We start from the raw sequence: 140,858 nt of genomic DNA on the forward strand, positions 1-140,858 counted from the left end.
CCAAGTTAGGCCAGTTTAAACAGGCAGATGCCAAGACCACAATAAGATTTCACTTTTACTGTTAATGAAATTTTGGTACGCTACATGGTTTTCACTTTGAGATGGATAGCCTAATTGTTATTAAATTCAGATGTACTACACATTATTTTTATGGTATGCCATGAAGTGTTTACGTTTAAATGTGGTTGTACATTTTATCAGTATTTACTATACTAAAATTATTAATCTTATTAATTAAGAAAAAAGTAATCTAAGTACTCTAACGTGTTACTTTGTAATGCATTACCCCCAACACTGCTCATCATACAAGAAAAAAAGGAACAGGAACTTGAAAAATATCTTGAACAAAAAATCAAAGAACTGAATGACATATACGCTAAAAATCCCAGAGACCGAGTTCAGAAGGAATTGACAGAAACTAAATCACAGCTCATAAATAAAAAAAACCCAATTCTTGATACAAAGACTCAAACATGATCATTTTGAACACAATAAAAAATCAGGACAATATCTGGCTAGCCAACTCAAATGAAATAAAGAAAAATCAACTATACCAGTCATAAGGAACTTGGCAGGGAAAACCATGCAGTCACCCCAAGAAATAAAAGACGAATTCCGAGATTTTTACAGCAAACTATACACCCCTGACAAGGAACCCAATTCACTAGATATTAACTCCTTCCTCAGTAATATAGAATTACCCTGATTTAACAAGGAACAAGCAGATCAACTAGACAGACCATTAACAGCTAATGAACTCCACACAGCACTCAATAAGATGCCAAACAATAAAGCTCCAGGACCTGATGGCTTTCCTGTCGAGTTCTTTAAACATTTTTGGAAAACAATCTCTCAACTGTTTTTCAGAATGGTACTTAACATTAAACACAACTCAACAAGTCCACCACACATGAACACAGCCCTCATCTCAGTACTACTGAAACCCAATAAAGACCCAACTCTCTGCTCCAGCTACCACCCGCTATCCCTCATCAATACAAATCTCAAAATTATCAGCAAAGCTCTAGCCACCCGAATCGAAACTGTAAACCCATCACTAATCCAACCAGATCAAACCGGCTTCATCAAAGGAAGACACTCATCAAATAACATGTGCAGTAATCTAATTAATATATCAAAACAAAACAAAATGAAAATAATTGTATCATTAGATGCAGAAAAAGCATTTGACAGAGTACATTGGAAATTTTTATTCGGAACACTACACAAATTTGGTTTCGGAGAATCGTTTACTCAGTGGACAAGAATACTGTACAGTTCACCAATGGCTACAGTTGTTACTAATGGATTAACATCACAGAGTTTCACACTGCACAGGGGAACCAGGCAAGGATGCCCACTCTCTCTATCAGTTTTTCCCTGTTCATCGAACCTCTCTCTGCTGCAATACGTCAAAACAACAACATCAAGGGAATCCAAACCCTCAACACTCATCACAAGATTAGCCTTTATGCGGATGACGTTTTGCTTTATCTACAAGAACCATCAAACTCTCTACAAGAAGCCTTCAACCTCATTAACTCATTCTCCGACCTTTCCGACTATGCTATAAACTGGACAAAATCAACAATTCTACCCATATGTGGTGATGACTGGAATTCTGCAGCTCAGAGCCCACCTCTCCCCATTGCCACTGGTAATATTAAGTATAAACATAAACATAAACAACATAAACATAAACATAAACAAGCATAAACATTTCCTCCAGACTGTCAAGAGTTGTTCCACCTAAACTTCACTGCATTAATAAAAACAATAAAAGATGACTTAAACCACTGGATAAATTTACCCCTATCATTAATCGGCAGAATAGCTACTGTAAAAATGATCATACTACCAAAAATTAATTACCTTTTCACAATGATTCCGACCCAGCCGACCACTAAGTGGTCACTGAACTCCATAACAAGCAAATTCTATTGGAAAAATAAAACACCCCGAATCAAATTGGTCACATTACAGAAACACAAAACTGAAGGAGGATTAGAAGCTCCAAACTTCCAAAATTATTATCTGGCAGATCAACTGCAGTATATCACCAACTGGATTCACCCAAACCAACAGAACAGCTAGAATGCAAAGAAATCTCAATCTCTGATCTACCATTTCTCAACACCACTATAAAACACCATAATTGCTTTAACAACACCATAATTTCAACAACTCTGACAGCCTGGTGGAAAATCAACAGTCTTCAAATATACAATGAAACCCTGTAAATATACTCCAATATGGCACAACCCTGACTTTCTGCTCAACAAAACACCACTTAACTTCAACACATGGAAACAGAGTGGTATCACACATCTCTGCCAACTTTTCCAGAATAACAGTTTCATTACTTTTCAACATTTGGTCCAGAGGTACAAGGTTGGGAAAGGACAATACCTTCAGTACCTCCAATTAAAGTCTGTTCTTAAATCTAAAATCAGTATATCAAATAACAAGTTACTCCCATCCCCACTAGTAGAAGGAATCAACAAAATAACGAACCCAAAGAAAATTCTTTCCAAATTATATAAACTAATATCCACCGTAGACTCAATAGTTTCCATCCCAATCAAAGCCTGGGAAAAAAACTTATCATTCACTCCCAATACCGAATTCTGGACCCAAATCTGCAGGAACACCTTCACAATGACTAACAATACTAACCTAAAACTAATACAGTACAAGGTAATCCACAGAGCACATATCACCCAGCACAAGATGTATAAGATGAGACTCACAGACTCTGACACATGCTCACACTGCACATTAAACACCCCAGATAATTACCTCCGCTCCACCTGGCTCTGCCCACCACCACAACGTTTCTGTCAAGAAGTCACTAACAGAATTTCTGTTATCATGAGCTGTAGCATTCTGCTATCTCCTCCCCTCTGTCTACTTGGAGATCTCTCAATAATAAACCCACCAATCCAAAATACAAAACCTATACTCATTGCCTTAACTATCGCCAAGAAAACTATCCTACTAAACTGGAAAACTAGAAATACATTAAACATCACTCAATGGTTAAACCTCCTCAAAGAATACATATCCATGGAACAAATTACATTCCAGCACCAGACCCCACACTTTGAAAAAGTTTGGGGCTCCTTTATCATCTCTTTAGACTTGCCTGTTAACTAACCCCACCAGCACCAACACACACACACACATATCACAAACCCTCATCAAAATCTTATTTTCTTTTTTTTCATCATCTTACTGTCTGTTCTAATCTACATCAGCACCTAAACTCCCCCATTAAGTCCCATACAACCCATTATATTGAATGCTTGGTCTTGTCATGTCAGTCTGTATGTCTATCTGTCTATCTGTCTGTCTGTTTGTATATTTTTTTCTTTCTTTTTTTTTTTGGTTTGTTTATTATTGTTCCTTCTATCTATTTTTCTTCTCATCTTGTATTATTGTCTGTGTTATTTCCCTGCTTAAAAAAGAAGAATAAAAGCTGTTTGCTTGCCATTTCCTGATGCCATAATGAACCAAATATTCTCTTCTACTTTGAGTTTGTTTGTTTTTATGTATGAATTCAGTGATTATTGATGAATTCATTTCAGATCACAACATTTAAGATCCATGAAAACATATAATTCCATCCTTCAAGTAAAAATATAATTACAATTTTTTTTTTAATTACATAATAAATAACCCCTTTTCCCCTTTCCCTTTTCAAGTTATCCTGGTATTACAAATTACAAGTCATTTTGTCCTCGTGTTAAATTACTGTATAATGTAAAGCATAATATATGGTGACAGAAAAACAAAAAATAAAACGCAAAAACAAAAACTTTCGGCCCTGAGGTGCAGATGCAACATACAAAAACAAAAAGGAGTGGTCCTTAAGTGCAGATACAACATTCAAAAATAAAAACGTGCAGCCCTGAAGTGAAAAAAATGCACCTCAGGACCTCTCCTTTTTGCTAGGCTACATCGCAGCTGCAACTTCCAGGAACTATTGGAAATACTTTTAGTTAGAGAGTGTTACTGAAATTTGTTTAGCTGACTACATTGTTCATTGCAAAATACGCCAAACTAACAGAATGTTACTTACTTTATTGTCTAACTACAATATTGTTTAAAATTAATTCGACAGGACTTACCAAATCAAACGGCTGACTAAGATGTTGGCGCCAACCCTTCAAGTCCTCTGCCTTCGCTGATGACGTAGGTGATGACACATTTCCGTAGCTGGATGCCGCATTTGCGCCTCAGGGCTGCTCATTTTTGTTTGTTCGCGTTTTGCGCTTCTGGACCACATACAGGTAACTCTGAAGTGCAACATACAAAATCAAAAAGGAGTGGTCCTGAGGTGCCTTTTTGTTGCGCTTCAGGGCTGCACGTTTTTGTTTTTGTATGTTGCATCTGCACTTAAGGACCACTCCTTTTTGTTTTTGTATGTTGCCTCTGCACCTCAGGGCCAAAAGTTTTTGTTTTTGCTTTTCTGTTTTGCACTTCAGAGCCACCGTAATTATAGGCATAATTATTTCTTTCTAGGTTGCAGATGTGTTCAAAAAAAAAAAGTGTGAATCAAGGGGCCTCGGACCCCCGTATTTCACACCGTAGTTACCACTATTAATCTAAACGTGCATTTGTACATAACAAAGGAAGGAATACCTGGACAAACAATTAATAAACCTAACAAGGAACATAAAACATTATATTAGGCTAAACAATTTCACCAGCACATCCAATCCAATCCAAAAGTAATGGAATGTAATCAGGTTACGTTACTTTAATATTGTGATACTTGGATTAGGTTACCGATTACATTTTTAACAGGTAATTAGTAATTGTATCGGAATTAGGGCTGTCAACACGTTAATGTTTTAACGCAAATTAATCATATTATCAAATTTGACCGCAACTTCCTTCCCTAATTCCTGGCTGAATTATTGAAAGGCGTGGCAAATGCAGATGTGCTGAACGGCAAATTTCGTTTTAACCCTTTCACACGTAACTTATTTGTTATGGTATGTAGTGCGTGTGTTACCTTATATGGTTTGTTATGTTTTCATTTGTGTTATTAAGTTTCTTATAGATTTAAGTTAGCATTTGCTATATTTTTAGAGTTAAATTTCTGTTTCCTCAAAGCTAAAATTAGCTAGAATTTCTCCAATCTAGTGTTCTAATCGCACCAGTTTTAGCATATGTGCTAAACGGCTAATCACACCGGTGTGACCGTATGCGCGAAAGGGTTAATTACCCTATAGTTATTCATACTGCTACTGGTTTTGTTTACTAGCTACTGTAGATACTCACAATAACTAGTTAGCCATCTTGTTATGGTAGTTAGCTACATTGTTGTCCACTGTTATTTAATTTAACTTGAATGACTTTTTTACTCAATCTTCTTTATTCAATCTTTCTCCCTTTTTATCAATCACTTAAATTGCTGACAGAGTGGAAATGAAAATGTGAAACGAATACACACATCTGCTCATTATCTTTAGTCACACATTGTGCTACTACAGCCAGTAATAATACACTTCAACACAACAATTTCAAGATGCAGTGCTGTCATTTTTATCCATTACTTACATTTTATTACTTTTGCACCATTTATACAACATATAATGTTAATGCATCCATATAACAATTCGTTTTCATTTCTAGCATGTATGGTGTGACATCAGTGACACAGATTTAAGGTAGCCCAAAAAATGTGTGGGTGTAAAAACCAGTGAAACAAGAAATAAACAAAAAACAAAATTAAATGTGAAAAATTAAACACTTTAGAAAAAAATTGATTGGATGTAAAAAAAAAAAACACACACCTCAGGATTTTTTTTGAATCTCATATACCATAAGTTCTCTCCTCAATAAGAAAACCACCCTACAGGTGAAAATTTGGCCCCTTTCCTAACCATTCTATTAAATTATGAGTTTTCCCACTTGTTTTTTTCTGTCAGATATTTTTTTTCACTCATTCAAAAAAAATGGTTTTCTTTGTTTTTTAATGTTATATTCACATTTTGGAAAAAAAATTCACATGCTTTGATTTTATTCTCATTCTTAGTTTTTTCTGACCTTTACATTTTTATTTATTTATATTATTCAAACTTTTTTCACACATCAGTTTTTTCACACTTTTTTAAGGCTTGCACCATTGGGCAACCAGACAGACTGGAATAGTAACTGTAATCGCAATGAATGCAGACTTTTTGTTCCATTTCCACTTGACCATAAGACGTCCTGTCTACAGGTGCACCCAATCACAGACATGCATTTACTTTGTCAGGAAAGAGTGATAGAAAACTTATAGAAAAATATATATACAAACACTAGAGTCCAAAATTATTGGGACACCTGGGCATTTTGTGGTTAAGTGTGGATGTGTCCATGTAGCTATTAGTTTTATCACTCGAACCTAATTTATGGTGTGGTGAAAGCAGTTACATGTTTTGGCAACTATTAACATTTCCAAAACATCTCTTTATGTGGTTGGCACACGATTGCCTGATGACTACCCTTATTTCCAACATTTTAATAATATGTATGACATTAATTCTGCCAAACAAACTGACAATTCCATGACATTAACTTAATTTTAAAAGGTACCTACATACTTATTGAGTGCAGAGAAGTGAACAAAAATGACCATCACTTCAATTAGGCCTGATTGACCGCTGCCCTGCCCTCTAACTGAACACTCATACTGAAGCCTATATAAACCTAACAAGGTTGGAACATGGTCACAGAAGATGAAGCTGAAATTGACATTGACATAAATATGACTTTCCCAATGTCTGATGGAGTATGCAGCAGTGAGTGTCCCAATAATTTTGGACCCCAGTGTATATATATATATATATATATATATATATATATATATATATATATGAGAGAGAGAGAGAGGAGAATGAGCCTGAGAGAGGAAGAAAAAGGAGCGAACAATGAAAATGGAAGAAGTCAGTTATTTCCCAGCAAATAAAATACGGGACATCAGGAACTGAAAGAAAGAGGACAGTGCTGTTATCAAGATGGTCTTTTGACCATGCCTGAAAGTGTTGGCTCAGACCTGTGGATGCCAGACAGAAAAAAAAACACAACAGCAACCACAGCAAAAACCCAAAGACAAATCACTAGCAGTAACACAAAGCAAGAACCACAACTTGAGTCTGTCTTAGCACTGACCCAACAGGCACAGACGAGAGCATTAGCACCCTGGAGAAGAAGGAGTTAGAGAGTGCTTGTGCTCTTGGTAAGTAGATTTTATCCATTCAATTTCCTTTTCAGAGACCTGCAGTGTAGGTAGTCCATGGAAACCAATGGTTTGACCCAGACCTTTCAGGCAGAGTCTTTCAACATTGGTATGGGTGAAAATGGAGGCAAGGTGATTCCTGATGGGCATGGATGGAGACTGGGGGGTGGCAAGGGGGTCAGAGTGTGTAGATTACTTGTATCAATGTACAAATACTATAGCAGAAAAATAATACTAATAATCATAATGTGGGTGGGCTATTTCACTATTTTCATTATATTTGTTTTGTTTGTTGTATTTATTTTCCCATTGTTTTGCTTAAAAAGGGGCTGTCCATTAATCTTGCATGGTTATGGTTTGATCCTTGTTGGGAACAGGGGCCTCTGTGGCGTTGGCCTCCTGTGCCTGGGCTGCGCTCTCGGAGGTGGCTGTTGTTGAACTAGGGGCTGCCTCTTGTATGGGGACTTCCTTAGAAGGGGCTGCAGATGTGGCAGGGGCTGGTGCTGCTTCCGTAGGTTTGGGCTCTGGTGCAATGGGCGTGGCCTCGGTTTTGGCTGCCGGTGCAGGGGCCTCAGTCTTTTTCCCATCCACCTCATCCTTGGTCTCTGCTTTGCTTTCAGTCACTGGTGGTGCTGGGGCTGGGGCCTTCACCTCAGGGGCAGGCTCTTTAGCAGCAGGGACAGGGGCAGGTGCAGAGCTTGCAGCAGGGGCAGGGGCGGCTGGCTTCTCTGCCTGCTTAGGGGCTGCCTCAGTAGTCTTGGGTTCCTCAGCTTTTGGCTCAGCATTAGCAGCAGGCTTTTCTACCTCAGCCTTGGAGGGCTCTTCTTTGGGCACCGCCCTTTTGTCCTCCTCACTGGCTGCTGTCTGATTGGCAACTGGCTGGGCGTCTTTTTCCGCCTTGTCATTGGCTATCTCATTGGTGTCGGCTGCTGCTGGGGCCTCCTCCTTGTTCTCTTTCTGGGCCTCCCCTTCTTCTGGCGACACCCCCTCCACCTTCGTGTCTGTATCCTTTGCCTTCTCATCATTCATGTTGTAGCCCTTCTTCTTTTTGCTCAGTTTGCCTCCCATTTTCTGTTTGGAAAGAAAGAGTAAAAATATTTGAGCTTCATTTACTGCACCTAAACAGCAATGAATACAAACTGGTAGTTCAGGTGACATCATATTGTCACCTCTTACTTAAGTCATAAAGCTGATGTAAAATCAAACAACAATAATTATAAAGATTCCCTATAAGCCCACTGCTATTATGAATGAAATGGGATGGCAATGCCTGTAAGCAATATCTTGTCAGTGTGAATATTTGAATAGTAATATTACTTGCATTTTAGGTTACACACATTGGTTATAGTTTTCATGAACCCTGCAAGCTTGAAGATATTACAACACATCTATTTCTGAGCCAGTGAAAAGGTCTTTTCAGTGTGCAGACATAGACGTGCAGAATTCTAGAGATGAGGGCACTGTGGCTGTCAGTGGCCAGTCTGTCTCCTGAAAGCAAATCCACAGGCTCTTGGCAGACAGACATGTATGTACCACAGATTTCACAGTTATAGATGAAAATTACATATACAGCAACAACAATAATGCTTTTCACAAATGTTTCTCAACCATCACATCTTTGGATCACACTTAAGAAGATCATAGTATTGGATGTGGCTTCATGATGTGTGTGTGTGTGTGTTACGTTTTTGAAGCTGGTACTCAAAACCCATGATGTTGCAGCAGTGAAATTAAGTGTGCACATGCCATCATTTGTTTGATGTTCAAAACTAAGCACAAAAAGAAAGTTGCTGTTGAAGAAAGTTGAAGGCCAAAACCAAAAATCCTAAACTAACAGTAGGAACAGGGCACATGTCCTGGTGCTGGATCATTTGGACTCTTGATGAAACAAATCCTGTTGATTTGTCCATCACCTCCAGCAGCTAGATTCTAAATGGAAATTATTTCTTGTTCTCATTTTATTCCTAATTCCTTTCTTCATCCCTTCTCCATTCTGAGAAACTGGGTTGATTATTACAGCCTAATAGAATTCACTGTACACATCCTGTAAAAGCTGACTATACTGCTAGACACGCATCACTTGTGCTTTGTGAAACAAGGTGTTCTACTGGTGATGCTCGCTGCTCGCTACCTCTGCTTGCTACCTGTTTCCTGCTTCACACCTCCTGAACGCCAGACGCCGATCGGCTAAGACCCAGCCAGGACCCAAACTCAGAGTGTTTGCGGTTTCCAAAAAGAAAAGTTACAACTAAACAGGAAATTACAAGGCGAACTACAACACTTATCTAAAGAAGGAAATTAATCTCTGAGATAATGGCTGCTACCTATACTTCTCCCATTTCTTCTGTCTCCCCTGTTCTTAGCTCTCCTCCCTCTTGCTGTCTCCCCTGCATGGTGTGTAATATGTATAGTTACTCCTTCTCTGCCGGTAGTGCTAATTTCGCCTGTGCAAAATGTGAGTTAAATGCTAGGTAGACGGAGAAGATAGCAGAATTAGAAGCACACATCCGCACCTTATACAAGATTAAGGCTAGCAAGTAGTGTATTGAATCTTTCTCGGTACCGGATGTGTCAGATAGCCGCTCCCCTAGCTCAGTCCCGGTAGAGCCTTCGCAGCAAGGGTTACGGTTCGGGAAAATAGACAAAAACGCAAGCCTACAGTGCACCACCAACCACCTGTTCACATTTCAAAGAGGTTCTCCCCCCTCAGTAACACACCGACTGAGAAACCTGTTGAGAGCCCTGATAATTGGTGATTCCATTTTGAGAAACGTGAACATAGAGACTCCAGCGACCATAGTTAATTGCATTCCCAGGGCCAGAGCATCTGACATCGAAGCAAATCTGTAAGTGCTGGCTAGAGGTAAAGGTAAAAGTAAATTCTCGAAAATTATTATTCATGTCGGCGCAAAAGTATGAGACAATCAGAAATAACCAGGTTAACGATTAAATCGGTGTGTAAACTTGCAAAACATATGTCGGACTCAGTAACTTTCTCTGGTCCCATCCCTATGCGGCGCAGTGACAAGATCTACAGCAGATTATTGCCACTAACTTGCTGGCTGTCTGAGTGGTGTCCCTCTAATAACGTACGCTTCATAGACAATTGGTACACCTTTTGGGGGAGGCCTGGTCTTTTAAAAAGAGATGGCATCCACCCCTCGAGGTAGGACGCAGCTCTTATCTCTAAAAATTTGGCTCAAACCTTGACTCATCAGGGCAAAGGCCAGGCAGCAGACTTTCTGTCTTAAACAGACCTCTGCTTCTTCCCTTGAACCCCCACTTAAATTTAGTTCCGTAGAGACAGTGTCTGTCCCCCGATCTTCGGTCCCATACTGTTTAAAGAAATCTATGTGGGGCGTTTGCCCTGAGAACTTGATAAAAATTAAATCTGGTGAATCTGAAATTAATACCTGCAAACAAATGGTCGTCAGGATTGGGTTATTAAATATAATGTCTTTAACACCCAAAGCAATGCTAATAAATGAATTGATTACTGACCATAAATTCGACATCCTATGTCTGACTGAAACTTGGCTTAAACCAAATGAATTTATTGCTTTAAATGAATCAACGCCTCCCAGTTACAGTAACTACCAGGTCCCTTGCTCAACTGGGAGAGGTGGTGTTGCCGCTGTATTAAACTCTAATCTTTGTGCCACTTTTAAATCTGGCCATAACTTTAATTCATTTGAATTGTTAGTACTTAGCTTTGCACATCCTGACAAGACAGCATCTCAGGTATTTACCCTAGTAATTGTTTATGCCACCTGGCCCTTATACTGTTTTTTTATCTGAATTTGCAGACTTTCTTTCCAGCCTGGTTGTCAACACAGAAAAGGTTGTGGTAGTGGCTGATTTCAACATTGATATGGCAGGATCAATGAACATGATCCCTTCAGAACAGCATTTTTGTCCATTATTGACTCCATTGGATTCTCTCAGTTTGTGGATAAACCAACACATTGCTGCAACCACACACTGGATCTGGCCCTCACTTATGGCGCTGAAATTAACAATGTAGTAAATATGTCACACAATCCCTTACTGTCCAACCATTACCTGGTGACTTTCAACCTTCCTTTTGCTTGTAACATTAACTCAGAGTCCATATTTTCCCTCAGGCACACCATCTCTTCTGCTACTACCAAAGCCTTTATTGATTAGCTCCCTGCATCATGCAGTCTGAACAACGAAGAATATTTAAACTTATGCTCGAACCCTAGTTCGGCTAAAATAAATCAACTCACCGAAAATATTGAGTCCACACTGTGTAACACCCTAGATGCCGTTGCACCCCTCAAAAAGAGGAAAGTCCCAGACAAAAAACTAGCATCCTGGTATAATGACCAGACCCGTGCTATCAAACTTGAAAGGAAATGGCGCTCCACCAAATTACAGGTCTTTCTCCTGGCCTGGAAAGAAAGTCTTCTAAGCTTCAAGCATGCGCTCACAGCTGCCAGATTGGTGCATTTTTCTACCCTAATAGGGTAAAACAAGGACAATCCCAGGTATTTGTTCAGCTCCATCTCCAGACTAGTTAAGAGCCCTGCATCAGCCAACCCCTGCATTCCAGCAATTCATAGTAGTGATGACTACATGAATTTTTTGACAGCAAAATCATAAAGATACGTGACACAATTCAAACAAATCTCTAATTCTGCCTCCAGCCTGACCTGTCCAAACTCAGATAACGTAGAAATGTCCAATAGGCCAGCCACATGCTTAGACTCTTTCACACCCATTGAATTTAGCGACTTCTCCTCCCTAATTAATTTGTCTAAAAATGCTACCTGCCTACTAGACCCCATTCCAACTAGATTCCTAAAACAGCTGCTACCTGAAATTGGCACTCCGTTATTAAATCTTATAAATGCCTCCCTTCGATTCAGACATGTACCTCAGTCCTTCAAGCTAGCAGTCATCAAGCCCATTTTGAAGAAGCCCACTCTAGACCCAAATGATCTGTCGAACTATTGGCCCATCTCAAATCTCCCATTCCTTTCGAAAATCTTCGAAAAAGTTGTAACAAAGCAACTTTGCTCCTTCTTACAGTCCAAAAATATTCTGGAAGTCTTTCAGTCTGGGTTTAGACTGCATCACAGCACAGAAACTGCTCTCCTAAAAGTAATCAATGACCTACTTCTCCCCTCTGACAATGGCTGTATCTCCCTACTTGTGCTCCTAGACCTAAGTGCAGCCTTCGATACTATTGATCATCTTATTCTATTAGACCGACTTGAGAACCTGATTGGCATAAGTGGAAAGGCTCTATCATGGTTCAGGTCTTATCTTTCAGAGCAACATCACTTTGTCCTCATCAACAATAAGTCCTCCAAACTGTCCAGAGTAAGACATGGAATGCCACAAGGATCCGTGCTTGGACCTTTGCTCTTTTCGTTATACATGGTCCCTCTTGGAAATATCATTCGTAAACATGGCATTAATTTCCACTGCTATGCAGATGATACCCAGCTATACATATAGGCCAAACCTGATGTCTCCCTGGAAATATCAATCATGTAAGCCTGCCTCAAAGACATAAAGACATGGATGGCCCATAATTTCCTCCTCCTAAATTTGGACAAAACAGAAATATTGGATATCGGCCCAAAGTCTGTCAGGAGCAAACTCACCAATATTACATTAAATCTTGATGGTGTCTCACAGGCCTCAAGTGCAACCATCAAAGACCTTGGTGTCACGATTGATCCTGAGCTCCCTTTTGAAACACATATAAAAAACACCTCTAGGACTGCTCTCTTTCATTTGAAGAATATTGCCAAAATCAGGAAAATTCTACCAATACACAAAACTGAAAAGCTAATCCACGCTTTTGTTACATCCAGATTGGACTACTGTAATGGCCTCTTGTCAGGATGTGCATATGCCTCCTTAAAGCCCCTTCAGTTGGTTCAAAATGCAGCTGCTCGTATTCCAACCAGAACAAAGCACTTTGAGCACATTACCCCAGTATTAGCCTCTCTCCACTGGCTAACTATCAAATACCACACTGATTTCAAAATACTTCTCCTTACATTTAAAGCTTTAAATGGGGTTGCCCCTCCCTACCTTAAGGACCCTCTTCGTTCCAAAACGAACTCTACATTCCCAAAGCGCCGGACTTCTCATTGTTCCAAGAGTGGGTAAAAGTACTATAGGCTGTAGAGCCTTTTCGTACCGCGCCCCTCTTTTGTGGAACAATCTACCCACCGAAGTTCGGGGAGCAGACTCTCTCTCCGCCTTTAAGTCTAGGCTAAAAATGTATCTTTATTTCAAATCCCTTAGTTGAGGGACACGGCACGGTGCTGACATTGATCGTAGAGTCTCTGGTTGACTAAATGGTCATTGCTGTCACTACATCACGGCCTGGGTACTCTGTGTTCAGCTGATCCGGCTGTGGTCTGGTGTTGACTACCTTAGGGTTACCCTCATGATTGTGCTGGCCCTTTGCCTTTCGTCCCCTTGGTATGCTGCCATAGTCCTTATCTACCGGGACTTTTCCTTATTACGCACATGCATCCCTCTTCCCCCTCTGCCTTTTTGCCTTTTGTTTCCATTTCCACACTTAACATCCACTAATCACTGTTTTCTATTTGTTTCCTATCCCTGCTCCAGGGTCCTGCCTGGAGCTGTAGCCCAAGTGTCACATCCTGATTTCCAGTCCTGCTACCTCACTGCCCTGCCCATCAAGCCAACTGCATGCCAAGAACTGGACATTATAGGATAGATTTTGTAATTACTATGTCATTAATTACTGCTGTCTATCAAACTCAAATATCTTAAAGTACATTGTACAACTTTAAGTCTCTCTTTAATTCTATCTGCCCAGTGCTGGCCAGAAGCAGATGGGCTCCCCCTCTGAGCCGGGTTCTGCTTAAGGTTTATTAGGGAGTTTTTCCTTGCCACCATTGCTTTAAGCTTGCTCTCAGGGGGTCTCAGGCCTGGGAACAATGTAAAGCTGCTTTGTGACAACTTGTGTTGTAAAAAGCGCTATACAAATAAAATGGAATTGAAATTGAATTGCATTTATTGTATTCAGATTGTGGGGTGGAACTTGCTCTTGTAATAGACCACATTCCAAAGACAAACTGATCAGTCCAGTGTGATTGGTGTGAGCCCTGGAGTGCCACAGCATTCATTTATTTCCACTGATGTCTTTCTTTGTCAATATGCAAAATACAGAATCTACAGTAGAACAACTATTTTATTTTTTACTTATTAATAAACAATAGGTAACATATCAGGTCACACACATGAAATGAACTGATGTGCTTCAGCTCCTTCACACACCTGTACCTAGCTATTTCCATTCACAAAATTTCTCTAAGAGTGTGAGATACCATACCATCACAATCTCATCTCTCAAGCTGCTACTCCACTAACACCTGGCAAGCTAGCCAACAACCTACTATCCAGCAAGCCCAGGCAGCTACATTTGTCAACTTGGTAGCCAATTATACAGCTACTAGCTCGGGTTTAATTTTTTTTTGTTTATTTTTTATTTATTTATTTTTATTTAAGTATTTTCATATAAAGTTATTTAGATATAAATCCATTTAAGGTTAATGGCTATCCATCTTCTGTGTGCTGGCCATTTTCTCTACTGCTTTGGAGCTAAATAGCTGGCTGGTTATGAACTATGGGAGAGAAATATCCAGCTGTATAAATAGATAACATGTAAAAAAGTTGTAACCTCTGGATTAGAGCATCTGTTAAATATAAGTAATGTAATGTAATGAAGTTAGGAGGACTGGAAGAAATTCAAACAAGTGTAAATATATAGATATTAGAGCTATGAAAACATAACTTATCATTTATATATCTTGTTGGTTAACTATGATTACAAGTATGCACCTCTTCCTCTTTCATGCTTTAACAAGCTAGCTGACTAGATAAACATAGCTACCTGTCAGTGTCTTAGGCAGCTAACCCTGACTCACAATTAATGTACACTATACGGTGCTCATGATCTTCCACAAACCTCACTTTTCTGCAAAAATAAAGAAATATAAATGTTTAGGTTATAAAACAATGCATAATTCTGAGTTCATTCTCAACAATGTGAGACTATCACTTTAAGTGAGAGAATTGTGCAAAAACACCCTCAACTTGCCTTTTTGCCTATGTCCACTATTTCAGCCTATTGAAAGCAAAGGAATGTAATGGGAACGGTGTGCACACAGGTCACATGTACAGTGTCTGCAATTTTAGAAATGGGTCTACCGAAACATATGCCTCAGGTTTAGTGACAGAGTGCACACACTTATAAATGTGAATGTTTAGCAGATCTCAAATAACACACATGCAACTGCCACATAAGATTGTGTAACCATTTTGCCCTAGTATAAGCATTACAGTTTTAGCCCTGGTTTTTAGAACTTTTAATTACACGTTTTCAATGCACGTGCTGCAATTCTTGGAGAAACCTGGCATGGTTTAACAGTTTTGAGTGTGGAGCATGTCAGGTCCTGTGAGTGACGATAATCGACCACCTTCTGAGCTTCAAGCGGATATCACGCTATTTGAAATTGCTGCAGATTTGTGATCAGTGTTGGATTTTACATGCAGTGAGCAGCTGCCAAAACCCAACGAAAAATAAGTATTTTCCCATAGAACCACAGCAAAAATCTGCTAAATAGCTCTGAAATAAGACAGATGTTACTGAGCTGTAGCAAGAGCGCAGGGGTTTATTCAGTCTGTCCACAAACAGCTAATCCACCAAACAACAGAAGCACAATAACTGGAAGTAAACATCTGAGCAGACTGATAGAAACAGTTAGTGACTTTGTGTGTTCTGGATTTCAGAGCTTTATAATCTCACAGAGCAGCATCAGTAATCAAAAGGCTCCAGAATCTTTGCCGAGACCTGGCACTGTGATACAAAGTATGATTGCCAAATTTTAAATCCTGTTTGGTATGTCATGCCTGCTGCTTCTCAGTAACCCAGTCTTAGTGTGCCAGGGTCTCTCACAGTAGACTTGGTTGCAATTCACAAGAATCTAACATGTCTGAGCTTTAGCTGAGGACCTTGAATACTTAGCTCAGAAAACTAGCAGTACTTCCTGGTGTGCAATGTAGTTTCAAACTCACAATGACAAAACCACCACGATTACAGAATTTGTTTCCTGACAGTCATGTGAATAATTAAAGAAAATGTATAAAGAAATACAAAAAACAATCAAAAATAACATTTTAATTTTTCTTAATGTTTTGAACTTTTCAGAGACCCAAGATTTGGAAAAGTATGCTATGCTTCACTTCTCTTTTTCAAGCATCATCATTGAAAATAATACATTTTCTGTACCCTGAAACACTGCAAAATGTACACTTGATAATTTTCTTAGAATGTAAAATTCACCAGACCACCCTATTATAGTGCATTTATTTAATCACTACTATATTTATTGAAAGTCACAACTTGTATGGGGCATCAGGGCATCAGGCCTGAATATACTGCATTTGTGGAACACTTTGCAATTCAATTAAAATTTTCAAATAATAGCAAACACACTGTTTTATGTCATTCTACTCCAGATATGAACTCTGTAAAGCACACAGCAAAAGCACATGCCCTTGCTGACTTCAGCTTTGTGGAGGCCCTTGAAACTGTCAGCTGTTGTAAACCTGAGTATAGCCCAGCAATCTCTGTGTCCCACATGAAAAGCTAGCTCCACAAAGGTTCAGGATGAGGACTGGGAAAAATGACAGATGGCTTACAAAAGAATGGGGCAAAACAATGAGAGTGTTGACAAAAACAAGTTTACACTCAAGAGGCTGTCTGCATGGCATATATAGTACAGACTTAAAAACATTACATCTGGTGAACCAATCATGGCTGCACTTTCATCCACGTTTTAAGACTGTTCTGTGTTGCATGTGACCATGATGAGGTGCCCCCAATCAGCACAAATATATAGTGGATCTAGAATGTCTATACAGCCTTTCAGAATTACTTGTGGTTATTGCCTTGAGGCCTGAAATGAAAACCCATTAAATCAGTTTTGTTCCACTTTCATTTAGACATGGTAACCCACAACATTGAAGTAAAAAGAAAAGGCAACACATTTCTGAAAATAAATTTAAAACAAAAAAAAACAGGTTGCATAAATTTACACACCCTTTTTAAAGGATGCTGAAACTGTGCTCAGGTCTAACTATTCACTGTCCAAATCATACCCAACCCTAACTGACTTTACCTGTGTGTCAGGGCTCCGCCCCCTTAAGCCGCAGTGTTTTTGTTTTCCCTGTCCTTGTGCTTTTGTTTTCCTTGTGTTCCTGCCCCGCCCTGCTCCCCGCCGGGTCCCCGCCCACCTGATTCCCTCATTGCCTGCACCTGCCTGCCTGCTCACCTGCTTCCCATCTCCTCGTCACCCCAGCCCTATATCTTCCCTGCGTGTCTCTGTCTTGTTGCTAGTTCGTTTCAGTAAGTTTCTTCCTGTCTCATCCCCGCTCTAGTAAAAGCCTGAATTCTGATTGCCGTTTGCCGAATCCTGCCTGTCTCCCGACTTCGTCCTTCGCCCGCCGACTTCAACCTGTCTGACACTCTTCGCCCGCCTGGTTACCGACTCTGCCCGCCCCGACTTCCGATCCTGGATCTGCCCCTGGACTGCTTCCCTGTGTTTTGAACCCTGCCTGTCCCTGTACGACGAACTGCCCGCTGATTGTTATTAAACGCTTGGCTCCGTTTACCCGCTGGTCCACGTTTGTGTCCCGATCCCCGTTCCTGACAGAACGAACTAGCCATCATGGACCCAGCGGACCTACCACAGCTGAGGACGGCCCTGGAGCTCCAGGGTGCTCTGCTGGGCGGACACCAGAACCAGCTGGATTCCATCGGCCGGTCCCTGGAGGGTTTCGCCACCAGCCTCGCCGAGGTCTCTGCGCGGCTGCAACAATTGCAGCTCGGCCAGGAGAGCCGACCCTTTCCACCAGCGGCTGTCTACCCACCGGTTCCGCCAGCGCCTCCCAGCCGGGAGCCTCGGCTGCCACCCCCCGAGTCGTACGCGGGGGACCCGGGAACCTGCCGCTCATTTCTCTCACAGTGTTCCCTGATATTCGAGCTGCAACCCTCCACGTTCCCCACAGACCGGGCGAGGATTGCCTACGTCATTACCTTGCTGACCGGCCGAGCGAGGGAGTGGGGTACTGCTGTCTGGGACGCCGGCGCTCCCTTCTGCCACTCATATGCCGGATTCGCCGATGAGATGAGAAGGGTGTTTGACCGTTCCAGGCAGGGCCGCGAGGCAGCGAGAGAGATGCTGCAGATTCGCCAGGGGCGTCGGTCGGTGTCGGATTATGCGATCGACTTCCGCACCCTGGCCGCCACCAGCGGGTGGAACGTGGAGGCCCAATTTGACACCTTCCTCCACGGTCTCGCGGAGTCCATCAAGGACGAGCTGGCCACTCGGGAGCTGCCTGCCAGCTTCGAGGCCTTGGTGGACCTGGCCATCCGCGTGGACCAGCGCCTTTCACAAAGATGCAGGGAGAGAGCGTCCAGCAGCCTGCCCGGCCCTGTCCGTGAGCAACCCCTCCCGATGGCGGCCAGAAGCCCTGCACCACCATCCCCGGGAACCTCCGAGCCGATGCAGGTCGACCGCACCCGCCTGTCTCCCGCGGAACGACAACGGAGACTCAGCACCCAGTCCTGCCTATACTGCGGGCAGCCTGGCCATTTTGTGGCGAACTGCCCGGCCAAGGGCCAGCGGTCACCCGCAGCGGGGGGATTGCAGGTGAGTGTAACCCCCCTGCGTCATTCTCCCCAGACCCGTCCTCTATTTTCAGCCACCCTGCTCGTTGGAGGTCAGAGCCACGCTGTCTCCGTCCTGATTGACTCCGGGGCAGATGGCAGCTTTATCGACGCCGACCTGGCAGCCCGGCTGCGCCTGCCCCGCGTCCCCCTGCACTTGCCGTTGGAAGCCCACGTGATCACCGGGGCCCCCCTGGTTCGCGTGACCCACGCCACTCCCCCGGTCGACTTCCTCGTCTCGGGCAACCACCGCGAGGAGATTGTCCTCAATGTCATCCGTTCCCCGCAAGCCGCCGTGGTCTTGGGTCACCCCTGGTTAGCTCGGCATAACCCCCACATCGACTGGGAGGGCAACCGAATCCTGGGCTGGAGCCCCTTTTGCCACTCCCACTGCCTTCGGGATGCCGCTACCCCTGTGTCACCGATCGCTTCTGCTCCCGAGGACTTCCCGGACCTGTCGGCACTGCCGCCCGAATACATGGACCTGAAGCTGGTGTTCAGCAAGTCCCGCGCCACCTCGTTGCCTCCTCACCGCCCGTATGATTGCGCCATTGATCTGCTGCCCGGCTCGTCCCCCCCTCGGGGGCGTCTGTTTTCTTTGTCACCACCGGAGACCGAGGCCATGAATAAATACATCCGGGAGTCCCTCGCGGCCAGTCTCATTCGCCCCTCCTCCTCTCCTGCGGGGGCCGGGTTCTTCTTTGTAGGGAAGAAGGACGGCTCCCTCCGTCCCTGCATAGATTACCGGGGCCTCAACGCCATCACCATTAAGAACCGCTACCCCCTGCCTCTTCTGTCGTCCGCCTTCGAGTCGCTACAGGGCGCAACCGTCTTCACGAGACTCGATCTCCGCAATGCCTACCACCTGGTCAGGATCCGCGAGGGGGACGAGTGGAAAACGGCGTTCAACACCCCCTCTGGGCACTATGAATATCAGGTCATGCCATTCGGTCTGACGAATTCCCCGGCTGTATTCCAGTCCCTGGTGAACGACGTCCTCCGTGACATGCTCAACCAGTACGTATTCGTTTACCTCGACGACATCCTGATCTTCTCTCGCTCCCTGCCTGAGCATGTACAGCATGTCCGCCGCGTCCTGCAACGTCTGCTCGAAAACCACCTGTACGTGAAAGCGGAGAAGTGTGCCTTCCATCAGCGCACCACTTCCTTCCTGGGCTTCGTGATCACGGCAGGTAGTATCCGCATGGACCGGCAGAAGGTCCGCGCAGTCGAGGAGTGGCCTCGCCCCACCTCCCGCAGGGAGCTGCAGCGATTCCTAGGTTTCGCGAATTTCTACCGTCGCTTCATCCGCAACTACGGCACGGTAGCGGCTCCCCTCACCGCCCTGACATCAGTCAACAGAGCGTTCACATGGGCTCCGGCTGCCGAGGAGGCATTCCGCGACCTGAAGGCTCGATTCACCTCGGCGCCTGTCCTTACCCAGCCCGATCCCGCTCGTCAGTACGTGGTGGAGGTGGATGCTTCGGACGTGGGAGTGGGGGCGGTCCTATCTCAGCACTCGTCCGCCGACAACAAGCTCCACCCCTGCGCCTACTTCTCTCACCGCCTTACGCCCACCGAGCGTAACTACGACATCGGCGACCGGGAACTATTGGCCATCAAACTGGCGCTCGAGGAGTGGAGGCACTGGCTGGAGGGGGCGAGTGCTCCGTTCTTGGTGTGGACTGATCACAAGAATCTCGAGTAGGTCCGATCAGCTAAACGCCTCAATCCCCGACAAGCCCGCTGGTCTCTTTTTTTCTCCCGTTTTGACTTCACCCTGTCATATCGACCAGGCTCTAAGAACGGTAAACCCGACGCCCTCTCACGCCAGCACGCCCCGGCCGAGGACTCCCAGGAACCCAGCACAGTCCTGCCAGCCCGATGCGTTGTCGCAGCGGCGCTGTGGGACGTCGAGACTGCCGTCCACACCGCCCTCCAGAACGAACCGGGTCCCAGCTCTTGTCCCCCTAACCGCCTTTTTGTTCCCCAGTCTGTCCGTTCTCAGGTCCTGCAGTGGGGGCATTCATCCAGGCTCGCGGGCCACCCTGGAGCCCGGCGCACAGCGGCGTTCATTGGCCAGCGATTTTGGTGGCCCACGATGACGGAGGATATCCGGAACTTCACCGCCGCCTGCTCGGTCTGCGCCCAGAGCAAGACCTCCACCCGACCCCCCGCCGGTCTGCTGCAACCCCTGCCTGTTCCCAGACGGCCCTGGTCCCACATCGCCCTGGACTTCGTTACCGGCCTGCCACCATCTGACGGTAACACCGCCATCCTCACCGTCGTGGACCGGTTTTCCAAAGCCGTGCACTTCATCCCCATACCCAAACTGCCCTCCGCCAGGGAGACCGCTCAGCTACTCATTAGCCAGGTATTCCGGCTGCACGGTCTACCCTCCGACGTGGTGTCCGACCGAGGGCCCCAATTCACATCCAACTTTTGGAGGGCGTTTTGCAGGTTACTGGGGGCCACCGTCAGTCTGTCCTCTGGTTTTCACCCTCAGTCCAACGGCCAGACCGAGCGGGCCAACCAGCAGCTGGAGACGGTACTACGGTGTCTGACATCTCGGGAGCCGTCGGCGTGGAGCCAGCACCTCCCCTGGGTCGAATACGCTGTCAACTCCCTTCCCTCTGCTTCCACGGGGCTGTCGCCCTTCCAGTGCTGTGTGGGCTATCAACCTCCCCTATTCCCGGCCCAGGAGGAGGAGGTGGGGGTCCCCTCCGCCGCCCCGCCTGATCGACGGAGCGGTGGCTCACACCGTGCGCCGCCTGCTTAGGGTTCGGCGTCGGGGCGCGGTCTGCAATATCTGGTGGACTGGGAGGGTTACGGTCCCGAGGAGAGGAGCTGGGTTCCTGCTAGGGACATCCTGGATCCGTCCCTGATCCGGGACTTCCACCGCCGACACCCTGGCGAACCCGCTGTGACGCCCGGTGGCGTCCGTTGGGGGGGGGGGGGCGGTGCTGTCAGGGCTCCGCCCCCTTAAGCCGCAGTGTTTTTGTTTTCCCTGTCCTTGTGCTTTTGTTTTCCTTGTGTTCCTGCCCCGCCCTGCTCCCCGCCGGGTCCCCGCCCACCTGATTCCCTCATTGCCTGCACCTGCCTGCCTGCTCACCTGCTTCCCATCTCCTCGTCACCCCAGCCCTATATCTTCCCTGCGTGTCTCTGTCTTGTTGCTAGTTCGTTTCAGTAAGTTTCTTCCTGTCTCGTCCCCGCTCTAGTAAAAGCCTGAATTCTGATTGCCGTTTGCCGAATCCTGCCTGTCTCCCGACTTCGTCCTTCGCCCGCCGACTTCAACCTGTCTGACACTCTTCGCCCGCCTGGTTACCGACTCTGCCCGCCCCGACTTCCGATCCTGGATCTGCCCCCGGACTGCTTCCCCGTGTTTTGAACCCTGCCTGTCCCTGTACGACGAACTGCCCGCTGATTGTTATTAAACGCTTGGCTCCGTTTACCCGCTGGTCCGCGTTTGTGTCCCGATCCCCGTTCCTGACACTGTGACCAGCTGAAGTTATCCTGATTAGATCAGGATAAAATCAGCTGCTCCTGTTGGTATTCTCACAAGGATTCCTTGTTTCCAGGATTGAACTGTTGAAAGGTACAGATCAAGAGAGGGTTATAAAAAGATATCAAAGGACTTAAACATATCATGGAGCTTAGTGAAAATCATAATCAAGAAATGGATTAAATATGGCACCACCAGGACCTTGCCTAGTTCAGGCTGGCCCTCCAAGATGGTTGAATTTCCAAGAAGAAACCCATCAGGGAGGCCACCAAGTGGCCAACAGCAACATTAAAAGAGCTGCAGAACATCATGGCAAGGACTGGCCACCATATGCATATAGCAACAATGGTGATCATGTGGTCTTCACAATTCTGATCTGTGGGGTAGGGTGTCAAGATGGAAGCCACGTCTCACAAAGGAGAACATCTAGTCTCATCTGAATAATGCAAAAAGACACTCTCATTTTGCCATGTGGCCAAGGTCTCATGGTCTCACTAGACTGAGGTAAAACCTTTTAATTCCAAATGATGTTTGATGCAAAGCCAACAAAAACACAGTCCCTACTGTCAAGCATGGCGGTAGCAGCATCATGCTATGGGGCTGTTTTTCTTCAGCAGGGACAGGAGCTCTGGCAATGATAGAGGTAAAAATGAATAGATTTTAGAGAAAACCTGCTACCTTCTGCAAAAAAAAGCTGAAGATGGGGAAGAATTTCACCTTTCAGCATGACAATGACCAAAAGCACACAGCCAAATCCACAGTGGAATGGCTGGAAAAAAGGATGTTTAATGTCCTGGAATGGCCCAGCCAGAAGCCTGAGCTCAACCCTATTGAAAATCTTTGGACTGACTTGAAGAGAGCTGTTCATAAGCAGCCCCCTTGCAATTTAAGTGAACTCAAACTCTACTGCAAAGAAGAATGGGAGAAAATAGCAAAATCTAGAAGTGAGAAGTTTGTGGAGACTTATCCAAACAGACTCACGGCAGTTAACCATGCAAAAGGTGATTCCACCAAGTATTAATGTAAGGGTGTTCAAGGTTTTTCATTTTTAATAATTTTATTAAAAATTCTAAAAAAACTCAGGCATTTGATTTTCACTTAGATATTGTTGGTTACAATGTGTAAATAAAGATAAAAACTCTGTCTTCACGTACCTAGATTTCAGCCTTTAAGACGCCAAAAACAAGAAATTTTGAAAGGGTGTATAGACTACATTTATCTTACCATTTAAATAGTAACATTTCTTAATCTTTGCTAATGTGTCTGTTTGATTGCCTGATGAGAGTTACACCAACCTCTGCCCCTACAGCTACTGTAAAAAATATCAGTGAAACTAACAGTGAAGTGCTGTAAAATCATGACATCAAAAAATTGTAAAAAGAAAAACAATGAAGCAATGTTTAATTTATAGTATACTATAGTAAAATACTGAACCAAACACAACTGTTAATTTTAAAGTGAGAATATGTTAATAGAATCATATTTCTTTGTAGAATTTACAGATTACTATAGTTTAAACAGAAAAACTGTAATACAAAAAACAATACAATACAGTTAAAATTACATGACAGTGTTAAAATAATGTTAGCCGCAGAGCATTACCCATAATGCCTAGCTTGCGCCATTTATAGCTTTGTTGCTGAATAACTGCTTAGTTATTTATGTTTGTTTATTATCGTTTATATTGGTTATCTTAGTTTCACTTTCATTGTCCATGTTTGTTTGGGTTCGGTAGGGTGCCACCGTTGAGTGGTTTGTGTTACTGTTTGTTGACTTCCCTTCCCTTTTTCTCTTTGTTAATTGAAAAAAATAAATGTTTGCCTATGTGCTGACTGGGGTGACAGTGGCTCAGGAGGTAGAGCAGTTGACTGGGGATCGGAAGATCCCTGGTTTGAATCTGCTTCCTTCTGGTAAAGTGTCCTTGAGCAAGACACTGAACCCCCCAGTGACCAGCTGGTACCTTGTATAGCAGCCTATGTCACTGGTAGGCAGATGTGAGGCATAAATTTGTAAAGCGCTTTGAGTACTCAAATGAGTAAAAAAGTGATATATAAATGCAGTCCATTTACCATAGACAGAATAGAGTGCCTAAAAAGTTTACAGAACTACCTGTACATTTTTTACTGTATTTTTTACAGAATTATTCTGGCAAGCACAGCTGCCAGTTTGTTCTGTAAAAACAGATTTTTCTTTTTTTTTTTTACAGTGTACCATTATGTAGAGAAAGTGGGAAAAATAATTCTTTTATTTTAAAATTGCATGTGTATACATTTTCAATCACTGTCATGGAAAATGTACAAACTGGAAAATCTACAGCCAGATAATCAGAGCTGTAATCATTTTAAGTATAGTTCCAGGCAGGTTTGGACTCTCATTTGGCACCGTTATAGTGCTGACAGCTATTTTATGCAGACAGGCTAATTGCTAATTGAATGTGGAGGCCAGCGTGATTTCAAGAATGTCTTATATTTATTATTTATTTATTTTTACCAAGACTGCACTTCCTCTGTGTAATTTAAAATTCAGCACTGTATAAATTACTGTGATATATTTGAAAGTAATGGAGCACAGACTCTATGAATCATTCAGTGTCAGACTGTAAAGGAAGTCTTTTAAGTATAGTTGGATAGTTTTCAATCCATTAGGTGTTGAATATATGAATCAAATCATTTCATTTATGACAGGGGTGTCCAAACCTCTCCTGGAGGGCCACTGTTTTAGATCTCTCTCTGCTCCAACACAGCTGATTCAAATGATCAACTCGTTATGAACTCCTGAAGCTGCTGAATAACAAACCGATCATTTGAATCAGCTGTGTTGGAGCAGGGAGAGATCTAAAACATGCAGGACAAGTGGCCCTCCAGGAGAGGTTTGGACACCCCTGATTTATGAGGTGCTGACAAAGCACTTTCATATCCCTGTTCTTCTCCATTTGTGAACAACAGTGTTCAGCAAATTAAAAGAAGTGAACTGGCCATGTTATAGGTCTGGAAGGTTAACGTTGTGTATATAACATCATATGGAATTAAGTGAAGACTAATTTAGCATTAATGAAATATTGATCTGAAGTCATTCACTGAAAATCATATTATGTTGGGTTCCTTTCAACTGTGTAGGTTATAGTGAAGATGTAAACTTTTTTCATAAACATACATACTATGCACTGTAAATTTGGCAGATGTGCCCATTAAATGTTACGATTTGCTCTGATTTGTCTCTGAAATTGCTGTTGTCATGGTACACAAGGCTATGTTTGCTTAAACATTTACATATTCTTTTGAACTGTGAACCAGCACACATATACAAGAGCTCATTGTTTAAAATTCAATATATGATGTAACCCTCAGAATTGTTAAATAATACTGGCTCATTTTAAAACTCATTGGGATGAAATGAATCACTTGATTACACTCACTTTATCACTCACAAATCATAATTAGCATAAATAATACAATTCAGTTAGTGGCACCCTTTTTTCAAGAGGACTAACAGGGCTTTGCTATACTTTATGTGATATCATTTTGACACTATGAGGGAATTCCAAAATTCCAGTTCTGTCCGGATCTAGAGGAAGGCACAAGTTAGAATAGAATGATTGTGCAAGGGGCTACAACTGGCACACTGCGGGAGAGGTCTGGAAGACCGCCTTGTAGCTCTGCGTTTACTTGGCACACATGATGTACTGGGGTATGTAGAAGATCTCCATTTTAAAGTTCTTTGAAGAAACAAGGAGTTAGTGTTATCTGTCTGGCAACAGAAATGCAACCGCAGTAAGTCTAAAGTCCAAAAAGTAAAACAACAGCGGTTTCAGTTTTGTATTGTGTTATCACAAGACAATTGTGTTTGCTGCTCGTCTTCTGGGAGATAAAGTCTTCCTTACACACAAGATTCCATACTGTTCTTGAATGCATTTATACAGCTGGGTCTTTAGTGGAGCAATTTGGGTGAACTAAAGGATAGTAGTTTTCAGTACATCTGTGGCAACTTACTTTAGTTATTATTAGCTAAAATATATAATTAGCTATAATGTAATAGCTATTATTAGCTGTTAAAGTGCTGTTTAAGAAAGGACATCTCCTCAAGGATGTCATACAGCCCAGAATTTCTTTTTTAGCATTTCAAATGGGCTACACTGCCTGCTGATTGGGAGTTGAGTCAAATCCAAGCGTCAAAATCGTAGGCTCTGGCATTTCACAGATGCTTGCTTCTCCTTTTAAGAGGATCAGAAACATATACTTCACATGGGCCCTTATGTAGTGGTATGAGCTTAATCCAGAGGGGCATATCAAGAGACAGGACAGCATGAGGAAAGCATAGCATAGGGTGGTAATTTAAAAGCAGGATAACATACAGTATACACCACATGCATGCTACACCGGTCTGCATACAGGGTAGTATATATCAACAGTAGCCTGTATCTTCTTGATCAATAGCTTGGAATGGCAATGTAACATTTCCCAGATCCTTTCCAATGGACTTCATTCTCTTGGGATTTCCAATGTTATAATTTGCAAATAATGAATGCCCTGTATATTGGTTGTAATTGTAAATACAATGACTGCCTGAGCAGTGGTTTCTATGAAACCGCATGCAGATTCTTGAAGCAGGCAATCTTAGAGACTAGTCATCCCCTACAGAAAAGGAGCATGTCTGTAAGGCATTGAAAGGCTATCACTTTGGCAAATGAGAGTTTCTGTGAGAAAAGGATGTCAGCTGAAAAAAGCGCCGGCAGGGGTGAAGAGGGTAAAGTGCATTTTTTCAAGTGACAAAGTGGTTGGTTTAAACTAGACATCCTACATAGCCGGCAACTTTTTTCTTTCGATAGATCTCTATGTGCAGCATACTGATTTAGTACCTCTGAAATAATCAGTGACAGCTACAACAAACAACTACTGCTTTAATGCATAAATTATTATTCTCCTCTAAAATGCTGCCAACAGCTCTGGCAAACCACTGACAATACAGATAGACAGTATTGGAGATAAATTCTGAGGAGAGTGGGTGTGTTGTGTGTGTGCATGTTAGCATTTTTATGTATATGTTTTTAGTTAAAACAATCTTAGTCCATGGGATAATTTACCAGCATTCATACTGGAGGAAAAGGCTCTTATTGTGTCCAATACCAGACTTGACACAGAGCTACATAAACTCTAGACTAGACAAACTGTTGAGCCTAGATAGGCTGAATGATCCGTTCTTGTATGTATGTTCTGGTGTGTGTGTGTGTGTGTGTGTGTGTGTGTGTGTCTTGTCAAGTGTTTTCCTTATTTAGTTGTCTTCAGTTATCATGCTGCAAATATTCACTGATTACTTCAGATTACTTGATTGGCTCATACAAATCTCCACCCATCAAGATACCATGAAGATCAGTGGATCTGCCTGAATTTATGTGGTATTTATTCTCACAAACAAAATCAGTAATTGGAGTGACCCACAATATTAATAAATTTATACGCCTGTGGGTACATGGCTCACCCATCAGCTGCAGTCAATACGTTAAATTTGAACTTTAATGAACAGAAAAATATTTTACAATAAATCACTGATATAATTTAGCACTATGCTGGTTTAATATTTATCTCAAAATAATAGATTGACAAAAGAAAAAAATATAAAGTGATAATGTCAGGAACGGGGATCGGGACACAAACGCGGACCACCGGGTAAACGTAGCCAAGCGTTTAATTATAATCAGCGGGCAGTTTGTCGTACAGGGACAGGCAGGGTTCAAAAACACGGGGAAGCAGTCCGGGGGCAGATCCAGGATGGGAAGTCGGGGCAGGCAGAGTCGGTAACCAGGCGGGCGAGAGTGTCAAACAGGTTGAAGTCGGCAGGCGAAGGACGAAGTCGGGAGACAGGCAGGTTTCGGCAAAAAACGGCAATCAGGGTACTGGTTACTAAAGCGGGGACGAGACAGGAAGAAACTTACTGTAACGAACTAGCAACGAGACAGAGACACGTAGGGAAGATATAGGGCTGGGGTAACGAGGAGATGGGAAGCAGGTGAGCAGGCAGGCAGGTGCAGGCAATGTATCAGGTGGGCGGGGACCCGGCGGGGAGCCGGGCGGGGCAGGAACACAAGGAAAACAAAAGCACAAGGACAGGGAAAACAAAAACACCGCGGCTTAAGGGGGCGGAGCCCTGACAGATAAAATCATTATCATTAATAAACCTCCACACTGTTTTTTTGTAATCCATCACCTGTTTAATGTGATAAAATGTGCAAATCCAGAGACAGACTCATAAGAAAATAGAAAAAAGGCTGTATTATTTGACACATTGTTGCAGCAGTCATTTCCAGTGAATGTCAATTTTCATCCTGTAAAGTATAGATGCATTAAAATATTTACCTAAACTGGACATTCCATGCATTCCAAGCACAGATAATCCTGATAAAGTGAAACTTTACAACTTTAGCATCTCTGAACAGTGAAAAGTGCTGAAGCAGCTGGTAGACTGCCACTGTTGACTGATAGCTTCATACTCTGTCATCTACAAAAACAAAAACAAAAAGCGCCGGTGGAGGGAGTGTGATGCTCTGGGCATTGTTCTGCTGGGAAACCCTGGGTCCAGCCATTCATGTGGACATCTGACACATGCCACCTACCTAAACATTGCTGCAGACCAGGAACACCCCTTCATGGCAGTGGTATTCCCTGATGGCAGTGGCCTCTTTCAGCAGGATAATGTGCCCTGCCACACTGCACACATTGTTAGGGAATGGTTTGAGGAACATGATTAGGTGTTCAAGGTGTTGCCCTGGCCTCCAAATTCCCCAGATCGCAATCAGATTGTGTTGACAGCTATGTTTACATCCAATCTGAGTTTGAAAGCTTCTGTGATAAACTAGACATTTTAAAACCAGTCCCAGGGACTGGCCACACCTGTTTTTCAGGGTTTGGGCTAGGGCCCTTATCTCCAGTGAAGGGCAATCTTAATGCTTCAGCATACCAAGACATTTTGGACAATGCTATGCTTCCAACTTTGTGGCAACAGTTTGGGGAAGGCCCTTTTCTATTCCAACATGACTGTGCCCCAGTGTACAAAGCAAGGACTATAAAGAAATAGTTTTTTTTTTACTGTTTTTTTATTTTAAATATTACATGTACACAATACAATATTACAAGACATGAAACGACAGCAACAGAGCAAACATAAGTCAAACAAACAACAATAACCACATCAAACGTCAAAAAAAAAAATAATAATTAAGAAACATCTAAGACAAAACAGGAGTATTACAAAAGGGTAGAACAGACAAAATTACTCAACCCTCTAGCCACCCCCCACTCTTCCTCCCTCCTCTAGCCCCCCCAGCCCTTCCTCCCCCTTACCCTCCCCGTAGACAGGGTGGAAAGGACAGGCTATGTCTGGATCAACAAATGGGCAAAATAAATGTATGTATAAGTACATGTGGAGGGGGGAGAAAAAAAACAACCCCCCCCCCCCCCCCCCCCAGGCGAGGACAACTTCTTGTTCTGTCTTCTCCGTTATTATACAATATATTTCATTATTCTTTACCTTTTTACCAATTCCATCCTTCAGCCTCTCTACCTTTATCCCATCTTTTGGCATAAGCTAAAGCTCCTTTTTCATGTGCCATAAGACACTCAGTTCTACAATAATAGTTGACAAAGTTCTTGAATCTCTCAATTCTTAGTCTCCACTGATGTCAACCCAAAAATAAATACTTTTCCCAGCATAAATAATTAAATATAATTATGTTGTGTATTGTGTGAGAGTGTTTTGATATATCGCCCAGTATCACTGTAAACAAGTTTAATTGAAAACAAACACTCTGCATTGATAACCATTCCTGAACCTTTTTCCAAAATAAGGCCACAATCGGACAATACCAAAACAAATGCTCTACAGATTCCACCTCTTCTTGGCAGAATCAGCATACGGGCGATGGGTCAATTCCCCAGATATTTAACATCTTTTTCGTTGCCAGGAACTTATATATTAGTTTGTATTGGAAATATCTTATTTTTGAATCTAGTGTTGTTTTATAAAGGATATTGAAGATCTGATTCCATGGGATTGGTGTATCTAACATTTTTTCCCAGCTATCTAAAATCTTGTATGGTATGGCAACTAAGTTATTTGCTCTTAAGTAAAATTTGTAGATATCTTTATTTGTTTTTTTAGCCAAGTTGCCATTTTCATATGTGGCCTACAGACTAACTGGTATCCAGTACCATTTCTAATTTTCCTTTTCCCCGTTTGTGGTAAAGATCCGATAAGTTGATTGTATTGCTGTAATGTGCAAACAGTTCCATAAATATGAATTAGTTGTGTATATGACATGAGTTTACCTTCCTCATCAACTATATCCTTTATAAAAATGATGCCTTTGTCAAACATTTGTTTCCAAAAAATCATTGTTCTATCCATCATAATGTGGGAGTTCAGCCAGATGATTTGTTGTAAGACTTGTTCTGTATTTTCTGGTGGATGAAATTGGTATTGTAACCAACTTTGTAGAGCTTCTTTCAAAAAAGTGGAGACATTAGAGAATATGTAATTAATTACTGAATAATGCATAGGCTTGACTTGTAGGAATGGAAAAAGGCTTTTTTTAAACATGGGGTGAACACTCTTAAGAAATCTACTGGAAAACCATTGTGAGTTGAAATAGAATTTAGGAATAAGGGAGGCTTTAAGTGAGAGATTCAATGCTTTTAAATTTAGTAATTCCATATAAATTGGAACACCTTCTGTTCATATGTTTTGAAAAATGATTCTTCAGGAGTTGGTAATGCCATGAATAAATAGGTAAACTGGGATATAATTAATGAATTAATTAAAGTTGTTTTGCCATAAATGGTCAAATGTTTTCTTTTCCAAGGCTGCAAGATCTTTGTGATTTTACTGAGTTTATTATTAAAATTAAGTGTTGATATTTTATTCATGTTCTCTGGGTTGTGAATACCAAGTACATTAACCAATCCATCTGTCCATTTGATTGGTAAATCACATGGTAGGGAGAAATCTGTATTTTTCAGTGGTCCGAGTCTCAATATGTGACACTTATCATCGTTTGGCTTTAGTCCAGATAGGTTTGCGAAGTTGTCTAGGTCTTTTACAAGGTTTTGTAGGCATTTATTATCAGGGCTCAGCAAGAAACTTGAGTCATCAGCATACATTGAAATTTTTGTATTTAGCCTCTGCAATTCCAAACCTTTGATGTTATTATTTGATCTTATTTTAACAGCGAGAATTTCAATTGCTATGATGAATAAATATGGGGATAAAGGGCAACCTTGTTTTACCCCCCGTGAGAGTGTGATAGGTTTTGATAGATATCCATTATTTATAACTTTGCTAGTACAGTCATTATATAGAACTTTAACCCATTTTATTAAAGAATCTCCAAAATTAAAGAATTTCAAACATTTATATATAAAATCCCATGTTATTTTATCAAAAGCTTTCTCGAAATCTGCTATAAAAATGAATCTTGGTTTGTTGGTTCTATCATAGCGTTCTATAATTTCAAGTAACTGTCTTATGTTATTTGCAATATTTCGTCCTTGCATAAAACCAGACTGGTCGTGGTGTATGATATCAGGTAAGACATGTTCAATGCTATGCATTTGGCTAATATTTTGGCATCATAGCACCAAAGTGTAAGGGGTCTCCAGTTTTTCAGGTAAACTGGATCTTTATATTGGCCACTAGGCTCTTGCTTTAGCAACAGAGAGATTACACTTTCTTGCTGAGTACCTGTGAGCATACATTTTACATAAGACAAATTAAAACATGTAAGGAGGGTTTTTTTGATTTGTTCATAAAATGTTTGGTACACTTCATTTGGAATACCATCAAGGCCAGGTGTTTTTCCCCGCTGAAAGGACATAATAGATTGGTAAAGCTCATTTTCTGTAATTAGGCCTTCACATGATTCTTTCTGTTTATCAGATATTTTAACATGAGTATTAGGAAAGAATAATTTGCAATTGTCTTTATTTAATTGTACGGGTGAGGACTTAAATGAAAATATCTCTGTAAAATATTTCTCTACTTCATTCAAGATATCAACTGGTGTAGTGAGGATTTTTGAATCATTCCTATCTAATTTTAGTATATTTTTCTTTGCATTATTTCTCTGTTGAAGGTTTAAAAAGAATTTATTGCATTTTTCCCCCTTCTCTGTCCATTTTGCTTTATTTTTGTAATATATAATACTTGACCTGTCATATATTAGTTGTTCAAATTCTCTTTGTTTCTCGTCCAATTTGTCAAACACCTCCTGAGTTGCTTTTGAGCTGTCCAGAAGTGATGTAAGCATTTCAATCTCCTTTTTAATTTCTAGTTTGTTTAACCTAAACTGTTTCTGTCTTTGTGAGGCAAATTTAATTGGGTGTCCTCTAAAAGCACATTTAAATGTGTCCCAAACAGTAAGAGGCTCTGCTGATTCTATGTTATCTGAGAAAAAGTCTGTGATAAATTCCTTTGTTCTTTCTACAAATGTCCGATCCTCTAGTAATTTTTGATTGAATTTCCAATACCCACGACCGCGGGGATATTCAGTCATTTCTAAATGGAGTGATACAAGTTGATGATCAGATCTTACTTTGTCTACAATTAAAACCTTTTTTACTTTGGATATCAAGGAGAATGAAACAAGAAAATAATCTATACGACTTGCCTGGTTTTGTCTTCTCCATGTATACCTATGTGATTTTGGGTTTTTTAATCTCCAAATGTCTATCAGGTCCATTGTGTCCATTATAGATGTAATTTCTGTAGAAGCATGCGGGTGGTAATTGATTGAGTTACTACCTTTACGATCCATAAAAGTATTCTGAACTATGTTCAGAATACTTTTACTAATCTCCAACCATTATATAATAATCACTTGTAAATTTTGCAGCCCTTATGTTATTATAAATTAACTTAAAGAAGTTTAGACATCATTATTTGGGCCATATAAGTTAATCAAACAGACTTGCTTGTCTTCAATAGTTATGTTTAAAATGATCCATCTTCCTTGAGAATCTATTTCTGAAGCTTGAGAAATGATTTTGAAGTTATTTTTAAATCATCACTCCCCTTGAGTTTTTTAAACTGTGGGAAAACAATATTGGACCACCCCATTCCTCCTTCCAAGCAGTTTCATCTGAAGGTACCGAGTGTGTTTCTTGCAAACAGATAAACGGGTATTCTTTATGTTTTAACCAGATAAATACGTGTTGTCTTTTATCTGCTAGGCCATTACAATTATAGCTTGCAATAATAACTTCCTCATTTCCCATTATTTAAAGGCTTCAGTTTAAAACTTGTAATGTTTTTATATCATGGTCAAATCTTGGAATGTATACATTGTGAAGAAGATGGAAGATAAATGCTACCTTAAAATGCAAGAAGTTGTCCCTCCCCTGCCCTCCTATATCAGCTCGAAATATGCATTCCTCCTCAATCCACATCACCCTCCCTTCCAACAACACTGGCCTCCAAACCCAACCCCCCTTTCTCTTTGAAAAGAGATGAACAGAAAAATAAAACAAGAATCAAAACAGCAAAAACATAAGACAAAAACATCAACAACCAAAGAACAGCAACAGTCTCTCAACACTACCTTCTCTTCCAACTGGATTAATAACCTATACCCAAAAGTGATGGGCTTGTTCGAAGACTATGGTGTATATTCACATCTCATCAAGATTGAAGGAAAAAAAAAGAAAAAGAAGAAGAAGAAGAAGAAAAAAGTCTTCTACTCACAACCATGGTGTAACTTGAGTCCCTGTACAGCTGATTATTGATGTATACTTTGTTCACAGTCAAGCGCACTTTGTTGTTTTGCGCCCTGTTGCTCTTCATTATTGGGTAGAGGATGCGTCTTCTTTCCATAATTTCACGAGGGAATTGCTCATACATCGAAAATTGTGTACCTTTTAATTCTCTTCCGCATTCCAATACGTCCATCTTTGTTTTGAAGTTAAGGAATCTCTTTCTGTGGCCGAGCCTATGTGCTCTTTCAATTATGGCTTCAGTCGCTTGGTCCTCCAACATTTTGAGTTCTTTTTTCATGAATTGTTTCACCAGGTTTTCCATCTCTGTGTAATTTTCAGAGTCTTCCTCCTTTATTCCCATGATCACAATGTTATTTCTCATGCTTCGACATTTCAGGTCAAGTATTTCGGCTTTCATTTGTTTATTTTCGTTAGAGAGCTTCGTTTTGTAAGGTACTCACTGTTTTTTTAAGGATTATGTTTTCCTCCTTTAAGTCTTCCATTAACTTGTTTGTGAAGTCAACTGCCGACTTGAGTTCAGCTATATCTTTTATCATTTCTTGCAAGAGATCTAGTTTCTTCGGTTGTTTTATTTGTTCGTGCATGGCTTCCAGCTTTGCGCGATCTGTTTTTGTTAACGCGGTTGTCCTCTCAATTTCTGGTTCGCTTGCACTTGACAATTTTTCTCTTGATCTCTTGTGGTCTGGTTTGGCAGACAATAGTATTTGTCAATAAACGACTCAAGATTCTCAATTTCGTTAGCCAGGGTGCCTTTAAGTTCTGTATTGTATGTGGTTATAAGCTGTATTTAGATCAATATTAATAGGAAGCGTTTGAGAGCTGTGCTGCGCTGTGCTACTCACTCCGCATGTTCCGCCATATAAAGACATAGTTTGATGAGTTGGGTGTGGAAGAACTTGTCTGGCCCGCACAGAGCCCTGACCTCAACCTCATCGAGCACCTTTGGGATGAAGTGGAACGGAGATTGCGAGCCAAAATCCAAAATCAGTGCCTGACCTCATAAATGCTCTACAGAATGAATGGGCACAAATTCCCACAGAAACACTCCAAAATCTTATGGAAAGCCTTCCAAGAAGAGTGGAAGCTGTTATAGCTGCAAAAGGGGGGCCAACTCCATATTAAAGTATATGTATTTAAATACAATGTCATTACAGTGTAATGGTCAGGCGTCCGAATACTTTTGTCCATATAGTATAAACCTGCATAATCCATCTTGTTCCAAATATTCCTACCATTATAGTGGGAAATCACTTGAGGTGACTCCCCACAAAATCCTCCTGAGGTGCATGCATCACTCAATAATACCCAGATCAATACATTATCATATACTGTACAATCATTACAGACATGTCAATCGGAGACAGTGAGCAAATTATTTTATCTGCTTCTGGCCTCTTCTTGACACCAGGGCATCATTTATCCTCAAATTACATCTGACATTTAGAGAGGGACTAAATGAACATACAAGGAACTGCTGTGAATGTGAAACTGTTGGATTGACCCAAGGAGGGTGTCACTGTCAATCTGATTGATGATGAATACATCAGCCATATAAGAAAAACAGACCTGAAAGACAATTCCTTTCATGTACTAATAGAATTCAGCATTTCCCAATTTGCTGCTGAAATGTATCCATTCATTATGACTGTAGCTTGAGGCTGGCTAGAGGGGAACCAGAATGCTATGGTATAATAATCTGTTATGAAGATCTGTGCTAGGAATGCAAATTCTGAAACCACAATAGGAAAATTCAACACTACTTGATAGTGAACAGTCTTAGAGATTTTGAGCTCCCATGCAGCGAGACACACACCAAGCTGTTTTTTTTTAGATTGTATTGCCAGTAAGGGTCTATCTTTCATCATGGAGTATGTGTCCCCTGCTAAAGTAATTACTAATTATGATTTTGCATAATTATTTTGTGTGCAAGGCAGATGCAATCTAGACACATACTAGGACTGAAATTGCCCATCAACAAATGTTTATGTATATAAGGTGTCAAAGTTCAAGCATTTTTTCTTTCTCTTTCTGAACGCTATGGAGACATTGTACAGAATGGACTATAATTTTCGTTGCAAATAGTGTGATCCGTAGTGTGATTCACAAGTACATGAACCGCTAATAAAGCAGAACCACAACATGCTTATAAATGAAGGCTTTGCTGTTGAGGTTTAAGCAGTTCCGGAACTAGAGTTTTTGTAAAACTACATTACACTTATAAACATCATTCTTGATCCTCTTTTTGATTTTGAAGCCCTTTGATTTTCTTCATTTTGTCCCTGCCTGTTTTACAGTTTTTTACAACAGCTAACATCCTTTTGTCCAATCTGTAGTCACATTTTCAAAACTCTAAACACAATTAGGACAACATCTGTCTGTTATGGACCATACCATTAACACAATTCATGTTGTTTTCACAGAATATGCAGTCAATTAACACGTTTCTAAAATGCTTAAATTTTCTTTACATACAAGCTTTCCCAATACCAAAATTATGGATCTTTCTTGTCTTGTTTACAAATGCTTGCACACTGCATGCCAGAAATGAAAACCTAATGTTCAAAACCTTATAGTATATAGTATAAAGTCTCTACTTCTGCAACAACAGCAACTCAATAGCTATATTGAAACAGCTGATTAGCATTTTTGAATGAACAGATCATTGAAGCATTGAGAAATACATGATTTAAGTTGTGTAAAATAGACCAACCACAGCTGATTCCAATCTCAATCGCAGACATAGCCAGATGTTGAAGTTCAAATTTATATGGGCATTTACAGTAAAAAGGGGACCTTTTGGATTGATTTTGTTTAGTGTGGATACAGAACAACACAGAGGAGCAGAGAGAGAGAGAGCACAAGGGAGAGGAATAGTTGGACGAGGGAGGGGAAGAAGACCAGGGAGAGGAGTAGCTGGACCAGGACAAGGGAGAAGGATAGCTAGGGGGTGAGGAGTAAGAATGCATGCATTACATGACCAAATGTCCCTCCTGGATGCAATGGATGCCAACTGCAGAGACCTCTCAGCTGAAGACTGCCAGGGGTGGATAAGGCATGCCAAGCATTTCTATCCAAGGTGCATAGCGAGAGACGACATGTGGACGTGATGTGGACGAGAACATGCGGTCAAACGCTGAAGATCAGATAGATTAGAACAGAACTGTGCATTTTTGTGTTTTTTTCCCCTTCTGTGCCTTTTTACTGTATTTTTTATTTTTACACATTTGGAACCAAAGGCCATGTATGTTGGATTTTATGTTGATCACTGGCAGCAATTTCATGTTGCTAATAAAGCTTTTACTGCAGCAATTCTGTCACATACCTTTTTTTTCTACTGTACATTCTATAAAGTAAAGATGACTCATTCACTTTTAGGTAGTATGTTGCCAAAAATGCACACATTTGACACTCAACCAAAAATGTCGAGTGGTTTACAGTAAAAGGAAACTGAATTATAAAAAACAATGGGTTTCATATTGTCTATTGTATGCGGGTAGAACTGAAACATGAAAAGTAATGCAATTTTTCATAATGCCATCAACTGTTAGTATTTTGAAAGTCATTGTGCTATGACTGACTGTATGTTCCTCTTGGATAGAAAACATGTGCTAGTGTTTTGAAAGAATGATTTGATATTGAGTCAGGTTTACTGTGTTTTCATAGAGTTAGTGTATGTAGAGAAAGTTTTTTTTTCCATTTTGAAATGTAGAGTTGGCATTTAATGAACAAAATGTGGTTTTGAGCAGAAAATTAACTATTTGGCTATTGTGTAATGTAGGTGTGTTGCTATGTTAAGAGTTTAGAAATAAAGTGTCTTATGTATAGGTAAACGCTTGTTAGCAATTGTAAAAACTGTAACAGACCTGTAATTAAGTGAATTACATATTGGCTCTAAGACATACCTCGACATATAAATCCTCCTTCAGACTGTAACAATACACAAAAGAAGCAGGAAAGATGCCTTCATAACTCTGTGAAAAGGGGCTTTGTTATATGAGAACTCATTTCAAAGACAGGCACACAACTCATTTCTCAAAGCCTAATGTTCATGTGAAGTATGTTCCCCATTGTGCTGAAATGATTAAAACATAAAATAGGAGAGGGAAAATGGGAAATCAAATAAATAACACAGGGGTTGTCTCCTAAAACCTGACCATATTAATTCATAAAAAATGAGAAATTAAAAATAAAAAACAAACTTTTTATATCACAAATATCTAGTAGCCTACATATGTTTTTTGAAGCAAAGGATATCAGATTCATCTAATTGTAATTTTAAGGGAAAACATGACTACTGCCTCAATACTAATTTATCACTTTATCACAGATTACTTATGGCACAGTTAATCTACAGTTGCATTTAAATTAATGGCAGACATGCCCACATACATTACGTGCAGGATAACAGATCTACTGGTGAGCTGATGCATATGGAGAAGATGGAGGAGGCCATGTTGGAGCAGCACCTCTCCTCTGAGATGGCCTCCTAATCAATTCCTCCAGCAGATAATTCTATCCTGATCAGACAGCCAGGGTGATGTTCAGTAGCACAGCCAGACATCAATGGTGTTCAGACAGTTATGTGTCTGGACAGTGTACAGCTCTGATACAAAGAGGGTAAAACAAGGCTGTGGTGACAGCTAAGAGTGCACAGGACAAGTCTGTTTAATTACAGTAATGTTCTATGACAGTGCTCTTATTTTTATGTGACTCATTGTGGGCAGAGTACAGAGCTGTATTTTGGGTGAATGTACTTGGATTATAAAACTGGAGATAAATTCTCTTAATCTCTCTTTTCTTTGCCTATGAACACACATTCACCGCACTTTCATCTCAGGAGATATTGCAAACTTGAAGAAATTGCACCGGGCAAAGGCCATCTCAATGTTTGTTTTGTCAGACGAGCGAGTGAACAAGGCTGTATCTCCTGTGTCAGTTGATATCTCCCCATATTGCCCTGTGACCCCCTGTGCCCTCCCACACTTGAAGGCCCAATCCTCTCCCTCCCTGAGGACTGATGCCCACTGCTTGCCCACGGCTAGTCAAATTAATTCCCAGAATCACTATCCTTCTCTATCTGGGTGAGCAGGTGCTGTCAAGTGCTGGCATGGTTATCCAAAATAGCAGGTATCAGAGCAGCCACGCAATGACATGACAAGGGAGTCCTGAGGTTGAGGTGTTCTGTCACAAGCAAAACACCATCATTGCTGCCATGGATGGTCAGCCAGCCAGTCACCACATCCCTTCTAGGTACCCTTCTGTACCCCAATAGCAGGGCCCTGAGAATATTTTTGGGAAAATTCCTACATTAGCCTCCTGCAGCCTCAGCCACATCCACTGGAAGAATACTGACAGAACTGGTATTCATCAAAAAACATGGCAGTGGCCCAGAAAGCCATTACAGGGCCTACCCTAGCCTTTGCAAAAGCTCCTTTGCTTTTGTTAGCTAAATTTGCCAGTGGAAAGGTTTCTTTGGGCCTGGTAGCTCTCTGCCTCCTCTATGCCATGTTGTTGAAGACATTGACTATGGTATCATAATGGATGACAGAAATCTTCCTAGGTCCATGCCCTCTGATAAGTCGTTGGAGGTTCTCGTTCTTAAAGAACAGAGTGTTGGAACGGTTTTCTTGCTAGCTTTAAAATGGCTATTTTCTTCTTTCATTCTGGTTCAATACATTTTGAGGACAGCTACATTCATTTCAGTATGGGGTTGCTGCACTATTTTATTTTTTTATATGGTTTGCCCTAGGGGTCGACCGATTATTGGGAGTACGGTCACACTGGTGTGATTAGCCGGTTAGCACATATGCTAAAACTGGTGTGATTAGAACACTAGATTGGAGAAATTCTAGCTAATTTTAGCTTTGAGGAAACAGCGATTTAACTCTAAAAATATAGCAAATGCTAATTTAAATCTATAAGAAACTTAATAACACAAATAAAAACATAACGAACCATATAAGGTAACACGTGCGCTACATACCATAACAAGTTACATGCAAAAGGGTTAAAATGAAATTTGCCGTTCAGCACATCTGCGTTTGCCACGCCTTTCAGTAATTCAGCCAGGTAAATATCCGCGCTGGAATTACAGAAGGAAGTTGCGGTCAAACTTGATAATATGGTTAATTTGCGTTAAAACATTAACGTGTTAAAGTTTCGTGATTAATCGCGAACTAGCGTTAACGCGTTAACGTTGACAGCCCTAATCTATTTCTATGATGACAAGCATGCCCAGTTTCCCAGTGACACTGAAAATGTCCGAATAATGCACTTTGTTGCAGTGATATACAGTTCACTACAACAAGATAATAGAGTTTATTTATGTAGTAATAGCGATATCTTTGAGTAACCTTGGTGCCAGTGCAAACGTAACATTACTCGCCCTTATGAGTTGGTGTTTTTATATGTTATAGGTAGCCGATGGTCATAATAACGTAAGCTAATGTTGAGTCTCGTAGAGCTAACTTGAATGCGATAAGGAACATCAACAAGTTCATTTGTTGATCCATAATTTAGCCAGCTGACTAGCAAAAAAAAATGATAGGCTATAACGTTATTTCTTGCACGTCACTTACCAGGGTTGAGTTGAATAGTCACTTCTATTGCTATTGCACATATTCACCTATAGATAGGCGTAAGGGGGACCCACTCCAGTGGTGGAGACAGAATGAAAGGAGCTTCAGGCTACTTGCCACACAAGCAAGAAAGTTTCTTTGCTCACCACCCTCGTCTGTTCCAAGTGAGCGCGTCTTCAGTGAAGTCTCTGCAACTTATGAGAGGAACAGAAGCCGTCTCACAGGAGAGCACACTGACTAACTCTGCTTTCTGCACCAGTCTGGTGCTGCTGAAATGGGACTACTAATTGAGACTCACATTTCAGTACAAATTTAAGTTTTACTAGTTTTATTTATTTTTACTGTATTTACTTTATAAAACTTTGGAGAGCTATTTTGCTTATTTATTTATTAAAATTTTCACCTAACTTTATAAGAAATGCTGCTGGGAGCTCCCTGCACTTTTTGTTTTAAGATAATGTTGAAAAATTCTCTTTTAATTAAACATATGCTTAAAGGCATTTCAATGAAGTTTTGTGTTGGAGTTTGTGTTATTGTAAATTGAATAAATTGACACCAAGATTTTCATTTTTACTGCAAATGTATATCGGTTCCAAATATCGGTTATCAGTTTCCTTGATTACTAATAATTGGTATCGGCCCTGAAAAAAACATATCGGTCGACCCCTAGTTTGCCCCTTATCTCCCTCAGTATAAAAATACATATAATTATAAGCCTTTACTGAGACCATCCAGATTTGACATGCAAATTGTTCTATATATAAAATTGGATAGAAAAATGTGTTGCATTCTTGAGAGTATTCTCTTCAGCTCTGTTTGTGCCAACTCTAGTACCAATAACCCGGCCAACATAGGCTTATCATCTACACCAGTCAATGATAACGCAGCAGTCTTTGACAGCATGAAAATATCAAAAATTCCATTGAACCTCTTCAAGAACCTGCACAGATTGGACATCAGGGTATGAGTACGCAAATCTACTCAAGGATCCACACCCTCCTTCACAGATTCTACATATCTGTGGCATTTCATTAGCCGCTCAAATCCTTCAGTAAATAACAGGAAATGTCCTTGTTCTGTTAGCTGAAAAAGTAATGTACTGACAGAAACTGTGGCCTGGGCATGTGATAAAGGCCTGGAGTTTTTTTTTCTCGGTGGAATAGGGCAGATGACTGGCTGCCTGCCCATGGCATTTGTGACTGGGGCATTTTATGGACTGAATACTTGGATGGTGCTTGCCTCTGCAACACTCACAGTTTCATCCATATCCATTTTCTGCCCCTTCACACAGCCAGCAATATTGCTGAGCTTTCCCTTCTGATGGGTAGCCATGGTCTGTAACTTCTCCAACTTTTTTATGATTGAGGTATTATAGGGCTGGGCAGTATTGCCTAAAATTTATATCACTCTATAATTTAAAGCACAGACGGTAACGGTATATATCATGGCATATTCGTTTTTCTTAAAATTTCAATGTAAATGCTTCTGAAGGGGTAAAGCACTCGTATGACAACTGCATTGCAGCTATTACTGTACTCAACTGTCAGGACTGCGGCTTCTTAGCCGGGTGTGCTTTTGTTTTTCCCTGTGTTCCAGCCCTGCCCTGCTCTCCGCCCTGTCTCCGCCCACCTGGTCACCTGACTGGCTCCACCCACCTACCTGCACACCTGAACCCCATCTTGTCATCTGCCTTGCCCTATATATTCCCCGTTTGTTTCATGTCTTGTTGCTAGTTCATCTCAGTTCTTCTGTTGTGCTACAAGCCATTTGTCCTGTTTTGCCCGCCTGCTTGTTTTGCTGAATTTCTGCCTGTTTTCTTGACTTGACTTTGGATCTGTTTTTGGTTTTGTTTGCTGTGCTCTTCTGGATTGTGACTTCGCCTGTTTTTGACCCTGATTCCTGGACTGCGTTTTTGGCTTGATTAAACTACCTTGTGCATCCTGCCTCCCTGTCTGCGCCTGAGTCCCTGCCTGAGCCCTGACATCAACTGTATTACTAGGACATATTTCATATAGCACAGAGGTATTTTAAGAACATTTATTGTGCAAAACTGCAATAATAAAGAGAAAAAAAATACAAAACCTTTTCTCAAGTAACTTCCATGTCTGAAAAACACTTTTTCATGAAATAAATAAAATCAAGTTGCACAAAACGAAAATAAAAAGTTCTCCGTTGCTACGATGGATTTCCGTCAATTACATTCCAGAGAGGCCATGTATGAGATCAGTGTAGATCTGAAGGGGAAAAAAAAGCGGGGGGGGGGGTTACAGGACTTAGGAATCCTGCTACCAGGTGATAGGTAGCTGATTTTATTTACTTGGATGTCGGTATATATATACAATTGCAATCGGAGATGATAATTAATATACGGTGTATTGAAGTAGGCTAATCAATTAGGCCTAATCATGTCCCTAAACCCCCAAATTACAAGAGTCTTAATGTCCAGCAAGCAGTAGAAATAGTTCCAAAAATACGAATAAAGTTAATCAAGATTGCAATCAAAGTCAAAGTTTGTGACAAAGAAGAAGCAAAAAGCCGCGGTTCAAAAAGGAGCAATCTGCAATCTCACCACTCTGACGAACGAGAAGAAAGCAATCCTTTTGCAACCACCCACATCTTCCGACCGAGAATAATCCACAAGGAAAGTTTATTCCAGCAGTTTATCCCATTATAGCGGGACATAGGGGTTCTGAAGAGTTCTGTCATGTCGTTGTATGTAGGCTACATTTTGTGAGGTTAGGCTACTGCTTTGTGTGTATGTGAGCGAGAGAGAATGGATGCGCGTCTGACAGTAGCGCAAACTCACGGTGTCCCGGACAACAATATTTTAATGCTTCCAAAAAGATTAATCACTGTCAGGTCAGCAAAGATTTGTGTAGATAAAGCTTAGTATCGTGTCTTTTCGATGTTGTTACACCTAGATCTGTGAGGGCTCTACCGGTCAGCACGGTATAGTCAAAATCCATACCATAGGGCAAATTCATACCGGTGCACTTTCTATACCATTTGTACCGTCCACCCCTCCTAATCACCATTTGTCTCTGCACTTCCTTACCCATTTCTGGACATTACTGGGCATAATTCATACTACACTGTACCATGGGACAGGTATAGACTGACCACATGATTGCAAGGCAGGTGCCACAGAAATTTACAGACAAGTACTGCCAAAAATATGATCAACTTATGCAAAGAATGGGAAATGTGAGACATTTCTATAGCATTTCAAGATACAACAAATTAAAAAGTAACCATCAAAGGACATGTTCATATTTTGCTCATTAGCAGAAGCATTATCATAACAACAAACAAACAAAGTAACACATCCCTGTCATGATACAAAATGGATGGTCTGGTATGGATACAACAGAATCCATGAGGGGATTACTGGACCATTACCTGGGTTAATAAATAAATAAATTTGCAACAACTCATGTTGTACAGCAGCAGTCTTCTCACTTATAGCAACATTCATTAAAGCACTGCCATTTGTAGAACCACCTGTTCAATGGTTTCATCTGAACATGAATTGCCAATTGTACAAACTGGGGGGGGGGGGGGGGGGGGGGCTTTTCACATATTTGTCATGGAAGGTGGAGACATCGCTACCCAATAAGTATTCAGGTCTCTGTGACAATGCCGCTTCATTCTGAAAGGACAGCAATTAGGCTACCCTGTTTTCCTAAATACGCGTTTTTTTGTTTGTTTTTTTTTTTTAATGAGAATACCAATAAAAATACAAATTGTTCAGTCTACGCGACGGATAATTATAATGTCATTTTGTCACAAAATGCTGCTATAGTGAAGTATAAGTCGGCAGTATTTCAACAGCAAAATAATGGCCGGTACATTCCGTATGAAGTTCTGCAAAATGACTTAAGGAGCATGACCCATTTCCACTGCTATTCGAAGTAATACTGAAATCTGAGGCAAAATGGAGATGTGTCTGCATCTTGTAGGAAACTAGCCTGTACCATTCGTTGCAAGACTGGTAGTTTACGATGCGAAAATAACCTACCAAATGCAACGATGTTGCTACAAGAACGGTGGTATCTTTGATTTCAAAGGACTGTTGTAATGGTGTCCCGTAAATGAAGCAACAGTCAATTGATAAGGCATAGGAAAATCAATCGTTCATCCACACCCTGCTTGCAATGCGCATGTGCTTTAGTAAAACAAAGGACCAGGACCGTTTCTAATCTGAATTCATTCATCCTTGATACAGACGAGATGTTTGCAATCTGTGGCACGGCAATACCTGAGACGTACCACGTCTGACAGCATCAGAATGCATGTCATCGCCTCGTTTGCAATAATGTCCATATTTTAAGTTGCGAATTATTGCAAATATGGTGAGACGGTTAAATTCTATCGCTTTACACCCCGCTATGTCTGGAGTAAAATCAGGTCTATTCTCACCAATGATCTGTATTAAGACCGACCAGACATTGTCTACCTCATGTATTCCAAAACCGTGGCACAATGCAGCCATGATTATGCGTGGAGAAGTTAAAAAAATGTCGACCATTAAAGCACTGTTTAGATTAAACTCGCTAATGGGTAACAACATCTGCCGGCGATGCTCAGTGTAAGGAGACGTGACAATACACCCACCCCCCCACCCCCCCTGCCCAACACCAGCAAAATGGGTGGCGTTAAAATCCTATAGGAAAAGCATAATGCTTTACATTAAGATACTGTTATGTATAATGGACTTAAACCACACTCCAAATACAGACATACATTGTTTACTATGAAAACAGTCGAAACTGATAACTGAGCGAACAATTTAATTACACTTCCAGGATATGTATTCTATTATAGTAAATGTGGTGATTTATTGGCAGATATGCATGGCAAAGAAAACATGTAGATTTATCTAAGCATTGAGTGTTGAAAGCACACGGTACCATTTTTCCTGTACGTTTCATTCTGGGGGAATCTTCTAAAATGTTAATTTGAATAGCAAATGTAATAACTGCGTGGATAGAAACTACTCAGATAAAATGTGACCCTAAAATGTATGTTATGTAATTTGTATCCCGTTCCATGTCGAATACATCCCATTTATCCAAATTGCGCTGTGGGTGTCCAAAATGAAGAGAGGAAACGGGGAATCAATAACCCACTGAAACCAAGGGTTCCAAATGCAATTCCTCTGAACACAAAGAGCTATAATAATAAAAATTCGGAACATTTTAATGAGTCTTACCGTTCTTCGCGATTAAGTTCTTAACGGTTCCTTGCAGAAGTGTCTGAGGTTATTTTTCTACGCGGCTGTGCTTGTGCCCTCAGTAGCTGTGCCTGTCAGGGTAGTGTTCTGCGCGCCTCTCCCTGCATTTCTCACTCGAGCACACGCAGGAGCTAGGGGGAGTTCAAACATACTCACGGGTGTATAATGCGATTGAGGCCAAGAGGGCGCTCTAATGCTTTGCATCTTGGCGAGATGCGACTGTGAGGCTGACCGCCTCATAACAGCGCTTCCAGATATTTAATTTCTTCCCATGAAATGCTTCTTCATTCATGGATTCGAACTACAACTCGCCATTTGACTTTATTATAAAAACTTGTGCACGTATTTGCAATGACGAGCAAAACGGTGACGGTAATTTCACAAAACAACAAATCAATTGCTGTTGGGTCGTGGTACGTGTGGAAGGATGGCACAGTAGGCATTATGCATGCCATTGTACGTACCGTTGTGACCATATAATCACAATCTTTCTTCATGGTATGTTTGAGTCACTGTGCCCAAGTGAATGGGACCTACTATCTTATATAGCGAATATTGCATATGTACAAAGGCATTGCCGGTTTTTTATTCTGAAATATACGTTTTTGCAACATATTGCCAGCATTAAATTTCGTGGTACTCAGCCTTTTTTGCATTCAGCAGCCTAATAGTCATCAAACACTGACTGCTCCTACACAAACCTCTCTTAATCTGCATTGAAAGCAGATTAAGAGACCTGTCATTTGTTTGCTCTATGTTTACAATAAAATATGTAAAAAAAAAAGAAAGTGGGTAAAGGCACTGCAACCTTGAGGGGCATTGTCAGTTCAATAGAGTTCACACTGCTGACTTTACTACAATAAATTACATTTTTTTCAGTAATAAATTGGGTGAATGACATGAGCACAACCTGACATCAGCATGAATGTGTATAGGTGCTCTACGCACAAATCAATGTTGATTTTAAAAGCTGAGGTTGGAAAATGTTGCACTGAGAATGTAAATTTAGGTCATCTAATTTAAGTATAAATTAGTTACTTGATGCAAGAAAAATGTGGAATTCTCCAGTCGTGTAAAATATCAGGACTGACTATTGTTTGGTTATTGAAGTTATTCTCTACTCATAGAATATTGCTTTAACATACACTCTGCATTGTTCAAAATCATTTAATACATGTCATGTATTAAGTAGGTTTTTTTGTGAGCCAGAGTCAATCAAAAAATGACTAATAAATTAATATTATGAGTGCATAATAGAAGTATGTACAGTGCTATGCCTTTACTGCTTATGCTCATGCACTGCTCATTGTAGTGGCTATACACCTACTTTTCCTGCCTTTTGAATTAAAAATTTGTCTTGATAATTATGTGTCACCTATAAAAAATGTATATTTCTGACAAAACATGCGCATTAATTACTAGCACTGAGTTCATTTTGTTACTGATCAGTTACGTAAACAAGTAAACAGAACATGGCAGAGCCAAAGTACTTTGTGTTTTTAAACAATTTTAAATATATCAGGGCTTCTAATATCCATCCATATTATATTTGTCAAAATTATTTCATCTATTCCTGAAGATACAAGAATCTTTTAAATTAATTGCATTGTTCTGACTCTGTTTATGAAAAATAACCATTCAGTTCATATTATTGTAAGAGAGTATTACAGTTTTTTTCCATTGTTAACAAGCATTGGTCAATACTGAAGCCACTTTTTCAAAACTCTTCATACAGTCTGCATTACCAACATGCATCTTGGCCAAACAGTTAATATCACCTCCAAAACTCATTCAAACCACCAAAACACTTCATACATGTTCCAAAATAAGCTTGCTCGACCATAACACTGGCAACAATTTTCATTCAGAAAGCATACATTGTCACTCATAACAGGGAACATTACATAAATGATGAACTTTTATCTTTGAAGTTTGAATGATTTTCACGTAGATCAGTATTTCATTATAGAATAACACCTTTTCACTTTATTGACTGTACTAAAGTATATGTAACAAAAATTAATCAGATATGCAGCAATTTGCTTCAATATCCTTTATTTTTTCTATATCTTTGCATATAGTAATTTACTTGTGAATAATATAAAAAGTTGAAACAAAAACTAAATTCCTGAAATTCCATGGCTGCAATAATAATTACAAAAAAAACATCAACAACATGTATTGTATAATCACTCATACTGTACAGTACTGTGAGGGGTCTAGTCGTCCCTCTCTCCTGCATTTGGCCACAAGTTCTCATCAACATCACATCTTATGTCTTCTCTGGCGATGCATCTTGGAAAGTATCTTCTGGAATGTCTAATCCAACCCTGGCAGTCTTCAGGAGAAGTGTCTCCACACCCTGCATTCATGGCATCCAGTAAGGACATCTGGTCATGTGGATGGTGGTCATAAACCTTCCACTTCCACACAGAGAAAAACTCCTAGTGCTGACATCCTGGGATGTGCAGCAAACCAGTCTGTGACTGTAGCACAGGAGTGGAATGTCACATTATCCCACACAACACAACAGCGAATATTGCATATGTACAAAGGCATTGCCGGTTTTTTATTCTGAAATATACGTTTTTGCAACATATTGCCAGCATTACATTTCGTGGTACTCAGCCTTTTAATATATTGAACAGACACCATGAGCCCCCTGTCCACAATGCACCTCCACGTCACATTTCAAACTGCACAGTGCTTTTTTTTTTTGCATTCAGCAGCCTAATAGTCATCAAACACTGACTGCTCCTACACAAAAATGAAGGTAGGGGAGCTTCTTGCCCCTCGACTTCTGTCCTCCGCTTGCACAAGTCGATTATGCAGGTCATCCAGAAAAGAAACGAGCCTCTCTGTATTGTAGGGGCCAATGAGTCGTTTGTGTAACAGCAAACCATCACTGGACAGTGCTGCACACATTGTGATGTTAGCTCCTCTCTGGCCTGGGGCATTCAAGGTTGCTCTCTCTCCAATCACATTTCTTCCCCTGCGGCATGTTTTTGCCAGGTTGAATCCAGCTTCATCCACAAAGATGAATGTATGTGCAGTTTACCTGGCTTCCATCTCCATTACTCTCTAAAATACAGTAAATCCACAGTTTTACAGTACTTTACATTATGCATAGCTGTGTATGTACCCTGTTTAGTTATTGAACAGATGACTTACCAGGACATATTGATACCGGAGTTCATTCACACATTCACTGTTTCTCTCAAAGGGTACAGTGTACAACTCCTTCATCCTTATTTTATGTTTCTCTAGGACTTTGGCAATTGTCTTTGTGCTGACAGTATTTACATTCCCAAAAGTGATTTTGTCTGCCACCACTCTGTCCCGAATTTCCCACAGTTTTACTGCATTGTTGCCAATTACCATGTCAACAATGGCAATTTCCTGCGCATCTGAAAATATTCTGCCTCTCCCTCCTGTGGGAGGAAACCTTTGGATCCTACTGTAAAACACCAAACAATCAATATATTTCAAAATATCAGTACACGTAAAATGTAAACATACTGTATTGTACTGTAATATGTAATTCAATTATCATTGAAGGATGTACATCTCACCTGTTGTTTTGCCGGAAAATTCGTACTATTGATGTAACTGTTGAACACTGCAGATTTGGTTGCACCCTTGAACTGGCCTCTCTCAGAGAGACCATGGTTTACCAGATGGTCAATAATTGTGGCTCTTATCTCATCAGAGACCACCGCTCTTGGTCTTCATCTCCTTTGGCATCCATGCATTCTTCCTCTCCCTGCCACTCTTCTTTTCCCACCAACCTGTCTTCCTCGATCCGTGTTTCCAAACAAAATCCCGAAGCCGTCCCCTTTTGTCTGTTTGGTAATAAGACTAAAAACAGGATACCTGGGTAGGCTTTCAGCTGAAATTGCAATCAGCTGTGTTTGGAATGATTATTATTTCATTTTATTGTAAATAATCTGCCTCATTTTTCTATATATTTCAATATGGTTACTGCAGAAATGCACAAAATTTGCCATCATTCTATTTTGAATGTGTTTTTAATAGTTTTGAAAAGAGTGTGTTAGCATTTGAAAAATGTACTGCAAATATATAGTGTTTTGCAGGTGGTGGAGTATGAAAATGCACAAAATTTGCCATCATTCTATTTTGAATGTGTTTTTAATAGTTTTGAAAAGAGTGTGTTAGCATTTGAAAAATGTACTGCAAATATATAGTGTTTTGCAGGTGGTGGAGTATGAATGAGAAAAGAGTTCATGGATTTTGGAAAACATGGCCATTGAATGCATTTTATGTGAAAGCAATGAAAAATGATTCACAGTTTGGTCCACATAGACTTCTGTTTCGCTGACTGTGTGAAGAGTTTTGACAGTGTGACTTCAGTTTTGTCCAATGCATGTTAGCAATCGAAAAAACGGCTTCCATTAACTGCTTCCATATCAACACTGCTTCCATTTTCTTAAACAGAATGTTGCTTAAATGCTGTTTTGCTTACATTTGGTCTTTACGTAAGGTCTTTTTAACTTTTTTGTTTGACTTAGCTGTGGTTCAAATACCTCAGGAATTATCATTTTATGCTGAAGTTGTTAACTAGCTAAGTAGTGTTATACTTTGCTACAAGATGCTACTAGAAAGCAATTTGTTCACGCTAGTGAGAATAAAGTTCTTACAGGTGACATTTGAATTCTTATTAGTAAGCATTTTGTTCTCAGTAGTGACATTAGGATAGTCCAGATGTGAAATTAACTACTAGTTAATGTCACTAATAAGGAAAAATATCAATAGTAATAAAATAAATGTCACTAGTTTGAATAAAATCCTTTCTAGTAAGTTGGCACAAAATTCAACAAATGGGGAAAGCTCAGGGGGATGATAATGACAGACCAGCCACACAACAGTGGCTTATAATGCACATGTCCAATTTAAATGAGCAATTACAAAGCTCAAAAGACACCATCACGAATTAAAAGAAGGTCTTACATATGGGGATGGATAGAACAAAGATAATGAAGTTCAGCATGAGAACATGATAGACAGGTAGGGCAAAAAAGGGCTGCGTAGTGATTTGAAGGTCCTGTGCCTATGATCCTTAGTTGTAGTTAATATAATAATAATAAAGTATATATACAATTTAGATATATTTAGTTGTTTGATGGGCAATTGGGGGTATCATTGGATGGGTTGTTGTTGCTATAATCATTAAATACTACTTATTGAATATATGAACTCACAATATATGTCTTTAACAGCCATTTTCTCAAAATTAGTTTTTTTTCCATGCTCTGAACCAAAAATCTCAACTTCTAGAGCACTTATATTAACCAAACTTTTCATATTCATTCATAACAGTATTCTCAAGGATATTACTGAAGGATTTGTTTATACATTTATTTTCTGATTTATTAGACATTTTGTTCTTAAAAATGTGCCGAAAATGCATTTTTAATACCTGTACATAGTATTTTCTGATTTATAAAATGAAAAAAGGATGTATCTAAAATCTGTTCTGTAAAAACTTTGGTCTACACCATGTTGTCAAAATGAAATAAATATTTTAAGTCTGGCTTTATTCATTATCTAGATTTCTGTTTTTTAAATATATGCAAATTAGCATATATTTAATGAGATGTCGCCTAATTTGCATATTTAAATGTGAATTTCTGGAAAACTTGCAATACAAAAAAAATATAATAATGAAAGTAATCAACTGACAAAATTTCATGGTGATACCTTTTAGTTAAAAATTTCCCCCTATTCACCTGTAGTGTCTCGCCTTAAGGACATCTTGGTCAAGTCTTCCCTTTAAACCAGCACTTCAGAACCTCCTCCAGATTGGACGCAACACTTTAATGGCAACAGGTACTCTGCATCGGGTCTAGGGGTTATCCACTCCCAGTTCATGTTAATCTGTCCACTAAGCATTTGGCGTACATAATTTTGTGCAAACATTGTAGCTAACATTACATTGGGGAAACCCAACAGATGCCGAGCACACGACTCAAGCAACATCTACATAATATCCGCACACAAAACCTGGATACTCCACTTTTTATACACTTTTCTTCTGTTCCCATAACTAATTTGACAATTATGGTCCTGGAAACAAGTTTGACATGGTCCCTACAGCAGAGAAGGAGAAGGGAGGCCTTCTGGATTAAGGAGCTGGGAACCATTTTTCCACAGGGGTTCAACTGAAATGCAATGACAATATAGTCATTGAACCTTGGGTCTGGTAGCCAATATTTAACATTCACATTTAACATGCTGTGAATCTATTTACCTTGGCACTTTTTATATTTCATAGCACTTATAGTCATGACTGGGTCCACTGAGCTCCCGGACTGTTTTTGTAGCTTTCCAATTGGACTTTTTATCTATTTATTAACTATTTATTCTATTTAACTTATTTATTAAAGTATTTATATAAATTATTGTTGATGAATGACTACCTACCAACCTCACCTGCTTGGGCTCCCACTTCCTCCTCCTTGGCAGCAGACAATCCCTGGGGGTTCCTGCAAGACATAAGATTCTGATGAATCATAACAGGTTTTCTGAGTATACGTTCATTCATACCATATACTGAACACCACATACACATGAATGGACACACACACTCACACACACACACATACAAATATACACCTACAAGTACACATACCTGGCATCCTCTCCATAGTGCATGACTGTAGAGCCCAGTATGCCTAACCCTAACCCTAATTTTGGCTCTGAGAGTGTTGCAAATAGCATTTCTGGCAGCCTACTGGAATCTGAATGCTGAGTGCTGTTCAGACCTGGGAACCACGTTTTTGGGCTCTAAGAGTGTCCAAAAAGAGTTTCTGGCAATCTCTTTGAAACTGAATGCTGATTGTTGTTGAAACCTTTGAACAACACTCAGCATTCAGTTTCAAGGAAAATGCTAGATACCCTATTTGGAGACTCTCAGTGCCCAAAAACGCGATTCACAGCTTTGAACACCACTCAGCATTCAGTTTCAGGAAAATGCCAGAAACTCTATTTGGAGACTCTCAGTGCCCAAAAACGCGATTCACAGCTTTGAACACCACTCAGCATTCAATTTCAAGGAAGAATGCCTGAAACTGTATTTGGAGACTCTCAGAGCCCAAAAACTCATTTCCCAGCTTTGTACACCACTTCAGCATTCAGTTTTGAGCAGACTGCCAGAAACAACATTTGGAGACTCTCAGAGCCCAAAAACGTGGTTCACAGCTTTGAACAACACTCAGCATTCACTTTCCAGTAGACTGCCAGAAACACCATTTTCAACTCTTTCAGAACCCAAAAACACGGTTCCCAGCTTCGAACACTACTCACCATTCAATTCCAAGGAGAATGCCAAAAACACCATATTCAACACTCTCAGGTCCAACAAATGCAATTTTCAACTTTGAACCCCACTCAGAATTCAATTTCAAGGAAAATGCCGGAAATTCCATTTGGAGTCACTCAGAGCCCAAGAACTCTGTTCCCAGCTTTGAACAACACTCAGCATTCACTTTCCAGTAGACTGCCAGAAACACCATTTTCAACACTCTCAGGTCCCTAAAACGCAATTCCCAGGGTTGAACTCCAGTCATCATTCACTTTCCAGTAGACTTCCAGAAACACCATTTTCAACACTCTCAGAACAAAAAAAATGCGTTTCACAGCTTTAAACACTACTCAGCATTCAAACTCCAGGAGACTGCTAGAAACACCATTTTCAACATGCTAATGGCCAAAAAATGCTATTTTCAGCTTTGAACACCACTCAGAATTCTATTTCAAGGAGAATGCCAGAAACAGTATTTGGAGACTGTCAGAGCCCAAAAAGTCCATTCCCAGCTTTGAACACCACTCAGAATTTGATTTCAAAGAGAATGCCAGAAACACTATTTGGAGACTCTCAGGGACCAAAAACGCGATTCCCAGGATTGAACACCACTCAGTATTCAATTTCAAGGAGAATGCCAGAAACACCATTTTCAACACTCTCAGAGCCCAAGAAGGCCATTCCCAGCTTTGAACACCACTCAGCATTCAGTTTCAAGGAGAATGCCAGAAACGTTATTCGGAGACTGTCAGAGCCCAAAAAGTCCATTCCCAGCTTGAACACCACTCAGCATTCAGTTTTCAGGAGAGTGCCAGAAACACCATTTTCAACACTCTCAGAGCAAAAAACGTGTTTCACAGCTTTGAACACCACTCAGTATTCAAATTCAAGTAGACTTCCAGAAACACCATTTTCAACACTCTCGGGGCCCAAAAACGCAATTCCCAGGTTTGAACACCACTCAGCATTCAGTTTCCAGCAGAGTGCTAGAAACACCATTTTCAGCACGCTAATGGCCAAAAAATGCGATTTTCAGCTTTGAACACCACTCAGAATTCTATTTCAAGGAGAATGCCAGAACCAGTATTTGGAGACTGTCAGGGCCCAAAAACGCAATTCCCAGGTTTGAACACCACTCAGTATTCACTTCCCAGTAGACTGCCAGAAAAATCATTTTCAACATTCTCAGGGCCCAAAAACACAATTCCCAGCTTTGAACACCACTCAGCATTCAGTTTCAAGGAGAATGCCAGAAACGTTATTCGGAGACTGTCAGAGCCCAAAAAGTCCATTCCCAGCTTGAACACCACTCAGCATTCAGTTTTCAGGAGAGTGCCAGAAACACCATTTTCAACACTCTCAGAGCAAAAAACGTGTTTCACAGCTTTGAACACCACTCAGTATTCAAATTCAAGTAGACTTCCAGAAACACCATTTTCAACACTCTCGGGGCCCAAAAACGCAATTCCCAGGTTTGAACACCACTCAGCATTCAGTTTCCAGCAGAGTGCTAGAAACACCATTTTCAGCACGCTAATGGCCAAAAAATGCGATTTTCAGCTTTGAACACCACTCAGAATTCTATTTCAAGGAGAATGCCAGAACCAGTATTTGGAGACTGTCAGGGCCCAAAAACGCAATTCCCAGGTTTGAACACCACTCAGTATTCACTTTCCAGTAGACTGCCAGAAAAATCATTTTCAACATTCTCAGGGCCCAAAAACACAATTCCCAGCTTTGAACACCACTCAGCATTCAATTTCAAGAAGAATGCCAAAAACACTATTTGGAGACTGTCAGAGCCTAAAAAGTCCATTCCCAGCTTGAACACCACTCAGCATTCAATTTCAAGGAGAATTCCAGAAAAACCATTTTCAACACTCTCAGAGCAAAAAACTTGTTTCACAGGTTTGAAAATTACTCAGCATTCAAACTCCAGGAGACTGCCAGAAACACAATTTTCATCACTCTCGGGGCCCAAAAAGGCCATTCCCATCTTTGAACCCCATTCAGAATTCAATTTCAAGGATAATGCTAGAAACTGTATTTGGAGACTCTCAGAGCCTAAAAACGCGGTTCACAACTTTAAACACCACTCAGCATTCAGTTTCGAGGAGACTACCAGAAACATCATTTTCAACACTCTCAGTGTGAAGAAATACGATTTTCAGCTTTGAAACCCACTCAGAATTCAATGTCAAGGACAATGCCAGGAACAGTATTTGGAGACTCTCAGAGCTCAAAAAGGTGGGCCCAGCTTTGAACAACACTCAGCATTCAGTTTTCAGTAGACTGCCAGAAAACAGAATTTCAACCCTCTCAGAACCCAAAAACTCTGTTCCCGGCATTGAACAACACTCAGCATTCACTTTCCAGAAGAGTACCAGAAACGCTGTTTTCAACACCCTCAGAGCACAAAAACACGATTCCCGGGATTTAACATCATTCAGCATGCAGTTTCAAGGAGATTGCCAGGAACGGTGTTTTAAACAGTCTTAAAGCCCAAAAACACGATTCCCACGTTTTCAAAATCAATCAGGATTCAGTTTAAAGGAGAATGCCTGAAAAGGTTTTTGGAGTCACTCACGGCCCAAAAACTCTGTTCCCAGCTTTGATCAACACTCAGCATTCAGTTTTCAGTAGACTGCCAGAAACTGTTATGAAGGTCGTACAGACACCAAACTGGTCCCACTAGATTCGGGAACTAACCATAACCCTAAACATAAACTCAAATCTAACCCTAACCGTAACCCAACCCTAACCCTAATTTTTGGAACGGAAGCTTGCACAGAGTTGAGGCTTGTACCATTGCAAAGAGCATAGTCAAATATATGGGATGGAACTTGGTTTCAACACTTTAGCACCTTCCTATCAAAAGTTATTCACCAAAAACCAAGTGCACCGGGGCAGCCACCAATGTATGGGGGCAATATAACATGTCACGCAGAGGGAGTACCATCTGACTTCAAATAGTCTGAAACATGCTCCCCCAGAGTTTGACATGATACTTTTCCCAGGAGCCTATATGGGACTTAAATTTTTGACATGGACATTTTTTATAATGGGAGTTCTATGGCAACACCCACTTAGGAAGGTCGTACAGACACCAAACTGGTACCACTAGATGCAGGACCTAACCATAAACCTAACCATAAACTCAAATCTAACCCTAACCCTAACCCAACCCTAACCCTAACCCTAATTTTTGGAATGGAAGCTTGCACAGAGTTGAGGCTGGTACCGTTGGAAAGAGCATAGTCAAAATATATGGGATGGAACTTGGTTTCAACACTTAAGCACCTTCCTATCAAAAGTTATTCACCAAAAACCAAGTGCACTGGGCTAGCCACCAATGTATGGGGGCAATATAACATGTCATGCAGAGGGAGTACCAACTGACTTCAAATGGTGTGAAACATGCTCCCCCAGAGTTTGACATGATACTTTTCCCAGGAGCCCATATGGGACTTAAATTTTTGACATGGACATTTTTTTATAATGGGAGTTCTATGGCAACACCCACTTAGGAAGGTCGTAGAGACACCAAACTGGTACCACTAGATTCAGGACCTAACCATAACCCTAAACATAAACTCAAATCTAACCCTAACCCTAACCCTAATTTTGGGAACGGAAGCTGGTAATATAAATAAATAAAAAATAAATGAACCCGTCTCACCTTGAGTGTAGAACACAACTGTCCAGATGAAGATGGTGATAAAAGTCATTGTTATTGTGTGTTCTGTTGCCATGAAGGACAGCTCTCAGTCATGAATTGTTAAACTCACAGGACTATAAACAGTTGCAGAGCACTGAAGCTTGTGCTGCCAATGCAAAGTGTCTCCTCTATGCAAATGCTCTTCCTGGGTACAGGAGCCACTTTAGCCTAGCAGTGCTGTGAAGTCAGGTGGGATGCTTGAGCAAAAGTAGGTTTTACAATAAATGAAGAGGGATTCATTAATTTTCTGTAATATTACTGTTTCATTCATACAAAAATATTACATTTGAAATGTTCACAATCAGAATGAGTTACCACTAATTACACGGAATTGTCTTAACTTCAGATTCATATTCATTCTTTATTGTCCCGTGGGGAAATTTGTTTTCACAGTCTGTACCACAATAAGAAACATTCAACATAAGAAACATTCAGCATAACAGACCAAAACATTCAGCATAACAACCCTAACAGTTAACACAGAGACAGTACAGCAACTACAGCAACACTGCTATCTTCTGCACAAGTTATTCAAGCAGTTATGGCAGATGGGATGAAACTTTTTCCAAATTTTGTCTTTTTATAAGTTTTCTGTTTGTATCTGATACCAGAGGGGAGGAGTGAGAAGCATGTATTTAAAGGATGGCAGGGGTCCTGTGCTATGGTTTGAGCTTTGCAAATAATGGTAGTGTCAATGAGGGCTGATAAGTTGGGAATGGGAAGGCCGATTATTTTGGAACATGTGTGAGGGATTTTTATGAGCTTATTCCTATTGTTGATGGGGAGCATGGTGAAGTAGCAGGTGGCACAGTACAGAAGATGCACTCCATGATGCTGTGATACAGAAGAAGTAACAGGTGGGATTTGACTGAGTGTACGGATAACATGGAGTCTCTGCTGACAACGTTTATAGATGTCTGTGGTGTGTTGGTTGAAGTTCAGTTTATTGTCCAGAGTGACACCAAGGTATCTGAAGCTGTCCACTATCTCCACTGGTTGGCTGTTGATGTATATGGGGTCATGTTTGGTGGTGTTCTTGCGGGTATCAAATATGAGTTCCTTTGTTTTTGTGACGTTGAGGAGGAGGTAATTATCTGTGCACCACTGGGAGAAGTGAGCAACAGATTGTTGGTAGGCTGTGAGTGAGTCCTTATCCGTAAGAAGAGCGAGTATGGCTGTGTCATCTGAGTATTTGAAGTACTTTGTAATGGGAGATGGGCTGAGACAGTCATTGGTGTAGAGTGTGTACAGAAATGGACCCAGAACACAGTCTTGTGGGGCACCGGTATTGATGATGATGAGGGGGGGTGTAGTGGTACCTGATCTAACAGCCTGGGATCTGTTACTGAGGAAATTGTATATGAATCGGATGAGAGGAGATGGAATGTGGAGATTGTTGAGTTTACTGATGACCAAATGTCGTTGAATAGTATTGAATGCCGAACTGAAGTCTATGAAATTGACCCTGGCATAGTGGCCAGGGGTATCCAGGTGTTGGAGGAGAGTGTGGAGGACGCATGCCACTGCATCCTCTGTCCCCCTCTTAGCCCTGTAGGCAAACTGGAGTCGAGCTGTGGGCTGACAAATGGGAGGCTGGCATTCAGTATCAGTTTCTCAAGACATTTTGCAAAGATGGAAGTAAGTGCTACTGGTCTGTGGTGGTTTGGTTCAGAGGGACGGGGTTTCTTGGGAACAGGGATGATAATAGATGTTTTCCAGAGGGTGGGAACATCAGGTAGAAATGATTCACAGAAGAGGGAGAAAATGACAGGTGAGAGCTCCAGGGCACAGCTTTTGAGCAGCCTCCCAGTGATCCCATCAGGGCCAGACGCCTTGCCGGTTCTGCAGCTCCTGAGCTGATGGTAGATATCCCTCTCTGTGAAGGGGAGAGAGTATGGCTGCTCAGGACCTGGTAGGTCCCTGAGCAGTTTTTCACACTTGGGAAGAGAAGCCGGTGGTGTCGAACCTGGTGAAGAAGTTGTTCAGGTCTATAGTTAAAGAGACGGGATCAGTGGGTGATGTGCAGGGTTTTGGAGTGGAGCCAGTGAGTTTTTTCACTTTCTGAAAGGCCTGCCTGGTATTCATGCTGCTAAAATCCTGCTCTAATTTGTCCTTATGTGCAAGTTTTGCCTTGATTTCATTTTTCACAGAGCGGTTTATGTTCCTGAGTGAGAGCCAGTCCTTGCGAACTTGTACCTTACTGTGTTATTACTACATTGATGCTCTTTGTCTCCCTCCTGGATTGAGATCTGGTGACTGTGGAGGCCATTGGAGTACACTGAACTCATTGTCATGTTCCATGGATTCATGTTGTTTATGCCAAATTCTGACCCTACCATCTGCATGTCGCAGCAGAAATTGAGATTTGTCAGACCAGGCAATGTTTTTCCAAACGTCTGTCATCCAGTTTTGGTGAGCCTGTCAGAATCAGAATCAGAATGGACTTTATTGTCATTGCACGGTGGGGGTGCAACGAAATTGTGGGTGGTCTGCAACAGCAGCGCACTGAGGAACATTTATGTAAACACAGTACAAATAAGGCACGCGACATAGGAAAAATGTGCTTACTGTAGCCTCAGTTTCCTGTTCTCAGCTGACAGGAGTGGTACCCGGAGGGGTCTTCTGCTGCTGTAGCCCATCCACCTCAGTGTTGGACGTGCTGTATGTTCAGAAATGCTTTTCTGCATAGCACTGTTGTAATGTGTGGTTATTTTGGTTACTGTCGCCTTCCTGTCAGCTTGGAACAGTCCGGCCATTCTCCTCTGACCTCTGTCATTAACAAGACCTTTTCACCCCCAGAACTGCTGCTAGCTGGATGTTTTTTGTTTTTCACACCATTCTCTACACACTCTAGAGACTCTTGTGCGTGAAAATTCCAGGAGATCAGCAGTTTCTGAGATACTCAAATCACCCCGCCTGACACCAACAATCATCCCAACGTCAAAGTCACTTAAATCAGATTTTCTACCCATTCTGATGTTTGGTCATTTTTTTACCCATTCTTGACTATGTCTTTGTGATTTTATGTATTGAGTTGCTGCCAGATGATTGGCTGATTAGATATTTGCATCAATGAGCAGGTATACAGATGTACCTAAAAAAGTGATCACTGAGTGTATCTGTATATATATATATATCAGGGTTTCCATCATTCTGTAATTACCGGTTTTTGCCTGGTAAAATTTATGAAAAACTGATAAATTAAAAACTTGCCGGTCAAAATGTCCGGTAATAATGTGCATACAAAATGTAGCTAAAACGAAGGCTATCCCTAAAAAACATGTTTTGACAACGAAACAGCCTATTAACAGCCTACAGTACCTTTTTTCCCCAAAAGGGTGCGCTCTTTTATTGTGCAATATGTGTTACTAGGCTGCTACTACTCTCTGCCGAATCGAATTAAGACAGCGCTGCAAAGTCGTCTGGAGGAGGACAGAGTGACGCAGCTGTGCGCATTGCAAGCTGCACAGACACATTGGACACGTTTGATTTCAAGTTGTTAGCAGAGGACTTTGCCGCAATGAAAAAAAGGAGAAAAGGATGTTTTGTTCAATCATTATTGTTTGTTTTGTTTCTTCGTTACTGTTCATTAAATAGTCAAAACTGATTTGAAGTCATTCTTTCATCAGCCTAGGTGTATATTATATTTGCGTTCGTAACATAGACTGTTATTGAAACGTGACCGGTAAGTTTCAATTTGTCTGTAAAATAAATTCTTTCCAGACACCGGACCGGCAAGAAAAAATCCTAGCGCTAATCCTGATATACATATTCACATACAGCATAAATATGTGCATATTTATACATATATGCCCAGATGAAGATGGTGATAAAAGTCATTGTTGTGGGTTCTGTTGTCATGAAGGACAGCTCTCATTCATGAAGTGCTACTCACAGCATTATAAACACTCCCAGAGCACTGAAGCATGTGCTGCCAATGCAAAGTGTCGTCTCTATGCAAATGAAAAGAGGACACATTGTAATAACTTCCTTGTTTTTATATAATCATTGTAGTAAAGTATTGAGTGAAACAGGCTTCACCTCAAGTCCACATTGGACAGATTTCTCCCATTTGATGACCATTTGATAATTCAATCTACTGACATGAAAAATGAATTTGGCAAAAAATAATGCATTAATGGGTCAAAAAAGCATTCACATATAAACAGAAACACCTACAAATGAAGTCCCCCCTTCTGTCTTTCTGTAAAAAAAGTCTAAAATACCTCTGAAAAAATAACTAGCAAACCAGCAAACACAAAAGGAAATTAGTTCATAACACATTGTACTTTGAGCCTGTGATTTTAAAGGAGAGATCAGCGTGATTATTCTGTTGCGTATTTGACAACAACATTCCCTACAGTTTAAACAGAGCTAACAAAGCTAACAAAGGGTGTTTGCTGGTTTGCTAGTATTGTGAATACATTTAAAATGACTTTTCTAAAACTGAAGCGCACTTGTTATGGAAGAACGTATTCGAAGAGAGAAGTGCATGCATTACCTAAGGAGCGACCTGTTCAGAGTTAACCCTTTTGCGCATACGGTCACACCAGTGTGATTAGCTGTTTAGTGCTTATGCTAAAACTGGTGTGGTTAGAACACAAGATTGGAAAAATTTTAGCTAATTTTAGCTTTGAGGAAACAGCGATTTAACGTTAAAAAGTATAGCAAATGCTAACTAATGAAAACTATGATTAGCTTAATAACTTTCATTAGCTTAATAACGCTAATGAAAATGAAAATGAAATGCATGAAAAATCAGTTACAATGGAGGTGTCAAGGCCCAATGTGTATGGACATTATGGACTCCGAGCACTGGCTGTCTCACTAGCGTGAGACTGGGAGAGGGGGGAGGAAATGTGAAGGAGTAGTCCTTCACCCAACCCAAGACTGAATGTTTAATGTTTATTGTTTAATTGTTAAATTGAGGATCCTCATTGTCTACTTCCCATCTTGTAAAATAAGCGCTTTACTCAATCAATTTACTGAAACAGGTTACATGTCTAATTGTTTTGTTAATTGTCTTTGAGAACCAGTTAATTGGTCACACCTGCTGTAATTAGATTGATTAAATACAGGTGTATGGCCACACAGAGTGGGAGTTCAGATTGCTGGAAGCCATTTTGTGTGCTGGAGGTTGTAGACTGGTTCTCCTGTGTTTGTGAGTTGTTTTTTTAAATAAATTATTATTATTTTTTTTATTATTTATTATTATTTTTCTGCTAATTCATGTGCAGAGTATCGGCCAGCTCTGTCACAGTGCAAAAGGGTTAAAGTGCAACAACAAGCAACAACAACTAGAGGTCACAAGCTACTTCAAATACCTCTAAGCCCCAAACGTGTAATGCAATATATTACATGGGTTAGTAGTTCTACAAATACATGTTAGTAGACTATTGTGAGAGTCATAACAAGATTTACGATATCGTGAATATCAGGTTACATAGACTCTTAACATGACGCCGTTGGTGCGCGAAGGATTACGTACTTCCGCTTACGCAGAGGACATCAGTTGAGTAAGTGGTCCTTCAATGTGGCCCAGGACACATTCGCATTCACACTGCTAAAAGAATGTGGCCATATGTGGCCCAGACCACCTCCGAATGTGGTCTAAGGCGATTGGATCTCAATGCGTCCTCAATGCGTCTTGCATGTTAATGCCAGTTGTGAACAGGGCCTGAGACTTACACAACTGCCCCACTGACACTGAGACCTACACCACTTACGCTGCCTCACTGTCCCAGGAGCCTCAGAGAAACAGGCTATTCAGTAAACTGTGTTGATGTAACATTGGGTTACTGTTGTACACAAAGAGGACTGATGCAGCAGAAATACTGAAGGCGAATGTTACTCACATCCGCTAAAGCTGGAGAGAATATCTTCTGGATGTTGTTTCTGTCTTCTGCGATTTATAGGGATGGGAATTGATAAGATTTTATTGATAACAATGCCATTATCGATTCTGCTTATCGCTCCGATTCTTTATCGATTCCCTTATTGATTCCTAATCAATTTTCTGTGTGGAAAAAAAAGTAGGCCTACACAGGTTTTCAGCATCAACGCAGCTGTTTTATTATCTCTGAGTCTGAACACAGTGTAGAATGTCTGCCTAAAAACATTTGAAGATGTTAAAATACATGATAATGCTCCTTTTCTTAAAAGCATATAACTTGGAAAACAAATATAAAACTGACTGATAAAATAAACAATTCTAACTAGCTAGCTAACTAAAACTGCGAGGCAAGTTGGCAATGACCACCAACACTGCAGCAATGACTATTATGGTTTGCAGTGTTTATGCCTGTTCCAACTGATCAAATGGGGAAAAAACAAGGGCTACTTTCGAGTCCCGAAAATAGTGGTAAACAAAGGGGAGAAGTTTAAAAAACTCGCACATAAACGGCGGCAGACATGGATCAAAAACCTCTGTCTTAAGTTTGGTGGAACAAAACCACACTGATACTGAGACCTACACTACTGCCCCACTGACACTAGGCGTGTTTCCAGTTTTACGGGGACGGGGCTGGTGGCGCGTGTCTCCATTGGCCAGGGCCGGCCCGCAACAAGAGTTTTCAGGAACCTTTACGGGGCTGAGGCAAGACCCTGCCTTAGGGTAGGTACTTTGCGCAGCCCTGAAAAAGTGCTGAGTGGGGCGTAGTGCTGACTCACTAGCTAGTAGTAGGATAGTTGCAAAGTCTACTGTCTTTTTAGCTGTCACCTTTACCTGTACAGTTATCTTGCTGGCTATCTGCATAGCTAGTGTAGTATTATTATTAAAAAAAATAATAATACTCAGTACTGCTATAATTAGAATACTTTTTGTGCAGATGATCGTCTCTACAGACTGTATTTGGTGTCATTGGCCTCCCCCTCAGCACCTGCAGTAGGTCCCAGCTGCAGCAGTGCAGTCACTGTGCAGACTGACTGAGGGAGGTTTTTGTACGGCTCTCTAACACTGTGTGAACACAACACCACTGTGGTAACTCTGACAGTAGTAATCTCCTGCATCTTCAGCCTGGACTCCACTGATGGTCAGAGTGAAGTCAATCCTGGATCCACTGCCACTGAATCGAGCTGGAGTCCCTGTGTAACGGGTGCTTGCATAACGGATCATGAGTTTAGGAGCTTCTCCAGGTTTCTGCAGGTACCACTGTAGGTAGTTGTTGTTGTACACAGCACTGCTGACTTTACAGCTCAGTGACACTGACTCTCCTGGAAGAACAGTTTTCACTGCAGGAGTCTGAGTGTCAGGGCACAGGCAAGGACTCAGGCGCGGACCACGAGAACTCCAGAATCCAGGCGTTTATTAACAGAGTCGTAGAACAAACAGGCAGTCCAAAACAGGCAGGGTCAAAATACCAGGAAGGCAGTCCAAACACAGTCAGGAATCAAAGCCAGGGACAGGCAGGGTCAAACCAGGTAGTCAGGAAGATCAGGTGAACAAGGCAGGACAGCAGGCAGGATCAAGGTCGAAGAGCAGGCAGGGTCGATTCAGGGAACAGCGATCAGGCAGAAAACACAGCAGGACCGAGACAGGTAAAAGCACACTGCAACGAACTGGCAACAAGACAGAGACAAGCAGGGTAGATATAGGGCTGGGCTGATGAGGAGATGGGAAGCAGGTGTGTAAGCAGGCAGGAGGGGATGATCGGGTGGGCGGAGACAGGGCGGAGAGTGGGGCAGGGCTAGAACACAAGGAAAACAAAAGCACATGGACAGGGAAAAACAAAACACAATAGCTAGGGGGCGGGAGCACTGACACTGAGTCACAGTGTACTGCCCCGCAGTTTCTGAAAGTATAGCAAAACAGACAACAGAATAAGGAAATTCATTAAATAGTTTGAGTAGGGCATTTTCAGGAACATTTCAATGTTAATTTCAAGGTGTAGAGTGGAATTATGCATAATAAACCTCTCTTACCTTGAGTGCAGAAGGCAACTGCCCAGATGAAGATAGTGATAAAAGTCATTGTTACTGTGGGTTCTTTGGCCATGAAGAACAGCTCTCAGTCATGAAGTGTTAAACTCACAGGACTATAAACACTCCCAGAGCACTGAAGCATGTGCTGCCAATGCAAAGTGTCTTCTCTATGCAAATGCTATTCCTGGGTACAGGTGGAGCTCTTAGGCAGGCAGTCAATTGTGATAAATTTTCTTACTCTTTTTCACACTGTAAAATACTGATAGTATTATATTATATCAGTATTTTATATCAGTATGCTTTTCTCTGGCACCGTGAGTAGCGTGCCATGACCCTACAGATCAGTCCAGTGCTACTGCAGAGACACTGAACAAACTACTGTCATACATTTATGCAGCACTATCATTTTTGTAGTATCAGTGTTATGACACAAATTCACATGTGCAGATCAAAATCAGTATCAATACAGGAAGTATAACAGGCACTGCTGGACTTCTTTCAGGATGGGCAGCACTGGCTGAAGCAGAGCATGCTGGGAGTTCCAGTGGGAGAGGGAGGAAACAGGCCGATTGAGGCTGGCAGCAGGATTGCTGCTTTCAGACTGCAGTCTGTACAGAGACTTGTCTGTTCCCAGAGCCATCGCTATAGAGGGACTTGGCCTTTAGTTTCTTTCACAGGGTGGGGAGGTTTGACAGACAGGTTTTAGAGTCCAGAACAAATCAGGGTGTCCTGTCAGTTTAACCAGCATTATATAGAACCATGCGATTAACATGACTCAGTCGGCCTGAACTGGATCTTAATGTGCATAGCTTAAGGTACAAAGCGGCATCTTACTAAATATTTGCATGTCTTATTACATGTTTGTTCAGCATAGCTGGAAGCACAGCTGTTGACTGTTTTATGTGTTACACATACTGATTCTTTGTGATGTTACAGAAGACCAAAGGGAATGTTGAGGATTCCATATGGAATGTGAATGCATAAAGGTTGTGGTATGCAAACTGATACTGATGTCTGCAAATTATATTCTCATGAATTGAATACTTATATTTATCACAAAGTGAGCAAATACTTATTACTGTGTGGGATCCACCTTTTGACAAGGTCCCAAAACCACTACTGTTATATTTGACTGCACTGCCACCTAGCGGCTATGGTGGATCAGAAAGAAGGGACTATTGGTATTTTGTGATTAGTGCATGTCTGCACCTTATATGGGGTAAACTGACATATGGAAGTTCTGGTATACAACACAGGCTCAGTACCACATTACACTCTGGGGATTTTTATGCCATGTTCAGAGATTCATCAGGATTGAGAAATATGAAAGAATGTTTTTAAAATTTAAATGTTATTTGATAAAATGACATGAGAAATATTCAGGGGAAAATAAGAGAAATTATAACAATGATTCTTGTCTCAATTTTATGTTTGCTTTTTACTGCACATTACATGGAGGCATTATTATACATGGTGAGCTACTGTATCTATTATTTATGTTACTTCGTCCACAGACTGTGCCTGATGTTATTGGCTTCCCCCTCAGCAATTGCAGTAGGTCCCAGCTGCAGCAGTGCAATCACTGTGCCGTCTGAGTGAGGGAGGTTTTTGTACGGCTCTCTAACACTGTGTGAACACATAGACACTGTTAGGGTAGTGAAAACTCTGACAGTAGTTATCTCTGAACTAAATAAGAAAACATTATCTCTTACTCTATGATATGGATGCTATCGCTATACAGGCTAAAGCTGGCAGTTTGCGGGTCGGGTTGGGTTCGGGTGGTTGATTAACGCATATTTTTGCGGGTTGGGCGGTGCGGATTGGCTCGCATAATGGGTCGGGTGGGTGCGGGTATTAAAAACCCTGACCCGGTGTCATTCTCTATTCTTGCAGGTCTGGCTGCTTCAGCTGAAGCTGCTTTGCTTGTGCAGGAAACAGTGAGGATACCAGAATTTCCATTTCAACAAAAAGGATTTGTGTTTGTGTAAATTAATCAAACAATGTAGACTGATTACACTAAAGCCGGTCACTGTGGCTACTGTTCCTACATAATTGAACTTTTAGAGGCCAATTTTAATAGTGTAAATGTTAGTCTCTGATGCAATGTGAAATGGAAAAAAGTGCACCTTTAAACTTAGGATACTGTAGTTTCCTCTAGGGTGATAACATTAAAGATGAAACCTTCTGATTTATTTATGTATTTATTTAATTATTTACATGTATATATACATTATATATAATTACTTTTTCTCATTAATTTCGGAAAAATACATTCTCATTAATCAACAAAGGACTCTGAATGGTCATGAGGAGGTGAGAATAATGAATGGTTATTATTTCAGGGAAAGACTTAACTAACTTTTCACAGGGATGGGATTCACAATTGAAATTACTGTTCTGTTTTACTGGGGCTCCTTCTCATGGATATTATGGTTTAGTCAGGAGGGGCTGGAATTTGTCACTGGGTGTTGCAGCCTTCTGCTTCCATACCTTTATTCTCATATACCTGTTATTATACCAGGTGGAAGATGAAAAATAGAAACACCCATAAAGTGTCACACAGTAGAGAGCTGGGTCACTGAATGCAGCCAGTATGATATGGAAACGATGGCATGGATATGGATATTCTGTCTTCTGATGAAATGAATGGACCCAGGCCATGCCAGCAAAATACACCCACTGAGTTCTCCTCTTGCAGCCATGCTGGCTCATAACATCAGAATTATACAGGCACAGTCTGCTTATATATACATGGTGAAAGGACTGCTGGGAAGAGGTCTGCATATTTCACACACCAGTCACAAAACACCACCTTCCCCCTCAGCACCTGCAGTAGGTCCCAGCTGCAGCAGTGCAGTCACTGTGCAGTCTGAATGAGGGAGGTTTTTGTACGGCTCTCTAACACTGTGTGAACACCCAGCTGCTACTAGGATTGTGTACACTCTGACAGTAGTAATCTCCTGCATCTTCAGCCTGGACTCCACTGATGGTCAGAGTGAAGTCAGTCCCAGATCCACTGCCACTGAATCGAGCTGGAGTCCCTGTGTGTTGGGTGCTTGCTATATAGATGAGGAGTTTAGGAGCTTCTCCACGTTTCTGCAGGTACCAGTGTAGGTAGTTGTTGTTGTACACAGCGCTGCTGACTTTACAGCTCAGTGACACTGACGCTCCTGGAAGAACAGTTTTCACTGCAGGAGTCTGAGTCACAGTGTACTGCCCTGCAGTTTCTGAAAGTCAGAAAACAAAATTAAAACAGTAAGTAAATAAATATGGTTAGCGCATGATTGATCAGTTTTATAAAGCAAATATTCATGAACTGAAACTTCTCATTGTAGATAATTTGATGGTTTGCAGTTTGTTAAATAAACAAATAAAACATGAACAATTGAACAAATGAACCCCTCTCACCTTGAGTACAGACAGTGAGTGCCCAGATGAAGATGGTGATAAAAGTCATTGTTGTTGTGGGTTCTGTTGTCATGAAGGACAGCTCTCAGTCATGAAGTGTTAAACTCACAGGACTATAAACACTGCCAGAGCACTGAAGCATGTGCTGCCAATGCAAAGTGTCGTCTCTACGCAAATGAAAACAGGACACATTGTAATAACTTCTTTGTTTTTATATAATCATTGTGTGGTAAAGTATTGAGTGAAACAGGCTTCACCTCAAGTCCACATTGGACAGACTTCTTCCTTTTAATGACCATTTGACAATTCACTCTACCAATGTTAATGAATTTGGCAACAATAATGCGCTAATGGGTCAAAAAAGCGCTCACATAAACACGTACAAATGAAGTCCCCTCTCCTGTCTTTTTCTGTAAAAAAAAAAATCACATATCATGTATTATGTATATGTATTATGGTTCTTATCTGAGGTAAGTGAATTGGGAAGATCTGAAATTCTTCTGGAAAAATAAATAGCAAACCAGCAAACACAAAAGGAAATTTGTTTATAACATATTGTACTTTTACCCTGTGATCTTAAAGGAGAGATCGGCCTGATGATTCTGTTGCCAACAACATTCCCTACAGTTTGAACAGAAGTTAACTCTGTTAACTCTGCACAGGGCACAGGACTATAAAATAGATGGAACAGTTACAGCAGTGAGAAAGTACTACTGCCCCACTGATACTGACACTTACACTACTGTCCCACTTACACTGAGACCTACACTACTGATCCTCAGATACTGAGACCTACACTACTGCCCCAATTACACTGAGACCTACACTACTGCCCTACTGATACTGAGACCTACAGTACTGCTCCACAGATACTGAAACCTACACTACTGGCCCATATACAATGAGATTTACAGTACATTACTACCACCCCAATACTGACACTTACACCAACTGTTAAAAGGGGCCACATCCCTTTGTCCACCCTACTGTTTGCCTCTGTTTGTGGACATCACTTCTACCTCTCACAGACCCTTTGTTTACAAACCAGCTGAAACCTGCCCAAACCGGTCCTGCTGCTCCCCTTATCAGCAGGACCCCCACAGGTAACCCGAGGCACAGGCACATCCCCAAGGACAGCCGCCAGGTCAGCTGTTGCCGTCTGACCTGTCATTACCCATTCGCCACCAATAAGAACCCCTACAGGGCCAAGGATTTTGGACAATATAAAAGTTGTGGTGACCACACCCACTTCTGTGCTGCACCAGCTCCTGTGGGGTGAAGAACTGGGGACAAAACTCCTGGAGACTGATTGTTGTGTTGTTGTGTGCGTCTTTGCCTCGGAAACCACACGCGCACACACACACACCTGACTGACTGACACACCACTGAGACAGCAACATTCTCCTGAACCTGGCACATTTCACCAACTGACAATGGGACCTACACTACTGCACAACTGACACTGAGACCTACACTACTGACCCCACGTACACTGAGAACTACACCACCGACCCCACAGACAATGAGACCTACACTACTACTCCACTGATACTGAGACCTACACTACATATGCTGCCTCACTGTCCCAGAAGCCTCAGAAAAACAGAGGCAATTCAGTAAATTGTGTTGATGTAACATTGGGTTACTTTTGAACACAAAGAGGACTGTCGATGCAGCAGTGGAAATACTGAAGGCGAATGTTACTCTACCGCACTCTGGTGGTAAATTTTCTCACATCTGCTAAAGCTGGTGAGAATCGTCTGGATGTTGTTTCTGTCTTCTGTGATTTACCCCTCTGCTCTTACTCTCTGGAGTTTATCTGTAATATGGGAATACACAGCATGTATCATCATTAATAGTGGATGCTGTCAGTCATTAGGAAACCGTAGAGAAAACGTAAGTCTGAATCCTCTGTTTTCCTTTTGCTGCCGTGTCATCGGAAGGTTCACACGGATCCATGGTGGGAAAGAAGTTAAATGAAATTATATGTGCAATAATGGTTATTTGTACATTCGAATACGCCAATGTGTCAGAATTATTTTATAACTGATGCTGCAAGAGGGATTCAGCGCTGAGTCTGTTTATAGTTTAATGCATCAGTTGTTCGCTTCGCAGTGAGAAACGCAGACGCTGTAGCGCAGGGAGGTTTTTGTACAGCCAGTCAATCAGAGTCAATCACTGTGGCGGACTTTCGGCAGCGGCACCAAACTGGAGATCGGCAGTAAGTTTACAGCGATTTCACTCTACATTTCGCCATATGTATAAACTTGAAAGTTCATATCAGTCTAGTATGATAGTTAAATATTGCTTGGTTATTTTTGCATATATTATTTGTAATTGTAGCAACAAAAATACATTTTGCATCTGTCGAACGATGTGCACGTTATTCCCAACGCTTTACTTTTCTGGAGAAAATAGGTCCAAATTATTAAAATGTTGCGCGATGCATGTATTTACTTCCAAATACGTACGTGTTTTACCTGGATTGAGCTAAAGAGCCGCAGTAAGAAGAGTTTTATTTTTTAAAATATGGGTTTTACTTGACTTTTATGTAGAGGGAAAACGCAATGCTTCGTTTTCCAAGGATGACAAAACTTTTGTAGGATAAATTCATTTTGCCGCTTAAATCTTTTGGTTTCTTCTCCGCGCCGGGTGAGAGGTTTTTGTGCGGGACACTAATAGGAACTGAATCACTGTGGTACACTTTTGGCAGCGGCACCAGACTGCACGTTGGAAGTAAGTATTCCGATTTAAAGTAATATTAAATAACCATCACACGTAGTGATTATTTTTCCTATAAAGGATAGTTTGTTATCTACCTCCAGGATTTCAAGTACAAACAGTGCTTTGTGTGGAGTACGTTAGGTTGTGTTTATTATGCCATCCGAAATGGAGATATTCGTAGCGCTCAAATTAATGTGAATAATGCTTATAAGGACAGTTACAACATTTTGCTAAAGCTCTGTTATCTCAATCTCGTCCATGGAGCGAACGCGTGTGTAAACAGTTGGGTCTTTTCTGTGACACGTTTTGCTAATACTGCACAGATATTTCTTACAAAGATCTTACGAAGTCAATCATTTTTTCTTTAAAAAGATATAAGACCTTGGTAATCGTCAGTCAGATGAAGTTTTCCTAGAGAAAACAAGCCTTTAAAGTATTGAATTCAAACTTGCTTCATGTCTTTCTGATTACGGGTCCGTTTTAAAAGAAGGCTCAGCTCGAGCTTCTTACTTCTACTTTCGACGAAAGATTTTCAAAATAATTTTCCATGAAACGTGTCTGAAAACAAAAATGACTTTAGACACAATGTTGCTACTTAGTGCGTTTAACTGTTCCGTTTTAGAAGTTTTTTTTTTTTTTTTTTTTACCTGAAATTTCCATTTTCTTAAATCTGCTCATGTTGTTCCTAATGATGAGAAAAGCCTAATCTTACCAAATTGTTGGATACAAATATTTCGGTTATTTTCAACAAGATAGAAACTTATAAAAATCACATTTTATGCCAGGGACATTTCTAGCTATTGAAAAGATCAGGGGCTAAGTCAAGTTTGCCTGGGGCTTGCCTTCTTTTTTTTTTTTTTTTTTTTGATGGCAGGCAGGTTGGGGAGGTTATATCTACCTTTATAATAAATAAATATTATCACAACTTCGGACGGGGGAAGTCAAGTTCCGCTCTGTTACACGGTCTGTTGTTTTGCAATGAACACCTCCTTTTTCAGGGCGAAAATATTCGGGGCTATAGCCCCTAACGATCGGACCTAACGACGCCACTGTTTGATGCATTTGTAAAACTAGGACTGGAAGTAATTTTTTCAGTGGCCTGTATAGATGGCCTGCAAAATATATCGGTATCTCTGAGGTAAGACTGCAGTAAAAGGCTACATTACACACTGCAGCAGGGATCAGGTGTTTTAGAAAATGTCCTGTTAGTGTGCAGTATAGATGCATTTCTACAGTTAGTCTATGCACTGATATTTTGTAATACAAGTTCTGTATTTGTTTCTTGCATGATCTGATTGAAAATAAGAGTCTCTTCTCCATCTCCTGTAATCCTGTGCTGAGTCTGTATTTCCTCCCCTCTCTCTGACCTCATGTCTCTGCTGTTTCTCCCAGAAAACGTCTCCCCCACCCTCATGGTCCTGCCCCCCTCTAGCGTGGAGCTGTCCAGCAAGAGAACGGCCACGCTGATGTGCCTGGCCAACAAGGGCTTCCCCTCAGACTGGACGCTGCGCTGGAAAGTGGACGGTAGCAGCAGGAGCTCGGAGGCGAGCGGCGGGGTCCTGGAGAAGGACGGCCTGTACAGCTGGAGCAGCACCCTGACTCTCTCTGTGGACGAGTGGAACAAGGCGGGGTCACTGACCTGTGAGGCCACCCAGGGCTCCCAGACTCCGCTCACTCACACACTGAGGAGAGAGCAGTGTTCTGAGTAGCGCCTCACACACTCCTGTGTAGAGCGGCTGAATGCTCTGTTTTTACTCTCTTCTGCACTCAGCTCTTCTCTTTCTTACTCACTGATTACTTGTAGACTAAGTGTACTGTGCTTCAGCTCATGTGTGAGTCCATTCTCCAGACTGAGCTTTTAGCAGAACAATGTTTCATGTGCTCTGATCCCTGTTAGATATGTGTCCATGTGTGGTTTGATGCTTAAATGCTGTTATTATTGTAATAGAGAATAATAAAGATTTCTTCTTGAGTCATAAAGTCTGTTGTTATTCTCTTTATTAATACAAACACAGGGACAGATACACTCTTTGTACTGGTGAGATAGGAGGGTAAACCTGGAGTTTAACTGAAATCACTTGGAGCCATCAGAGGAGTGATAGATGTCTGAAATCAAAGCTGTGTGTGAACTGCACCCCTCCTCCATGTCCATTGACTCTGTGGGAGTTATGAAGATGAAGGAAACCCTGTTTTGGGGGAATTATTGCTACATTGCATTACATATAGCTTAACACAATGACCCTGGGAGGATAATGAACTCAGTTACACAATTCTGTCCAGCTGCCATCTCCAAGCATGAATAGAAGGAGTTTAAGACACCATGCATATGAGATTAGCATGATATACGGTACAGTTTAATGTGAGAGGATTATTATTCAATGATTATAAATTTTTGAAGAATGCCAGAATGTTTGTGCAGTTGAGCTTACATTTGTAATGGGTGAATACTATTATTTTTTTAATATTACTTATTGCCCTACGACATTCTATTTTTAATCAAGCATAATTTAAAATGTGCATAAAAATTTACAATTGATTTAAAGTACAATGTTTTACCATTAGACCTGTGCGTGATGTGTAAATGCATGAGGTAAAATAATGCATTTAGCAGGTGGCTGGAGGCCTGAGCAGTGAGAGGAGTGTATGGCTATATAAGCTGCTGCTTTATGATGTACAGTGTGCTCTCAGCTCACACTAACCCCCATGGGGACGGGGGAACATCTGGTGACAGTGCTGCTCTATTCTGGGAGTAGCAGAACCGCCCTGCCTATGCAAATCTGAGTTTCACCCCCACAGCTCACAGTTTCACAGTTTCACTACCCAAAATCCCCTGGACTGGGGCAGCTGTGTGGGGGTGGACTGATTTCACCTCTGTAGAAGAGGGACAAGTTAAATTGATTATATTTTTAAAGCATATTGGTAAACAAATATTAACGAAGTAATTAGTGATCCATACACATGTTACAAAGACATCAAACATGTAATAAATGTATTATCTTTATAACAGCAGAAAATCTGTATCCATCTATAGTTTTATTGAGTCAGCCCAATATCACATTACAACGTGATTTGGCTGGTACTTGATGACCAGCACAGGTCATATCAACTACACAGCAGAACAAGTCAAATCACACCAATCACACTCTTTTCTCATCTTAAATATGTTTCTATGCAGCTTCTTTAGCACATGCAATTACATATGCAAGATCAATTTCTTGTTTCAGTCCCTAGAGGGAAACAAAGTGTAGAAATGACAGTCAAGGTGTTTCCTCTTGTAACTGAAGCTGCTTTAAGTCTCTGGTTTTGTAAATGATAACTTTTGTATTTTCCAAATGTTGGCATGCTCTAGTGCAGGAGACTGTAGTTTCTGTACCACTGTATGACTCAGCAGAGTTCACTCACACAGAACTACACAGAACTTTACTGTTCTATCACTTCACTCCAATGTGAGAATGAAGTAAAGCCCTGAGATTCTCACCATGACTCTGACATACATGCCAACCCCACTGATAGGCTGCCTGTGTCAGTACTATTCCTGCTGCACCTGCAACCCATTTCAAAGGAATCCTTTCCAAAAGCACCCACCCCCTGAAGGTACTTTGCAGTTCTGAAATCTATGAATACTGTATGTAGTGAGCCACAAACACTGCAGAATATTTTATTATTTATCATTATTAATCAGCATCAATCAGCTTGAATGATTTTCCATTTTTTGTTGTCTCATTGATCTTCTGTTTACCTCAATACTGCAGTGAAAAGTTTGATTTGTGTTCGTTATAACGCTGCCCTGATGATCATAAGGAGCAATGAAGAGTGAATGGATATTTGCTTTACTGCAATTCTCATCTGATGGCGGTTGTGCCAAGAATCATTTGGACATTATTCACTTTGAGCTGTGCTTGTAAAGGGAGCGTAGCTCTTCTTTCTCTGGCCCAAGCACATGGTTCCGTCCCTTTAGTCACTTTGAGTGGTGGGATATCAATATGACATGGCTGAGTATGATCACTGTCGTCACTCTGTATATTTCGTGGTTACCGAATGGGTATTAGTGTTCTTGTCATGAGATTGCAAACGAAAAACAGAGTTCAGTCCTCTGCTGACATCTAGTGGAAATTACAGCTTTACTACTTCTAGTACTACAACGTAACGCAAAGTTGTGTGAAACTAATTGTCAAGGCACAGGCACGGACTCAAACGCAGACCAGGAACTTTCAGGTTCCAAGAGTTTTATTAAGAATCGCAGGGCAAGTTCGGTGTGACAGAACGGGCAGGGTCAAAAGCCGGAAAGGCAGTCCAAGGCAGAACAAACAAGGAGCAGGGATCAAAACAGGGACAGGCTGGGTCAAAACCGGGAAGGCAGGCAGATCAGGCAACCAAGGCAGGATGGCAGGCAGGGACAAGGTAGGCAGTCAGGCACCGGTTCAGCAACACGAGAACACGAGTAAACAGGCGGGTACACATTAGAGAAGACACTGAGATAAACTGGCAACAATACAGAGACAAGCAGGATAGATAAAGGGCTGGGCTGACGAGGAGATGAGATGGAGGTGGGCAGGCAGGCAGGTGGAGGCGATGAGGAAATCAGGTGGGCGGGGACAGGGCGGAGAGTGGGGCAGGGCTGGAACACATGGGAACTATAAATAAACCCGCCTGTTACTCGTGTTGCTGAGCCCGTGCTGACTCCTGTCTGACTTCGTACCTCGTCTCTGCCTGCCGTTCCTGCCTTGGTCCCCTGATCTGCCTGCCTACCCGGTTTTGACCCAGCCTGTTCCCGTCCCTGATCCCTGCTCCCGGTTTGTGCCTGCTGCGGACTGCCTTTCTGGTTCTGACTCTGCCTGTACTGCCACCTCAATGTCGCCCAACGATTCCAATTAAAGCCCTTGAAACCCATACTCGCATGTGACTCTGCGTTCAGGTCTGGTGATGCATCCGCACTCAGAGCAGCAAGGAGAAACCTCACTGCGGGCATAAAGAGGGCCAAAGCTACATATGCTCTCAAAATCCAGGGTCACTTCTTCACCAATGACCCCCGGAGCATGTGGAGGGGCATCAAGGACATCACAGACTACACCAGTCGAGACACAGAATGCCCCAGGGACCCGTCTCTTCCTGATGCCCTTAACACCTTTTATGCTCGTTTTGAGGATTCCAACATCTCCCCTGGCTCCAGGCTCACCCCCCACCAGGTGAGCTGCCCCTCAGCGTGACCGCAGTAGATGTGAGGAGGTCGATGCAGAAAGTCAACCCCCGCAAGGCTGCAGGCCCAGACAACATCCCAGGCCGGGTCCTCCGGGACTGCGCACTCCACCTGGCAGAGGTGCTGACGGACATCTTCAACACCTCACTTTCCCAGGCTATTGTCCCAACATGCCTTAAGACTGCTACCATTATCCCCGTCCCAAAGAGCTCAACAGTTTCATGCCTGAATGACTATCGCCTGGTAGCACTCACCCCAATAATTATGAAGTGCTTCGAACGGCTGGTCATGGCACACATGAAGAAAACCATTGACATCACAGCTGATCCCCACCAGTACGCATACAGACAGAACCGTTCCACTGCAGATGCCATTTCATCTGTGGTTCACCTGGCCCTCACTCACTTGGAAAGTAAAGACTCCTGTGTCAGACTGCTCTTGCTGGACTTCAGTTCCGCCTTTAACACCATCATCCCACAAACCCTGATAAACAAACCGACACTGCTTGGACTGAGCTCATCCCTGTGCAGCTGGGTGCTGGACTTCTTAACAAATAGGCCCTAGTCTGTCAGAATCCACTGATCCTCCCCCATCATCCTCAACACCAGTTCCCCCCAGGGGTGTGTCCTGAACCCCCTCCTGTACACACTGCTGACCTATGACTGCTCAGCCAAGCATCTGAGCAATCACATTGTGAAGTTTGCAGACAACATGGCAGTGGTGGGACTCATCACTCACAGCGATGAGTCCGAGTACATGCAGGATGTGGAAAAACTGGAGGCCTGGTGCAAAGTAAACAACCTCTCCATCAATGTAAAGAAGACAAAGGAGATGATTGTGGACTTTAGGGAGACCGGCACCACTCCCCCTCCCCTCCACATAGGGGGAGCAGCTGTTGAGGTGGTCTCTTGCTTTAAATACCTGGGGGTGCACATCTCTGACAACCTCACCTGGAGCATCAATACAGCCAGCACAGTGAAGAAGGCCCACCAACGCCTCTACTTCTTAAGGAGGCTGAAACGGCACCTCAGTCCTCTCCTCCTGCTACAGGTGTGTGGTGGAGAGCATCCTCACTTCCTGCATCACTGTGTGGTACAGTAACTGCTCTGCTGCAGACAGACAGGCACTGCAGCAGGTAGTAAAGACTGCCCAGAGGATCATCGGCAGCAGCCTACCCACCATAGGTGACATTTACACCAGCAGGTGCAGGAAAAAGGCCCCCTGCATCATGAGAGACTCTACCCACCCTGCTTACGGACTGTTTGCCCCCCTCCCTTCGGGCAGAAAGTTACACAGCATCAAGGCCAGAACCACCAGGCTGGGGAACAGCTTCTTCCCAGATGCTGTGAGACTGAGAATTCTGCAACCCACTGAACATTACAATCATTACTCCACATCAGGGTATTATTACTCCATATCAGGGCATTGCTGCAATTGACTGATAAACTTTGCACTTTTGCACTTTAAGACTGTAATCTCACAGAAAAATGCTGCTTCCCAGAAAGATTGCTGCTTCCCATTGAACAATTGTGTAAACTTTGTGTTTGTGTGTGCTTGCAAAATTCCCCATGCATGTATGAATGTATATGTATGTTTTCCCAAAAAAAAAACCTTCCTCTAAAAACCCATTCCACCTTTGCAGCAGTATAATTCATAACTGAAAGTTACTGTAAGTGTGCTTCCCAGAACAAGGAAAACCTAAACATTCAGATATGTAAAAATGTAACTGGCTTCAAAATGAAACTGTGCATAAAGTGAAGGCCAGCCAGTGTCATTCTCTATTCTTGCAGGTCTGGCTGCTTCCACTGAAGCTGAATTTCCATGTCAACAAAAAAGATTTGTGTTTGTGTAAATTAATCAAACAAGGCAATGTAGACTGATTATACGAAAGCTAATCACTGTTGCTGCTATTCCTACAGAAATTAACTTTCAGAGCCCAATTTTAATAGAGTAAATGTTAGTCTCTGATGCAATGTGAAATGGAAAAATGTACACCTTTAAACTTAGGATACTGTAGTTTTCTCTGGAGTGATAACATTAAAGATGAAACCTTCTGATTTATTTATGCATTTATTTCATTATTTATATATATACACATTATATATAATTCCTTTTTTTCTGTGCTGAACAGAAGCCGTCTCATTAATTTCCTAAAAATACATTCTCATTAATCAACACAGGACTCTGAAAAGTCATGAGGAGGTGAGAATAATGAATGGTTATTATTTCATGGAAAGACTTAACTAGTTTTTCACAAGGATGGGATTCACATTTGAAATGACTGTTCTGTTTGACTGGGGTTCCCCCTCATGGATATTATGGTTTAGTCAGGAGGGGCTGGAATTTGTATTGGGTATTGCAGCCTTCTGCTTCCATACCTTTATTCTCATATACCTGTTATTAACACATACAGGTGGAAGATGAAAAATAGAAACACCCATAAAGTGTCACACAGTAGAGAGCTGATTCACTGAATGCAGCCAGGATGATATGGAAACGTTGTCATGGATACTCTGCCTTCTAATGGAATCAGTGGACCCAGGCCATGCCAAGAAAATACAGCCACTGAGGTTTCCTCTTGCAGCCATGCTGGCTCATCACAGCAGACTCATACAGCAACAGTCTGCTTATATATACACCATGAGAGGACTGCTGTTTTAAGAGCCACTTCAGTGTTTTCCGGAATAGCAAATCTCCACATATTCTCCTTTACACATTCTCATCTGACAGTGTTTGTGCCAAGAATCATTTGGACATTAATCATTTTGAGCTGTGCTCGTAAAGGGAGTGTAGCTCTTCTTTTTCTCGCCCAAGCACATGGTTCCGTCCCTTTGGTCACTTTGAGTGCTGGGATATCAATATGACATGGCTGTGTATGATCACTGTCGTCACTTTGTATATTTCATGGCTACCGAATGGATACTAGTGTTCTTGTCATGAGATTGCAAAAAAGAGACATTGTGCAGTCCTCTGCTGACATCTAGTGGAAATTACAGCTTTAGTACTTCTAGTACTACAATGTAACGTGATGTTGCATGAAGATGTTACGTTCTGACAAGGTAACTTTCAGAAGTAGTGGCATTCTGTGATATCAGCTGAGCAGGGTCATGTGAACAGCTGACACTGTCCCCATTGGGATATCAACCTGGCCACTCTAACGCAATGACTTGGTCAGGTGTTTCTTTTGAAGCTAAATTTTGCCCAAAGTATACTCCATATACCATTTCTTAAAGGAGGCTATTTGAAGCTGTTCCCGGCAGAAAGCTAATCATGGCCGATAGCTTGATAACAGTAACTAATGTTCCATAGTGATATAGGCAAGGTAGGCATAGGCATTGCCTTTTAAAAAGACATTCATCCTGAATTCCCCAAATTCTTACTCCTAAGTCAATTTTACCATGAATGCAGAGGGTGAGTGCTCAAATGAAGATGATGACAAAAGCCATTGTTGTTGTAAAATAATGAAAACATGAGAGAAAATACAATGTGCCAACTTTTACCATTCAGCTCCTCCACAGACTGTATCTCATGTCTTCGGCTTCCCCCTCAGCACCTGCAGTAGGTCCCAGCTGCAGCAGTGCAGTCAGTGTGCAGTCTGACTGAGGGAGGTTTTTGTACGGCTCTCTAACACTGTGTGAACACAGCAACACTATTAGGGTAGTGAAAACTCTGACAGTAGTAATCTCCTGCATCTTCAGCCTGGACTCCACTGATGGTCAGAGTGAAGTCAGTCCCAGATCCACTGCCACTGAATCGATCTGGAGTCCCTGTGTGACGGGTGCTTACATAACGGATCAGGAGTTTAGGAGCTTCTCCAGGTTTCTGCTGGTACCAAAATAGAGCACTGTCTCCATCAGAATCTTCGTACACAGCACTGCTGACTTTACAGCCCATTGACACTGTCTGCCCTGGGAGAAGAGTTTTCACTGCAGGAGTCTGAGTCACAGTGTACTGCCCTGCAGTTTCTGAAAATCAGAGCAACACAAAGAAGTAATGATAAATTACTGAACCAATTCATTTAGACAATTTAAGCAACTTCCCCTCATATGAATTCCCTCATTTAAAACTAAAATGTTTATTAATTAAATAAAAAATGAAATATAAAACCCTCTCACCTTGAGTGCAGAAGGCAAATGCCCAGATGAAGATGGTGATAAAAGTCATTGTTGTTGTGGGTTCTGTTGCCATGAAGAACAGCTCTCAGTCATGAAGTGTTAAACTCACAGGATTATAAACACTCCCAGAGCACTGAAGCATGTGCTGCCAATGCAAAGTGTCTTCTCTATGCAAATGTTCTACAGCGGGCACATGTAGCCAAGCAGTGCTGTGAACTGTGGTGAACGGTGTTGTGTGCTGTGATGGAGAGGAGTCAGAACACATTGTGATTACCCTATTGCGACTGTTTTATGACTCTGTAAACCAGTCATTGCCACCTTGTCTGTGTAATTATGTAACAGTGTGTCAGTGTAGCCATTTCTGATGACTGAATGTTTACCAATTCATACTTTCACAAAGGAATATGACCTGCTGTAAAATGTCACATATTCATGAAAGCAGATTATCAAGAGCAGCTAGAATAAAAGGAGCAGCATAACAGTTTATGTATTCATGGTAATTCCCTTGTTTGTGTCATTGTCTCATTATAGTAACTCCACTACTGACAGTCACAGTTATTTGGTTTGAAAGGTTTCTTTAACCTTTTCTATAAACTATGATGTGATTGTTAAAAAAAACAGGTGTTTAATTGAATAGCCTTCTGTCATGAACCAAAGACAAGACAGAGACAGTAAAAGTACATGTCTATACATGGACATTATATTTAAAGGGCTGGTCGCTGTCAGAGTGATTGTGCAGTAACTTCACTAGAGATACAGATGGTGATTTTTAGTCACAGTCTTATTTCTGCTGGTAAATCTATGAGTGTCTCTCCTTCTCCAGAGCCTTTAATCAGCTGCAGCAGCTGCAGAATCCTCAGACAGGTGTAGCAGGCTGGTCCAGGTAACCCTCCTTCCTGGATGTTTGACCTCTGGCCCCATTAAATCTCATAGTTTGTGTTTGGAGATCCTGGTGCATCTTTTCATGTTTTGATTACATTTGTTTTGTTTGTTTTGTGTAGAGTGAGGGTCCCGGTTCAAGAGCCTAATGAAGTCTGACTGGGACATTCACTTTAATTCATTCTTTTACACACCCACCTCCAGCACACTTATTCTGTTCCTTTGTCTTTCTTCTTCTTTCACTCTGACATCACTAATGTCTTTCTCACCTCTAAGTCTCTGTCCCAAAATATCAACCCTTTACAAATTACTATAGGCTACCTAATCTTTTTTGTCAATGTGTTTGGCATATATTATAATACTAATTGCCTTTAAACTGTTCATTTCTACATTATGTGTTATACTAGTATGTAGTCCAAGCAACCTAATTGGCATGGAACAGTATTTGTTTACCAAATTTCATAGGGATTTAACCAGGCATGGAAAGGCATTTTCAAATCAGATGAAAATACAATGTGAAATAAAGGTTTTGAGAAATGACAGTTTGTATTCTATCACATACGTAATAATAACAGATAACAAAACGTGGAATCAAAATCTCTCCTCATGTCTCTGACCTGCTGTATCAGAGCTCTGGACTTCATTCTTGACATTTTGAATGAAGCTGTTGTATCACAAATATGACAATACATTCTCATGCTATGTGCCTGGGGTCATTGGCTTCCCCCTCAGCACCTGCAGTAGGTCCCAGCTGCAGCAGTGCAGTCACTGTGCAGTCTGAGGGAGGTTTTTGTATGGCTCTCTAACACTGTGTGAACACTGGGCCAGAGGAACTCATCATACAGTAGTAATCTCCTGCATCCTCAGCCTGGACTCCGCTGATTGTCATGGAAAAGTCAGTCCCAGATCCACTGCCGCTGAATCGAGATGGAGTTCCTGAGTAAAGGCTGCTCACTCTATAGATCAGGAGTTTAGGAGCTTCTCCCGCTTTCTGCAGGTACCAGGATACACACGGTGGGTTACAGGCAGTGCTCACAGTTCTGCTGGCTTTACAGCCCACAGTGATTGCCTCTCCTGCCAGAAGCGTTTTCACTGCAGGGGTCTGAGTCAAAGTAATATCAGCCCTGGAATCTGAAATAGAAATAATATGTCATTAGTGATTTTGAACCTGATTTAAGAAAACATCCAGTTATTTTTAGAAAATTGTATTTATGTATTATAATGTATGTCAAGTAAATGTTAAAAAACATGTACTTGGGCAAAATTTTACATAAAAAATGAGACTGAAAGAATCATTTCTGCTCAGCTATTTTTACCTTGAGAAGAGAAGGTATGTGTGTATAATATGTGCATTGACATCAGTATTTGAAAGTAATTTCATCCAGTTCTAAAAATACAAATTTCAGTATATTTCCAAAAAATCTTCTCACCTTGAGTACAGAAGGCAAGTGCCCAGATGAAGATGGTGATAAAAGTCATTGTTATTGTGGATTCTGTTGCCATGAAGGACAGCTCTCAGTCATGAAGTGTTAAACTCACAGGACTATAAACACTCCCAGAGCACTGAAGCATGTACTGCCAATGCAAAGTGTCTCCTCTATGCAAATGAAAACAGGACACATTTTAATAACTTTATCATTTATTATATAATCCGTGCGTGCTAAAGTATAGAGTGAAACAGGCTGCATGTTGAGACATTGACCTCAAGTCCACATTGGACAGATTTCTCCCATTTGATGACAGTTTAATAATTCAATCTACCCACGTGAAAAATGAATTTGGCAACAATAATGCGTTAATGGGTCAAAAAACACTCACACCATAACATAAACACCTACAAATGAAGTCCCCTCTTCTGTCTTTTTCTGAAAAAAAGGTCACATATCCTGTATTATGTGCTCTTATTTGAGGTGAGTGAATTGGGAAGATCTGAAATTCCTCTGAAAAATAACTAGCAAACCAGCAAACACAAAAGGAAATTAGTTTATAACACATTGTACTTTTACCCTATGATTTTAAAAGAGAGATCGGCCTGATGATTCTGTTGCCTATTTGACAACAACATTCCCTACAGTTTAAACAGAAGCTAACTCTGCATAGGGCACAGGACTATAAAATAACTGGAACCGTTACAGCAGTCAGAAAATATATTGCCCCACTGATACTGATGCACTACTGTCCTACTTACAATGAAACTGACACTACTGCTCCACACATACTGAGACCTGCACTAATGGCTCATATACAATGAGATTTACACTACTACTGCACCGATACTGACACGTACGTGCTGATGCTCCCCTTATCAGCAGCACCCCCACAGGTAACCCGAGGCACAGGCACATCCCCAAGGATCACTTGTTACGGACGACTGTTTTCGAAGAAAGAAGTGCATGCATTACCTAAGGAGCGACCCGTTCAGAGTTAAGAGTCTACGTAACCTGATATTCATGATATCGTAAATCTTTTTATTACTCACACAATAGTCTGCTAACATTTACTTTTAGAACTACAACACTTCACGTATTATTCACAATACCGTTTTTCATGTAATATGTTGCATTACACCTGTGCTATTGTGGTGTGACAAATTGTATATCCACATGCAGTAAATTGATATGTAGTTTGTAAGGACTGCCAGTAGATGTCAGTTAGACTAAGCAGGAAATTAGTTATTTTTATTTTTAGGGTGTATGAACCCTGGAAATAATGTAAAATTAAGGTGGGGTATTTTTTCCTTTTTAAAAGAAGACAGAAATGTGCTGATGTACCACAGGGGCATGCTAGAGGGTGGAGAGATAACAGGAGAATGTGGTGTGACTGTGAAGAAGTAACAATAGTTTACGGAGAAGATGGGGTGACTTTAAGGGAGGAGTTTGAGTTTCATAAGCAACCTTGCCAGTGGGTTACATTAGGTTAGGGTTATTTTAGGTCAAAGTGGATAGTCAATTATATATTTTGTAGCAGCCAAGGCAGATATGGAGCTGGGACAATAGGTTTCTGTATGAGTCAGGGTGCATGTGACAGAGAAGCCGATGTTGCTTCTGTTGGTGCAGGTGCAGGTTTTCACCTGACCTTCACTTCTCCTGGTGTCTTGTGTTAGGGATACGCCTGATACCTCCTCCCCATGCCTCTGACCACTGTGAGAAAGTTTTCATCTTATTCAGCAATAACGTTATGTGTATAACAGGAGGAGCTAGGGGAAAGTAATAAAAGAGAAATATATGCAGACTAAAGGGGCTTCCTTTTTGGGGTGTGAATGAGTGATTGGGGCTTCCTACATATACACCGCATATACACCTGTTGCTCCGCGGACCAAGCCGGTTTACTGTATGCGATTGATCACCATATGCAATAAACCAAACAACCATGATTACATCAGACTCTGTGAGGACCTATTATTTTCCGGAAGGCATCAAAGTGTGGAGGGAGCCTCCAGTCCGATTGGCCTAGACTGTGAGAGGTTTTCCACCACAATTTGCCATATTTTTAAGGTTAAATCGCTGTTTCCTCAAAGATAAATTAGCTAGAATTTTTCAAATCTCGTGTTCTAATCGCACCGGTTTTAGCATAAGTGCTAAACAGCTAATCACACTGGTGTGACCGTACAAGCGAAAGGGTTAACATGACGCCGTTGGTGCGTGAATGAGTACGTACTTCCGCTTACGCAGAGGACGTCAGTTGAGTAGGCGGTCATTCAGTGTGGCCCAGGACACATTCGTGTTCACACCGCTAAGAGAATGTGGCCATATGCGGCCCAGACCACTTCCGAATGTGGTTTGAGCGATTCGATCTCAATGCGTCCTGCATATTAATGCCAGTTGTGAACAGGACCTGAGACTTACGCAACTGCCCTACTGACACTGAGACCGACACCACTTACGCTGCCTCACTGACCCAGGAGCCTCAGAGAAACAGGCTATTCAGTAAATTGTGTTGATGTAACATTGGGTTAATGTGGTACACAGAGAGGACTGTCGATGCAGCAGTGGAAATACTGAAGGCGAATGTTACTCTACCGCCCCCTGGTGGTAAATTTTCTCACATCCGCTAACGCTGGTGAGAATCGTCTGGATGTTGTTTCTGTCTTCTGTGATTTACTCTTCTGCTGCTACTCTCTGGAGTTTATCTGTAATATGGGAATACACCACATGTATCATCATTAATAGGGGATGCTGTCAGTCATAAGGAAGTCATGGGGAAAATACGTCTGAATTCTCTGTTTTCCTTTGCTGCCGTGTCATTGGAAGATTCACACGGATCCATGGTGGGAAAGAATTTAAATGAAATGAAATGTGCAATAATGTTTATTTGTACATTAATCGAATACGCCAATGGATCGGAAAATCTAGAAAAGATTATTTTATAACTGCAAGAGGGATTCAGCGCTGAATCTGTTTATAGTTTAATGCGTCAGTTGTTCGCAGTGAGAAACGCAGACGCTGTAGCGCAGGGAGGTTTTTGTACAGCCAGTCAATCAGAGTCAATCACTGTGGTTGACTTTCGGCAGCGGCACCAAACTGGAGATCGGCAGTAAGTTTACAGCGATTTCACTCTACATTTCGCCATTAGTATAAACCTGAACGCTCATATCAGTCTAGTATGATAGTTAAATATTGCTTTGTTATTTTTGCAAATACTATTTGTAATTGTAGCAACCAAAATATATCTTCCATCTATCGAACGATGTGTACATTATTCCCAACGCTTTACTTTTCTGGAGAAAATAGGTCCAAATTATTAAAATGTTGCGCGACGCATGTGTTTACTTCCAAATACGTATGCATTTTATGAGGATTGAGTTGAAGAACACGCAATAAGAAGGGTTTCGTTTTTTTTTTATTATGGGTTTTACTTGACTTGTATGCATAGAAAATCGCGCCGCTTCGTTTTCCAAATACGACGAAACTATACTTTTTTAGGATAAATTAATTTTGCCCCTTGAATCTTTTGGTTTCTTCTCCGCGCTGGGCGAGAGGTTTTTGTGCGGGACACTAATAGGAACTGAATCACTGTGGTACACTTTTGGCAGCGGCACCAGACTGCACGTTGGAAGTAAGTATTCCGATTTAAAGTAATATTCAATAACCATCACACGTAGTGATTATTTTTCCTGTAAAGGATAGTTTGTTATCTACCTCCAGGATTTCAAGTGAAGACAGCGCTCCACATGTGTGGAGTACGTTAGATTGTGTTTATTATGCCATTCGAAATGGAGATATTCATAGCACTCAAATTAATGTGAATAATGCTTATAAGGACTGTTAAATCATTTTGGTAAAGCTCTGTTATCTTGATCTCGCCCATGGAGCGAACGTGTGTGTAAATATTTGGGTCTTTTTTGTGACACGTTTTGCCAATAATGTACTTTTGTGGTAATGCACACATATTTCTTACAAAATCTCACGAAGTCAATCATTTTTATTTAAAAAGATGTAAGCGTTTGGTGATAGACTGTCAGATGATTACGGGTCCGTTTTAAAATAAGGCTCAGTTCGAGCTTCTTAGTTCTGTGAGCAAGGGGAGACTTTGCGTTTGCGTTTGTGGTTCTCCGGGTTTTCGACGAACGATTTTGCGAATAAGTTTTCCATGAAACGTCTGAAAATGAAAATAACTTCAGACAGAATGTTGACTCTTAGTGCGTATAACGGTTCCGTTGTAAATTTTTTAACCTGAAAATGATCATTTTCTTAAATCTACTCATGTTGTTCCGAATGATGGGAAAGGCTTAATCTTACCAAATTGTTGCGTACAAATATTTTGGTTATTTCCAACAAAGTATAAACTTTTAAAAATCACATTTGATGCATTTGTAAAACTGGGACTGGATTTTTTCAATGGCCTGTAAAGATGGTCTGCAAAATATATTGGTATCTGTAAGACTGCAGTAAAAGGCTACATTACACACTGCAGCAGGGATCAGGTGTTTTAGAAAATGTCCTGTTTGTGTGCAGCATAGATATCATTACATTTATATGCATTTCTACAGTCAGTCTATGCACTTATATTTTGTAATACAAGTTCTACATCTCTTTAGTGTTTGAACTTAAAGAAAATAAGAGTCTCTTCTCCATCTCCTGTAGTCCTGTGTTGAGTCGGTATATCCTGCCCTCTCTCTGACCTCACGTCTCTGCTGTTTCTCCCAGAAAACGTCTCCCCCACCCTCACGGTCCTGCCCCCCTCTAGCGTGGAGCTGTCCAGCAAGAGAACGGCCACGCTGATGTGCCTGGCCAACAAGGGCTTCCCCTCAGACTGGACGCTGCGCTGGAAAGTGGACGGTAGCAGCAGAAGCTCGGAGGCGAGCGGCGGGGTCCTGGAGAAGGACGGCCTGTACAGCTGGAGCAGCACCCTGACTCTCTCTGTGGACGAGTGGAACAAGGCGGGGTCACTGACCTGTGAGGCCACCCAGGGCTCCCAGGCTCCGCTCACTCACACACTGAGGAGAGAGCAGTGTTCTGAGTAGCACCTCACACACTCCTGTGTAGAGCGGCTGAATGCTCTGTTTTTACTCTCTTCTGCACTCAGCTCTTCTCTTTCTTACTCACTGATTACTTGTAGACTAACAGTGTGCTGTGCTTCAGCTCATGTGTGAATCCATTCTCCAGACTGAGCTTTTAGCAGAACAATCTTTCATGTGCTCTGATTTTTATCCCTGTTAGATATATGTGTCTGTGTGTGGTTTGATGCTTCAGTGCTGTTGTTATTGTAATAGAGAATAATAAAGATTTCTTCTTGAGTCATAAATTCTGTTGTTCTTGTCTTTATTAATCCAAACACAGAGACAGTGATGCACTCTTTGTACTGGTGAGATAGGAGGGTAAACCTGCAGTTTAACTGAAATCATTTGGAGCCATCAGAGGAGTGATAGATGTCTGAATTCAAAGGTGTGTGTGAACTGCACCCCTCCCCCATGTCCATTGACTCTGAGAGTTATGAAGATGAAGGAAACCCTGTTTTGGGGGAATCATTGCTACATTGCCATTACATACAGTTTAACACCTCAGCACAGGGTTCATAATGAACTCAGTTACAAAGCTCTGACCAGCAGCTATCTCCAAGCATGAATATAAGGATAAGACACCACGTATTTGAGATGAAGATGATATAGAAGACAGTTTAATGTGAGAGGACGATCATTTGATGATTATAATTTCTAGAGAATGCCAGTATGTTTTCACGCTTGAGATTACATTTATATAATATGTGAATAATACTAGTGTATTTTAATATTCCTTAATATTGCTCTGTGACATATTTTGAATCAAGCATTATTTAAAATATGCATAAAAATTTACAATTGATTTAAAGTGCAATGTTTTAGCATTAGACTTGTGAGTGATGTGCAAATGCATGAGGTAAAATAGTCCATTTAGCAGGTGGCTGGAGGCCTGAGCAGTGAGAGGAGTGTATGGCTATATTAGCTGCTGCTTCATGATGTACAGTGTGCTCTCAGCTCTCACTAACCCCCATGGGGACGGGGGAACATCTGGTGACAGTGCTGCTCTATTCTGGGAGTAGCAGAACCGCCCTGCCCTGCCTATGCAAATCTGAGTTTCACCCCCACAGATCACAGTTTCACAGTTTCACTACCCAAAATCCCCTGGACTGGGGCAGCTGTGTGGGGGTGGGCTGTTTTCACCTCTCTAGAGGAGGGACAAGTTAAATTGATTACATTTTTAAAACATATTGTTCAACAAATAGTATTAACTAAGTAATTAATGATCCATACACATGTTATAAAGACATCAAAATGAAATAAATATATTAGCTGTATAACAGCAGAAAATCTGTATCCATCTATGGTATTGCTGAGTCAGCCCAATATCACAGTACTTACACGGTGATCTGGGTAGTATTTGATAACCAGCAGAGGTCATATCAACTACGCAGCAGAACAAGTCAAATCACACTGATCACACTTTTTTTCTCATCTTAAATATGTTTCTATGCATCTTCCTTAGCGTATGCAATTATATATGCAAGATCAATTTCCTGTTTCAGTCCCTAGAGTGAAACAAAGTGTAGAAATGACAGTCAAGGTGTTTCCTCTTGTAACTGAAGCTGCTTTAAGTGTCTGGTTTTGTAAATGATAACTTTTATATTTTCCAAATTTCACATGATAAAATATGTCTTTGGTCTTCAAAGAAGTATTCATTATTCCAGTCTGAAAGCAAAGTTTGCTCAAATTATGTAACTGAATAAATTATGGCATGTAATGTTAAGTAAAATGCAGTTCATCTGAGTTACATTTCAGCTGATTCCAAGTCCAATATTTTGCTTTTAGAGACTTTCTGTTTTGTTATTAGATTTATAAAATCAGTTGTTTGAACCTCTACAAATAGCATGGTCCACAGACTGTTGTTCCTCTTATCCTGTTGGGACTCTGACTGAAAATTCTATCCAGCCCAGATTGAATGTATATATTATATTGTACTTCACTGAGTATGTTTGTGCTGTAGAGCTGCACAGAGCTTTACTTTTCTATCACTTCACTCCAATGTGAGAATGAAGTAAAGCCCTGAGATTCTCGCCATGACTCTGACATACATGCCAACCCCACTGATAGGCTGCCTGTGTCAGGACTATTCCTGCTGCACCTCCAACCCGTTTCAAAGGAATCCTTTCCAAAAGCACCCGCCCCCTGCGGGTACTTTGCAGTTCTGAAATCTATGAATGCTCTATGTAGTAGAGTAATACCGTATGTAGTCACCCACAAACACTGCAAAATATTTTATTATTTATTATTATTAATCAGCTTGAATGATTCTCCATTTTTGTTGTCTCATTAATCTTCTGTTTACCTCAATACTGCTGTGAAAAGTTTGATTTGTGTTTGTTATAACACTGCCCTGATGATCATAAGGAGCAATGAAGAGTGAATGGATATTTGCTGTATGTGTACTCTTTACTGCAGTTATTTTGCACAGTATGGATTCATGCCAGAAATGTAAGTTGCTGTGTCTGACTGTGGGGATACACTGGATATACAGGTTTAGACAGGAGCAACTGATGTTTGTCACTGGGTATTGCAGCAGTCCACTTCCATACCTTTATTCATATACCTGTTAACACATACAGATAATGGATGAAAAAAGACAATCACAATGTCACACAGGTGGGAGTTGGGTCACTGCGTGCAGCCAGGACAGCATGGATACGTTGGCATGGATACTCTAATGGAATCAGTGGACCCAGAAAATACAGCCACTGAGGTTTCCTCTTGCAGCCATGCTGGCTCATCACAGCAGACTCATACAGGAACAGTCTGCTTATGTATACACCATGAGAGGACTGCTGTTTTAAGAGTCACTTCAGTGTTTTCCGGAATAGCAAATCTCCACACACTCTCCTTTACACATTCTCATCTGACAGTGTTTGTGCCAAGAATCATTTGGACATTAAGCACTTTGAGCTGTGCTCAAAAGTGATTGTGAGGGAGCATAGCTCTTCTTTCTCTCACCCAAGCACATGGCTCTGTCGCTTTGGTCACTTTGAATGCTGGGATATCAATATGACATGACTGTGTATCATCACTGTTGTCACTTTGTATATTTCGTGGTTACCGAATGGATACTAGTGTTTTTGTCATGAGATCTCAAACGAAAAACATTGTGCAGTCCTCTGCTGACATCTAGTGGAAATTACAGCTTTAGTACTTCTACTACAATGCAATGTGATGTTGCGTGAAGATGTTACGTTCTGACAAGGTAACTTTCAGAAGTAGTGGCATTCTGTGATATCAATTGAACAGGGTCATGCGAACAGCTGACGCTGTCCCCATTGGGATATCAACCTGGCCACTCTAACGCAATGACTTAGTCAGGTGTTTCTTTTGAAGTTAAATTTTGCCCAAAGTATACTCCATATACCATTTCTTAAAGGAGGCTATTTGAAGCTGTTCCCAGCAGAAAGCTAATCATGGCCGATAGCTTGATAACAGTAATTAATGTTCCATAGTGATATAGGCAAGGTAGGCATAGGCATTTCCTTTTAAAAAGACATTTATCCTGAATTCCCCAAATTCTTACTCCTCAGTCAATTTTACCATGAATGCAGAGGGTGAGTGCTCCAATGAAGATGATGACAAAAGCCATTGTTGTTGCAAAATAATGAAAAAAAATGAAAATACAATGTGCCAACTTTTGCCATTCAGCTCCTCCACAGACTGTATCTCATGTCTTCGGCTTCCCCCTCAGCACTTGCAGTAGGTCCCAGCTGCAGCAGTGCAGTCATTGTGCAGTCTGAGGGAGGTTTTTGTATGGCTCTCTAACACTGTGTGAACACATAGCCACCACTGACACTGTGTAGACTCTGGCAGTAGTAATCTCCTGCATCTTCAGCCTGAACTCCACTGATGGTCAGAGTGAAGTCAGTCCCAGATCCACTGCCACTGAATCGATCTGGAGTCCCTGAGTGACGGGTGCTTGCTTTATAAATGAGGAGTTTAGGAGCTTCTCCAGGTTTCTGCAGGTACCAGTGTAGGTGGTTGTTGCTATACACAGCGCTGCTGACTGTACAGCTCAGTGAGACTGACTCTCCTGGAAGAGCAGTTTTCACTGCAGGAGTCTGAGTCACAGTGTACTGCCCTGCAGTTTCTGAAAGTATAGCAAAACAGAAAACAGAATTAGGAAATTCATTAAAGAGTTTGAGTAAGGCATTTTCAGCAACATTTCAATGTTAATTTCAAGGTGTAGAGTGGAATTATGCATAATCAATCTCTTTTACCTTGAGTGCAGAAGGCAAGTGCCCAGATAAAGATGGTGAAAAAAGTCATTTTTGCTGTGGGTATTTTGGCCATGAAGAACAGCTCTCAGTCCTGAAGTGTTAAACTCACAGGACTATAAACACTCCCAGAGCACTGAAGCATGTGCTGCCAATGCAAAGTGTCTTCTCTATGCAAATGCTCTTCCTGGGAACAGCTAGAGCTCTTAGGGAGGCAGTCATTGTGATAAATTTTCTTACTCTTTTTCACAGTACAAAATATTGATAGCATATTCTCTAGAATGGGTAATTTTTTTAGAATGTATTATACCCATGTATGATCGTGAGTTAGAGCACAATGTATGCATTAAATTAGAGTCCTGTTCAGATAAATGTCCTCATACTACATACATACTGCATATATGTTGCTGTGTTAGACTGCAGGATGGAATTAATATATCTTAGAATAATTTCTAACAACTATAATGTACTGCACACAATAACTTATTGGAAAATGAAGGCAAACTCTTTCAGACATTGATCTCAGAATATGACATGTGATTAAATAGAAATGTTTATTTTACAGAATTACAGTTCAAAGGAAATAATCTTTTCCCTAGAAACTATCACTGTAATGGTTGATATGAAGCAGCAGGGCAGTGCAGGTCAGGTCTGTTAGCAGCTCCTCATATGAAAGCAGGTGAGGTCTGGAAAGCTGACCCCCAAGGCAGGTACAGAGTACTGTGTGATGTGCTCTTCCTCCTGGTCCGTTCTGGAGTCTTCCTCCTTTAGCCTGGAGCTCATCTCATTATGTACGCTGTGATGCTGTGTGCATATGCACTCATAAGGTGCTGTTTGAAGCCACTGCTGGTACATTAGTGCTGTGCAATGAAGGATCTTGTATGGAAAGAATCCATCATGCTGCCCTTTAAGAGTCTGGCACCGTGAGTAGCGTCCCATGACGTTACGGATCAGTCCTGTGTTACTGCAGCCACAGTCAACAAACATGCTGAAACTATTTCCATACATAAGATAAGATAAGAGAGCTTTATTGTCATTGTCCAGGACAACAAAATTACAGTTGTCAACCCGTGTCAGTGACATGACAATACGTAACAAGGACTTAAAATAACACAAATACATACAAAATATATGAATGTATAAAATATTAGTAGTGCATGAAAAATAAATAAATGAATAAATGATTCATAATAAAGTATCTGTGTATTGACAGGAACAGTCACAAGAGTATGTAGAAGCATCAATGAAACACACTTGAAGTTGTAATACACTCCATAGCTGTTACCATAAAATCTCTGTTGCACACATATCTGATAATTGCACATGCCTGTATTGTACGCATGTACACATGCACACACAAATAGAATAGAACCCACGTTCTACGGGCTCCTTTCCTCCTTCGCCGAACTATCAGAGCAATTGCCACGGCTTTTTTTCCGTTGTTTGCGGAAATACATGTTCAGCAAAGTTGTTGAGATAGTAAGTACCTGAGGTTCTGTCTTTGCCTTATTTCTCCTGCTGTCTACTTTTTAAAATAGCGCTTCCGTGATTACATATCTCGCGCCTGTGATCCACGTGCCAAAGCTGCATATGAAATGTCTTACCCCGACTCATCTCTGTGCTAGCTTAGCTTGTGGACTGCAGTGCGAAAAGAAGCAGCAGTTGACATCATGTGTCTTGGAGGAGGGTACGTGCTTGTCCACGCTCTCCCGGATTGGCAGTGGGGGTTGTGCAATGGGACCGAACATTGATGACAAATTGGGCATTCCAAAATTGGGGGAATTGGCCATTTCAAATTGGGGAGAAAATGAAAAATTGTTGGGAAAAAAAAAGTCTTCCCACACAGAAAAATCCTGCTCATGTGTGGCTGCTGTCAGTGTCTGCTGAGAATTCAGTAAGAGCTGAATAAGACCAGTTATTACGATTATTTATTAAACAGGTATAGAGATGCATAAAGAGGTAGTTATCATTTTAAAAACATAAAGATGAGTTATTCAAGACTACACAGTGTATAATCGTGAATGAAAATAATGGAGGAGAATCTTGTTTGTATGAAAAAGTTTTTGATCTTTACTTTCAATCTAATCAACAAGACATGCAGCATACATTGATTCAGTTTCTTCAAGCATTTACTTTGACTTACGTTAATAACAGCTACGGCAAGAAGGTCAAAAGCTGAGCATGTCCACACAGGAAACACTCGCACTCAGTGACGGGGGGAAAAATAGCGAAATGCAGATAAAGGAAAGCCGATACGGGAAAGTGTCGAATTGTGAGATTGTTCCTTTTTTTATGTTAATTACGTTAATAACTGAATAAATGTATAAATGAAATGAAAGCATGAATAGAAACAGAGAATAAATAGAGAATTTGTATTGAAGATGAGATAATATCTTACATATTGTACAGATTTTCTCAGCAAACTGTTCTGGTGTCATTGTCTTCCCCCTCAGCACCTGCAGTGGGTCCCAGCTGCAGCAATGCAGTCACTGTGCAGTCTGACTGACGGGAGGTTTTTGTACGGCTCTCTAACACTGTGTGAACACTAGATCACTACCTGACAAATGAACACTCTGACAGTAGTAATCTCCTGCATCTTCAGCCTGGACTCCACTGATGGTCAGAGTGAAGTCAGTCCCAGATCCACTGCCACTGAATCGAGCTGGAGTCCCCGTGTGACGGGTGCTTGCTTCATAGATGAGGAGTTTAGGAGCTTCTCCAGGTTTCTGCAGGTACCAGTGCAGGTAGTTGTTGCTATACACAGCACTGCTGACTTTACAGCTCAGTGACACTGACGCTCCTGGAAGAACAGTTTTCACTGCAGGAGTCTGAGTCAAAGTGTACTGCCCTGTAATTTCTGAAAATCAGAAAACAAAAATAAAACAATAAATAAACAAATGTTATTAGGGCATAATCACTCAGTTTCATGAAGCCAATATTCTTTAACTGAAACTTTTGATTTTATGTATTAGATGGTTTGCCATTTTTTAAAATAAATAAATAAATAAATAAACCCCTCTCACCCTGAGTGCAGAAGGCAAGTGCCCAGATGAAGATGGTGATAAAAGTCATTGTTGTTGTGGGTTTTGTTGCCATGAAGAACAGCTCTCAGTCATGAAGTGTTAAACTCACAGGACTATAAACACTCCCAGAGCACTGAAGCATGTGCTGCCAATGCAAAGTGTCTCTATGTAAATGCTCTTCCTGGGTACAGCAGGCACTTTAGCCAAGCAGTGCTGTGAAGTCAGGTGTGATGCTGGAGCAAAAGTAGGTTTTACAATAAATGAAGAGTGATTGATGAATTTTCTGCAACAACTGTTTTATTCATATAAAATATAGAACTTTAAAATGGTTCACAATCACCATGAGTTAATACTAATCATAGAGAAATGTCTTTAACTTCTACTTAAATGTCACAGTGTGATGATGTGACTGCACACCAGTTTCATCACATGTGCGATCACTCTGCAAATATACCAGTTCCTCACTTGTCTAAACATTCATCCCAGAGTTATACTGCACACATTCACCTGGCCCTTCATTTGTTCCATATGTCATCTGTATCACGCTACCACCCGATGATAGTGAGAGGGACTGAATTGTTTGTTTCTATGATTTGGATGTCCCTGTAACAGCCTGATGGGTGGGAATTCTGTACCAACTTATTTTTAATGATTGTTCATTTAACGTGAGACATTACGTCATCTTAATTTCGATGCTTTACTTGTGAAAATGTAATATTTCAATGCTGCTAGTGTGAAACGATATAGTCCTGTGGAGGGAACCCTGACTTTTAATGTCTGAGAGCTGGAAGAAGGTTTATGGATGGCAGAGGATTATGTAGGAAAGTAAATATTTTACTGCATTTAGATTTATAGTGTCATCATATCTTTACATTTGTAGCCAATAACAACAATAAAACAGAAGAGAGAACACCCTAATACTATCAGGGTATAAATACCAATAGTGCCCAAATAGCAGACAGTAGTATAATGATGTTTACTGTAAAACCGCCCATTATGACACCCACCATCCTCTGTTGGGTAGGCCTACATTTTCTCTTTGGCGGGTTAAAGTTTTATTGTTACTAGCCGCTCTGGCGGGTACTTTTTTGGAAATAAACAAATATCTCAACGTTAAAGAACCCATGTGAAAGATACCAAAACACATGCTTTGGTGTTACATGTATTTATTTATGTATTTATTTATTAGTTAAGTTTCTGGCAGGACCCCTCTGTCATTTTCCAGTTGTGCAGCTCCGAGCACAAGCTGCATAGACTATGACAGAGCGATTCAAATCCTTCTAGCGCAGGAAGATGTGGATTGAATCTGTGGAGAGGTTTTTAGGTACCTTTAAGCTGTCTGTCACATCGCCACTACTGTCTATGTAAAAATGTGGAGACACATCATGGACATCAGTAGAAAAGTAAACCTCATTAGGAGCAACACGACATGCACGACAAATGAAGAGAGGTGCGTCTCAGTGTGCAAGAAATAGGCTACTCAGATCATGTCTGCCCAATTTGCTAACTTACTAGCCAGTAGTAGGATAGTTGCAAACTCTACTGTCTTTTTAGCTGTCACCGTTACTTGTACAGTTATCTTGCTGCCTATCTGCATAGCGAGTGTAGCCCCTGTTAGCCAATAATAAGCTATACAATGTTTCTGACGCTAAATGTGAGCATTGTGTGATGCACTTAAAAGGTAACTGAATTCGGCCTGTAAAATTTTGCCTGAATTAATTTTTTAAAGTGCTTTTTCAGTGGGTTAAATGTCCTCATACTACATATATACTGCATATATGTTAATGTGTTAGACTACAGGATAAATTAATATATTCTTTGAATAATTTCTAACAACTATATTGTACTGCACACAATAACTTATTGGAAAATGAAGGCAAACTCTTTAAGACATTGATCTCAGAATATGACATATAATTAAAGAGAAATTTTTCTTTTACAGAATTACAGTTCAAAGGAAATATTTTTTTCCCTAGAAACTATGAGTGTAATGGTTGATATGAAGCAGCAGGGCAGTGCAGGTCAGGTCTGTTAGCAGCTCCTCATATGAAAGCAGGTGAGGTCTGGAAAGCTGACCCCCCAAGGCAGGTACAGAGCGCTGTGTGATGTGCTCTTACTCTGGGTCCGTTCTGGAGTCTTCCTCCTTTAGCCTGGAGCACATCTCATTATGTATGCTGTGATGCTGTGTGCATATGCACTCATAAGGTGCTGTTTGAAGCCACTGCTGGTACATTATTGCTGTGCAATGAAGGATCTTGTATGGAAAGAATCCATCATCCTGCCCTTTAAGAGTGATTGGGAGTTTACACTGACTCTTATACTTTTATTAAGAACTTCAGCTGCCCTACAGGGTGGCAACACACATGCTCTCAGTCACTGATTCAAGCAGCAGGTGGCCCAGCCATCATGTAAAGGGAAGAGTATCTCTGAGACCTCTGCTTTTCTCTGGCACCGTGAGTAGCGTGCCGTGACCCTACAGATCAGTCCTGTTCTACTGCAGAGATACTGAACAAACTACTGTCATGCATTTATGCAGCAGTATCATTTTTGTAGTATCAGTGTTATGGCACAAATTCACATGTGCAGATCTCCATCAGCATTAATACAGGAAGTGTAACAGGCACTGCTGGACTTCTTTCAGGATGGGCAGCACTGGCTGAAGCTGAGCATGCTGGGAGTTCCAGTGGGAGAGGGAGGAAACAGGCGGATTGAGGCTGGCAGCAGGATTGCTGCTTTCAGACTGCAGTCTGTACAGAGACTTGTCTGTTCCCAGAGCCATCGCTATAGAGGGACTTGGCCTTTAGTTTCTTTCACAGGGTGTGGAGTTTTGACTGATAGCTTTTAGAGTCCAGAACAAATCAGGGTGTCCTGTCAGTTTAAGCAGCATTATGTAGAACCATGCGATGAGCATGACTCAGTCAGCCTTAACTGCATCTTAATGTGCATAGCTTAAGGTACAAAGCAGCATCTTACTAAATATTTGCATGTCTTATTACATGTTTGTTCGGCACAGCTGGATGCACAGCTGTTGACTGTTTTATGTGTTACACATGCTGATCCATTGTGATGTTACAGAAGCCCAAAGGGAATGTTGAGGATTCCATATGGAATGTGAATGCATAAATGTTGTGCTATGCAAACTGATATTAATGTCTGTGAATTATATTCTCATGAGTTGAATACTTATATTTATCACAAAGTGAGTAAATACCTATTACTGAGTGGGATCCACCGTTTGACAAGGTCCCGAAACCACTAGTGTTATATTTGACTGCAGTGCCACCTAGCGGATATGATGGATCAGAAAAAAGGGACTATTGGTATTTTGTGATTAGTGCATGTCTGCACCTTATATGGGGTAAACTGACATATGGACATTCTGGTATACAGCACAGGCTCAGTACCACATGAGAAATATGAAAGAATGTTTTTAAAATTTATATGTTATTTGATAAAATGACATGAGAAATATTCAGGGGAAAATAAGAGAAATTATAACAATGATTATTGTCTCAAATTTATGTTTGCTTTTTACTGTACATTACATGGAGGCATGATTATACATGGTGAGCTACTATATCTATTATTTATGTTATTTCCTCCATAGACTATTGAGATCATGAGATCGCAAACGAAAAACATTGTGTAGTCCTCTGCTGACATGACTGCAGGGAGTGAGTGCCCAAATGAAGATGATGACAAAAGCCATTGTTGTTGTAAAATAATTTTAAAAAATGAAAATACAATGTGCCAACTGTTACCATTCAGCTCCTCCACAGACTGTATCTCATGTCTTTGGCTTACCCCTCAGCACCTGCAGTAGGTCCCAGCTGCAGCAGTGCAGTCACTGTGCAGTCTGACTGAGGGAGGTTTTTGTACGGCTCTCTACCACTGTGTGACCACACAGCTACCACTGCAGTGTACACTCTGACAGTAGTAATCTCCTGCATCTTCAGCCTGCACTCCACTGATGGTCAGAGCGAAGTCAGTCCCAGATCCACTGCCACTGAATCGATCTGGAGTCCCCGTGTAACGGGTGCTTGCTAAATAGATGAGGAGTTTAGGAGCTTCTCCAGGTTTCTGCAGGTACCAGTGTAGCCGGTCGTTGCTATACACAGCACTGCTGACTTTACAGCTCAGTGACACTGACTCTCCTGGACGAACAGTTTTCACTGCAGGAGTCTGAGTCACAGTGTACTGCCCTGTAATTTCTGAAAATCAGAGCAATACAAAGAAGTAATGATAAATTACTGAACCAATTAATTTAGACAATTTAAGCAACGTCCCCTTATATGAATTCCCTCATTTAAAACTAAAATGTTTATTAATTAAATAAAGAATTAAATACACAACCCTCTCACCTTGATTGTAATAAATAAATAAATATTGAATTGAATAAATAAATGCATAAAAAAGTAGAATTATGTATAATAAACCCATCTTACCCTGAGTGCAGAAGGCAAGTGCCCAGATGAAGATGGCGATAAAAGTCATTCTTGTTGTGGGTTCTGTTGCCATGAAGAACAGCTCTCAGTCATGAAGTGTTAAATTCACAGGACTATAAACACTCCCAGAGCACTGAAGCATGTGCTGCCAATGCAAAGTGTCTCCTCTATGCAAATGCTCTTCCTGGATACAGCAGCTACTTTAGCCAAGCAGTGCTGTGAACACAGGCTTGATGCTGTGTGCTGTGATGGAGAGGAGTCAGAGCACATGGTGATAACTTTCCTGTAATTGGTTAAACACTATAAAATACTGATTGTTGCCTTGCCTCTTTTCAGTGTAACTTTTATTAATGACTGAACATTTACCAATTCATCATATTTCCATTAAGGAATATGACAAGTTGTACAATGTAATGTATAATGTCCTAAAGCAGGTCATTGTGTATGAGTGTGTCTCCTCTTCCACACCTTTAATCTGCTGCAGAGTCCTCAGGCAGGTGACCCTCCTTCCTGGACCCCGATACTTCTTATAGCGTGTGTTTGGAGATGATTACATTACATTTACATTCATTCATTTGGCAGATGCTTTTATCCAAAGTGACTTACAAGTGAGGTACAATATAACGCAAGCCAGATGGTGCACAAGATGATGGTGCATTGTTTCATGTTGTGGTGATTAGATTTATCCTGTTTGTTCTGTCTTGGCCTAATGAAGGCTGGCTGGGCCATTCACTTCAGTACAGTCTTTTGCAGTTCCAGTTCCCTTGCATTTCTCCTTATTTCACTCATAATATCTCAGCTCACTAATATTTCTCTAACCTCTAACTCTGTCTGTGCCAAAATATCAAATTACCAAAATATCAATCCTCAATAAACTATTATAGACTACGTATCTTTCTTACTTGGTAGGTGAATTCTCACTAAAAGGAAGCATAAGAACCTGTTTCTGTCAATGTGTTTGGTGTATATAATCCAACTAATTTCCTTTAAATTGTGTGCGTTGTCCTTCAGCTGGATTTGACCATAAGAGGGTGGGTGGGTGGGTGTGTGTGTGTGTGTGTGTGTGTGTGTGTGTGTGTGTGTATGTGTGTGTGTGCACACTTTGTTGTCTGAGGAACAAACATGTTGGCATGTTTGGAATCTTCTCCTGGACTATATAATGTTGAGCTCTCCATAGTGATCTCACAGGAGCCTGAATGGCATGTTGGAGATTCTACATGTATTTCTGCAGTGTGTAAAAGCATATAAATACAAACATACACACAGTAAACATATTTCAATGGGATATGGCAATACCTAGCAGAAGACTCATGTGGCATGTTTTATGTGGTTATGAAAACTGTAAGACTAAATAGTGTTCACGTTCAAGTTCTCATCATTTCCTTTATTCTCAAAATGTAAAGCTTCCAGAGAAAGTTTGCTTGCATGTGGATGCTCTTTTCATACTAAAGAGCTGAAACAAGGTACTTGCTTGGCAGAGGAATATGTAAGTAAATGTTTTATTTCATTAGCACTTTCATTTTCATCATTTAGGAGAGGCTTTTATCCAGAGCGACTTGTGAAGTGTGAGTATAAAGAGCATCTACTAAGCGGCATGAAAACAAACAGGACACTACCAACCATTATTCAAACTTGCATCAGTGCCAAATATAGTGTAGGGGTCTTCGAGTTCCTCACATGAGGCACCAGTTATGTAGGGTATATCACTATCCCCGTCGGTCATTTGGCAACGATAGTTAACATTCCTAAGTGAATATACAAATTGATAAAATGACATAATTTAAACCTGATAGAGTCTGGTTTGTCAATACGGAATACAAACAAGGTGATGATGTAATTAATAAACAAGTTTACTAATGTCAGTGCTCCGCCTCCTTAGCTGTTGTGTTTTTGTTTTTCCTTGCCCATGTGCTTTTGTTTTCCTTGTGTTTTAGTCCTGCCCCGCTCCCCGCCCGGTCTCCGCCCGCCTGATTGCCTGCACACCTGCTTCCCATTCCCTCGTCAGTCCTGCCCTATATCTTCCCTGCTTTTCCCTGTCCTGTTGCTAGTTCGTCACAGTGTTTTTCTCCTGTTTCGTCCCCGGCGTTTGCTTTATGCTTCTGTCTGCCTGTTTCCCGTTTTTCGACCTTGCTCGTACCCTGACCTCGTTTTTGCCTGCCTCCTTGCCTCGTTCGTCTGATTGCCTGCCTGTCCGGTTCCCGACCTTGCCTGCTCCGGTTTCCCGATCCTCGTTCTGTCCACGGACTGCCTTCCGGTTTTCGACGCTGCCCGTTTTCTGATTAGCGATTCTGCCTGACGATTCCGTTAAAGACGCTTGGAACCCGAAGCTCCCGTGGTCTGCGCCTGAGTCCCTGCCTGAGCCTTGACACTGTTATTCTGAGTATTGGGCAAATAATCTCACAGAGCTCAAGCAACCTGCTCAACATGGGGTAGAATATGTGCATCAGATTTTGCATGTATAAGTGTAAAACTCTTGGTTAAGAGTTGTGGGAGAAGAAAATATAAAACGAAGGAGAGGTGGAGATCTTGATAAGGAATACTACTGCGCATGTTGTTAGTGTGGATACTGGACTGTTCTGTGGACTGGGTCAGTTATTCTCACTGGGTAAACAGGTCTTGAAATATGTGAAGAAATGAATGTAATTTGAAAATGTTTCATTTAGGAGAAAATTTGAAATATTATAGTTGGTGTTTGATCTGACATGGCAATAATGGGGGTGGATCTTGGTGAGATGAAAGCTTTATTCTTTATCATCAACCTGCTTCAAAGTTTTCAGAATTTAAGTACACAGATTGAGCTTTTTTAGGTTGTTTTGATTAAATAAATACAAATTGATAAATGAAAGTAATTAACACAAAAAAGGAAAAAAATCTTCTTTGTTTGTTTTTATAATTAAGTACTGATTGTATTTCTCCTGACAAATCATAATAATAGTCTTCAGACTATGTCTGGTGTTATTGGCTTCCCCCATCAGCACCTGCAGTAGGTCCCAGCTACAGCAGTGCAGTCACTGTGCAGTCTGACTGAGGGAGGTTTTTGTACAGGTCCCTCACACTGTGTGAACACTCAGACACTATTAGGGTAGTGTAAACTCTGACAGTAGTAATCTCCTGCATCTTCAGCCTGCGCTCCACTGATGGTCAGAGCGAAGTCAGTCCCAGATCCACTGCCACTGAATCGATCTGGAATCCCTGAGTGACGGGTGCTTGCTAAATAAATGAGGAGTTTAGGAGCTTCTCCAGGTTTCTGCAAGTACCAGTGTAACCTGTCTCCATGAGAATCTTTGTATACAGCACTGCTGACTTTACAGCTCATAGTGACTGTGTTTCCTGACTGAACAGTTTTCACTGCAGGAGTCTGAGTCACAGTGTACTGCCCTGCAGTTTCTGGAAATCAGAACAACACAAAGTAGTGATAAATTAATTAACCAATTCATTTTAGACAATTTAAGCATCTTCTCATTTAAAACTAAAATGTGTATGAAATAAATGAAAAATAAAATGCAAAACCATCTCACCTTGAGTGCAGAAGGTCAATGCCCAGATAAAGATGGTGATAAAAGTCATTGTTGTTGTGGGTTCTGTTGCCATGAAGGACAGCTCTCAGTCATGGAGTGTTAAACACACAGGACTATAAACACTCCCAGAGCACTGAAGCATGTGCTGCCAATGCAAAGTGTCTCCTCTATGCAAATGCTCTTCCTGGGTACAATGGGTATTTGTAGCAAAGCAGTGCTGTGAACACAGGCTTGGTGCTGTGTGCTGTGATGGAGTGAGAGCAGCAGTTCAGCATCTACAGACCCAGAACAGCAGGGTTAGACAGAAAGCAGCTCTTTAAGGAGTTTTACATCATTTTAGCTTTACGATTGTTCTCATAGGAATCAGTTTTTATTCTCTTCTTTGGCAGGGGTCACATATTTGGGTAGTAATCAGACCTTGGGGAAATATGCATCTGAAAGGAAAATATCCACTGAAAGGAAAAAAAGTCAGGTCTGAATGTGAAAATATTTTGAGAGTTGCGACAATTTTGTCTTGAGTGCAAAAGCAAGAATAAGAGTTATACACAAGGCATATTTAGCCTGAAGAGCTCTAACTCCTGTAGAGAAGCTAACAGGCAGTCAGCTCCACCTTTTGGCACACAAAACGGTTTTCCCGGTGAGACAGAGGTGCAGAAGTGGTTCTTCTCACTGAGTTACAGTATAGCCATGTGTCTTTATTGCAGACATCAGATTCAGAACCCTCGCGGTTTTAATGATCAAAGCCGAGCAGATGTTTCTGAGAGAATAAAATAGTTCTGGAACCGGTATGAGCCTCTTCTTACTTTTGCATGTGGTGTGTGGAGAAGCTGGCCGACAGTTCTCACAAAAATGAGCAGAAAGAGCCAACATTCAAAGTACAACTTTTTTTAAAAGACAACAAACAAAAGAAATCAGACTGAGCACACAGTCAGTGGAAAAAAGCGATCGTCCCACTTCCCACCCATACACCTGTATTTAATAGGCCTTTACTAATAAGCAGGAGAAGCTCATTCACTAAAGGACTGGTTCACATAGACAAAGACAATGTTCTCTTGGCAGTTAAACCTGTATGAAATGGAATCAATGAGCTCAGTTATTTACAAGGTTGGAAATGGAAGACAATAATCCTGATATGTTCAACAAGTGACACTACAACACCCCTGCATCTCAGCTTGCCTGAAGGACATTTCACAGTGGATGGTGGACCACTGGCTAAAGCTGAACCTGGCAAAGACTGAGATGATTTACATTTCTTCCAGGTCCTCCCTGTTTCAAGACCTCACTCTCAGCCTAGACTCTACAAGCCTTTCCACCAATAGCTCTGCCAAAATTCTTGGCGTAATGCTTGATAGCCAAATGTCAGGCATGCAGATTCTTTCTGTACAACATCTGAAGAATCCGCCCCTCACCTCACTGTGAATTTTACACAGCTCCTAGTTCAAACTACAATAACTACACTGTACCCATAATGAACACATTAAATATGTAGACACAATAGTTAGGTGTAATTGACACAATAGATACAGAGATGAGCTGTTGTTGGATCTGTGTGGGAGAGTTCAGTGTCTTGATTGCCTCGTGGTAAAAAATGTCCCTGAGCCTACTGGTCTGAGCTTTGGTAATACTGTACGGTACTGTTTGCAAAATGGTAGCAGTGAAAACAGTTTGTGGCTCAGATGGCTTGAGTCATGGATTATTTTCCTCGCCTCCCTCAGGCAACGCTTGAGGAAATGTCCTTGAGGGAGGGGAGTTCAGTCCCAAGGATATGCTGGGCCGATCGCACCACCCTCTGCAGTGCTTTGCGGTTGAGGGCGGTGCAGTTCCCATACCAGGCTGTGGTGCATCCAGTTAGGATGCTTTCGATAGCGCAGTTGTAGAATGACCTGAGGATGCAGGGGCTCATGCTGAACCTCTTCAGACGTCTGAGGTAGAAGAGGCGCAGCTGTGCCTTCTTCACCATCTTTTCTGAGTGCTCTGTCCATGTGAGGTCCTCAGTGATGTGCACACCAAGGAACTTGAAGGAGCTGAGCCTCTCCACGATGGTGCCGTTGATGGTGATGGGGGCATGTACTCCTTTCCGCTTCCTGAAGTCCACTGTCAGCTCCTTGGTCTCCTTCACTACATTGAAGGAGAGGCAGTTTTCCTGACAGCAATGTGACAGGGCACTGACTTCATCGCGGTATGCAGACTCGTTGCCGTGGGAGATGAGACCCACCACTGTTGTGTCATCAGCAAATTTCACAACAATGTTGGAGCTGTTAGTGGAACCACAGTCTCAGTGTAGAGGGAGTACAGGAGAGGGCTCAGCACACATCCCCAAGGAACCCTGGTGTTGAGTGTGATTGGTGATGAGGTGATACTGCCCAGTATAACCACCCGGCGCCGGTCTGACAAGAAGCTCAGGATACAGTTGCACATGGAGTTGTTCAGGCCCAGGTCACGTAGCTTGCTGGGCAGCTTTGAGGGAAATATGGTGTTAAATGCTGAGCTATAGCCCACGAACAGCATTCTCACATAGGTGTCTCTCTTCTCCAGGTGGGACAGAGAAGTGTGCAATATCAGGGCTATTGCATCATCAGTGGACCTGATCTGACAGTAGGCAAATTGCAGTAGGTCCAATGTGGTAGGCAACATGGAGCAGATAAAGTCCTTAACCAGCCTCTCCAAGCATTTGCTCACCATGGGGGTCAGAGCAACAGGGTGCCAGTCATTTAGACATGGAGACACTTTAGAGTTCTTGGGTACAGGAACGATGGTTGATGATTTGATATTAATGATATTGATATTAATGTCCGTGAATTCTGTTCTCCTGAATTAAATAATTTTGTTAATGGCAAAATCAGTTAGTGGTTACTACTTAGGGTTGGGAAGACTTAGGGTTGGGGTTAGGGTTAGATTTGCAGACTTTCACAGGTTGGGATTCTCTCCTGAAATCACTGATGTTATATTTGACTGCAGTGCCACCTAGTGGATATGGTTGATCAGAAAGAAGGGACTATCCACATTTTCTGATTGTTGCAGGCTCACACTTTATATGGGAAAACCAACATATGGACATTCTGGTATACAGCACAGGCATGGTGCAGTATTACACAGTGAAACATTTAATGTCAGCTTCACAGATTCATCACTGGGAGTGAGAAATAGGAAATATTTGTTTTGAAATTTTATTTGATTAAATAATTTGAGTAGTTTTCAGGTAAAATTAAGAGATGAATGCTAGATACTAATAATGATTCTCTTGTTCTCAAATTTATTCTGTCTCTTTATGCTACATTTCATGGAAACATTAAATATGATGAACTTCTGTGCCTTTTATTTATGTTTTTTTCCCCAAACACTGTGTCTGGTGTCATTGGCTTTGCCCTCAGCACCTGCAGTAGGTTCCAGCTGCAGCAGTGCAGTCACTGTGCAGTCTGACTGAGGGAGGTTTTTGCACGGCTCTCTAACACTGTGTGAACACCCAGCTGCTACTAGGAATGTGTAAACTCTGACAGTAGTAATCTCCTGCATCTTCAGCCTGGACTCCACTGATGGTCAGAGTGAAATCAGTCCCAGATCCACTGCCACTGAATCGATCTGGAATCCCTGTGTAACGGGTGCTTGCATAATAGATCAGGAGTTTAGGAGCTTCTCCAGGTTTCTGCAGGTACCAGGATAGACGGTCGTTGCCATACACAGCACTGCTGACTTTACAGCTCAGTGACACTGACTTTCCTGGAAGAACAGTTTTTACTGCAGGAGTCTGAGTCACAGTGTACTGCCCTGCAGTTTCTGAAAATCAGAAAACAAAAATAAAACAGTAAATAAATAAATATGGTTAGCGCATGATTGATCAGTTTTATAAAGCAAATATTCATGAACTGAAACTTCTCATTGTAGATAATTTGATGGTTTGCAGTTTGTTAAATAAAGTAAAACATGAACAATTGAACAAATGAACCCCTCTCACCTTGAGTACAGACAGTGAGTGCCCAGATGAAGATGGTGATAAAAGTCATTGTTGTTGTGGGTTCTGTTGCCATGAAGGACAGCTCTCAGTCATGAAGTGTTAAACTCACAGCATTATAAACACTCCCAGAGCACTGAAGCATGTGCTGCCAATGCAAAGCGTCGTCTCTACGCAAATGAAAACAGGACACATTGTAATAACTTTCTTGTTTTATATAATCATTGTGTGGTAAAGTATTGAGTGAAACAGGCTTCACCTCAAGTCCACATTGGATAGACTTTTTCTATTTGATAACCATTTGACAATTCAATCTACCGACGTTAACAATGAATTTGGCAACAATAATGCGTTAATGGGTCAAAAAAGCACTCACACATAAACATAAACACCTACAAATGAAGTCCCCTCTCCTGTCTTTTTCTGTAAAAAAAAAAAATCACATATCATGTATTATGTATATGTATTATGGTTCTTATCTGAGGTAAGTGAATTGGGAAGATCTGAAATTCTTATGGAAAAATAACTAGCAAACCAGCAAACACAAAAGGAAATTTGTTTATAACATATTGTACTTTTACCCTGTGATCTTAAAGGAGAGATCGGCCTGATGATTCTGTTGCCAACAACATTCCCTACAGTTTAAACAGAAGTTAACTCTGCACAGGGCACAGGACTATAAAATAGATGGAACAGTTACAGCAGTCAGAAAGTACTACTGCCCCACTGATACTGACACTTACACTACTGTCCCACTTACACTGAGACCTACACTACTGATCCTCAGATACTGAGACCTACAGTACTGTTCCACAGATACTGAAACCTACACTACTGGCCCATATACAATGATATTTACAGTACATTACTACCACCCCAATACTGACACCAACTGTTAAAAGGGGCCACATCCCTTTGTCCACCCCACTGTTTGCCTCTGTTAGTGGACATCACTTCCACCTCTCACAGACCCTTTGTTTATAAACCAGCTGAAACCTGCTCAAACCGGTCCTGCTGCTCCCCTTATCAGCAGGACTCCCACAGGTAACCCGAGGCACAGGCACATCCCCAAGGACAGCCGCCAGTCCACCTGTTGCCGTCTGACCTGTCATTATCCATTCTCCACCAATAGGAACCCCTACAGGGCCAAGGATTTTGGACAATATAAAAGTTATGGTGACCACATCTACTTCTGAGCTGCACCAGCTCCTGTGGGGTGAAGAACTGGGGACAAAACTCCTGGAGACAGATTGTTGTGTTGTTGTGTGCGTCTTTGCCTATGAAACTACACAGACACACACACGCCTACCTCCACTCGTTAACACTCTGAACCGGAAACCTCACTCCTGTGTTCTGACTGACACACCACTGAGACAGCAACATTCTCCTGAACCTGGCACATTTCACCAACTGACACAGGGACCTACACTACCGACCCCACTGTCAGGACTGCGGCTCCCTAGCCGGGTTTGTTTTTGTTTTTGTTTTCCCTGTCCATGTGCTTTTGTTTTTCCCTGTGTTCCAGCCCTGCCCTGCTCTCCGCCCACCTGGTCATCTGACTTCATCCACCCGCCTACCTGCACACCTGAACCCCATCTTGTCATCTGCCTTGCCCTATATATTCCTTGTTTGTTTCTTGTCTCATCGCGAGTTTGTCTCAGTTTGTCTGTGTTGCTACAAGCCGTTTGTTCCTGTTCCTGTTCCGCCTGCCTGCTGTTTATCTGTACTCTTGCCTGTTTTTTTGACCACGTTTTTGGATACGATTTTTGGTATTGTTAGCCGTGCTTTTCTGGTTTTCCGACTTCGCCTGTTTGACTACGTTTTCTGGATTCCTCGTGTTGGCACGACTACTCCACTGATACTGAGACCTACACTACATATGCTGCCTCGCTGTCCCAGAAGCCTCAGAAAAACAGAGGCAATTCAGTAAATAGTGTTGATGTAACATTGGGTTACTTTTGAACACAAAGAGGACTGTCGATGCAGCAGTAGAAATCATGAAGGCGAATGTTACTCTACCGCACTCTGGTGGTAAATTTTCTCACATCTGCTAAAGCTGGTGAGAATCGTCTGGATGTTGTTTCTGTCTTCTGTGATTTACCCCTCTGCTGTTACTCTCTGGAGTTTATCTGTAATATGGGAATACACAGCATGTATCATCATTAATAGTGGATGCTGTCAGTCATTAGGAAACCGTAGAGAAAACGTAAGTCTGAATCCTCTGTTTTCCTTTTGCTGCCGTGTCATCGGAAGGTTCACACGGATCCATGGTGGGAAAGAAGTTAAATGAAATTATATGTGCAATAATGTTTATTTGTACATTCGAATACGCCAATGTGTCAGAAAATCTAGTCAAGATTATTTTATAACTGATGCTGCAAGAAGGATTCTATGCAGCTTCTTTAGCACATGCAATTATATGTGCAAGATCAATTTCCTGTTTCAGTCCCTAGAGGGAAACAAAGTATAGAAATTACAGTCAATGTGTTTCCTCTTGTAACTGAAGCTGCTCTAAGTGTCTGGTTTTGTAAATGATAACTTTTGTATTTTCCAAATGTTGGCATGTACATGTATGCTCTAGTGCAGGAGACTGTAGTTTCTGTATCACTGTGTGACTCAGCAGAGTTCACTCACACAGAACTACACAGAACTTTACTTTTCTATCACTTCACTCCAATGTGAGAATGAAGTAAAGCCCTGAGATTCTCACCATGACTCTGATATACATGCCAACCCCACTGATAGGCTGCCTGTGTCAGGACTATTCCTGCTGCACCTCCAACCCGTTTCAAAGGAATCCTTTCCAAAAGCACCCACCCCTTGAGGGTACTTTGCAGTTCTGAAATCTATGAATGCTCTATGTAGTAGAGTAATACTGTATGTAGTCACCCACAAACACTGCAAAATATTTTATTATTTATTATTATTAATCAGCTTGAATGATTCTCCATTTTTGTTGTCTCATTGATCTTCTGTTTACCTCAATATTGCAGTGAAAAGTTTGATTTGTGTTCGTTATAACGCTGCCCTGATGATCATAAGGAGCAATGAAGAGTGAATGGATATTTGCTGTATGTGAGGTCTTTACTGCAGTTATTTTGCACAGTATGGATTCATGCCAGAAATGTAAGTTGTTGTGTTTGACCGGGGGGATATACTGGATATACAGGTTTAGACAGGAGCAACTGATGTTTGTCACTGGGTATTGCAGCAGTCCACCTCCATACCTTTATTCATGTACCTGATAACGCATACAGATAATGGATGAATGAAGACAAACACGATGTCACACAGGTGGGAGTTGGATCACTGCGTGCAGCCAGGACAGCATGGACACGTTGGCATGGATACTCTGCCTTGTAATGGAATCAGTGGCCCAGGCCATGCCAAGAAAATGCAGCCACTGAGGTTTCCTCTTGCAGCCATGCTGGCTCATCACAGCAGACTCGTACAGGAACAGTCTGCTTATATATACACCATGAGAGGACTGCTGTTTTAAGAGCCACTTCAGTGTTTTTCCGGAACAGCAAACCTCCACATATTCTCCTTTACACATTCTCATCTGACAGTGTTTGTGCCAACAATCATTTGGACATTAATCAATTTGAGCTGTGCTTGTAAAGGGAGTGTAGCTCTTCTTTTTCTGGCCCAAGCACATGGTTCCGTCCCTTTAGTCACTTTGAATGCTGGGATATCAATATGACATGGCTGAGTATGATCACTGTCGTCACTCGGTATATTTCGTGGTTACCGAATGGGTATTAGTGTTCTTGTCATGAGATTGCAAACGAAAAAGAGTTCAGTCCTCTGCTGACATCTAGTGGAAATTACAGCTTTACTACTTCTAGTACTACAACGTAACGCAAAGTTGTGTGAAACTAATTGTCAAGGCACAGGCACGGACTCAAACGCAGACCAGGAACTTTCAGGTTCCAAGAGTTTTATTAAGAATCTCAGGGCAAGTTTGGTGTGACAGAACGGGCAGGGTCAAAAACCGGAAAGGCAGTCCAAGGCAGAACCAACAAGGAGCAGGGATCAAAACAGGAACAGGCTGGGTCAAAACCGGGAAGGCAGGCAGATCAGGCAACCAAGGCAGGATGGCAGGCAGGGACAAGGTAGGCAGTCAGGCAGGAGTCAGCACGGGCTCAGCAACACGTTCAGCTTCTTCCCGGATGCTGTGAGACTGAGAATTCTGCAACCCACTGAACATTACAGTCATTACTCCACATCAGGGTATTATTACTCCATATCAGGGCATTGCTGCAATTGACTGATAAACTTTGCACTTTTGCACTTTAAGACTGTAATCTCACAGAAAAATGCTGCTTCCCAGAAAGATTGCTGCTTCCCATTGAACAATTTCGCTGCTACGACTTCCACTGTCTATCTTTTAGATTTCCTGCTCACTTTATACTCATATTTATATATTTATTTACTTATTTTATCTTTAATGGTTTTTTGTGTGTTCCTCTTGATTTTATTATTGCTTGTTCTTGATTTTCATTACTATTATTGCTACCACTGAACCAGTCCTGAGTACCTCATTTCATTACCTGTCATGTACAACATGTCCTGGAATGCCAATAAAATATCCTTATCCTTATTTGTGACAGTAAGTCTGAATGGAATGTTGAGTATTCTGCGCTGCATTTGTGTTTTTTATGGGAGGGGCACAGCATCAGAGAAGAAAATAAAATGAGATACGAGGATTCCGAGGAAGTGTTATCACAAAATGATTTCCATCTCAAACAACGGGTGCTTAGCTTAATAGGGTTCTCATGACATCATGGCTTTTATGCTGACATGAGGCAAAACAAGATTTCACAGACAGGAGAGAGCTAGAGAGAAAAACTGAGTAAGTTATCATGAAAACATCTGCTTTTATATGTCAACATGAACAGCTGTGTGTCTTTGATTTTGCAGTGTGTGTCATGGTTTGACACATAAATATATGTTTCAGTCTATAATAAAATGTTCAGTATTACAGAATGTGTGTGTGTCACAATGGTCCAGAAAGTAAGGGATTCCATATGAATTATGTGAGAATGTTGTTTTGTCTGAACAGGTTTACTATCAGTCATTTTATCAACAGCTTTAGCTCACTGAGAAAAAAAGCTTACTGACAATGAATGTGAAAATAAATTTGTAAACTCTTCAGATGAAAACAAATTTCATATATTTAGTAGGGCTGTCGATCAATTAAAAAAATTTGTCAGGATCGGAGATCGGGACACAAACGCGGACCACAGGGTATACGGTTCCAAGTGTTTAATCGTAATCGGTAGGCAGTTCGTGGTAACAGGGACAGGCAGGGTTCGAAAACACGGGGAAGCAGTCCGGGGGCAGATCCAGAATCGGTAGTCGGGGCAGGCAGAGTCAGGAACCAGGCAGGCGAGTGGCGTCAAACAGATCCGAATCGGCGGGCAGAAAACGAAGTCAGGAATCAGGCAGGAACGGCGACAGTAAGCAAATCACAGGAACTAAATGTAGGGAGGAGACAGGAAGAATCATTGAAACAAACTAGCAACGAGACAGAGACACGCAGGGAAGATATAGGGCTGGGGTGACGAGGCAATGGGATGCAGGTGAGCAGGCAAGCAGGTGCAGGCAATGAGGAGATCAGGTGGGCATAGACCAGGCAGGGAGCAGGGCGGGGCTGGAACACAAGGAAAACAAAAGCACAGGGACGGGGAAAAACAAAAACACCGCGGCTTAAGGGGGCGGAGCCCTGAAAAAATTAACTAATTAATCACACAATTTGCTGTGATTAATCGCAATTAATCGCTTTTTTTCTTCTTAGGACTGAAGCTTGTTATAATGGATATTTATTTAAATGTAAAATCATGGAATTAATGTGGAATCAACACAAAGGAAGTATATCTAAATTCAAATACTATTGTTTAATAGCATCTTTTTGGCTTTGAACACAGATTCTCTCCTGTGAACTACAGATTTAAACCAATAAAACCATAAAGGCCATCAAAATTGACTGTCAGCTGAAATTGACTGAAAGGCATATTTCTTACATGCACTAACAGAAATAATAACAAAACCCAGGCCTATATGTTAAAGTGCCAGTTGAATTTCAAAACCATCAAGGCCATTAAAATTAGATATCAGCTTAGAAGGCAACAATTTCTTATATGCACCAATATAAATGATATTAACAACAAAAAATGTGTTCCATGTTCAAGTGCCAGTTGAATTTCAAAAAAGTCCACAACAGTCTGTGCAAATATGAAAAAAGAACAAGGAAAGATTCTGCTGAGAGTTCAGAACGTTGAATCTTTTTCATTCCATAGAAACAATTCTGCTTAGTCCTCCTTTATATTCAGCCAGTTACTGAGACAGACCAGTCTGTTTACATTATCAGGGGACAAAGCAGCTCTCCTCTTTTGGCCTGAGAGTGAGAACAACCTCTCACAAGGCACTGTGGTTGCAGGGGTTGACAGGTACTTGCATGCATTGGGTGCCAGCCTGGCATGTGCTCCTTCTCTCTTTGACCACCACTGTAGTGGACACCCCTCCATGTCCATTTTGGGCTCTGCTTTGTAGCGGTCCAGACATTGTTCTGTGGACTCTTCCTCTTCGTCTGTGTCCGTTTCAGAAGAACTCAGCAAGAAGACGGACATCCTCCTCTTCTTTGGTGGCTGTTTCTCTGTTGTCTCTGCAGATGGTTGTTGTGCAGGCATCTCTCCCATCACCAGGTTCCGTACTGAAGCCCACACCTCACTCCTTTCATCTTTGGGAAGACACTTCAGGTCCTTAAGCCTGGGATCAAGTGCAGTAGTGATCTTCAGCCATGTGAGGTTGGTGCTGTCCTTCCATTTAGCTAGGTCTGTGGTAAAGACTGTCTTGAACCTCACTACACAGATTGGATCGTTGTCTGAGGGCTCCATAACTCTGAGCAAGTGGCACAAGGCTGGCAACACCACTGAACAGGAGACATACTTCTCTCCCCCCAGCAGTTCAGTCACACGTCTGCAGTGGAAAGCACAAGATGTTTTAAACGTGTCAGTAAATTATTATTAATGACAAAGAGAATGACACTCACTACCTTCCTGTCTGTATGCTACACATGCATACACACACAGAAGATACAGGGGGAGAGAGATAAGATAAGGTGATATAAGATAAGATAACATAAGATAAGACTTTATTGATCCCCAGAAGGGAAAATCTGGGAGCGCGAGAACACACACATGTACAGGAAGAGAGAGAGCTAGAACACACACATGTACAGGGAGATAGAGAGCGAGAACACACACATGTACAGGAAGAGAGAGAGCTAGAACACACACATGTACAGGGAGAGAGAGTTAGAACACACACATGTACAGGGAGAGAGAGAGCGAGAACACACATGTACAGGGAGAGAGAGAGCTAGAACACACACATGTACAGGGAGAGAGAGCTACAACACACACATGTACAGGGAGAGAGAGAGAGCGAGAACACACACATGTACAGGAAGAGAGAGAGCGAGAACACACACATGTACAGGGAGAGAGAGAGCTAGAACACACACATGTACAGGAAGAGAGAGAGCTAGAACACACACATGTACAGGGAGAGAGAGAGAGCGAGAACACAGACATGTACAGGTGTACAGGAAGAGAGAGAGCTAGAACACACACATGTACAGGAAGAGAGAGAGCGAGAACACATACATGTACAGGGAGAGAGAGAGCTAGAACACACACATGTACAGGGAGAGAGAGAGCGAGAACACACACATGTACAGGAAGAGAGAGAGCTAGAACACACACATGTGCAGGAAGAGAGAGAGCTAGAACACACACATGTACAGGAAGAGAGAGAGCTAGAACACACACATGTGCAGGAAGAGAGAGAGCTAGAACACACACATGTACAGGAAGAGAGAGAGCTAGAACACAGGATACTGTAGTTTCCTCTAGGGTGATAACATTAAAGATGAAACCTTCTGATTTATTTATGTATTTATTTATATGTGTACATATGTTATATATAATAACTTTTTTCTGTGCTGAACAGAAGCTGTCTCATTAATCAACACAGGAGTCTGAAAAGTCATGAGGAGGTGAGAATAATGAATGGTTATTATTTCATGGGAAGACCTAACTAGTTTTTCACAAGGATGGGATTCACACTTAAAATGACTGTTCTGATTGACTGGGGTTCCCCCTCATGAATATTATGGTTTAGTCAGGAGGGGCTGGAATTTGTCACTGGGTGTTGCAGCCTTCTGCTTCCATACCTTTATTCTCATATACCTGTTATTAACACATACAGGTGGAAGATGAAAAATAGAAACACCCAAAAAGTGTCACACAGTAGAGAGCTGGGTCACTGAACGCAGCCAGGATGATATGGAAACGATGGCATAGATATTCTGCCTTCTAATGAAACGAATGGACCCAGGCCATGCCAGCAAAATACAGCCACTGAGTTCTCCTCTTGCAGCCATGCTGGCTCATAACATCAGGATTCTACAGGCACAGCCTGCTTATATATACATGATGAAAGGACTGCTGGGAAGAGGTTTGCATGTTTCACACACCAGTCACAAAACACTATCTTCCCCCTCAGCACCTGCAGTAGGTCCCAGCTGCAGCAGTGCAGTCACTGTGCAGTCTGACTGAGGGAGGTTTTTGTACGGCTCTCTAACACTGTGTGAACACTCGATCACTACCAGGCCAATGAAAACTCTGACAGTAGTAATCTCCTGCATCTTCAGCCTGGACTCCACTGATGGTCAGAGTGAAGTCAGTCCCAGATCCACTGCCACTGAATCGATCTGGAGTCCCTGTGTAACGGGAGCTTGCATAGTAGATGAGGAGTTTAGGAGCTTCTCCAGGTTTCTGCAGGTACCAGGATAGACGGTTGTTGCTATACACAGCACTGCTGACTTTACAGCTCAGAGACACTGACGCTCCTGGAAGAACAGTTTTCACTGCAGGAGTCTGAGTCACAGTGTACTGCCCTGCAGTTTCTGAAAATCAGAAAACAAAAATAAAACAATGAATAAACAAATGTTATTAGGGCATAATCACTCAGTTTCATGAAGCCAATATTCTTTAACTGAAACTTCTGATTTTATGTATTAGATGGTTTTCCGTTTTTTTTTTTTTTTTTAAATAATTAATTAAATAAATAAACCCCTCTCACCCTGAGTGCAGAAGGAAAGTGCCCAGATGAAGATGGTGATAAAAGTCATTGTTGCTGTTGGTTCTGTTGCCATGAAAAATGGCTCTCAGTCATGAAGTGTTAAACTCACAGGACTATAAACACTCCCAGAGCACTGAAGCATGTGCTGCCAATGCAAAGTGTCTCTATGCAAATGCTCTTCCTGGATACAGCAGGCACTTTAGCCAAGCAGTGCTGTGAAGTCAGGCGTGATGCTGGAGCAAAAGTAGGTTTTACAATAAATAAAGATGGATTCATGAATTTGCTGTAATCTTTCTGTTTCATTCATATAAAATATTACATTTTGAAATGCTTCACAATCAGAATGAGTCAACACTAATTACAGAGAATGGTCTTAACTTGTACCTAAATGTCCCAGTACTGTGTTATTACTATGGTATTACACCTTAGATGGCTCTCTTTGTCTCCCTCCTGTGGTCAGAGTCAGTAACTGCAGCCTATGTCTGTGTTCTGTGTGATTCTGCTGACTCTCCTCTGAAGGGCAGATATCTGGAGTTCTGATGTCTCCAGGCTCCTGCTTCACCTGATTCTCTCTCTAACAGCATTTAGGACAAAATGTGAAATATTATAGTTAGTGTTTAATCTGACATGATAATAATGGGGGGTGGAATTCGGTGACATGAAAGCTTTATTATTCTTCTTTATCATCAACCTGCTTCACAGTTTTCAGAATTTAAGTACACAGACTGAGCTTTTTTAGGTTGTTTTGTTTACCAGTGCAGGTAGTCACCATTTTAATTTTACACAGCACTGCTGACTTTACAGCTCACTGACACTGTCTCACAATTATTGATGAAACAATGATTTTTCTAGAAGTTAAATCTTGTTTGATGAAATGATTTGAAAACTATTCAGGTGAAAATAAGAAATGAATGGTAAATAATAAAAATTATTCCCTTTTTCTTTTATTCTTTATTTTTTACTGTACATTTCATGGAAGCATTATTATACAAGGTAAACTACTGTACCTTTTATATATCTTGTACCTTTTATATATATGTTCATTGGCGGTTTTACCATAAGGCATAGGTAGGCAATTGCTTGGGGCCTCGTCCGCCAAAGGGCCTTGTGAATTTGTGTTTCCTTTTTTAATTTATAAAACATTTTTTTTCTTTCTTGTCACTCCAAACAAATGATAATCTGATAAATCTGTCTACATGTAAATGTGGGCCTATCCAATTAAATATCTATATTTGCCAATATTTATTATCACCCATGTTTCACATTTAACGGACTATTCCACCTTGACCTTCCACCTTTGCATGCTGCATTTGCGCCAAATCAAATGACATAGCAATTCAAGTTACCATCAGAGACAGACAGTCACTAGCTTTGTGAAGCAAAGAAGCATTTTCAAAGTGGATGTCAGAAGAGAGAGAGGAAGAAGGAAGATGCCAAGTTTAAGGAAAGTATGCCTAAGCGTGATGTTAATATCAGTGCTTTGGGTTGCAGACACTGAATAGGTCTGCTTTTGCATACGTTTATGAACTGCTGTATGGAAAATATATGATTTGTACCTATGAGTTACTTTGCTTGTTCTAAATGGGTAACTTGCTGACAAGCTTGAGTTTTCATCATTGGTAACATTAGACATTACAGCTAGCAGAAAATTAAAGATTAGACTCTATACTTATAATCTTTTTCTTGCCATATTGTCTTCTTCTAACTGACTCATTTGAAGTTCTTCAGTTAGAATTCTCATTTGGGTCTGTCCTTTAGTTCTGTGGCTTTGTTAACTGAAAAGAGCTGCCTCCAAATAGTTTTTGTTCACTAGCTGTGATTGCGTTAAGCAAAATAGAGAAGGGCCTCACATTGGTCTTTGCCCTGGGCCTCCAAATCACTAAAACTACCCCTGTATATGTCATTGGCTTCCCCCTCAGCACCTGCAGTAGGTCCCAGCTGCAGCAATGCAGTCACTGTGCAGTCTGACTGAGGGAGGTTTTTGTACAGCTCTCTAACACTGTGTGAACACATAGACACCACTGACACTGTGTGTACTCTGACAGTAGTAATCTCCTGCATCTTCAGCCTGGACTCCACTGATGGTCAGAGTGAAGTCAGTCCCAGATCCACTGCCACTGAATCGAGTTGGAGTCCCTGTGTGACGGGTGCTTGCTAAATAGATGAGGAGTTTAGGAGCTTCTCCAGGTTTCTGCAGGTACCAGTGTAGTTCGGTACCATACACAGCACTGCCGGTTTAACAGCTCAGTGACACTGTTTCTCCGGAAAGAACAGTTTTCACTGCAGGAGTCTGAGTTACAGTGATCTGTCCTCTGGATTCTGAAAAAAAAGAAGTCTTATAATTACAGCATAACAGTATGAACTACTAAAATTTGTAGATGTGGTTTTGCTTATTTTGATGTCTAGTTCGATTATAGGTTGTGAATTTATAAATTGTAATTTTAAGTTAAATCCTCTTACCCTGTGTACAAAAGGCAACTGCCCAGATGAAGATGGTGATAAAAGTCATTGTTGTTGTGGGTTCTGTTGCTATGAAGAACAGCTCTCAGTCATGAAGTGTTAAACTCACAGGACTATAAACACTCCCAGAGCACTGAAGCATGTGCTGCCAATGCAAAGTGTCTCCTCTATGCAAATGCTCTTCCTGGATACAGCAGGAACTTGTAGCCAAACAGTACTGCTACCTCAGGCTTTGTGCTGTGTGCTGTGATGGAGACGAGCCAGTGTACATTGTGATACAATTCCTGTTACTGTTCCATGACATTATTAAATAATGATTGAGGAGTAAATTCATACTCATTTATAATATGTTAACCTAAAAATATACAACCAGTGCAATAGCATTATAGCAATTATCATGTTTACTCAATGTTTACGAATGTCGAACGTTACATTGATGTGACAAATTAGTTAGTATTACTATTTCAAATTTTAATTATCATTAAAACGCTACCGCGCTTTGAAAAACTCACATTAAATACTGTTTTCTTAGCTGCAATATGCACAAAGTGAAGTTACCTCTCTTGGTCACATGGTGCCACCTTTAATGTTAATGCACATTTGATATAGATTTCATATGTTTACATATGTTTGTATTGGCTATGTTATTATTTTAATGTTTATGCAAACAAAAAATCATAGTGCTGCTAATTTGTGGTTTTCGATATAAAACTTAGTGAAATGATTTTAGTTTGTGTATCAGTACTTTTTGAACATTTTCAGCACATTTTAACAATACCGCGATAATACTGATAACTGTGATAATTTTGGTCACTATAATCGTAATATTAATTTTTCATACCGTTTCTTGTCTAATACATACTGCATATATATTAATGGGTTAGACTACAGGATATATTAACATATTCTTAGAATAATTTCTAACAACTATATTGTACAGCACACAATAACTTATTGGAAAATGAAGGCAAACTCTTTAAGACATTGATCTCACAATCAAAGGAGATAATCTTTTCTCTTGAAACTATGAGTGTAATGGTTGATATGAAGCAGCAGGGCAGTGCAGGTCAGGTCTGTCAGCAGCTCCTCATATGAAAGCAGGTGAGGTCTGGAAAGCTGACCCCCCAAGGCAGGTACAGAGTGCTGTGTGATGTGCTCTTCCTCTGAGTCCTTTCTGGAGTCTTCCTCCTTTAGCCTGGAGCACATCTCATTATGTACGCTGTGATGCTGTTAGCATATGCACTCATAAGGTGCTGTTTGAAGCCACTGCTGGTACATTATTGCTGTGCAATGAAGGATCTTGTATGGAAAGAATCCATCATCCTGCCCTTTAAGAGTGATTGGGAGTTTACACTGACTCTTATACCTTTATTAAGAACTTCAGCTGCCCTACAGGGTGGCAACACACATGCTCTCAGTCACTGATTCAAGCAGCAGGTGGCTCTTCCATCATGTAAAGGGAAGAGTATCTCTGAGACCTCTGCTTTTCTCTGGCACCGTGAGTAGTGTGCCATGACCCTACAGATCAGTCCAGTTCTACTGCATAGACACTGAACAAACATGCTAAAACCCTACAGATGTCTGCTGGCTTTGAGTGCAAGCTGTGCCCTTCGGCCCAGGTTTGACCCCAGCCGTGTCATCAGCTGATGATGACCAGAAGGCCGCAGTGGTGGAACAGATTGGCTTGGCTGTGCTGGGGAGAGGGGTGGGTTTGTCAGCAGGGGCTCGGCTCGCCACTCTCAGGCACCCTGTGAGTCAGCAGGCACCTTCAGGTTGCTTGGATGATGTCAGTGATGCCACGCCCATCCTCCATCTGCTGCTCAGCTCACTGCACTGGGTCACTTTCAGTGTGAAAAATAGGCTCTATGGGTGTATGAGTGTAACAGGGGGACTGCATTCACTGCACCCCATCACTGCTGCAGTACAGTGGGTGCCATGTTAATCTGCCACACCTGGACAGACTCTTGAAGTACATAGCAGTGCCTTAATAAATGTTTGTATTACCTATTGTTTGTTTTGAGCACTTTTGTCAAATTTACACCACTGAAAATTACTACTGTGGTAGATTAAGCGTATTGGCAACATTCCTGTGAAAGACATGTCTGATGTGGATCAGGACTATAGGAGATGCTACTGGGTTTAACTTTTCTAACATCAAATTGGTTTTCATACTTCTCATTTTGTAAGGTTTGTGACAATTCTCTGGACAAATGTTGCTCTACTTCCCTCTGCTGGTATGTCTTTCTCACCTCCTCTAAAGCCTGTGAGAATCCTCTTGCTGTTGTTTCTGCTGTTTCTGTGTAATATGGGACTACACAGCATGTATCATTATTATTATATAACTGAGGTATACCTGAAAAGGAAACTGGAGAAATTGTATGACTGGATTTTCTGTGGCCCGCTTTCTGTCCTATCATTGGTAGATTCATACAAAGACGGTGCGATGCAGGGTTAAAATTCCATGAGAAACATGCTGCTTCATTAAAAATATTTACTTATGTAGCTGTAGTTGTAGTTATACAGTCGGCACAGATTGCAGAAATGTATGTAAGGAATGTGTTACACACAGTTTACACCTCGTGTGCATCACTATGTTTATACAATGCTCTGAAAAACCCCAGCAGTCCATGAGATTCACAAGTACCTGTTAATTTATGAAAACTAAATTAACATGAACATTCAATACATCAGATAAAGAAAAATACTGTGCATGAGGGACAAAGGAACATAAAAATGAAAATATAAATGTGTCAGCTTTTACTGTTAATCTCCCCAGTCCTCTGTCTGGTGTCATTGGCTTCCCCCTCAGCACCTGCAGTAGGTCCCAGCTGCAGCAGTGCAGTCACTGTGCAGTCTGACTAAGGGAGGTTTTTGTACGGCTCTCTAACACTGTGTGAACACCCAGCCACCACTGACACTGTGTGTACTCTGACAGTAGTAATCTCCTGCATCTTCAGCCTGGACTCCACTGATGGTCAGAGTGAAGTCAGTCCCAGATCCACTGCCACTGAATCGAGTTGGAGTCCCCGTGTAACGGGTGCTTGCTAAATAGATGAGGAGTTTAGGAGCTTCTCCAGGTTTCTGCAGGTACCAGTGTAGTTCGGTACCATACACAGCACTGCCGGTTTTACAGCTCAGTGACACTGTTTCTCCGGAAAGAACAGTTTTCACTGCAGGAGTCTGAGTTACAGTGATCTGTCCTTTGGATTCTGAAAAAAAAGAAGTTTTATAATTACGGCATAGCAGTATGAACTACTAAAATTTGTAGATGTGGTTTTGCTTATTTTGATGTCTAGTTCGATTATAGGTTGTGAATTTATAAATTGTAATTTTAAGTTAAATCCTCTTACCCTGTGTACAAAAGGCAACTGCCCAGATGAAGATGGTGATAAAAGTCATTGTTGTTGTGGGTTCTGTTGCCATGAAGGACAGCTCTCAGTCATGAAGTGTTAAACTCACAGCATTATAAACACTCCCAGAGCACTGAAGCATGTGCTGCCAATGCAAAGTGTCTCCTCTATGCAAATGCTCTTCCTGGCTGCAGTGGACTTTTCACTATGTGTTCTGATGGAGTCAGCACACATGGTAATAACTTTCCTGCTACTGTTTTACCACACTATGAATAGTGATTGAAATGTTGTCTCTGGTTTCACTATTTCCAATGACTGAATGTAAACTAATATATAACACTTTCATTAGGGAATATGAGCTGCTTTGTGTCTGTTTCTCTGTTGAAATAGTTGGTTAATTGAATATCCCTCAACCATTAACCAAAGACCAGTAAGAGACAGTAAACAGCCATAAATATACATGTATTTCAAAGCTTAATCTGTGTCAGTTTGTTTCTGAGGCAACTCTACTACATGATGGTTGATTCTGATGGTTATTCTGACTGAAACGTTTATTCCTGCTGACAAATCCATGGTTGTCTCTCCCTTTCCAGCACTTTTAATCAGCTATAGCAGTGGCAAGGTCATCAGACAGGTCACCCTCCTTCCCGGACGTTTTAACTCTGACCCCAGTACTTCTCAGGATGGACAGCAACATTCAGCCTCTGTCTGGAGACATTGATGTGGCTTTTCATATGTTCATGGTTAGTGTTGTTTAGCTTTTTTGCCCCCCCCCCCCCCCCCCCATCTGCAGGACAACTATTTGGTTCCTTTGCCGTTTTTCTTTTCTTTTACTCGCATCTCACCTCAATAACATTCCTCTCACCTCCAACTCCCCAAATGTCAACACCTACCTAATTAATGTTTCCCACCTGATACATGGACTTGCACCAAAAGGAAATGTGAAAACCTGTTCTTTGTAAATGTATTTGGCATATATTATCTTTAGAATTGTTTGGAAACCACATATTATTGCATTTAGCTGGATTGGGCCATAACTGTGTGTGTGTTTATATCTGTATAATAACTTAAGGGAAGCACTGAGAATTACTTTAGTGCTGGTTAATAAGTCCATATTCGTTTGTAAAAAACATAGCCATGCATGCTCCCCCACTCCCTAATTTTTCCCCTCATTTCAGTGTTTATTAATTGGAATGAAAACCTGCAACTACAAAGTGTAGTTAAAAGTGTTGTTGGTTCAATGTGTAAGTACAAAGATCTGGGATTGGTTTCCTTCTGACCACCTGTGGAGTCCAGGCTGAAGATGGGGGAGATTTCTATTGTTAGAGTTTACACTGTCCTAGTAGTGATAAAGTGTTCACACAGTGTTAGAGAGCCGTACAAAAACCTCCCTCAGTCAGACTGCACAGTGACTGCACTGCTGCAGCTGGGACCTACTGCAGGTGCTGAGGGGGAAGCCAGTGACACCAGACACACCTCTCTAGAATAGATGATAAAGAAATATAAGAGGTACAATTATTCAGTATAATCAATGTTCTTATCACATTTAAAATCAGATATGTTCTGTCAGGCTTTCAGGTAGAAGGACCAGGGAGCAGACTGGGATGACAACCCAGGTGTTTATTGAGGAAAATCCAAAAATTGTAGTAACAAAACAGCCCAAGTCAAGACCAGAGAATCCAGGAGCAGAAAATCCAAAACACTAGGCAAGGGCCAAAATCCAACAAAACAGGCAGAAGTCAAAAAACCAGAGTGAGCTAAAGACAAAGAGGCAGGAACAAAACGGACTGGAACACTGTGACGAACTGGCAGAGAAACAGAGCAGATAGAGGGGTATAAACACACAGACTGATGATGAGATGACAGGGAACAGGAGTGCAGGATGGGCTTCAGGTGGTGGGTGTGGCAGCAGGGTAGATAGGAGGGACAAGAGGTGGGGTGATGGGCTGACAACAAAAACAAACATGCGTGCAAAAAAACCCAAACACTGACAATGACTGACAGACACTGACAATGTTCTATGAATGAGTCATATTTTATTGCCTCCCAACTTTACATTTTTAAATTTCATGCATTTATTAATGTGTTTATATTTTGTTAAGAGCTGCCAGAAGTATCATCTCCTACCACTGAGCATATGTCAGTTCCACCTGCATGGTAAAATGCAATTCATTTTACAACATATTTGAATAATTCTTCATTTGTTATTGTAGTTTCTGAGAGAAAAGGAAATTCCCTCTTTACTGAACCCATCAGGACAGAGCTTATCAGCCCACTCCCAATGCCTGGGTCCTAATCCTCACCAAGGCCCTCATTTGTCAATATTGTGCACATATCAATCTGTGAGTAAGCTGTGCTGGTGATCATTTCAAAGCAAAGTGTGAGAAGAGTCCACAAATATGTTTACAGCAGCGTATAACATAAATCATGTTCATATAATTCTGTCTGCTGTTAAAATAGTTGTACTTATTCCATATACTAAAGTTGAGAATGAGACAGTAATACACAATTTGTGATGCCTTGTGTGAGTATATTAATCCAGTAAATCTATTACAGGTCTTATTGATTAAGATGGTCATGTGTTTCTTTCCCCTTCCAGCACTTTTAATCAACTGCAGCAGCTGCAGGTCCCTCACACAGGTAAGCCTCCTTCCTGGATGTTTGAACTCTGACCCTGTTACATCTCGGGATTGGGAGCAACATTTAGCTTGTGTCGGGAGTCAGTGGTGCACCTTTCCATGCTTTCTTTGTTAGATTTGTTTGTTAGTTTTGTGTAGAGTGAGGACCCCAGTCTGACAGACTATTGCAGGTTGACTGTAACATTGAAGCATGTGCTGCCAATGTAAAGTGTCTTCATGCAAATGATTGCAAAAAACAAGTCAATAGATTACAAACGTTTGATTTCAGGCACTATTTCTGTAAATCCTGTGAATGTTCACACACTGTGTAGGTGCTGGGAGGGGTGGGGCTGGCTGCACAGGGGCTGTTGCTGTGGGTTTTGAGGAGGAAGTAGCCAACGAATCAGCTGATTTCAAACCCACGCTGTAAGGCTAGTGGTCACTCTTGTCAGAGTTAGAGGGTTGTGACACTGCTGATGACAAACTCTAATGTGTAGCAAAGGCAGCCACGTGCAGGTGAAGACAACCTGATTGCATCAGTGTGCCGAGCAAACAGGCCTACAAATGCCTGTATGATGGAAACAAGAGCTGGAGCTTAGCACACCAAGTGCAGCCAGCAAAGTAGCTGAAGCCTGACAGCAAGAATGTGGATCTGTAACAGCAATGTACAGTCAGTCCTGTTCATGGCTGTGAATGCTGGAGGGCCACCAAGACTGACAAACACAATCTCAACCCAGCACCAAGATGCACCAGAGCACATCAAACTGCATCAGCACAGAGATCAGGCTGAGGGGGCTCAGACGGCTGGGCCACTTACTATTGCTGGAAAACAGCACTAGTACTGAGACTGCCCTCTGCTGGACGCAACAGGGCAAGCATTGCATTACAGTACACTACATGCATTTAGCAAATGCTCTTCTCCAGAGCGACTTCTAGCACAATGGAACATGAGCGTATCCACTCAAGTTAAATAAGCAACAGCATCAGACCAGTCCAACAACACTCCCAGACAAGTCAGTGTAAAGATTAACACCATTCAAGCCCTACCACAAGTTAACTTGTGCAATCTGAGTAGGCAATGGAAGCCAGGTATACAACAATACATCATTCACTAGAACACAGAATCCAAAATACATCCCAATACTACACGTAAAATAAACATCAAATACTGTAGGTAGCAGGTGTTATGTGGTGGTGATTGAGGTGGAATCAACCAAGAGACTGGCCCTAGAACACCAGGCAGTGCACTATAGAGCCTGAGCTTACCAAGATGGGCTTAACCTGGGGTGAAGCTGCAAAAGTGTCTAATGACCATCCAGCATAGCGTATATGTGTTGGAGCCATATCTCTACAGGCAGGGTAATTCAGTAAGTGACCAAAACCTATAGCCAGCAAGCTTTTGTTACATTCTCCTCAGAAAATAAACAGGCACATAGTCAGAGCATAGCTCAAATAAATAGCTACAATAACATTATTGTTTCCTTTCGTTTAAACTGACTAGCATGCAAAAATCTGTTGCACCGAAAGACTGAAATGTATTGAATATCTTACATATATATGACAGAGGCTCTCCTCCACTGTATTGAGTTTACCTTAGATTTGCCACAATTTAAACAAGTCTGAACCTCCTTTCAAATAATATACCTAATAAAATACTATATAAAACAAGGAAAACAATTACATCAAGTTTTTAACCATTATTCTCCTCCCCAGAGAACAGCACCTGCAGTAGGTCCCAGCTGCAGCAGTGCAGTCACTGTGCAGTCTGACTGAGGGAGGTTTTTGTACGGCTCTCTAACACTGTGTGAACACTGGACCACTGTGTGCACTCTGACAGTAGTAATCTCCTGCATCTTCAGCCTGGACTCCACTGATGGTCAGAGTGAAGTCAGTCCCAGATCCACTGCCACTGAATCGATCTGGAGTCCCCGTGTGTCGGGTGCTTGCATAATAGATGAGGAGTTTAGGAGCTTCTCCAGGTTTCTGCAGGTGCCAGGATAGACGATCGTTGCTATACACAGCACTGCTGACTTTACAGCTCAGTGACACTGACTCTCCTGGAAGAACAGTTTTCACTGCAGGAGTCTGAGTCACAGTGTACTGCCCTGCAGTTTCTGAAAATCAGAAAACAAAAATAAAACAATAAATAAACAAATGTTATTAGGGCATAATCACTCAGTTTCATGAAGCCAATATTCTTTAACTGAAACTTCTCATTTTATGTATTAGATGGTTTGCCATTTTTTAAAATAAATAATTAAATAAATAAACCCCTCTCACCTTGAGTGCAGAAGGCAACTGCCCAGATGAAGATGGTGATAAAAGTCATTGTTGTTGTGGGTTCTGTTGCCATGGAGAACAGCTTTCAGTCATGAAGTGTTAAACTCACAGGACTATAAACACTCCCAGAGCACTGAAGCATGTGCTGCCAATGCAAAGTGTCTTCTCTATGCAAATGCTCTTCCTGGGTACAGCTAGAGCTCTTAGGCAGGCAGTCATTGTGATAAATTACTTCACTCTTTTTCACACTACAAAATACTGATAGCATAATCTCTGGAAAGGGTAATGTTTTTAGAATGTATTATACCCATGTATGATCGTGATTTAGAGCACAATGTATGCATTAAATTAGTGTCCTGTTCAGTTAAATGTCCTCATACTACATATATACTGCATATATGTTAATGTGTTAGACTACAGGATGAAATTAATATATTCTTTGAATAATTTCTAACTATAATGTACTGCACACAATAACTTATTGGAAAATGAAGGCAAACTCTTTAAGACATTGATCTCAGAATATTACATTTGATTAAATAGAAATCTCTATGTTACAGAATTACAGTTCAAAGGAAATAATCTTTTCCCTAGAAACTATGAGTGTAATGGTTGATATGAAGCAGCAGGGCAGTGCAGGTCAGGTCTGTTAGCAGCCCCTCATATGAAAGCAGGTGAGGTCTGGAAAGCTGACCCCCAAGGCAGGTACAGAGTACTGTGTGATGTGCTCTTCCTCTGAGTCCTTTCTGGAGTCTTCCTCCTTTAGCCTGGAGCACATCTCATTATGTACGCTGTGATGCTGTGTGCATATGCATTCATAAGGTGCTGTTTGAAGCCACTGCTGGTACATTAGTGCTGTGCAATGAAGGATCTTGTATGGAAAGAATCCATCATCCTGCCCTTTAAGAGTGATTGGGAGTTTAAACTGACTCTTATACCTTTATTAAGAACTCCAGCTGCCCTACAGGGTGGCAACACACATGCTCTCAGTCACTGATTCAAGCAGCAGGTGGCTCAGCCATCATGTAAAGGGAAGAGTATCTGTGAGACCTCTGCTTTTCTCTGGCACCGTGAGTAGCGTGCCATGACCCTACAGATCAGTCCTGTGTTACTGCAGAGATACTGAACAAACTACTGTCATACATTTATGCAGCAGTATCATTTTTGTAGTATCAGTGTTATGGCACAAATTCACATGTGCAGATCTCCATCAGCATTAATACAGGAAGTGTAACAGGCACTGCTGGACTTCTTTCAGGGTGGACAGCACTGGCTGAAGCAGAGCATGCTGGGAGTTCCAGTGGGAGAGGGAGGAAACAGGCCGATTGAGGCTGGCAGCAGGATTGTTGCTTTCAGACTGCAGTCTGTACAGAGACTTGTCTGTTCCCAGATCCATCGCTATAGAGGGACTTAGCCTTTAGTTTCTTTCACAGGGTGAGGAGGTTTGACAGACAGGTTTTAGAGTCCAGAACAAATCAGGGTGTCCTACCAGTTTAACCAGCATTATATAGAAAAATGCAATTAACATGACTCACTTGGCCTTAACTGGATCTTAATGTGCATAGCTTAAGGTACAAAGCAGCATCTTACTAAATATTTGCATGTCTTATTACATGTTTGTTCAGCATAGCTGGATGCACAGCTGTTGACTGTTTTATGTGTTACACATGCTGATCCATTGTGATGTTACAGAAGACCAAAGGGAATGTTGATGATTCCATATGGAATGTGAATGCATAAATGTTGTGCTATGCAAACTGATACTGATGTCTGCAAATTATATTCTCATGAATTGAATACTTATATTTATCACAAAGTGAGCAAATACTTATTACTGTGTGGGATCCACCTTTTGACAAGGTCCCGAAACCACTACTGTTATATTTGACTGCAGTGCCACCTAGCGGATATGATGGATCAGAAAGAAGGGACTATTGGTATTTTGCGATGAGTGCATGTCTGCACCTTATATGGGGTAAACTGACATATGCACGTTCTGGTATACAGCACAGGCTCAGTACCACATTACACTGTGGGAGTTTTTATGCCATGTTCAGAGATTCACCAGGATTGAGAAATATGAAAGAATGTTTTTAAAATGTAAATGTTATTTGATAAAATGACATGAGAAATATTCAGGGGAAAATAAGAGAAATTATAACCATGATTCTTGTCTCAATTTTATGTTTGCTTTTTACTGTACATTATATGGAGGCATTATCATACATGGTGAGCTACTGTATCTATTATTTATGTTTTTTCCCCATACACTGTCTGGTGTCATTGGCTTCGCCCTCAGCACCTGCAGTAGGTCCCAGCTGCAGCAGTGCAGTCACTGTGCAGTCTGACGGAGGGAGGTTTTTGTACGGCTCTCTAACACTGTGTGAACACAGCAACACTATTAGGGTAGTGAAAACTCTGACAGTAGTAATCTCCTGCATCTTCAGCCTGGACTCCACTGATGGTCAGAGTGAAGTCAGTCCTGGATCCACTGCCACTGAATCGATCTGGAGTCCCCGTGTGACGGTTGCTTGCACCATAGATCAGGAGTTTAGGAGCTTCTCCAGGTTTCTGCAGGTACCAGTGTAGCCAGTTGCTGTACACAGCGCTGCTGACTTTGCAGCTCAGTGACACTGACTCTCCTGGAAGAACAGTTTTCACTGCAGGAGTCTGAGTCACAGTGTACTGCCCTGTAGTTTCTGAAAGTTTAGCAAAACAGAATTAGGAAGTCCATTAAAGAGTTTGAATTTTCAGCAACATTTCAATGTTAATTTCAAGGTGTAGAGTAGAATTATGCATAATAAACCTCTTTTACCTTGAGTGCAGAAGGCAACTGCCCAGATGAAGATGGTGATAAAAATCATTGTTGTTGTGGGTTCTTTTGTCATGAAGGATATCTCTCAGTCATGAAGTGTTAAACTCACAGGACTATAAACACTCCCAGAGCACTGAAGCATGTGCTGCCAATGCAAAGTGTCTCCTCTATGCAAATGCTCTTCCTGGATACAGCAGGAACTTGTAGCCAAACAGTGCTGTTAACTCAGGCTTGGTGCTGTGTGCTGTGATGGAGAGGAGCCAAAGTACATTGTGATAACTTTCCTGTAATTGGTTAATGACATTATAATATAATTATTGATGAGTAAATTCATAGTTATTCATGATATGTTAATCTGAAAATACACAGCCAGTGCAATGCAATGCAATATTAGCATAAAAGCAATTATCATCATTTCATGAGTATGCTTAAATCATGAACCTAGAAATACAAGAGAAAGTAAAATTACAACATGTTTATTTCTTCTGCACTATAAATTGCAGTATGAAATTTAAATTAGCAGATCATTCAGGTCTCACCATAAAGAAATGCCCTTTTTCTATATCTATGAATAATGAAATCATAATCTTGCATGCATGGATGAGTGCAGAAGAGAGCATGCTCCATCTGTGCTCTACAAACATACAGACATTTAAATAAGAGAATAATCTGTACAGAAATACATGGTGTTGATAAGGACAATGAGAAAAGCTATATTCATTTCATTGATTTCATTAATGAATCATTTTTCATTCCCAGTGATGACCTGGGAAATAAGGTGTGAATGCAGAGCCAATCAAATATAGAGGAGCGATCCAGTGGCCAGATTTAGAGAACCGGTTTGGAAGCTGTGCTTGAACACTATGGTTAACATCCTTACTCATGTAATAACTGTCCTGGGTGCTATAATGACCACAGTAAGTCAGGACCTCAGCTGATGTTTCATCTGAAACTTGACACCCAGGAAGCTGCCTCAGAGTGACGTCTAGTGGTGATGTGAGCATTTGCAGTGTTGTCTGTATGGATGAGGACCCATTTGGAACACCACTCAGCCCTCAAAGAGATTTGAGAGCGGAGGAGTCGGATTCGGGAGGAAGGGTGTAACATTCCACCGGCCACTCCCACACAAACCAGTGACTGCAGCAGCAGCCCCTGAAGCAGATGGAAGGAGCAGCTCCAATGAAAAGCTGCAGATCTTCAGCTAATCAGGTCGCCATAGAAACATGTGATGCCCTTCCACTCCATGAGAATCAGGTACCCCACACAGAGCTCTGGCCTGCAGGGGGCGTCCAGGGAGACCACATCTGAAAGGGGCGGGGCCAAGGAGGAGAGGGACAGCAGGTGGGCCAATACACACCGAGAGGAGAGGAGGGAGGACCAATCAGAAAGAACACATGGACATTCCTCAGCAGGGAGGGGTAAACTCAACAGGACTAAGAGGAGAGGAGGGAGGACCAATACTGCAACAGAGCTGATTGAGTCCCTTGTTTCTCATGTATGGACACTCGGCTTTAATGTGTTGGGAGGGTTGTATACAATTGCATCATTGGGCTCTTTGGAGAGGATGCACAAGGTTTAAAGGAACAGAGGTTACCTATAGCTCCACCTCTCATTTTACCCAGAAAAAGGTTCCTGATTCACCTTCCTGTCCAGCTCAGTCAAAACCGCTGACAAAATGCTAAGCATTGGGTCATCATGACGTCACAAAACCAAACAGAGAACCAATGTTAAATCTTCATTTCCAGCTCAGAGCTACAATGACATCATAATTAACTCTTCCCACACAGAATAATCCTGCTCAGGTGTGACAGCTGGCAGTGTCCTGAGAATTCAGTAAGAGCTGAATAGGACCAGTTATTAGGATTATTTATTAAACAGGTATAGAGATGCATAAAGAAATACTCATCATTTTAAAAACATAAAGATGAGTTATTGAAAATTACGCGGTGTATTATCTTAAATGAAAATAATTACGGAGGATCTTGTTCATATGAAAAAGACTGTCAATCTGATCAACAAGACATGCAGCATACATTGATTCAGTTTCTTCAAGCATTTACTTTGAGTTACGTAAATAATAACTGAATAAATGTATAAATGAAATGAAAGCATGAATTGTATTAGTGATAAGATGATATCTTACATATTGTACAGATTTTCTCCGCAAGCTGTTTGTGGTGTCACTGGCTTCCCCCTCAGCACCTGCAGTAGGTCCCAGCTGCAGCAGTGCAGTCACTGTGCAGTCTGACTGAGGGAGGTTTTTGTACGGCTCTCTAACACTGTGTGAACACATCGCCACTGTGGTAACTCTGACAGTAGTAATCTCCTGCATCTTCAGCCTGGACTCCACTGATGGTCAGAGTGAAGTCAGTCCCAGATCCACTGCCACTGAATCGATCTGGAGTCCCTGTGTGACGGGTGCTTGCTAAATAAATGAGGAGTTTAGGAGCTTCTCCAGGTTTCTGCAGGTACCAGGATAGACAGGGTGGGCTACAACCAGTTAGAGGAGTGCTGGCTTTACAGCCCACAGTGACTGTCTCTCCTGGTAGAGCAGTTTTCACTGCAGGAGTCTGAGTCACAGTGATCTGTCCTCTGGATTCTGAAAACATAAATAAATAATAGTAATAATAACTACAATGAAATAAACATTTCTTGACATAAGAAAAGATACATATTTTTTCAAATATTATGCAAATCATAATTTATGGGTATTCACTGCTATATTGCATTTTTGATTCAGTATTTCAGATGATGTCAAAATTGTCCACTTACCCTTACAGAGGGTGAGTGCCCAGATGAAAATGGTGATAAAAGTCATTGTTGTTGTGGGTTCTGTTGCCATGAAGAACAGCTCTCAGTCATGAAGTGTTAAACTCACAGGACTATAAACACTCCCAGAGCACTGAAGCATGTGCTGCCAATGCAAAGTGTCTTCTCTATGCAAATGCTCTTCCTGGGTACAGCAGGCACTTTAGCCAAGCAGTGCTGTGAAGTCAGGTGTGATGCTGGAGCAAAAGTAGGTTTTACAATAAATGAAGAGTGATTGATGAATTTTCTGCAACATAACTGTTTTATTCATATAAAATATAGAACTTTAAAATGGTTCACAATCACCATGAGTTAATACTAATTATAGAGAAATGTCTTTAACTTCTACTTAAATGTCCCAGTGAGATGATGTGACTGCACACCAGTTTCATCACATGTGCGATCACTCTGCAAATATACCAGTTCCTCACTTGTTTAAACATTCATCCCAGAGTTATACTGCACACATTCACCTGGCCCTTCATTTGTTCCATATGTCACCTGTATCACGCTGCCACCCGATGATAGTGAGAGGGACTGAATTGTTTGTTTCTATGATTTGGATGTCCCTGTAACAGCCTGATGGGTCGGAATTTTGTACCAACTTATTTTTAATGATCGTTCATTTAACGTGAGTCATTACGTCATCTTAATTTTGATGCTTTACTTGTTAGTAAGAAAATGTAACATTTGAATGCTTCTTGTGTGAAATGATATAGTCCTGTGGAGGGAACCCTGACTTTTAATGTCTGAGAGCTGGAACAAGGTCTATGGATGGCAGAGGATTATGTAGGAAAGTAAATATTTTACTGCATTTAGATTTATAGTTTCAACATCATATCTTTACATTTGTAGCCAATAACAACAATAAAACAGAAGAGAGAACACCTTAATTGTATTAGGGTATAAATACCAGTAGTGCCCAAATAGCAGACAGTAGTATAATGATGGTTATTGTAATACCGCCCATTATGACACCCACCATCCTCTGTTGGGTAGGCCTACATTTTCTCTTTGGCGGGTTAAAGTTTTATTGTTACTAGCCGCTCTGGTGGGTACTTTTTTGGAAATGAACAAATATCTCAATGTTAAAGAACCCATGTGAAAGATACCAAAATACATGCTCCGGTGTTACATGTAATTTAGGTGCCGCCCCCCTTGCATCGGAGTAAATTCGACTGCTGGTGTACATACTCACAAGAAACTGAATAGCTTTGTCTTCGACATTCTTTTATTTGCGATTGCCAAATCAAAACACTTGGAACAAATCAGAATGAAATGAATTTTTGAAATACAATATGAATAGCTTAAATAAAGTATAAGATTTAAATAGCCACAAAATAAAAAAAAAGTGTAAACCAGTGGCATAAAATAAATTATAAATACAATATAAATAAGGCACTGCACACAATAAGATATTAAAAAACAGTATCGGCAAAAAAAATTACAAGAATATCAAGGGGGGGGGGGGATCTTATGAAGACATCTACTGGTGCTTTTTGGTACTGCATCAAAACTACACAACCACCTACTCAACCTCATATCCCCTGCTGCTACAGCGTAACTCTCCTGCTCTTTCTTGCAGCAAAGTCATCTATAACATGATAGCTTACTTGAGACCACATTAAAATCAAAACACAAAATATGAAATGATTTTTTTTAAATACAATATGAATAGCTTAAATAAAGTATAAGGCTTAAATACCTACAAAATAATTTAAAAAGTGTAAACCAGTGGCATAAAATAAATTATAAATACAATATAAATAAGGCAATGCACACAATAGGATGTTAAAAAAAAACCCAGTATTGCCAAAAAAAAAAATAAATTACAAGAATATCAATAAAAGGGGAGAAAGGGGGCTCTAAGGTATGCTATAACAGGAATGATGTGCACTGTGCAGGCTTAAAACTATAGGAAAAGGCATAACACGTTAGCTTTTAGATTAAGGCTAATATTGCAAGCTAAGAAAACGTGAGCTAACCAGTTTTCAATAAAAATGTAAACAAGTTTTATTTTAATTTTAACTCTTGCTGACCCTATAATATTTACATATTTGGAAGCTGGGTGGGAGTGCCATTTGTCATAACAGCTTTGGTCCTTCGTAACATGCCATTAGCCTAACTGAAGTTAAAACAGTTCACGCTAGCTATTTATTGATTAGCAAACCATGTTTGGTTAACAACATGTCGTTGTTCTCCTACGTACAAATAATGTCATGACATCACCTTTATTGTAACATTGCCTCTGTCTTTCTCTCTTTTTTCCTCTTCTTCTTTTCTTTTTTTCCTCCCCTGGGCACCAGACAGTTTGGGACGTTTTGACATGTTGTTGTTGTCCTGTCGTCGTAATCTTGTTGTCGAGCCTGCTTTTGGGGTCACGTCAATGCGTGCCCCCCCCCCCCCCCCCCTCCGCCAGCAGGTAGAGTCTAATTAGTCCGGGGGGAAGGGGGAGCATCTCAGGAAAGTAAAGTGTGATCATCATTTTTATTATTATTTTTATTCATATTTAATAGTTTTAAGAAGAGTATTTTTTTTTTCTCCCCTGTTTTTGGCGACCCCTGGATGGTCGGCACCCTTAGCATTTGCCTATACTGCCTATGCCGCGGGCCGGCCCTGACTTGTACAGTTATCTTGCTGCCTATCTGCATAGCTAGTGTAGCCCCTGTTAGCCAGTAATAAGCTATACAATGTTTCTGACGCTAAATGTGAGCATTTTGTGATGCACTTAAAATGTAACTGAATTCGGCCTGTAAAAATTTGCCTGAATTAATTTTTTAAAGTGCTTTTTCAGTGGGTTAACTAGAAAGCTGCAGGAATTTTAGATTGCCAGCTTGTCAGAATAATCGCTGCTTTACTAAACTAGCCTGCCGCATGAAGAGAAATTAGACTAATGTGAATTATCAATGAGCTCGAATCCACATTGATAACTAATAATGGTATAAATTCATGTTTGTGGATTTGAAAAAAAAGAAGAGCATGTCACTGTGGACCACGTAGGCTACAGAAATTGATAGCTTTGTTCATTGCTGTAGTCAAATGTCATCTGTGGGTGTAGAGAATTTCATGGAGAGCTGATCCACAGGAATGCCCTGGCTTGTTTTTTTTGAATTTACTGTACAATGACAAAATGTCTGATGAAGACTTTCAAATAGATGTGCTTATTTTGAATTAAATTTGTCATTACCTGGTCTGTGCACATGAATTGAAGATGATAAAAATAAATAACAGCTGAAATAAATAACAGTTGCAATGTTCCAACAGCTCAGTACAATTGTAGTGTTTTTATACTTTTTCTTTTAAATACAATAAATTACTTTGCTTCATGAAAAATAGAGCTGGCTTTCATCTACCACCCATCCTGGCTGGTGCCCTAAAAAGTACTACAAATGAGGGCACATGGGAAAAGAGATTACAATTACATCAAATTTAACCATGATTCTACCCCACAGGCTGTTTCTGGTGTCATTGGCTTCCCCCTCAGCACCTGCAGTAGGTCCCAGCTGCAGCAGTGCAGTCACTGTGCAGTCTGACTGAGGGAGGTTTTTGTACGGCTTTCTAACACTGAACACATAGGCACTACCAGTATAGTGGTAACTCTGACAGTAGTAATCTCCTGCATCTTCAGCCTGGACTCCACTGATGGTCAGAGTGAAGTCAGTCCCAGATCCACTGCCACTGAATCGAGCTGGAGTGCCTGTGTGACGGGAACTTACTTTATAGATGAGAAGCTTCGGAGCTTCTCCAGGTTTCTGCTGGTACCAGTGCAGGTAGTCACCATTGTAAGTAAACACAGCGCTGCTGACTTTACAGCTCACTGACTCTGTCTCACAATTGTTGATGAAACAATGATTTTTCTAAAAGTTAAATTTTGTTTAATTAAATGATTTGAAAACTATTCAGGTGAAATCCCCTTTTCTCTATTTTTTTCTTTCTTTTTACTGTACATTACATGGAGGCATTATTATAAAATATAAACTACTGTACCTTTTATATATATATATATATATATATATATATATATATATATATATATATATATATATATATATATATATATGTTGTTAAATTCCCAGTCAGCGCCTGCAGTTTTTGTAGGGCTCTCTAACACTGTGTGAACACATTGACACTATGAGGGTAGTGGTAACTCTGACAGTAGTAATCTCCTGCATCTTCTGCCTGGACTCCACTGATGGTCAGAGTGAAGTCAGTCCCAGATCCACTGCCACTGAATCGATCTGGAGTCCCCGTGTGTCGGTTGCTTGCTAAATAGATGAGGAGTTTAGGAGCTTCTCCACGTTTCTGCAGGTACCAGTGTAGCCAGTTGCTGCTATGCACAGCGCTGCTGACTTTACAGCTCAGTGACACTGACTCTCCTGGAAGAACAGTTTTCACTGCAGGAGTCTGAGTCACAGTGTACTGCCCTGCAGTTTCTGAAAGTATAGCAAAACAGAAAACAGAATTAGGAAATTCATTAAAGATTTTGAGTAGGGCATTTTCAGGAACATTTCAATGTTAATTTCAAGGTGTAGAGTGGAATTATGCATAATAAATCTCTTTTACCTTGAGTGCAGAAGGCAACTGCCCAGATGAAGATGGTGATAAAAGTCATTGTTACTGTGGGTTCTTTGGCCATGAAGAACAGCTCTCAGTCATGAAGTGTTAAAACTCACAGGACTATAAACACTCCCAGAGCACTGAAGCATGTGCTGCCAATGCAAAGTGTCTTCTCTATGCAAGTGCTCTTCTTGGGAACAGCTGGAGCTCGTAGGCAGGCAGTCATTGTGATAAATTTTCTTACTCTCTGGAATGGGTATTTTTTTTAGAATGTATTATACCCATGTATGATTGTGATTTAGAGCACAATGTATGCATTAAATTAGTGTCCTGTTCAGATAAATGTCCTCATATTACATACATAGTGCATGTATGTTAATGTGTTAGACTACAGGATGAAATTAATATATTCTTTGAATAATTTCTAACAACTATATTATCCTGCACACAATAACATATTGGAAAATGAAGGCAAACTCTTTAAGACATTGATCTCAGAATATTACATGTAATTAAATAGAAATGTTTATTTTACAGAATTACAGTTCAAAGGAAATAATCTTTTCCCTAGAAACTATGAGTGTAATGGTTGATATGAAGCAGCAGGGCAGTGCAGGTCAGGTCTGTTAGCAGCTCCTCATATGAAAGCAGGTGAGGTCTGGAAAGCTGACCCCCCAAGGCAGGTACAGAGTGCTGTGTGATGTGCTCTTCCTCTGGGTCCTTTCTGGAGTCTTCCTCCTTTAGCCTGGAGCACATCTCATTATGTACGCTGTGATGCTGTGTGCATATGCACTCATAAGGTGCTGTTTGAAGCCACTGCTGGTACTTTGGTGCTGTGCAATGAAGGATCTTGTATGGAAAGAATCCATCATCCTGCCCTTTAAGAGTGATTGGGAGTTTCCACTGACTCTTATACCTTTATTAAGAACTTCAGCTGCCCTACAGGGTGGCAACACACATGCTCTCAGTCACTGATTCAAGCACCAGGTGGCCCAGTCATCATGTAAAGGGAAGAGTATCACTGAGACCTCTGCTTTTCTCTGGCACCGTGAGTAGCGTGCCGTGACCCTACAGATCAGTCCTGTTCTACTGCAGAGATACTGAACAAACTGCTGTCATGCATTTATGCAGCAGTATCATTTTTGTAGTATCAATGTTATGACACAAATTCACATGTGCAGATCTCCATCAGCATTAATACAGGAAGTGTAACAGGCACTGCTGGACTTCTTTCAGGATGGGCAGCACTGGCTGAAGCTGAGCATGCTGGGAGTTCCAGGGGGAGAGGGTGGAAACAGGCCGATTGAGGCTGGCAGCAGGATTGCTGCTTTCAGACTGCAGTCTGTACAGAGACTTGTCTGTTCCCAGAGCCATTGCTATAGAGGGACTTGGCCTTTAGTTTCTTTCACAAGGTGTGGAGTTTTGACTGATAGCTTTTAGAGTCCAGAACAAATCAGGGTGTCCTGTCAGTTTAAGCAGCATTATGTAGAACCATGCGATGAGCATGACTCAGTTGGCCTTAACTGCATCTTAATGTGCATAGCTTAAGGTACAAAGCAGCATCTTACTAAATATTTGCATGTCTTATCACATGTTTGTTCAGCATAGCTGGATGCACAGCTGTTGACTGTTTTATGTGTTACACATGCTGATCCATTGTGATGTTACAGAAGACCAAAGGGAATGTTGAGGATTCCATATGGAATGTGAATGCATAAATGTTGTGCTATGTAAACTGATATTAATGTCTGTGAATTATATTCTCATGAGTTGAATACTTATATTTATCACAAAGTGAGTAAATACTTATGTGTGGGATCCACCGTTTGACAAGGTCCCGAAACCACTAGTGTTATATTTGACTGCAGTGCCACCTAGTGGATATGATGGATCAGAAAGAAGGGACTATGGGTATTTTGTCATTAGTGCATGTCTGCACCTTATATGGGGTCAACTGACATATGGACATCACTTCAGCTCCTGATTGCTATGGACCACACACAACACATTATGTCTATTCAGTTTTAATCTTGGGAGGCGTACAGCATCATTCATTCTTGTCATTTTGAATGAAGCTGTTGTATCACAAATATGACAATATATTTTTATGTTATGTAAAAAACAGTGGATTTTTGAGGTATTTCATATAGAGTGATAGAGTAACTGAGTATAGTATAGAGTGATAGACTAACTGCGAAAAATATACCATACATTGAGGACAGTGAAATTGTATTCCTTACTTTAATTCCTGTCTCACATGTTTATACATACCTTACTTACATATACTTTTTCACTTGTTTATACATATCTATCTCTCTGTGTCTGAAATTCAGCCTCCTCCACCGATTGTATCTGGTGTCATTGGCTTCCCCCTCAGCACCTGCAGTAGGTCCCAGCTGCAGCAGTGCAGTCACTGTGCAGTCTGACTGAGGGAGGTTTTTGTACGGCTCTCTAACACTGTGTGATCACATAGCCACCACTGTGTACACTCTGACAGTAGTAATCTCCTGCATCTTCAGCCTGGACTCCACTGATGGTCAGAGTGAAGTCAGTCCCAGATCCACTGCCACTGAATCAATCTGGAGTCCCTGACTCACGGGTGCTTGCATCAAAGATGAGGAGTTTAGGAGCTTCTCCAGGTTTCTGCTGGTACCAAGATAGAGCACTGTCTCCATCAGAATCTTCGTACACAGCACTGCTGACTTTACAGCCCATTGACACTGTCTGCCCTGGGAGAAGAGTTTTCACTGCAGGAGTCTGAGTCACAGTGTACTGTAGCTGTGTAGTACAGGGTGAATGTTCCCTTTAAGAGAGGCAGCTTTACTAAACTGGGGGTGGGGAGGGGGGGCGGTGCTGAGCCTGACTAGGGAAGGACTTCGTCGGCTGAGATGGACGGCATAGCGCTGCAACACGTGTCTTTCTGTTTAATTAAAGGCATTCATTTTTAAGGATTCTGTTTTATACAGTATTGTCGTTTGTACTGTTATTTGTTAATAAAAAAAAACATTTTCCAAAAGGTTTATAGACCTACATAAACGCTCATAATAATAGGCTCCCAATCTGAGACAACGCCTGACAAAGCTCTGTGAAACAGAAGCGCAGAAACAGCATACTAGCTCGAACAAATGTAAGATTTGAGATTCATATTTATAACATTTATATTTATTTAGAATTTATGTCCACATATTCATCATCTCTATGAAAAGCTACTAAAATTGCTAATACAAAGAACAACAACATTAAATAAGAATTACACTTGTAGCCCCACTGATGCTGAGACCTACACTACTGCCCCACTGACACTGAGACATTTACACATTTACATTTACATTTATTTATTTAGCAGACGCTTTTATCCAAAGCGACTTACAAAAGTGCATACAGCAAGTATAGCGACAGTACAGGGACAGGATGTGTACAGTTCCACAATGAGACAGTTCTCAGCTGAGAGCAAGGTCTGTTTGAGGACACAGTACTATTAGATTTGTACAATTACAGCCTATAGGGCAACTAATACGATACACTTTGAAACGGCAAACTTCAACAACTTCAAACGCAGAATGAGCATCAGGGTAAAGGTGGCAACAAGAAACAATTTAAAAAGCACAATTTAAAAAGCACAGCAATTTACGACAGCACTGATTGGGGCGGGGGGGCAGCAATTGTGTGCTGGGTCAGTCCAGGTAGAGTCTGAAGAGGTGCGTCTTCAGGCCCCGTCTGAAGGAATGGGGTGAAGAAGCTGTCCGTAGCGAGACAGGGAATTCATTCCACCACTGGGGAGCGATGTGGGTGAAACGCTGATGTCTGGCAGAACGAGCACCTCCTGCCT

At 41.3% G+C, this 140,858-nt stretch overlaps 1 protein-coding gene and 2 gene segments (V, D, J or C); 2 read left to right on the forward strand and 1 right to left on the reverse strand.

Annotated features, from left to right (window-relative positions):
* Positions 1–6,890: 6,890 nt before the first annotated feature.
* On the reverse strand, positions 6,891–46,178 carry LOC118773453 (brain acid soluble protein 1 homolog). Its single transcript, XM_036522388.1, has 2 exons — positions 46,032–46,178; positions 6,891–8,302 (listed from the first exon to the last, which is right to left on the reverse strand). The coding sequence occupies exon 2, from the start codon at positions 8,297–8,299 to the stop codon at positions 7,568–7,570; it is 732 nt and encodes a 243-aa protein (XP_036378281.1). The 5' UTR covers positions 8,300–8,302; positions 46,032–46,178; the 3' UTR covers positions 6,891–7,567.
* LOC118773780 lies at positions 21,082–72,939 on the forward strand. The segment is given in 3 exon segments: positions 21,082–21,120; positions 71,077–71,155; positions 72,536–72,939. Coding segments are annotated over 3 exon segments (435 nt in total).
* On the forward strand, positions 70,589–87,974 carry LOC118772732. The segment is given in 2 exon segments: positions 70,589–70,640; positions 87,481–87,974. A coding segment is annotated over 1 exon segment (243 nt).
* The last annotated feature ends 52,884 nt before the right edge of the window (positions 87,975–140,858 follow it).

The sequence above is a fragment of the Megalops cyprinoides genome, chromosome 2 (assembly GCF_013368585.1).
Source record: "Megalops cyprinoides isolate fMegCyp1 chromosome 2, fMegCyp1.pri, whole genome shotgun sequence".
NCBI lineage: Eukaryota > Metazoa > Chordata > Actinopteri > Elopiformes > Megalopidae > Megalops > Megalops cyprinoides.

Excerpts from the sequence above, each read along its gene's own strand:
- LOC118773453 (XM_036522388.1), bottom strand. The coding sequence starts at position 8,299 with ATGGGAGGCAAACTGAGCAAAAAGAAGAAGGGCTACAACATGAATGAT.